A 144,179-nucleotide genomic window follows, 5' to 3' on the forward strand; every position below is an offset into this window, starting at 1 on the left:
AAGTGGATATTGAAAAGATTTTGTATCGGTATAAGCTATTTCCAGCAATATTATCATCAGAAGTGGATGTAACTCTAGAACAACATAGTTACTCCATGCAGCAGAGTAATTATGTGAAGGAAAACTGCTGCTCTATGAAGCAAAACACTGACTTCATGGAGTAGAATAGTAATTTCTTGTAGCAAGACAGTAATTTGGTTGCAGAAAGCAATGGTAACTCTAAGGAGAGTAAGGAAACTACTATGGAGACACTCAAGGAGCAACAAAAGTCTTCATTAGAAACAAAGGAGGATATTGATAGAGTAAGCCAACAAGTTGTTATTGATGTGGAGTTGAAATATGAACACGTTATGAGTCAGTCAGTCAGAGTGTTTGAAGATGATGTTCACGAAGTGTATTTTTTTCATTAGGTATTTCAGTTTTGGATAAGGCATTTGCACTTCATACATCATGTAAGGGTTCGTGTCATTGTTGTGCCAGCCATCCATTGGGCTATGCCAGGTCTTAGCCATGGTCATGGTCTCATAGTATATTGATCATGTATTATGCCCTTAGCATGGTTAGACCTTAGTTGTGTTAGTTTTATGTGTGAGGCAGCCTCTAATTATCTCACGAAGTTCTTTGCCTCATGAAGTGCAGTTTTTGGGTAGTTGTGAAAATGTAATCTGATGAGGCATTTTGTGTATCCTTCTTATCTATCTGATCATCTATGATGTCTACTTCTAAGATATGATGGATTTACTTCGAAATATGATTTGGCAGTTGGGGCAATCATTTCTAGTGTATTTGTTCTATTTATAGCATACTTTATGCATTATGGTTCTTATTCTCTGATTTGTAGTGCTGAGTAGAGTAGATCTATGTTGTCATATGATTATTTTTTAGTTTTAATGATTTCTGGGCATGATATGGAGTATTTGCTTCATGAAGTATTCTCTGTTCTTTTATGCATTCTGCATAGAAAGGGCAGCAACAATGAGTACTAACCTAACCAACCTACTCCTCTCTCTCACCTCCTTTCTCTCTCTCTCTCTCTCACACACACACACACACACACACACACACACACACACACACACACACACACCCTCTCTCTCTCTCTCTCTCTACCCAACTAACCAACCCATAAAAATTGTAAGACAGAGAGATAGAGAGAAGAAGACGGAGGAGAGAGAGAGAGAGAGAGAAGAATACAGAGAGAGAGGTGAAAGAAGAAGAAGAAGGAGAAGAGAGAGAGACAGAGAGAAGAAAAATGAGAGGGGGAGAGAGAGAGAGAGGGGGGAGAAAGGAGGAGAGAGAGGACCTACTAATAGCTAACCAACCAACTAATATAATATCTCTCTCTCTCTCTCTCTCTCTCTCTCTCTCTGTGTGTGTAACCACCCAACTAAGTAACTTACTAATAAACGTAAACACAAACTAACATTATAAAACCAACCAACTAATAACCAGGTAACCTACTAACTAACCAACTAGCCCACATATACTCTCTCTCCCCCATTCTCTCTCTCTCTCTCTCTCTCTCTCTCTCTCTCTCTCTCTAACCACCCAACTAACTAACCAACCTACTCTCCAAACCGATAATAACAAATAAACTAACAAATACAACAAAACAAAACTGCAACCCGAGAGAGAGAGAGAGAGAGAGAGAGAGAGAGAGAGAGAGAGAGAGAGAGAGAGAGAGAGAGAGAGAGAGAGAGAGAGAGAGATCACCAACCCGAATAATAGTCTTAAAAAACAACACGAATGACCAATCCTCCCAAACAAAATTGTACCAAGCAAACCAAAACACCAGTAAATTAAATTGTACCATGCAAACCAATCTACTGTCTCTCTCATAACTAACCCATAACCAACTTACAATAATGTACTCTAACTAGAATAAATAAACAATTAATAGATAACAATAAAGTAAATAACTAAACTATATAATATTACTAACTAATAACATAAGAAACTAAAGCAAATAAACAATTAATAGATAACAATAAAGTAAATCACTAAACTAACTCACTAACCAATCAATAAAAAATTAAACTAATCCTAAACAACTAAAGTAAACAAATAATTAAACTAACCAACCAGTCGATCAAAAACTAAACTAACCCTAAACAATAAAGTAAATCACTAAACTAAATAAACGATTAAAATAGCATGTTCACACACACACACACGCACACACGCACACACAAAACTTACTAACAAAAAGTAAATAAACAATTAAATAAACTCACATACATAAGATAAACAATTAACTAGCCCTAAACATACAATTTAAATAATATAAACTAACTAAATAACTAACTAAACAAATAAATATTTAAAATAACCCTAACAATTAAACTAAACATAGAATTTAAACTTACTAACCAACCCTAAGCTCACACACATATTTTAAAGTAATAGATAAATAATAATAATAATAAACCAATATCTAAACTAATTAATTAACTAACTAACTAAACAAATATTTAAATTAACAATAAAAAATCCAACATTAAAAAATAATTAAAATAACATATTTTCTATTTCTCTCTCTCTCTCTCTCTCTCTCTCTCTAACAAAACTTGCTCACATACATAAGATAAACAAGTTATCTAACCCTAAACATACAACTTAAATAATATAAACTATTCCGAAACATACAAATAAAAAATTAAACTAACCTTAAAAATTTAAAGGAAACATGCAATTTAAACTTACTAACTAACCCTAAACTAAATTAAAATAATATAAACAATATAAAATTAAGGTACAATTAAAATAACATGTTCTCTCTCTCTCTCTCTCTCTCTCTCTTTAACAAAACAATATTTTAAAGCAATATCTAAACTAACTAACTAACTAACTAAACAAACATTAAAATAATAGGTTCTCTCTCTCTCTCTCTCTCTCTCTCTCTCTCTCCTCGAGCCATAGCGTGTCATTGCGCCAATGCTATGCTATCTTGCATGCATGGTGCTGCCAACATGCAATGTTGAGCACCATCAACCAATAACTGCACCATCAGCATGCACCCCGGTGTGTCCCTGTGCCAGTGCCGTGCGTGCAATACTATCCTGCATGCGTGCTGCTGCACTGTGTCATTAACCATTGCACCAGAGCGAGATCTCCCTCTCCCGTTGAGCTCCAACATGCAATGTTTAACACTCTACACCTATCCACCCTCTCTTTGCGTATTCCTTCTCCATCCAACCTGTGACTTGCATCTGTGTATTCCATCTCTCCAATACAATGACTTGCGTATTCGTTCTCTCCAATACAATGACCAATGTTTATGCAAGTAGGTTGTCACCAACCAATAGAGAGAGAGAGAGAGAGAGAGAGCAATGTTTATGCAAGTAGGTTGTCACCAACCAATAGAGAGAGAGAGAGAGAGAGAGAGAGAGAGAGAGAGAGAGAGAGAGAGAGAGAGAGAGAGAGAGAGAGAGAGAGAGAGAGAGAGAGAGAGAGAGAGAGAGAGAGAGAGAGAGAGGGGGGGGGGGGGAAGAAGAGACCACATACGCATGATTGTGCTTGCAATCATGAGCAATTAATGAGTACTTTTTTGGTTTGGTTTGGGAGCCAAGTTTGGGAGCTCCTTGGTGCTTCGACACCTCTCGAACTTGTAGCTCAAATAATTATAGCAATATAGATATTTCACAGAGTCATTAGCCACAAATCATGGAGTAGATTGAGGCTAATCTAATAGTGGCACATATGCTTTGAGTGCTCATTTTCTATACAGACTTCCTTGCACATGCAACCACAATCTTTCTACCTTTATACCACAATCATAGGCTCTTAGAGTTACTCTCAAGGCTTACAAATCCACAAAATGTGTGATATGTGCTATGTCATGTGCAAGGAGAAAACTATGCATTATGCCAAAGAAAGTGCACTTTGTTATTGGGGTTTTTGTGTGTAAAATCCTAATGGCACCCACTCCAACTTGGATGCTATAAATCTTAACAATATTCTCATACAAATGTCTGCGTTTCATGAAGGAAACATATTTGAAAAATAATTATTTCAAGAAAAAGCTTTTGTAAGTGAGCGAGGCATAGCCTTGCAAACTTCACAATGATACACACTGCGTGAAGTGTGATAGGGGGTGTGGTTGGCCATGCCAGCTAGTATAAATGAATTTGTGTTCTTTTGCTACTAGGAAATAAATAATTTATAAAATATTTATATCTTGCAATTGTTAGTGTTACGGGCGAAATGCCGAAATGCATAGTCCATTCTATTTTATGAGCAAATAGAAATACCTAGCCGTGGGTTTTCTTTTGCTCATTGAGTTGTGAAACGAGCAAAGCACAGCCTCGCGATCTTTGCAATGATAACGAACGGTGTGGTTAGCATTAACTTAGCAACTAGTTTATTTGTATCTACATTTTATCGATACGCTAGAAGTAATGGGGGCCCTCTAAGCGGACGTGTGCCCGAGTGGAAACCGTCCGACGTGGCGAACAAAGCCGCGAAAATATTCCAGCCTGCATTTTGCCTCTTCCGAATTCGCAGTCCTCCGCAAGTGCAGGCTATGGCGAGCCCTGTGCTTGTCTCTCTGCTTCTCGCCATATCCTTGTTGGCATTGTCGCTCCTCTAGCTCTCGCCTCGGCTGCGCCTCGGCTTCGTCAGCTTTGGGATAGTCGAGCCCCGGAACAACCTTCCACGCATTCTCTTCTTCTTCTTCTTTCCATATGCGCCATTTGTTAACCCCTTATGACATTTTGATAGTTCATCACATTAGGCATCCAAGACCTGCCACCGGGCTCGTGCTGCCAATCCAAGCGGAAGGAGAAGGAGAGACACTTGAAGGCCTTCCTGTGCTAAAAAAGGACCGCCATGAATGGATCGAGCTTGCAGGAAGCTAGAGCTGGCGTCGCTGAGCGGTGGATAGCTTCGCACGCGGGTAGTGTCTCGCAATCCAATGGCAACTCTCCGCGCTCTTCTTTAAGTCCAGGATCCCCCAGGACTGCCCTCTGGTCTCCAGGAAGCCCTCACTCTGCCCCTGCTCCTTTCAGCAACCCCAATTCCTCTCCCCGATACAGTTTCGGACCTGTCATATCCAGCTTTCACCGCTCCTCCGCAGGGACTGCAAACATGGACTCCTCTGTCGCTCCTCCAACGGCGAATCCCGACAGAAATCATAACAGATTATTCAGTGCCGCGCCAGGAGCTAATCAGTTTGGCAGCACATTGCCCGGCAGCTCAAATTCACATGCTCACTTAGACGATAGCTCACAGGTTGGCCCCAACTCAGCTGCCGACAGCGTATATGCAGCCTTGCATGATCATGTGGATGATATTCATGGTCAGCCGGATAATGTGACTGACCTGACCAGGCCATCTCCAGGCTCCCCGGAGAACTATTATCCGTCATCAGGCAATGAAAAGCTTTATGAAGCGTATAATGACCTCCATAGCCTTGCACAAGACTTTCGCAAACCATTTGATGCTCCTGCTATACTTGTAGTTGGTCATCAGACAGATGGAAAGAGTGCACTTGTGGAAGCACTGATGGGCTTTCAGTTTAATCATGTTGGGGGGGGAACAAAGACACGAAGACCGATTACGTTGCACATGAAGTACAATTGTGCATGCTTGGAGCCAGTCTGCTACCTGGTGACTGAAGACAAGCCTCCAAGAGAAGAAGAGAAAAGTTTAGAAGAACTACAGGTTTCTAACCTGTCATTGCTGCTATGATGAAGTTTCCTTTGCTAAGTTAAAAAGACTCAAGTCATCCATGTACATTGATCACAGGCTTACATTGAAGCAGAAAACATCCGACTTGAACGGGAGGCTTGTCAATTTTGGGCCAAGGAGATTGTGGTGAAGATTGAGTACAAATATCTTCTGCAGGTATTTTTGTTGGATCACACTGAAAGATACATGCCGAAGGTTTACGCTTGCAAACACAATTGTCTCATTCTTTTGTAGTTATTTATCCCAACTGTTGCTGTCTAAAATTCATGCCACAACAGGCTCAGTCAAGGGCTGTTGAGACACTTGTTCGTACCAAAATGCAGCAGAAAGAATTCATAATCCTGTGTCTTGAAGATTGCAGTGATTGGAGTAATGCCACAACAAGAAGGGTTGTAATGCAGGTATTGTTCTCTTCTTTTATGTTGGTTAACAGTTGAGGCAACTGGTTGAATACTGTGAAAGAGTTAGTTGGCTCATTATGACAGTGGACAGGGTTGCTTGGCCTTGATTAGAAGACTTCATGTTCATGCCACCCAATATTATGCTATTCTACAATGACGGTTACTATAATATCGATATAATAAAAAACAATTAAGGGTGCTGGATTTAATTGTATGACTTTTATAACAACGTCCATTTTAGTCGAACCGCAGGAATACAAACTATCTGAATCTCTCATAGGTATTTGGAGCTTTCTAGGAACATGTACTTCAGCTCATGCAGTTGGACCTCTCCAAAATCATTTGCTGAAGCCTCTCTCATAGGCCTCCTCCAACAGTATTAAGCTTCGATAAAAATGCCATTTTCTGCCAAGGCCAAGAGGCTTTAAAGCATGCAAATGCTTCTGATTTGTGACCCAAAGCATATGCCCAACAATGATGAGTCATGCCGTCAATGAAGGTAACAAAGTACAAGTATCCTTCAATGAATTTGACATGCATGGGTCCACAAATATCACTATGCACGAGCTGTAATTTTCGATCAGCACACATAGAAGAGAAGAGAAGAGAAGAAACTTTGATGAATGGAATGATGAAGTTTTGAATCATGAAGTGAATGTGATACAAGGGAACAAGGGTGCCGTAGCACAAGGAAGATGATGAAGATAGCCACGAACCATGAACCGCAATGTCCTCCTGAAGGTGTGTGAGGGCGGTGGAGAGGCTGGAGAGGAGGTGACGGACTGAATGAATCAGCCGTAGAAGAATGAGTGATAGAGGAAGCCTATAAATAGGCAAGAGACTGTCTAGGGTGGCGCCCGGAGGGAGGGTACCAGTTGTCTTGGGGGGCACCCCATTGTGGGCGCCCAGTCCCTTTTTGGGGTTGTCCACTATGAAACCCTAAACGCAAAACGTGAAACCCTAAATGCAAAACTACGGGTGAAGGGTTTCTCAACAACTTTTATTTTCTCAAATCCTCTTTCTTTTAACTTTCTTATGAGATGCAAATTGGTGTATAAAAATAAGCTTCTCTGTATTCTTTGGCTTAAGCTTGTTTCTTTTCTTCGTACGAATAAGAGAAAAGGTGCTCCGATTTCTCTCATATGGTGAAGCACAAGTGCCTCAAGGCAATATCCTAAGTGTCAAATTTGGTGTCTTTGCTCGAAAAGTTTTCTATCATTTTATACATTGATGCATCCTTTTCTCATCCTTTGCAATAGGACGCGCAAATGCACGTGACTCAGACTTATACTTATCAAGTTCATCATATAACTTCCCTTGAGGGCTCACATCATAGTTTGAAACATGTTTATCATAGTTTGAAACATGTTTAACCACATCCATCCAACCCTTATTCACTTCCCTGTCAATGTTTGGATTCTTTGCTTTCTAAATAGGATGGAGCACAAAAGCAACAGCATGTAATGGAGAGTGCATTATGTTTCATCGGTATACACAAGGTGCCTTGACTTGTTGTGGCTTGGAAGTTGGAAGCATAGAAAATCTCAAGACTTTCAATATTTTCTATCATGCAATCAGCAAGCTCATACACCAATCCCATGGTGGTATCCTCTCTATCAGCAAGATGCAAAATCTTTAAATTGGAGTACATAGCTTCATAATCATATTGGCATTGGTTCAAAATAAAAAACCCAAGACTAGATGAAACTTGCAAAGCCTTGGTACTTTTGCTCACTTTCTTTTTGCAATACTCATTACTTACAACCATGCGGCACAATCCATTGAAGACTTTCTCATCCAACATGTTTGCCAAAATGATACACATATATGCAAATCAAGTTTGTGATGGTTTAAGTAATTCTTTTGACTTGAACTTTCTATACAAAGTAAGAATTGTATTTTTTCATGTGACAAATGTCACCACTTTCACAACTTCTTCCCAAATAGGCTTCACCTACTAAGAAAGTTCTCCAATATCCTCAAATAACAAATCAAGGCAATGGCTTGTGCAATGGGTGTAAAAAATGGTTGGCCACAATTATGACCAGCATGAACACAATTGGCTGCATTGTCCACGCATACTTGGACTACATTTTGAGGCCCCACTTCAAGAATGGCACTCTTAAGTATTTCAAAGATATACTCTCGACTTAATACTCACCACTTGTATCAGCTGATTGCAAGAATATGGAACCAAACATACATGAAACCATAACATTTATCAATGATAATGGATCGATGACATGCGCTAGACCATCCATCACAAACAATGCTAGAGCCATATCTTTTCCATTTATCTCTAAGATCAAGCAAATCTCTTTGTACACATTTGATGTTATGATGCAATTCTTTAGTGTGCAAGTGATGGTATAAAGGGGCTTTGAAGCTTGGGCCAACAGTTCCAATTGCCTTCACCGTGTCAAGAAAGTAAGGACTCCTCACTTCCAATGAGGAATGGCCTTTGCATAAAAGAACCGACGAAGGGCAATTGATGCCTCTTTCCTTGCATGTATGCCCCAACTTTGAAACAAGGGGCCTTCCCTAGCATTAGCTTTGCACTTTTTAGGCATCATTTCATGAGCATCACTAGCTTGAGAGGAACAAGCAACCACGTTAGCACTAGCACTTCCTGATGCATCTCCCAAATTAGAAACCTTTGCATCCAATGCATCTTGTGAATTCATCGGAGCACTTATATGCAATCTATGAACCCCATCTTTTACATCTTGGGGTGCACTAGAGCATTTATCAATCCCAAATCCCTTCAGCCCCAAGATGTGGGCACAAATATGAGTGGGGCCACCATTCCATGCATGGGAAAAATATTTGCACTGCGCATTCTTCGATTTTTGTAATTCAATGGCAAATTGCCGCTCTTTTCCTTGCTTTTGAACATGCTGAGTTGTGACCTGAAACACAGAGAGAGAGAGAGAGAGAGAGAGAGAGAGAGAGAGAGAATTGCAAGATAGTGCCTGCCAGTCTCATAAGTTCTTTCGCGTCTTGCATGCTTCTCCGGCTCGCGAAAATATGACTCGACTCCAGGATTCGGAAGGTCGCATGGTCACTGATCCGCAGACCATTATCAATATGTGCAGAAATTATTTTATGGATCTTTTTGGTTCTTCTCCCTTGCCTTCTAGCCAGGTTACGCATGCCCGCTCGGTCTTCTATCATCTGGTCCACCAGCAGGTTCCATTTGATATGCAAGCCACTTTGGAGGCGGATATTTGCGAAGAGGAGGTTATGGATGTTTTGTTGCACCTGCCTAAGGATAAAAGTCCTGGTTGGGATGGTCTCACTAATGAATTTTTTGAGCACTCGGCCACGCAGTTGGTAAAGCCATTGGTGGTCATGTTTCAGCAGGTTTGGGAAACAGGGATCATGCCTTCTTCATGGAAAGAAGGCCTTATCAAACTGATTCCCAAGGTCCCTTCGCTGTCAAAGCTGCAACACTGGAGACCAATTTCGTTGATGGGCGCGATGTATAAAATCTTTTCCAAAGTGCTGGCAAATCAGCTTCACAAGCACCTTCCAGCTATTGTGCACCCTCTCCAATATGGTTTCATTAAGGGCCGCAACATTTTGCATAATATCTTAAATGTGCAAATGGCTATTGACTATGCGCGGCACTCCAATCAGCAAGTGGTCTTGATTCAATTGGACCTGGAAAAGGCGTTTGACTGTGTGGACTGGTCTTTCCTTGCAGATCTTATGTCTGCTATGGGCTTTGGTATCCGGATGTCCCGATTGATCTACACCATTAGTACTGAGGCTTCTTCAAGAGTTATGCTTAATGGTGGGGTTACAGAGCCATTTGTCCTTGCACGCTCGGTCCGACAGGGTTGCCCTTTGAGTCCTCTCTTCTTTGCCTTGGCGACTCATCCGGTCCTTTCAATGTTATCCTCCATGGCGGCTTCTGCCTAGCTGGCAGGGTTATCTCTTCCTTTGGGGCAGCACTTCATTAGCCAATCTTTGGCTGATGACTCCTTTATGATTTTGCAGGCGGATAGGGATAACATTCGCAAGGCATTAGATGTTTGGACGCTCTTTGGTCAAGCCTCTGGTCTTCGCATCAATGCCTTTAAGTCACCCATTCTCAGTTGCACGGAGCCTGATTTACAGTCATTAGGCTGGCAGGGCCAGGTGGTTTCCCGTGGCTCCATTGTCAGGCATCTTGGATACCCATTGGGGGTGGATGTACGGCCAAAGGACCTGCTGGAGTGGATTTCACAAAAACTGGCCGCGAAGTTTATGTATTGGAAGTCGCAAGCCTGGCCGTTCCATGTCCGCCTCAAAGTGGCTCAGACAATTATGCTACCAATGCTGACGTATTTCCTGCCATTACTGCCATGGACGCCCACTACTTTGAAGGCTCTCACTCATCCCATTCGTTTCATGCTATGGAAGAAAGATTCACTGCAGGCAGGCATTTCCTGGATTTCATGGTCACATGCATGTACCCCTAAGCGCATGGGTGGTGGAGCTATTTTGGATGCAGAAACTCATATGCTGGCTCTTCGTTGGTCTCTTTTTCGTGCCATGTGTGTGGATCATCACCCGTGGACCATCATAGCCCGTTATTTTCTTGAGGACAGCGGGCTCCGCCAGGGTAACACACGGCTTCGGGCCTCATGGTGGCATGTCCTTAATGCTGACTCTTGATTTTCCAGTCCCTTTTCCTCTTTGTTACTGCACTTGGTCGGCTCTTGGAAAGTGGTGCTCCAAAAGGCCCGTTGGCATCCTGTAGGGGACCGCTTGCAGACTAATTCTTTTCAGCTGGAATTGTTGGCAGTATCCAGATTACTTTCATGGGAAGATAAACATCAGCTCAGACCAAGATTTAACCGCATGACCCGTTTGGGTGTGACTTCGATTGCGGATGCTACCCTTGCTACTCGCAATGTCCTTGCATCGTTTCGGACTTCTAGGAGACTTTTCAGGATCCCGCGCGGATACCGTGATTTATGGGGGAAGCTTTCGTCGGAACTTCAGGGTAGGCAACCCTTTCCTGCCCTGGCTATGGATCGCCCTTGGCAGGACTGGGACCTTGCAGGCCGGTTGAGTCTGGAAAAGGCCTCTACTAATCAGGTGTATCATCTTCTCATTAAAGATCACCAATGGCTGGGTGTGAAAGCTAATACTGTTTGGGGCCTGCGGAAATCACTGTCATGGTGGCAGGCAACGCTGATGGAGGGATGGCAGAATAAGGCACCTTTCAAATGCAAGGTCTTTCTGTGGCGGGTAATGATTGGTGGTCTTCCTCTTGCCTCGGCCCTTTCCAAGCGTCGAATCTCGAATGGCAATTGTTTCTTCTGCACCACTACGGCGGAATCGGCCCGACATCGTTTTCTTTCTTGCCCGCTCGCCAAGAATATCTGGTCACTCTTGTCGCAAATCTGGCGCGCAGTGGTGGGGTCCTCACTGACTCCTTTCGATTGGGTTTTTGTGCGTCCAAAGTATCCCACACCGCCACCGTTACATATGAAGATCTTATTTCACATTTTCAGATACTGGGGATGCTGGCACATTTGGACCACCCGAAATGCTTTTCTCTTTGATTCGGCCTCTAATGTACCGCGACATATTGCAAGGCTTAAAGGGCTCTTGCATTGGCAGCTAGATCTCATCAGGCACTCTGACTTGCTCCCTCGGGAGGATTTGCATTCCTGGCATTTGGCAATTGCCTCTGGGTCCTTGCCATGATTGGTGTAACCTTTTTAGTATACTAGTCCGGGGATTTCCCACACGTTGGCCTAGGGCCCTCGTGTCTCTTGTACTCATGTAATCATGTAATCTTGTACTTTTTTTTCGTAATTAATACAATTACCTTTTACGAAAAAGAGAGAGAGAGAGAGAGAGAGAGAGAGAGAGAGAGAGAGAGGATGGGACTGAGTACTCAGCAGTGAGTACACTGCAGTTTGCACATGCTGCCCTGTTTTCACACAGGCTGAGCACACTGTCCTGAAGCTGAATTTCTGCACATGTTGATGATTGAAGTCTGAATATTACTGGTTGCACGCGTGCAGGCTGAGAGTTGACCATGGAGGTTGTTTACGCAGGAAAAGTGCAAAAAACAGAGGCGGAAACTGCTGCAGACAGGTTATCCGGCAAAAAACGCAAGTCATGGCCTTTTTAATTTATGGCATTAAAAATGGCAAGTATGAAGTGCCATTTCATACCTTATCATACTAGACGTTTTCAAACGTCTAGTATGATCAATCATATGTGTTTGAATCCAACTATGGATCTGTGAGAGTGCGCAACGGAAGAGGAAATACGAACACGGAGGGAGAGAGAGAGAGAAAGCAGAAAATAAGGAAGAGAAATCTGCACTGACTGAAATGAATGCTGAATACACTGAAATGGACTGATCAGTCCCTGCACGCAGCCCACAGCGTCAGTGAGGATCCCAGGATCGCGAGGAGCTCCTTCAGCGGCAGTCTACATCGACGGACTTCATCGACATTGGCATTCCTCTTGCCATCCCCGGATCCATTTCTTCTTCGGCCTTCAACCACATCCAGGATCTGAGAGGGGGTGTTAGCAGTCATGTTTGTCATGCCTTGTCATCTCCTGCCTGTGAGCCTCAGTCTGAGTCAGACGAGGACATTAGGAGCTCTGACTTGTCTATCACTTGTTTTGACGGAGGAGGTAGCTCATTCTAGAGCACTCAGATGTGCATTTCCCGGGGCAGTTTCTGCATTCATCAGCCTGCCTCACCTGCCGGACATTGTCCACCCTTTCCGGGATTTTTCTGAGCATTCCTGGCATTTTTACCAGCATTAAATGCTGGTCAGATCAGCATTAAATGCTGGTCGGACATATTTATGGCCTCAAATTTCAGGTCGGCCAGTTTGTGGGTTTTTTGGCTATTTATAGCCATTTCCCACTTGGCAGTCAGTTGTATTATCATCTTCCCTCCTTCCTTGGCAGGTGCACACTCCGACTCCGTCATCTTCCTCCGTCTTCGGTGCTGCCGTCATCATCAGTCTGATCTGGTGCCCTCACTGACGCTTCGGGCTGCATGCAGGGGCTGATCAGTCCATAGTTTTGTATTCAGCATTCATTACAGTCAGTGCAGATTTTCTTCCTTCATTCCCTGCTTTCTCTCTCTCCTCCTCTGTGTTCGTGTTCTTCTTCCGTTGCGCACTCTCACATGGTATCATCGCCTAACTAAGAGCACGGAGGACCTAACCTTGTGGAGAGATACCTCACCCCTCTTCTGTTGCTGTCGCCTCATCTCCAACTGCCCAGGCGGCCCCTCCAGGTGGCCATTCTTCTTGCGTTTGCTGCAGACGACTACTCCCGAGGCTGCCACGTCATCAAACGACTCCTCCTGCTTGCGTTTTCCATCAGGCGGCCCCTCTTTCAGCTGAGCGACACATCATCAGGCTGCGTTTTGCAGATCTGGTGGTCGTTCCTGGTGGCTCATCTCCTGCTGGCGACCCACTCCCAGGCTGCGTTTTGGTACTGGCGGTTTCTTTTCTGGTGATCTTCATCAGATATCCTTGTGTTTTGCAGCTCCAGGTGTTTATAGGCTATCACAGCCTGTGTTTTGGTGGTTGGTGACCAGACTGCTGGTCCTACTTCGGCTTCGGCACAGTTTTCTTTGGTGTTTGGTGTTTTGCAGATTGGAAGATGTCGTTTCATCAGTTTACGGGCTTTGATGACTCAGATGACGAGCTTTTGTCTCGACACTCATCCGAACGGAGGCGTGATTTCTATCACGAGGACCGTCGTCCGGAGTCTATTCCTCTTTCCCGTCCCCCTTCTATTCATGTATCTCGACGAGCCCCTTCCAGTGGGCCGAAGATGCAGCCTTTGGTACCCCCTGTACAGGTACCCGTACTTCCTCAGCTGCCCAAAGAGGACCGGTTGGATGGCTCCAACTTTTCTCTATGGTCCTGCAAGGTGGAGTGTATCTTGGACTCCTTCGATCTTTGGGAGCTTGTTTCTGTTCCTATTCCCTGGCCTAAGGTGGATCCCGCATATGGGACATCTATGGATCGTGCAGCATTATGGGATCGGCTTAATTCTAGAGCCAGATCTTTCCTCTTTCTGAGTTTGCAGGATTCTGTCCTTGTTCATGTTCTTAGGTTGAAGACTGCAGCAGACGTGTGGAGAAAGCTCGCATCTCTCTATCAACAGAAGACGTTTGCCCACCGGATATCTCTTGAAAAGAAGTTGCGGATGCTCACTATTGATGACAGTCCTTCCATGAAGGACCACATCAACGGATTACAGGATATGAGGGATGAGCTTGCATCCCTCGGTCGGACGATATCTTCTGAAGACATGGCTATGATTCTTTTGACTCAACTGCCATCGCCTCGGTTTGATGTCTTCTACACCAGCCTTCTTACATCGAGGACCCGTGAGAAGCTTCTATGGGAGGAGCTATCCCCGCTTGTCTTGGAGCATGACGAGCGCCTCAGAGAGGTCAGTGCTAGTGGATCCGATTCCACTCGAGCCTTTGTTGCAGGTTGATGATGGCAGCACCGAAGACGGAGGAAGATGACGGAGTCGGAGTGTGCACCTGCCAAAGAAGGAGGGAAGTTGATAATACAACTGACTGCCAAGTGGGAAATGGCTATAAATAGCCAAAAAACCCACAAACTGGCCGACCTGAAATTTGAGGCCATAAATATGTCCGACCAGCATTTAATGCTGATCTGACCAGCATTGAATGCTGGTAAAAATGCCAGGAATGCTCAGAAAAATCCCGAAAAGGGTGGACAATGTCCGGCAGGTGAGGCAGGCTGATGAATGCAGAAACTGCCCCGGGAAATGCACATCTGAGTGCTCTAGAATGAGCTACCTCCTCCGTCAAAACAAGTGATAGACAAGTCAGAGCTCCTAAAGTCTTCGTCTGACTCAGACTGAGGCTCACAGGCAGGAGATGACAAGGCATGACAAACATGACTGCTAACACCCCCTCTCAGATCCTGGATGTGGCTGAAGGCCGAAGAAGAAATGGATCCGGGGATGGCAAGAGGAATGCCAATGTTGATGAAGTCCGTCGATGTAGACTGCCGCTGAAGGAGCTCCTCACGATCCTGGAAAGCCCCCTCTAAAACACTAGGGGCCAGGGAATCCACAGCTGCATCACCGAGATCGTCCCCCTCTGAAAGGGATGGGAGGTACGAGGGAACCACCGGAGGAGAGGGTGGGGGATGGGAAGGAACCTGTGGAATAGAAAGTGCACAAGCGGGAACGGGTGTAGCAATAGACTGCCTCGGAGGACCCTGCATCAAAGAAGGGGAATGGAGCCTGTAAAGCCCGCTCTCCTGCCAACCTGTAGATAAGACAGCTCCTGTAAGAGAATCCTCAATAACAACGGCATGCTCGGTGAAGATCACTCGTGTGCCAAGCCTTGTAAGGCCATAAATTGAGAGGAGTGAAAGGCCCAAGTCCGGAACATGTAGGGCCTGTGAAAGGAAGCTTGAAGGTCGGTCGGTAAACAAAGGCAATGTGCCAACACCACTAATAGGCACCGATAAAATGTCACCAACAGCGACTGAACCCTCTGATGGACGGAGATCCTGTAACAAATCACCTCGGGGAGTCATTTGACTCGAAGCACCACCGTCCACTAACCAAGGCTGCGCAGAAGACACTGCAGCCACGGAAGAAGGATCCTCCTCCAAAGCATGGATATGAAGGAACACGGACTCATGGGTAACAGCTGGTGTAGAGTTAGAAGAAGGCTCCGATGGAGATCCACCCTTCGCTCCCGGACGAAGGTGAGGGTACTGCTTCCAGCACTTCTCCTCGGGATGTGTCCCTTTCCCACAGTGTGGGCACTTCGGTCTCTCTGAATCTGAGTCAGAGCCTGAAGAACTGTCCTTCTTAGCCTTTGACTTCTTCTTCTTCTTCTTCTGTCCTCCCGAACCTGCAACAAAGGCTCTAGTGGAGTCGGATCCACTAGCACTGACCTCTCTGAGTCGCTCGTCATGCTCCAAGACAAGCGGGGATAGCTCCTCCCATAGAAGCTTCTCACGGGTCCTCGATGTAAGTAGGCTGGTGTAGAAGACATCAAACCGAGGCGATGGCAGCTGAGTCAAAAGAATCATAGCCATGTCTTCAGAAGATATCGTCCGACCGAGGGATGCAAGCTCATCCCTCATATCCTGTAATCTGTTGATGTGGTCCTTCATGGAAGGACTATCATCAATAGCGAGCATCGGCAACTTCTTTTCGAGAGATATCCGGTGGGCAAACGTCTTCTGTTGATAGAGAGACGCAAGCTTTCTCCACACGTCTGCTGCAGTCTTCAACCTGTGAACATGAACAAGGACAGAATCTTGCAAACTCAGAAAGAGGAAAGATCGGGCTCTAGAATTGAGCCGATCCCATAAGGCTGCACGATCCATCGATGTCCCATCTGCGGGATCCACCTGAGGCCGGGGAATAGGAACAGAAACAAGCTCCCAAAGATCGAAGGAGTCCAAGATACACTCCACCTTGCAGGACCATAGAGAAAAGTTGGAGCCATCCAACCGGTCCTCTTTGGGCAGCTGAGGAAGTACGGGTACCTGTACAGGGGGTACCAAAGGCTGCATCTTTGGCCAACTGGAAGGGGATCGCCGAGATACATGAATAGAAGGGGGACGGGAAAGAGGAATAGACTCCGGACGACGGTCCTCGCGATAGAAATCACGCCTCCGTTCAGATGAATGTCGAGACAAAAGCTCATCATCTGAGCCATCAAAACCTATAGACCGATGAGAAGACATCTTCCAATCTGCAAACACCAAAACACAACAAGGGAAGGTTGCCGGTGCCGAAACACAAACACCAGAAGCTCCTGAGCTGGCCGCCTTGCACAGAACGCAAGGATGATGTCAAACGCAAATGCTGACGATGCAATCACCACAGAAAAACAGCCGCCTGCCTGAAAACGCAGCCTGGGAAGAAGTCGCCAGCAGGAAAAGAGCCGCCGGACGAAGGAACAACAGCCAGAACAGCAAGGCGCAGGCTGGAAGGGTGTCACCCAGCTGGAGGAAGGCCGCCGAGGCTGAAAACGCAGGCAGGAAGAGGGTGGTGATGATGTGGCAGCCACTGGAGAAGGCGCCAGCAGCAAACGCAAATTTGTTGACACCAAAACAGGCCGCCCTGATCAAGGAGATGGTGCAGAGGATGACGCCTCAGCTGTTGGAGACGTCTTGACCAGCAAACGCAGAGTTGTGGGTGTTCTCCCGCGTAAAACTCAGCTCCATGTACTCTCAGTTTGGCGATGATACCATGTGAGAGTGCGCAACGGAAGAAGAACACGAACACGGAGGAGAGGAGAGAGAAAGCAGAGAATGAAGGAAGAAAATCTGCACTGACTGAAATGAATGCTGAATACACTGAAATGGACTGATCAGTCCCTGCACGCAGCCCAAAGCGTCAGTGAGGGCACCAGATCAGGCTGATGATGACGGCAGCACCGAAGACGGAGGAAGATGACGGAGTCGGAGTGTGCACCTGCCAAAGAAGGAGGGAAGTTGATAATACAACTGACTACCAAGTGGGAAATGGCTATAAATAGCCAAAAAACCCACAAACTGGCCGACCTGAAATTTGAGGCCATAAATATGTCCGACCAGCATTTAATGCTGATCTGACCAGCATTTAATGCTGGTAAAAATGCCAGGAATGCTCAGAAAAATCCCGGAAAGGGTGGACAATGTCCGGCAGGTGAGGCAGGCTGATGAATGCAGGACCCGTGAGAAGCTTCTATGGGAGGAGCTATCCCCGCTTGTCTTGGAGCATGACGAGCGACTCAGAGAGGTCAGTGCTAGTGGATCCGACTCCACTAGAGCCTTTGTTGCAGGTTCGGGAGGACAGAAGAAGAAGAAGAAGTCAAAGGCTAAGAAGAAGGATAGTTCTTCAGGCTCTGACTCAGATTCAGAGAGACCGAAGTGCCCACACTGTGGGAAAGGGACACATCCCGAGGAGAAGTGCTGGAAGCAGTACCCTCACCTTCGTCCGGGAGCGAAGGGTGGATCTCCATCGGAGCCTTCTTCTACCTCTACACCAGCTGTTACCCATGAGTCAGTGTTCCTTCATATCCATGCTTTGGAGGATCTGAAGAAGGCTGTATATCCTGTGAAGATCCCGAAGTGGCGGTAGAAGAGCTCGTAGAAGACGAAGGCACATCCACCAAAGGGGAAAGGGAAGCCGAAGGAGGAGGAATAGGGGGGGTGCTAAGGGTGATCCTGGAAGGAAGTGAAGGGAGAGAAGGTGGGGGGGGGTCCGTCAATGATGAAGAAACATCGGAAATAGAACCATCAATCGGATCCTCAGAGGCCGAAGCCTCATCAAAGATCACATCCCTGCTCACCTCAACCTGCCGCGTCGTCGGGTCGTAGAGCCGATATCCCTTCGTGGTCGTACAGGATCGTGAGGAGCTCCTTCAGCAGCAGTCTACATCGACGGACTTCATCGACATTGGCATTCCTCTTGCCATCCCCGGATCCATTTCTTCTTCGGCCTTCAGCCACATCCAGGATCTGAGAGGGGGTGTTAGCAGTCATGTTTGTCATGCCTTGTCATCTCCTGCCTGTGAGCCTCAGTCTGAGTCAGACGAGGACTTTAGGAGCTCTGACTTGTCTATCACTTGTTTTGACGGAGGAGGTAGCTCATTCTAGAGCACTCAGATGTGCATTTCCCGGGGCAGTTTCTGCATTCATCAGCCTGCCTCACCTGCCGGACATTGTCCGCCCTTTCCGGGATTTTTCTGAGCATTCCTGGCATTTTTACCAGCATTAAATGCTGGTCAGATCAGCATTAAATGCTGGTCGGACATATTTATGGCCTCAAATTTCAGGTCGGCCAGTTTGTGGGTTTTTTGGCTATTTATAGCCATTTCCCACTTGGCAGTCAGTTGTATTATCAACTTCCCTCCTTCTTTGGCAGGTGCACACTCCGACTCCGTCATCTTCCTTCGTCTTCGGTGCTGCCATCATCATCAGCCTGTTCTGGTGCCCTCACTGACGCTCCGGGCTGCGTGCAAGGACTGATCAGTCCATTTCAGTGTATTCAGCATTCATTTCAGTCAGTGCAGATTTTCTTCCTTCATTCTCTGCTTTCTCTCCTCTCCTCCGTGTTCGTATTTCCTCTTCCGTTGCGCACTCTCACATGGTACGCGCAACGGAAGAGGAAATACGAACACGGAGGAGAGGAGAGAAAGCAGAGAATGAAGGAAGAAAATCTGCACTGACTGAAATGAATGCTGAATACACTGAAATGGACTGATCAGTCCCTGCACGCAGCCCGGAGCGTCAGTGAGGGCACCAGAACAGGCTGATGATGATGGCAGCACCGAAGACGGAGGAAGATGATTTGTCTCGACACTCATCTGAACGGAGGCGTGATTTCTATCACGAGGACCGTCGTCCGGAGTCTATTCCTCTTTCCCGTCCCCCTTCTATTCATGTATCTCGGCGATTCCCTTCCAGTGGGCCGAAGATCCAGCCTTTGGTACCCCCTGTACAGGTACCCGTACTTCCTCAGCTGCCCAAAGAGGACCGGTTGGATGGCTCCAACTTTTCTCTATGGTCCTGCAAGGTGGAGTGTATCTTGGACTCCTTCGATCTTTGGGAGCTTGTTTCTGTTTCTATTCCCCGGCCTCAGGTGGATCCTGCAGATGGGACATCTATGGATCGTGCAGCATTATGGGATCGGCTCAATTCTAGAGCCAGATCTTTCCTCTTTCTGAGTTTGCAGGATTCTGTCCTTGTTCATGTTCACAGGTTGAAGATTGCAGCGGACGTGTGGAGAAAGCTCGCGTCTCTCTATCAACAGAAGACGTTTGCCCACCGGATATCTCTTGAAAAGAAGTTGCGGATGCTCGCTATTGATGATAGTCCTTCCATGAAGGACCACATCAACAGATTACAGGATATGAGGGATGAGCTTGCATCCCTCGGTCGGACGATATCTTCTGAAGAGATGGCTATGATTCTTTTGACTCAGCTGCCATCGCCTCGGTTTGATGTCTTCTACACCAGCCTTCTTACATCGAGGACCCGTGAGAAGCTTCTATGGGAGGAGCTATCCCCGCTTGTCTTGGAGCATGACGAGCGACTCAGAGAGGTCAGTGCTAGTGGATCCGACTCCACTAGAGCCTTTGTTGCAGGTTCGGGAGGACAGAAGAAGAAGAAGAAGTCAAAGGCTAAGAAGAAGGATAGTTCTTCAGGCTCTGACTCAGATTTAGAGAGACCGAAGTGCCCACACTGTGGGAAAGGGACACATCCCGAGGAGAAGTGCTGGAAGAAGTACCCTCACCTTCGTCCGGGAGCGAAGGGTGGATCTCCATCGGAGCCTTCTTCTACCTCTACACCAGCTGTTACCCATGAGTCAGTGTTCCTTCATATCCATGCTTTGGAGGAGGATCCTTCTTCCGTGGCTGCAGTGTCTTTTGCGCAGCCTTGGTTAGTGGACAGTGGTGCTTCGAGTCATATGACTCCCCGAGGTGATTTGTTACAGGATCTCCGTCCATCAGAGGGTTCAGTCACTGTTGGTGACATTTTATCGGTGCCTATTAGTGGTGTTGGCACATTGCCTTTGTTTACCGACCGACCTTCGAGCTTCCTTTTACAGGCCCTACATGTTCCGGACTTGGGCCTTTCACTCCTCTCAGTTTATGGCCTTACAAGGCTTGGCACACGAGTGATCTTCACCGAGCATGCCGTTGTTATTGAGGATTCTCTTACAGGAGCTGTCTTATCTACAGGTTGGCAGGAGAGCGGGCTTTATAGGCTCCATTCCCCTTCTTTGATGCAGGGTCCTCCGAGGCAGTCTATTGCTACACTCGTTCCCGCTAGTGCACCTTCTATTCCACAGGTTTCTTCCCATCCCCCACCTTCTCCTCCGGTGGTTCCCTCGTACCCCCCATCCCTTTCAGAGGGGGACGATCTCGGTGATGCGGCTGTGGATTCCCTGGCCCCTAGTGTTTTAGAGGGGGATTCCCAGGATCGTGAGGAGCTCCTTCAGCAGCAGTCTACATCGACGGACTTCATCGACCTTGGCATTTCTCTTGCCACCCCAGGATCCGTTTCTCCCTTGGCCTTCAGCCACATCCAGGATCTGAGAGGGGGTGTTAGCAGTCATGTTTGTCATGCCTTGTCATCTCCTGCCTGTGAGCCTCAGTCTGAGTCAGACGAGGACTTTAGGAGCTCTGACTTCTCTATCACTTGTTTTGAGGGAGGAGGTAGCTCATTCTAGAGCACTCAGATGTGCATTTCCCGGGGCAGTTTCTGCATTCATCAGCCTGCCTCACCTGCCGGACATTGTCCACCCTTTCCGGGATTTTTCTGAGCATTCCTGGCATTTTTACCAGCATTAAATGCTGGTCAGATCAGCATTAAATGCTGGTCGGACATATTTATGGCCTCAAATTTCAGGTCGGCCAGTTTGTGGGTTTTTTGGCTATTTATAGCCATTTCCCACTTGGCAGTCAGTTGTATTATCAACTTCCCTCCTTCTTTGGCAGGTGCACGCTCCGACTCCGTCATCTTCCTCCGTCTTCGGTGCTGCCATCATCATCAGCCTGTTCTGGTGCCCTCACTGACGCTCCGGGCTGCGTGCAGGGACTGATCAGTCCATTTCGGTTGATGTGGTCCTTCATGGAAGGACTATCATCAATAGCGAGCATCCGCAACTTCTTTTCGAGAGATATCCGGTGGGCAAACGTCTTCTGTTGATAGAGAGACGCAAGCTTTCTCCACACGTCTGCTGCAGTCTTCAACCTGTGAACATGAACAAGGACAGAATCCTGCAAACTCAGAAAGAGGAAAGATCAGGCTCTAGAATTGAGCCGATCCCATAAGGCTGCACGATCCATAGATGTCCCATCTGCGGGATCCACCTGAGGCCGGGGAATAGGAACAGTAACAAGCTCCCAAAGATCGAAGGAGTCCAAGATACACTCCACCTTGCAGGACCATAGAGAAAAGTTGGAGCCATCCAACCGGTCCTCTTTGGGCAGCTGAGGAAGTACGGGTACCTGTACAGGGGGTACCAAAGGCTGCATCTTCGGCCAACTGGAAGGGGATCGCCGAGATACATGATTAGAAGGGGGACGGGAAAGAGGAATAGACTCCGGACGACGGTCCTCGTGATAGCGATCACGCCTCCGTTCAGATGAATGTCGAGACAAAAGCTCATCATCTGAGTCATCAAAACCTGTAAACTGATGATAAGACATCTTCCAATCTGCAAAATACCAAACACCAAAGAAAACTGTGCCGATGCCGAAGAATGACCACTAGAAGGGTCAGCAACCACCAGAAGAACCACCAAACTCCAGGAAATCAGGTCGCCTATCACCAGGAGGTGAAAATGCAGCTGTGTAGGGCACAAAATCCGGAGGGAAAGTTGCCAGGCACCAAAACGCAGCCTGTAGTGGAGTCGCCCAGCTGAAGAGAAGGCCGCCCAGCTGAAAACGCAAGTAGACAGGGGCTGGTTGATGACGTGGCAGCCTCTGGAAGGGGCTGATGCAGCAAACGCAAATATTCAGACCACCTGGAGGGGCCGCCTGGCTGTTGGAGAGAAGGGGGGCAGCAACAGATGATAGGTGTGGTGTCTCTCCAGTCGATGAAGACCTCCGTGCTCTCAGTTTGGCGATGATACCATGTGAGAGTGCGCAACGGAAGAGGAAATACGAACACGGAGGAGAGGAGAGAAAGCAGAGAATGAAGGAAGAAAATCTGCACTGACTGAAATGAATGTTGAATACACTGAAATGGACAAATCAGTCCCTGCACGCAGCCCGGAGCGTCAGTGAGGGCACCAGAACAGGCTGATGATGATGGCAGCACCGAAGACGGAGGAAGATGACGGAGTCGGAGTGTGCACCTGCCAAAGAAGGAGGGAAGTTGATAATACAACTGACTGGCAAGTGGGAAATGGCTATAAATAGCCAAAAAACCCAGTGTCTTCTGCGCAGCCTTGGTTAGTGGACAGTGGTGCTTCGAGTCATATGACTCCCCGAGGTGATTTGTTACAGGATCTCCGTCCATCAGAGGGTTCAGTCACTGTTGGTGACATTTTATCGGTGCCTATTAGTGGTGTTGGCACATTGCCTTTGTTTACCGACCGACCTTCGAGCTCCTTTTCCCAGGCCCTACATGTTCCAGATTTGGGCCTTCCCCTCCTCTCAGTTTATGGCCTTACGAGACTTGGCACACGAGTGATCTTCACTGAGCATGCCGTTGTTATTGAGGATTCTTTTACAGGAGCTGTCTTATCTACAGGTTGGCAGGAGAGCGGGCTTTACAGGCTCCATTCCCCTTCTTTGATGCAGGGTCCTCCGAGGCAGTCTATTGCTACACCCGTTCCCGCTTGTGCACCTTCTATTCCACAGGTTCCTTCCCATCCCCCACCTTCTCCTCCGGTGGTTCCCTCGTACCCCCCATTCCTTTCAGAGGGGGACGATCTCGGTGATGCGGCTGTGGATTCCTTGGCCCCTAGTGTTTTAGAGGGAGATTCCCAGGATCGCGAGGAGCTCCTTCAGCAGCAGTCTACATCGACAGACTTCATCGACCTTGGCATTCCTCTTGCCACCCCAGGATCCGTTTCTCCCTTGGCCTTCAGCCACATCCAGGATCTGCGAGGGGGTGTTAGCAGTCATGTTTGTCATGCCTTGTCATCTCCTGCCTGTGAGCCTCAGTCTGAGTCAGACGAGGACTTTAGGAGCTCTGACTTGTCTATCACTTGTTTTGACGGAGGAGGTAGCTCATTCTAGAGCACTCAGATGTGCATTTCCCGGGGCAGTTTCTGCATTCATCAGCCTGCCTCACCTGCCGGACATTGTCCACCCTTTCCGGGATTTTTCTGAGCATTCCTGGCATTTTTACCAGCATTAAATGCTGGTCAGATCAGCATTAAATGCTGGTCGGACATATTTATGGCCTCAAATTTCAGGTCGGCCAGTTTGTGGGTTTTTTGGCTATTTATAGCCATTTCCCACTTGCCAGTCAGTTGTATTATCAACTTCCCTCCTTCTTTGGCAGGTGCACACTCCGACTCCGTCATCTTCCTCCGTCTTCGGTGCTGCCGTCATCATCAGCCTGATCTGGTGCCCTCACTGACGCTTTGGGCTGCGTGCAGGGACTGATCAGTCCATTTCAGTGTATTCAGCATTCATTTCAGTCAGTGCAGATTTTCTTCCTTCATTCTCTGCTTTCTCTCTCCTCTCCTCCGTGTTCGTGTTCTTCTTCCGTTGCGCACTCTCACATGGTATCATCGCCAAACTGAGAGTACATGGAGCTGAGTTTTACGCGGGAGAACACCCACAACTCTGCGTTTGCTGGTCAAGACGTCTCCAACAGCTGAGGCGTCATCCTCTGCACCATCTCCTTGATCAGGGCGGCCTGTTTTGGTGTCAACAAATTTGCGTTTGCTGCTGGCGCCTTCTCCAGTGGCTGCCACGTCATCACCACCCTCTACCTGCCTGCGTTTACAGCCTGGGCGGCCCTCCTCCAGCTGGGCGACACCCTTCCAGCCTGCGCCTTGCTGTTCTGGCTGTTGTTCCTTCGTCCGGCGGCTCTTTTCCTGCTGGCGACTTCTTCCCAGGCTGCGTTTTCAGGCAGGCGGCTGTTTTTCTGTGGTGATTGCATCGTCAGCATTTGCACTTGACATCATCCTTGCGTTCTGTGCAAGGCGGCCAGCTCAGGAGCTTCTGGTGTTTGTGTTTCGGCACCGGCAACCTTCCCTTGTTGTGTTTTGGTGTTTGCAGATTGGCAGATGTCTTCTCATCAGTCTACAGGTTTTGATGGCTCAGATGATGAGCTTTTGTCTCGACATTCATCTGAACGGAGGCGTGATTTCTATCGCGAGGACCGTCGTCCGGAGTCTATTCCTCTTTCCCGTCCCCCTTCTATTCATGTATCTCGGCGATCCCCTTCCAGTGGGCCAAAGATGCAGCCTTTGGTACCCCCTGTACAGGTACCCGTACTTCCTCAGCTGCCCAAAGAGGACCGGTTGGATGGCTCCAACGTTTCTCTATGGTCCTGCAAGGTGGAGTGTATCTTGGACTCCTTCGATCTTTGGGAGCTTGTTTCTGTTCCTATTCCCCGGCCTAAGGTGGATCCCTCAGATGGGACATCTATGGATCGTGCAGCCTTATGGGATCGGCTCAATTCCAGAGCCCGATCTTTCCTCTTTCTGAGTTTGCAGGATTCTGTCCTTGTTCATGTTCACAGGTTGAAGACTGCAGCGGACGTGTGGCAGAAGCTAGCGTCTCTCTATCAACAGAAGACGTTTGCCCACCAGATATCTCTCGAAAAGAAGTTGCGGATGCTCGCTATTGATGATAGTCCTTCCATGAAGGACCACATCAACAGATTATAGGATATGAGGGATGAGCTTGCATCCCTCGGTCGGACGATATCTTCTGAAGACATGGCTATGATTCTTTTGACTCAGCTGCCATCGCCTCGGTTTGATGTCTTCTACACCAGCCTTCTTACATCAAGGACCCGTGAGAAGCTTCTATGGGAGGAGCTATCCCCGCTTGTCTTGGAGCATGACGAGCGACTCAGAGAGGTTAGTGCTAGTGGATCCGACTCCACTAGAGCCTTTGTTGCAGGTTGGGGAGGACAGAAGAAGAAGAAGACGAAGTCAAAGGCTAAGAAGAAGGACAGTTCTTCAGGCTCTGACTCAGATTCAGAGAGACCGACATGCCCACACTGTGGGAAAGGGACACATCCCGAGGAGAAATGCTGGAAGCAGTACCCTCAACTTCGTCCGGGAGCGAAGGGTGGATCTATATCACCAGATCAGGCTGATGATGATGGCAGCACCACCACGGGGGAGGAGTGTTGGAATCTGCAAGAAGACAACTGACCAAGTGGGGAGGGGGGCTGCCAATAAATAGGCAACGGACAAACCCTAACCCTAACCCTAAAATGGGCGCAAACCCTAAAAGTGCCCTAAAATGGGCGCCCCACAACAGTGACCAAAAAGTGGCCGGGCAGCCAGTGGCTGCCCACTAAATGAGGCCAAAAAGAAATACACATCCTAAGACAGCCAGTCAAGAGTGACTAGCCTCCCCCATCATAACACATGACAGACATGTCAGAGCTCCTAATGTCCTCGTCTGACTCAGACTGAGGCTCACAGGCAGGAGATGACAAGGCATGACAAACATGACTGCTAACACCCCCTCTCAAATCCTGGATGTGGCTGAAGGCCGAAGAGGAAATAGAGCCTGGGGTGGCAAGAGGAATGCCAATGACGATGAAGTCTGTCGATGTAGACTGCCGCTGAAGGAGCTCCTCACGATCCTGGAAAGCCCCCTCTAAAACACTAGGGGCCAGGGAATCCACAGCCGCATCACCGAGATCGTCCCCCTCTGAAAGGGATGGGGGGTACGAGGGAACCACCGGAGGAGGTGGGGGATGGGAAGAAACCTGTGGAATAGAAGGTGCACAAGCGGGAACGGGTGTAGCAATAGAATGCCTCGGAGGACCCTGCATCAAAGAAGGGGAATGGAGCCTGTAAAGCCCGCTCTCCTGCCAACCTGTAGATAAGACAGCTCCTGTAAGAGAATCCTCAATAACAACGGCATGCTCGGTGAAGATCACTCGTGTGCCAAGCCTCGTAAGGCCATAAACTGAGAGGAGGGGAAGGCCCAAGTCCGGAACATGTAGGGCCTGTGAAAGGAAGCTCGTAGGTCGGTCTGTAAACAAAGGCAATGTGCCAACACCACTAATAGGCACCGATAAAATGTCACCAACAGTGACTGAACCCTCTGATGGACGGAGATCCTGTAACAAATCACCTCGGGGAGTCATATGACTCGAAGCACCACTGTCCACTAACCAAGGCTGCGCAGAAGACACTGCAGCCACGGAAGAAGGATCCTCCTCCAAAGCGTGGATATGAAGGAACACTGACTCATGGGTAACAGCTGGTGTAGAGGTAGAAGAAGGCTCCGATGTAGATCCATCCGTCGCTCCCGGACGAAGGTGAGGGTACTTCTTCCAGCATTTCTCCTCGGGATGTATCCCTTTCCCACAGTGTGGGCACTTCGGTCTCTCTGAATTTGAGTCAGAGCCTGAAGAACTGTCCTTCTTCTTAGCCTTTGACTTCGTCTTCTTCTTCTGTCCTCCCGAACCTGCAACAAAGGCTCTAGTGGAGTCGGATCCACTAGCATTGACCTCTCTGAGTCGCTCGTCATGCTCCAAGACAAGCGGGGATAGCTCCTCCCATAGAAGCTTCTCACGGGTCCTCGATGTAAGTAGGCTGGTGTAGAAGACATCAAACCGAGGCGATGGCAGCTGAGTCAAAAGAATCATAGCCATATCTTCAGAAGATATCGTCCGACCGAGGGATGCAAGCTCATCCCTCATATCCTGTAATCTGTTGATGTGGTCCTTCATGGAAGGACTATCATCAATAGCGAGCATCCGTAACTTCTTTTCGAGAGATATCCAGTGGGCAAACGTCTTCTGCTGATAGAGAGACGCTAGCTTCTGCCACACGTCCGCTGCAGTCTTCAACCTGTGAACATGAACAAGGACAGAATCCTGCAAACTCAGAAAGAGGAAAGATTTGGCTCTAGAATTGAGCCGATCCCATAAGGCTGCACGATCCATAGATGTCCCATCTGAGGGATCCACCATAGGCCGGGGAATAGGAACAGAAACAAGCTCCCAAAGATCGAAGGAGTCCAAGATACACTCCACCTTGCAGGACCATAGAGAAAAGTTGGAGCCATCCAACCGGTCCTCTTTGGGCAGCTGATGAAGTACGGGTATCTGTACAGGGGGTACCAAAGGCTGCATCTTCGGCCAACTGGAAGGGGATCGCCGAGATACATGAATAGAAGGGGGACGGGAAAGCGGAATAGACTCCGGACGACGGTCCTCGCGATAGAAATCACGCCTCCGTTCAGATGAATGTCGAGACAAAAGCTCATCATCTGAGCCATCAAAACCTGTAGACTGATGAGAAGACTTCTTCCAATCTGCAAACACCAAAACACAACAAGGGAAGGTTGCCGGTGCCGAAACACAAACACCAGAAGCTCCTAAGCTGGCCGCCTTGCACAGAACGCAAGGATGATGTCAAACGCAAATGCTGACGATGCAATCACCACAGAAAAACAGCCGCCTGCCTGAAAACGCAGCCTGGGAAGAAGTCGCCAGCAGGAAAAGAGCCGCCGGACGAAGGAACAACAGCCAGAACAGCAAGGCGCAGGCTGGAAGGGTGTCGCCAAGCTGGAGGAAGGCCGCCGAGGCTGAAAACGCAGGCAGGAAGAGGGTGGTGATGACGTGGCAGCCACTGGAGAAGGCGCCAGCAGCAAACGCAAATTTGTTGACACCAAAACAGGCCGCCCTGATCAAGGAGATGGTGCAGAGGATGACGCCTCAGCTGTTGGAGACGTCTTGACCAGCAAACGCAGAGTTGTGGGTGTTCTCCTGCGTAAAACTCAGCTCCATGTACTCTCAGTTTGGCGATGATACCATGTGAGAGTGCGCAACGGAAGAGGAAATACGAACACGGAGGGAGAGAGAGAGAGAAAGCAGAAAATAAGGAAGAGAAATCTGCACTGACTGAAATGAATGCTGAATACACTGAAATGGACTGATCAGTCCCTGCACGCAGCCCACAGCGTCAGTGAGGGCACCAGATCAGGCTGATGATGATGGCAGCACCACCACGGGGGAGAAGGAGTGTCGGAATCTGCAAGAAGACAACTGACCAAGTGGGGAGGGGGGCTGCCAATAAATAGGCAACGGACAAACCCTAACCCTAACCCTAAAATGGGCGCAAACCCTAAAATGGGCGCAAACCCTAAAAGTGCCCTAAAATCGGCGCCCCACAACAGTGACCAAAAAGTGGCCAGGCAGCCAGTGGCTGCCCACTAAAAGAGGCCAAAAAGAAATTCACATCCTAAGACAGCCAGTCAAGAGTGACTAGCCTCCCCCATCATAACACATGACAGACATGTCAGAGCTCCTAATGTCCTCGTCTGACTCAGACTGAGGCTCACAGGCAGGAGATGACAAGGCATGACAAACATGACTGCTAACAGGATCCACCTTTGGGAAACGAAGCATGATGTATTTTGCCAAGTACATAACTCTCACATACATTATGAGTAGGTGCTTTCAACGGAAGGAGATCAAGCACTATTTTTTTTGCTTCTTAAACGAAGCAAACTACCATAATTAAGATGACCAAATTGAGCATGCCATAACTTAGTGTTTTGTAGCTATTGATTATGTGTGGGAAAATAGCTCAGTTGGTCAGAGTGTTGCTTTGTCATATTAGAAGCACCCATAATGGTGGCATCAATCTGTATTGCATCCTCTAATGCTCTCCATTCATATAAGATCATGCTAATAGAGGCCATTGTACAATGTGCCAATGACAATGAGGACATCCCCATCACTACTGTCATAGTCACTGTATCGATCCATGTGGAATTCTACCACAAAACCAACACATGCAATGGCCAAAAGTTAAAGCAAGTTTTTATTTGTGCCAAGTACATACTAGACCTTTTCAAGCATGGTATCTATTCCAATAATGGGAATCTGTCCAATGCCTTGCATTGCATATGATGCATTATTTGCACATACAACTAATACCTCCTTTTCTTCACTTGCATATGATACAAACAAGTCATGAAAGGATGCTATGTGCTTGGAAGCACCGCTATCAGAATACCATGTGTTGCTGTTTGCAGCCATTGACAAGCCATGTGTATGTGAAGAAGGATCATATGAACTAATACCTCCTTTTGTACACTTGCATATGATACAAACAAGTCATGAAAGGATGTTATGTGCTTGGAAGCACCGCTATCAAAATACCATGTGTTGCTGTTTTCAGCCATTGATAAGCCATGTGCATGTGAAGAAGGATCATATGAACAATGCACATCAAAATTATAATGTTCAAACTTGCTAAATGTGCTATTACATCCTTCATTCTTGCTGAATTTTCAACAATACTTATGCTTGATTGTTTCCTTTTCTCACTTGCAAATTTTTTTTTCATTCCTTAAGGACATGCCCCTTTTTTATGCAATAATTGCATCTCTTTTTCTTAGCGCCCTCATCCTTGGTACTTGAGGAGTTTGTGGAAGAAGATGATTTGCCTTTATCCTTTGAGTTTGTATGAGAGTGCGCAATGGAAGAGGAACACAAAGACAGAGAGAAGGGAAAAGAGAGAGACAATAGAAGAGAAGAGAGAGTGAAGTGATAATTTGCACTAAATCTAAAATGAATGGTGAATACAGGAGAGAGAAAATGGTTTGATTAGTCCTTGCACGCAGCCCACAGTATGAGTGAGGGCGTTCGATGAGATTGAAGACAATATAGTATCAGAGAGTATGTCGGAGATGGAGTATGCTCAGCAATCTACAGAAGAGAGAAGGATCTGTCCCACAGCCAAGTGATCAGCCATAAATAGCTGAACTAAACTAGATGATGTGTTGCTAAACTGGTCAACTGCATTAAATGCAATCGACAACAATAAAATAATGCAAAAAATGCTATCGTGGCCACTTTTGAGGAAAATCGCAATATCTTGGACAAGAATTGCTGGATGGAAGATGCAACACTTATTGGCAAACATAGGAAATGCACATAGCTGTGTATAAGTGGAATAAATGCACATAGCTGTGTATAAGTATAAAAAAAAAGAGTCAAAGCTCCATTGTCTGTGTCAGACTCTGATAGAGCTCATAACTAGGAGATGACAGACTGGCATAGACTGTGTTCCAATGTCTCTTTCTCTCTCTCTCTCTCTCTCTCTCTCTCTCTCTCTCTCTCCTCTCTTTGCTCACTCTTTGTCTTGGTCATATGCTTTCACACCACATCACTCTGACATGGTATCAGAGCATTAAAGGATTGACGAATGGGTGGATCTACTTGAAGAGGAGTTTGCAACGCGACATAAGGTTGCATTTTTAGCGTTCAAGGGCGAGCATGAGGGCTGTGCATAAGAACAAGGGTGAGGCAAGCATGGGCGTGCAAAAAAAGAGCAGAGTTGTTGAAGTTGTTGCTCATTTTTGCTGTTTGAGAAGGAAGAAGGCTGCGATTTTACCTTTTCATCGTCTTTGATGGGCGAAGGAGTGGAAGAATGGAGAAGAGCCCTACCATGCTACTTCACATAGTTAGAGGGGGCTGCTTTTTGTGTTTTGTGCAGGCATTTTAGGTGAAGATGTCTTCTGAGGCTGAGATAGAGTTTCAGGCAATCATGTATTGGAAGGTGCCCATGTTACCAGCTCTTCCATCAGATCAAAAGCTCGATGATGAGAACTACTGCATTTGGCAGTTATGATGCTTGCCATTTTGGAGTCCTATGATTTGGTGGAGCTTGTTACAGAGGCTATCCATTGTCCTTTGAGAGATGAGTCTTGAATCTCTACAAGTGATAAGTTGGAGTTGGCAAAGGCTCAGGCACATTGGGACAAACTAAATGCTCGCATTTGCTCGTTTTTATTTCTCTGATGCACTAAAGCTATGATCTTCTATATAGAGTATTTGACGGTGGCCTGGGAGATATGGTTGGAGCTTGATCAGATGTATAATCAGATGATTGTCATGAAATGAGTTTCTTTAGAAGTGTTGATGAGGACCATGAGTGTCAAAAAGTCATCTTCTATACGGGAGCATATCAACAAGTTGAGGCAGCTTCAAATGCAAGTGCAAAACGCAAGGAAGGTGATCATTTCTCAGGACATGATGATAACTCTTCTTTCACAATTACTGCCTTGTTTTAGTGGTTTTTATTCTGCCTTGATTGCCTTAGGGCGGTTGGAGACTCTTCGTTGGAAGGAGTTGGTTCCTATGGTCTTGGACTAAGAGGAGCAGCTGAAATGGACCGAATGCTTCTAAATCAGAGGCATTGATAGGTTAGTTCTCTCAAAAGAAGGGAAAGGATCAAAACAAGGAGGTGGAAAAATCAAAGAAGGACAAGGAAAAGGAGTCTACAAGTCATTGAAAGGACTACTCGGACAAGGAGAAGGAGAAATCTTCCAAGAATTCCGGAATGGTGGCTGCTCCCTCATCATTTACTTTGCTCCACTTGGAGGTGGTTGAGGCATCAACCTTGAAGGCCTTTGATGCTGCATTGATGGCTCCATTCACTCGAGAGTGGATTGTTGATAGTGGTGCGGCATGCCTCCTGGCACATGACTCCTTTTACAACGGATGTTGCTCGTTTGCAGCCTTTGCATGGATAGATTCTCATTGGTGATAGTTCTTCTATCTATTCAAGGATGGGGTAATATGTATCTTATTCTAGATGGGCAGCGTGGTGCCCATATATCCAAGGTGCTTTATGTGGTGGCCTTGGGATACCACTGCTTTCGGTACACAAACTTTGTGCCCTCGGCATCTTGGTTGAGTTTGATATGGATTCCTTTCGGATTGTTGTAGACCAAGTGTTCCAACCCCTCAACTGCAAAACCAATGGGCTGTTGTACATATACTTCCTCATGAAGTTCCCCATGTAAAAATGTAGTTTTAATATCCAACTGATGCACAGCCCATCCATAATGAGCAGCCAAAGCAACCATAGACCTGATGGTTATCATACGGGAAGTGGGAGCAAATGTCTCCTCATAGTAAATGCCTTTTTTCTGTGCATATCCTTTAGCTACAAGCCTTGCCTTGTATTTGTCAATGGATCCATCTGCATTCCGTTTCAGCTTGTAGACCCATTTTGTTCCAATGGCTTTCTTCCCAAATGGCAAAGACACCAAATCCCATGTTTGATTCTTAGTGATAGAATCCAATTCAGCTTTCATTACTGCCATCCAATGCACACTCTGTTGTGCATCCTCAAAACATTCAGGCTCTTCTTCATCAAGGGTGCTTGTTGCCATAACAAACTCCATGGTATGTGCAGTATCATGCATACGAGCTTGCCTTCTAGTACGACCAGCCATGGGTGCATCTGGATGATTATCTTTCATAGTCTGTAAATACCATCTAGGCATTTGTCTTGCCTCCTGATTGTGCATAAGCTCTTGCTGAATTTCAGTTTCAGCACTTTGCTGAATATTCAGATCAGCCTATGGCTGATTTTCTGCATTTTCCAAAGGAGTAGTTGGCTGAACATTGAGTTCACTTGCTGAAACTCTAGTTGAATCACCAAATGTAATGGGCAGCAGCCCTTCAAATACATCACGGGCAGCTTGATATGTGTCTAAACCAGCCAGGGACAATTCTGATTTTTCATCAAATAGTACATCTCTATTGACAAACACCTTTTTCGAAACAGGATTATAGAGTCTGTAGCCTTTGCTCTCATTGCTATATCCCATTAAAATGCACTTAACAGCCTTGTTATCCAACTTTTTTCTGAGTATCTTTGGAATATGTGCATATGCAAGGCACCCAAAGGTACGAAAGTGTCCAACAGAAGGTTTCCGGCTGTTCCAAGCCTCAAAAGGTGTAATTTTCTTCAAAGCTTTGGTGGGGCATGTGTTCAAAACATGGCAAGCACACATGACGGCTTCCATCCAGAAACTGTGAGGCAAGCTCTTTGCCTTCAGCATACATTTGGCCATCTCCATGAGTGACCGGTTCTTTCTCTCTGCAACCCCATTTTGCTGTGGAGTATAAGCAGTAGTGTACTGATGGACAATCCTCTTCTACTTCAAAAAGGAATTCAGCATAGAGGACATGTATTCCCCTCCTCGGTCTGAACGGAGGGTCTTAATTTTACAACCAGACTGGTTTTTAACAAGTGCAATAAAAGCCAAGAATGCATCATATACTTCTGAATTTTTGACCAAAGAGTAGACCCAACAAAATCGAGTAAAGTCATCAATAAAAATCATAAAATAGTAACATCCTCCCAATGACTTTGTCTGCGTAGGTCCACATACATCTGAATGCACTAACTGCAACCTGGTTGTTGCTCGAAAAGTAACATCACAGGAAAACAAAAAACGATGCATTTTTCCCAAAATACATCCTTCGCACAAGTGCTCAAGAGGTATCTCCAGTAGAGGTAATCCATCTAGCATTTGCGTACGCTGTAAGAGCATCAAGCTGCCAAAGTTCACATGCCCCTTTCTAGCATGCCATAACTCTGCCTGTATCATAGCAGGAGTAAGAGTGGATGCCAAATACGTTGATTGATCAACTGAAAGAGCATCCAACTCGTTTAACCCATGACATAAAGTGCATGTCAAGATCAAAGTCATGTGTTCTTTGTCTCTCACCATGCATCGGTCATCATCAAATGTGACTTGCAATCCACAACGTGACGGTATGATACATTGTTGGTACACTGTACAAACTTGCCAACTGGAGCTGCATGAACAGATGCAAATAAATCTCTGTGAGATGTAATATGCTTAGAAGCACCACTGTTAAAAAACCAAGTGCCTGCATCCTCAATAGAGCTGAATGCTCGATTTGCCCAAGAGGTGTCATAACTGCATGTGTAAAAACAATAGTCCCTATCTGCAACAAAGGACGCGGACTCAGTAGCAATGGAAGGAGCATCAGAAACAGACATTCCTGACTCCTTTTTTTTCTCTTTGGCAATGCGCTTTCTGCACTCAGTGATGTAATGGCCTGGCTTCTTGCAATAATGGCATTTGCTCTTTTTGGCTTGTGTGTCCCCTTGTTTTTTATTTGCCTATGATATTCCAGAAGTCGCAGAACTTTGCGGAGCATTCTTTACTTGGCTGCCTTTGCCTTTTTGTCTAGCCATAAAAGCCTGCTCGAAGGCGATAGCATCCACACCACTATTCCTTCGTGTTTTCTCCTCCTCTAGAAGCAAACTGACTAGCTGAAGAAAAGTGATTGGCTGTGTGGCAATCCTCATGGTAAGGTTTAAGACTATATGAAAAGCCAAGTACGAAGGAGGTAATGAGTTCAAAGTGGTAGATATCATCTGTGCATCCGAATAGTACTCATAAACATTAATGAGTTGCTCTCGCAAGTCCTGAATTTTGTTCAAGTGATCGTGAATAGAATCACCTTCGTCTATTTTCAATGTCTCTAGCTCTTTCTTTAAGAAAGAGATGCGAGTCTCATTCTTGCCTGCAAACATTTGCTCCAAAGTTAGCTAAGCTTCTTGTGAAGAAACTGTTGAACGAATGTGGGGGATGATTGATTGCTGAACTACCAATGCAATCGGCGACAAAGCCTGTGCATCCCGTGTATCCCATGCTTTTTGAGCTGCTGTTCTTTGGGGAAGTGGCTAAAGTGGAGCAAGCTGAAGTGCCGGTGGTGCATGTTCTCTTGGAGGAGGAGTAGCTGGAGCCACAACTCCAGGTCGAGCTTCTTCTCCACTGAGATAATCCCAAAGATTTTTGGCTACAAGAACATTCTTCATCATGAAAGACCAAAGTGAATAGTTATTTCCATCCAATCTTTCCTCCTTGGATACATAGGTGAAAACATCTCCTCCCTGATTTGCCATGATTTTCAATTACCAAAAAATGCAAAAGAGCAATGTCGGAGCAAGACTACACTGGAAATCTGAAAATTTCCAAAAATTGCAGGAAATAACTTTCTGCAATTAGTGTACATAGGTGCACTCTGTCAAAACTGTCTGTTATGCACGCAGTCCAACGTGCAATCAGTGTTTAGCAACATTGTACCAGCAAAATCCCTAAAATTTCTTGCCTCGGGTTTGTCAAAATAGTCTGACAGTGACTATATCTGTAGTGCATATGCCAATGTTCCCAAAAAACACAAAAGCCCCAAAAATTTTTGATGAATGTGTCCAGAAATTGCATTTAATGTGTTCCAGACACGTTTGCCGACTTCTGTGTTTGTGGCGTGCGAATCCTGCTTCTAGGAATTGCAGAAAAGTTAAAAAAAAAAAACTAGAAAATTGCACGAAGACGAGTTGATTGGCGGCATTTCAGTCGGGCGCTTCAGGAGTTGACGACATCAGAGGCGCCGCTTCAGACCAACGGGCGGGCAGCGCTCAGCAGGCGGGTGTCACTGGTGAGGGGTGGCGGGAGTATAGACAGGCTGCAGGAGTGGGCAGCACTGTTGCTGGCGAGCAGGAGCTGCAAGAGATATGCTGGACGTCGCAAGTAGCGTGACTGACAGGTGGCGCAACCAGGACAGGGGCGACTCACGCAGAAGCTGCGTATCGCAGCTGGCAGAGATGTCGCTGCAGCTGGCGTTTAAGAGGCCTGGCGGGTGCAGGGCTACTTGCTAATGGACTGGTGGCTGCTGTGGCAAACCTGAAGGTCTGTGTCAGGACTAAGCAAGAAGCTCCCCGGATGCTGAGCGGAGCTGAGGAGAACCTGAGCTGAACAGAGCCAATGCTCTGATACCAAATGTGAGGGAGGACAAGATGGAAGCTCAGCACAGAAAACCAGTAGACAGTAGAGAGTGAAGTAGACACCCAATGCAATAGATTGAAAGAGTGTAAACTGAAAGTACAAGAAGGTACAACCCTTAAACCTTAGGGTTGTAGGGTGGTGTTCACACCCGAACACGGTAAGTGCCCGTAAGTGTGTGCCATAAGCACATACGAAATAATGCCATAAGTCTGGGGAAAAAACCTCTCCTACCGAGAGTAAAAAGTGCCCCAGTGTCCTACTGATCACCGACACTCCTATGTGAGCGTAGGCGTAAGTGAGGTGTGAGTGAAATACCCAACAACATGGATAGTAAGTTGGCCCATTGCATTTGCTTTTGAGACAACTTAGTTCGAGGCGGAAAATATTGCAAAGTTTGACGATCTATCTCTACAATACACTTGACCCTTGGCAAGTAGTATTTCCAAGTTGAAAGAGCATGAATTACAACAAGCAACCTCATAAACTACAATTTTTTTTGGATCCCTTGTAATATTCTACTCTCATATACCACAACATGGCTTTTCTACATAACTACACTGATGTTGTTCCCACATGCATCACAATGAACCACAAAAGCTTTTCAAAGATGTAGCAAAATCAACATTGGATCCAAAGTAAGATCTTCTTTCAGCTTGTCAAATGCTATCAACCCATGTGAAATGAAACACCCTTCTTCTATAGTGCATGAAGGGATGAAGCAATTTCAGTGAATTGACATATAAATCTTCTATAGCGCAAACATACCCCAAAAAGTTGTGCGCATCGTGCAAGGTTCTCAAATGAGGGCAACTGTATTGTAGCACCATAATTTGAGACAGCATGCCCCAAGAAGTGAATCTTCGACATGATGAGTTACAAGAATGAGCATTAGGATGCCAACAAATAATGACTGAGATGCTTGAGTATTCCATCCAATGACAAAATTCCCTCTCTCACCACTGAAAGGGGGAAGGAGAAGTAAGCACCACCTCTCACCCTATCATGTCAATGCTGACGGGGAGAGACATTGATGAAGAAGAGTGAAGTACGTATTCAACTAAAAACCTGTGAAATGAATAACCTCCCCTGTATATGTGAGCAACCGAAGCTATAACGTATATTAACATTTAATTATATTGAATTAATTCCTAATTTTAGTCTCCATTAGTTATGAAGAGTGTGCAATGGAAGAGGAACACGAACACAGAGAGAAAAGGAGAAGAGAAAGGCAATAGGATTGGAAGAGAAATCTGCACTGAATCTAAAAAGAATGCTGAATGCAATGATGGACTGATCAGCACCTGTATGCAGCCCAAAGCATCCATGAGGGCACTGGATCGGGCTGACATGATGATGGTAGCACCACAGACAGAGATGGAGTGTGCAACCTGAAGAAAACACAAGTGGTTTGCCCCACAAAGGCTGCTTGGTATAAATAGCAAAGAAACAACTAAACTGGCCGACCAGCCATAAATGTCCCAAACAATAGTAGTTGGCCTACTGAAACTAGCCGACCCGACCGCAATAAATGCTGGTGAAAATGCTGACACGGCATCCTTTGGGGCAAATCGCAAATGTACAGTTTATGCAGCCCTTGACAAGGCTGGAAAAATGGCTGCCTACTTAGCGTGAACACACCTGACATTAAACGAGGAAGAAATGCACACAAAACTGAATGGGAAAACATAGTTAGAGCTCCAATGTCTTTGTCACACTCTGATGAAGCTCACAACTAGGAGATGATAGATTGACAAGAAATGGTAGGCTAATAGTAACAACGCTAAAAAGGTTTTATTTATATTTTTTGGTACTTATTTCACATGGCAGAACAAATGCTCCCAAATCCCCTATTAGAGCATGTTGTGGCCATTCCAACTTGTCCCATTGATTCTTCGTAAACTCATTTTACTTCAGCACTCTCCACCTTTATTCAAATCGCAAGATGGAGTTGAAGCTTCTCTTAGATCTTTTGAAATTTTGTGTCTGAACATAAGATCAAATGGGAATAATTTTTTCCACTCGTGGAATATGCTCATAATAAGAGAGTGCATAGTTCCATTGACAAGGCATTGTTTGAGATTGTGGAAGGGGGAAAGAAAGTCCTATCCATTTTGCATACAAAGGATAAGATCTTTGACGTTGACAAGTATGTTGAGAATATGGACGAAGCTTATGTAAAATAAAGATAGCTCTCCAAAAGACTCCAACAAAACAAAAGAAGGCACTTGATTATCATTACAAAGCTTTGGCATTTTCAAAGGGTGATTGGGATCTTTTTACACTTTGAAAAGGCCAAGTTAAAGAAAATGAAGGGTAAAGAGTGTCTTTTTCCCTAAATTAGATATTATATTCTAATTATAAGGAATATAAATTAACATTAGGTCCAAATCCCCATATCATTCATAGGTTCAAGTTAAACAATAGGACCACAAAGTTGCTACTAGAGTATAGTAATATATGCTATACTAGAAGCTATCATTCAGAGTTATTTTGGTGTTCTAATTGATAGGAGGAGTAAACCTTTGTAGTAGGAGTTTCCATCCTAATATAGGTAGTGGTTTCAAATAGTAAGTAATGACGGGTTCCACCATCACTGTCAATGCATCAACAAAGGTTGCATTATAACGAAGTGATTAATCAGAGATAGATTGCAACAAATATTTAGATGCTAAAAGACAATATTGATGCTTGAGAAAATGAAGGTCAAGGGTAAAGTTTTCCGTTGCTATGTGGAGAAGTTTCAAAACTATGCACCACTTAATGTGAAATGAACGGAGAAGGATGATTTATAGAATCATCTCATCTCATCTATTACAACTTTACCTTGATGCTTTTCAATTGGAGCCTAGGCTTAATCAAACTTTGTAGTGTAGATGTGGAGGATTGTATGATGCTTAAGAGGGGGTGGTGCTTCTACTTCCTTGGTATAGATATGCTCACATACTTGGAGGTTGTTTGGAGATGTTTTAGATTCCATATGGGCACTTCTATGATCGATTTGTTAGACACCCGTGTTTCTATAGTTATTCTTGGATATTTACTAGTGTAGTGAGTACTGCTTTGATAGTCCTAGATTTGTATAGTTGTGAATCACTGTACACTAGTGGAGTGACTACCATCTTGGATAAATGTACATTGCCAGTACATGTAGCGATAGTATCCTTGGTGACTTGGAAATACGTATGGATAATTGGATAGTGGTATTACATGGAGTAACAACAATGTGCTTGGTTACTTGGAAACATGTATGAATAATTGCACATTGACAATACATGCAATAATGATAGTATGCTTGATTATTGAAAAACATGTATTGGTCATTCCATATGCCGTATTGGAAGCTTGCAATGCTTTATAAAGATAGTATGCCACTAGAATGAGAAATGAACTTACTAGTTTAATTAAATGACATCAAGTGAACTTTAATTTTGGTTCTTGTAGCTCTTGGTATGGTAATCATTGCACTGGACCTCGATAGTGAAGATTTAACACTAGGTATGAAATAGATAAGTGTATAGGCTATGTAGTACAAGGGTAGGGCTAAAGGAACAAGGTGCTATGCAAAACTTTCATTAAATTGAAAGTTTGCATCTTAGAACTGAATTACATTGAATGTTTTTTCTATTAAGCAGCTCATTTAACTTAAGTAATAAAGCATATCCTATGCTTAAGTTTAATCTAGTGAGCAACTCACTTATGATAAATCACCCAATCACTGGTTAGCATCAAATCAAATCTCTACAGGTGGCAGGAAGAGTGGGTGGTACTCCACTTGGGACTTTTTTCACAGTGCAGGAGGGGGGGCGTCTGGCTCTTGACAGAGGGTAGCAGGATGAGGGGATAGCTGTCCTTTCATGGAAGAGGATCCGAGTGATTGGTCTTCAGGGGAAGACATGGCGGGGCTGGATCCTTTGGTCTTTTGGCAGGAGCTCAGGGAGCGGCGCCTCTGGATCTGGGAAGGAAGGCCACTTGATGAGCTGGAGAGGGATCCGGGAGAGTGGCTTTGGCCGGCCACTGTGGTCGCCAAGAAGCCATCGAGGTTCCTGGAGTACACTGCCAGGATTGGGAGACACATATTGATGCAGGAGGATATGGATTGGGTGCCGTCACATAGCAAGCACTAGGCGGAGCATAGCATCACGGAGCCGTTCCGACGAACCTTCTGGCGCCGCCTATGGGACAGCTGGAGGCCGAGGAGGGTATCATATTTTTTATGGCTGGTGGCACATGGAGGCTTGGCGGTGGAAAGCTGGCTTGCCCAGATGCAGGAGGGAGTTTGTAAGCGTTGCACACAACAGTCTATGGAAACCCCAAAGCACTGCCTTTGGTCGTGTGAGGCGGTACAACTCATGTGGAGAGGAGTATGCCGCATCCTTCGCCGCATAGCACCCAGCCTTGGATGTATCTCTTGGGGAGCTTTCTGTTGGCAGGTGGTCAGCTAGGGCCGTCACCTTCTGTATGAGATCGGGATGCAGGATACGATATTCATTATCAAGGCAGGGTCGTGCACAATGGTGGGTTTAGAGGCTCTACCCATCTGCCAGGTACTGAAGCCCACAGTAGACTGCTCTGAGGTATGGGAAATCATAGGGAGTCTTACTGGTTGGCATATTTGGAAGGTGCGGTGTCAGGTGGCTTTCGATGGAGAGAGACTTTCAGTACAGGCAACCTTAGCAGAGCTCTGGACCTCCATCATCCACTCCCTTCGAGGCCGATGGGATCAGGTGTAGGGTGAGTCCAGGGCTCGTTAGGAGCTCCGATGTCATTTCATGCGCACTTGGGGCGGCCAGGACTTGTTCTTCGTGATGCAGGCAGGCAGCCCCAGAGGCGATACACCCCCTCCATGGCTTCTTGCCAGCCCCCATCCCCCCCAGACCGCCTTGAGAGGCTTGTATATATGATGTTTCTGTAACTTTCATAAGCTCCAGCTTGTCTGTTGAGCATGAGTGAGTACTCTGTTGTAATCTCTTTTTATTTTTTATTTTTTATTTTTTTTTGGAGTCATATAATCAACCACATTTTACTTGCAAAAAAAGCATCAAATCAAATTTAAACTTTGATTAAGGAGCAATTGATGACACTTTAGAAAGTTTATTTGGCCACCTAGGGTTACTTTTTCTTATTTGAGTAGCCCATGTTTGGAGATAGCCATTCTTCTTTTCTTTGCTATAGAAACTGTTAATTTTAGCCATGGAACTATGGCTTGAGATCCTCTCTTTTTCTTTGAGATCTCAAGCTTTTGCACCTTGTGGACAACTTTGTTGCAAAGAAAGTGATGTCCTCATAGTTTTATTGTGAGAAATCCCTCTGTTTGTGAGAGGAACAATGTGTGATTGCATGGGAACTATGTAGAACAATGTCAAGGTAAATGCTCCACGAATTGGGTTCAAATGCTGGCTATGATTTTGCACATTTTTGAATGGTCTACAATTGGTTGGAGGCCTACATTCAAGGTAACTATGTCATCCATGGATTAGTTGTGCCACGAGGATCACTGAAATATAGCCATTTGTAACTAGTTTTTAGCATACATCAGTACTACTGAAAGTGGTGCCAAGCTTTGGGGCCAATCAGTGTCAACTGTAGTGCATAAGCATACTACTTTCAGTTGTGTGTGGATTTTTCTTGCTAAATTTATTGTTATGTTGGCAGTTGAACTAAGTGTTTGCTAAAATGCGGTTTATTGCCCTTTGGGTTTCCAAAGGCTGGTTTCACTAAGCCTTGTTAGAGGATGCACATCAATGCAATTTTCATGAGTAGGGAAAATGTTGCCACTAATCATACTTGTTTCAGTGGTACTTGACAAGCTTTCAAAAAATAAGGTGTTTGCTAGGTCATAGCATTGGGTTTTCAAAATGTGTAGAGAGTATGGCTATCTGTAGGCAAGGAGACAAATGCTCCCTCTCCCCATGATAGATTTTGTGTTGAGCTATGCGAACATGTTTCAAGCATTCATATGATCAAAAGCTGGGACTATGAAATTTAGCAACTTGATATCGTTACTTTGCTGATCTAAAAAGTGTGCCCACTCAACAGTATACAGTTCTTAAACGATTGCTTTTGTGTTCAGTTAGATAAAAATGCTTAACTTTTAATGCAGTTGATGAAAGCTGAGACTAGAAAGTGAACATGCTGTTATGATTTTGAGATATCAAAAGTTTTCATTAAGTTGTTTTTTTTCTTCCTCTAAGTTGGCTTGAGCTTGTGTTTGTTGAGATTGATTACAAGTGCTTTTCTTGTGGCAAAGTTTTAACCTGGGACAGCACTAGTATGATGATTTTACTACCTTTGAGTGAAACTCACAATGATGTTGGTGTGATGTTGACTTGATGGTGCTTGTAAACAGATGGATCCCGAGCTTTCAAGGACTGTAATAGTGTCCACAAAGCTGGACACAAGAATCCCACAATTTGCCAGGTCTGCTGATGTTGAACTATTTCTCAGGCCCCCATCTCGATTATTAGATGGAAACATATTGGGTGATATCCCATTCTTCACTTCTGTTCCATCTGGAAGAGTTGGCAATAGTCGGGATTCAGTGTACAGGTCAAATGATCAATTCCGAGAGGTAGGGCGAGGTCATGCATACAACGTTTCTTTTCTCCTGTGAAGCTTCTGCTTTCTTGTGTTTGCTGATATTAAACACTTCTTATGGTTTCCTTTTGATGTGGAAAAGGCGATGTCATGAGGTTACACTTTCAATTTGTGTTTTTACAGAATAGTTTTGGTTTTTAACTTGCTCTGTTATATTCTCTAGTCAGTAGACACAACCGTGGTTTTTTTAATACCTATGTCCAGATAATGTTTTATACTTTTCTGTAGGCTGTAAAACACACAACACTATTTGGAGTTATCATTCATTTTAAGAAGCTGTGGCTAGACTTTTCTTACTTTGCCAATTTATTGATTTTTTCAATGTAATACTGATCATTCAATGGAAATAAAGTGATACTTTGTTATGTGCATGTGTGCATGTGTGCATCCTTGTATACTTGCTCGAATGGTCATGTATGTATCTAGGTAAGATGGTAGGTGTGTGATGTCTAGCTGGGTGTGGACCTTTGACCATGTTAGACAAGCCAATGGTAGAATGATGGGTACAGATAATGCCATGCTTATTACTCATTTTCAGTTGGAGACTGTAGCTCCAAAGGAAGATTAAGAAGCAGAGAAGGTAGTTGAAACAGAATCAACTGTAGTGAATAGTAAAAATAGCACCATAGGTAATTCCAAAACAGCTTGAAGTAAGTACTAAGAGTTGGAGATAGCTAGAAGGGGAAGACAGTCGAGTTACATTGAACATTGAACATTCAACAGGTAATCTTCTTGATGAGATGGTCTCTTCTCGGAGGTTGAGTCACAAGCCAGTATGATGACTGGACAGTCTTCAGTACTTTTGCTCCAAATATCCAAGATTTAAGATGGGGTGTTACCAATATGGCCAATCCCATTAGTTTGGCAGAGCTCAAATGTGAGTGCAAGTTGGGAGGATGCTTATATGGAATCTGGATGTCTGCGGCATGAATAATAGGATACGTCTAAGGTAGCTGTGCAAAAGGTGTTGAAAATACTACAGAACTTCAAAGATGGAGAAAGCTCTTAATGTTCCTCCTCCTGCCCCAATTCCCAAAACAGTGTGTGGATAGGAAACTTCCCATTGTAAAGTTGTCAAGATTCCCAAATTGACATGTTTGTTCCAAGTGTTTTTCATGTCTTGGAAGCCTTCATCATGAGATTTGGGATACTTTAGAAAGTGTATGTGCAACTACAAGTAAATATTGTTCATGCTCGTGGAAGTAAGGTATATCTGCTTTAGTAATACCGAATGGTGCTAAAGCCATAGTGCTTGCAAGATTGGTTGAGATTGCTCCTATGCTAACTTGTATTCTCTAATAGAGTTTTGGTAAGCTTCAAATATTTTCTGATGGAGCTTGATGGAGCTGAGAGTGAATGCGACAGATAGCACACGTGGAGAGTAGAGAGCAGTAGAAAGGAGAGTGAGCACGACACCTTTGATGTTCGGTACTAAGACTAGTGTACCTCTTTAGGTTTTAGATAGATATATATGAAAGTACAAATGTGCTAAGGGTGTGTTCACACCCGTGCACATATAAAAGGCACGATGACCCTTTATTCCCAACAACCTCCCACCTAAAGGCAATGTGCCTTAAGAGGAGAAAAGAATGGGCTAAGTCTAGGTATGTACAAAGCTGAAATACATATACCTATCCAACTCCCATCATCTGTCGGCAATGAGCAAACCGCTCTGCTGGAAGACCCTTCGTGAGAAGGTTTGCAGGATTATCATCTGTATGCACTTTGACAAGCTCAATGCTCTTCCTGTCAAGTACATCTCTAATGAAGTGATACTTCACTTGTATGTGCTTCATCTTTGCATAAAAGACGGGATTCTGTGCTAGCATGATAGCACTTTGACTATCACAATGGAGAACATGTAACTTTGTAATGCCAAGCTCTCCCACCAAACGTAAAAGCCATAAAGCCTCCTTGCATGCCTTAGTGGCAGCCACATACTCTGCCTCTGTAGTAGACAATGCAATATACTTTTGTAGCTTGGAGATCCAAGAGATTGCTCCTCTTGTGAAGATAAATACACCTGTGAAGGTAAATACATACCCAGAAGTGGACTTTCTACAGTCCGCATGACCAACATAGTTTGCATCCGTAAAGCCAACGACAGATGCCTTGTGCTTTTCAAAGTAGATGTACAAATCCTTTGTGCCTTTGAGGTATCTCATAATACATTTCACTGCTTTCCAATACTTTTTACTAGGATTTGCCATGTATTTGCTAACCTGTCCCACTGCAAAGGCAATGTTAGGATGTGCAGTAACCATAGCATACATCAAGCTGCCAACAGCTGAAGCATTTGATATCTTGGCCATTTCAGCCTTCTCATTATCAGATGTAGGGCTATCCTTTACACCGAGTTTCACATATGGAGGCAATGGAACCCCAATTGTTTTTCCCTTCTCCATATTGAAACGTTGTAAAACTTTGGAGATATACTCCTGCTGAGATAGATAGAGTAATCCTTTTGACCTATCTCTAAGTATTCACATGCCAAGAATGTGATTTGCATCACAAAGATCCTTCATGTCAAAGCTGCCATGAAGACTCTACTTCAGTGAGTCCAAGGCATGAGTATCCATGCCAGCAATCAACATGTCATCAACATACAAAACCAAGATAATCAGGCTGCCATTTGTTGCCTTCTTGGTGTACAAGCAATGATTCACTTGACTTCTATGAAAACCTTGAGACTGCATGAATGTATCAAACCTCTGATATCATTCTCTTGGTACTTGTTCCAGCCCATATAAACTCCTTTTGAGTTTACATATCATCTTCTCTTTCCCTTGTTCAACAAACCCTTCAGGTTGCTGCATATATATGTCTTCATGCAGATCACCATGTAAGAATGCAGTCTTTACATCCATCTGTATGAGCTCCATATCTTCAGCTGAAACCAAGCCTAAAATGGTTCTCAATGTAGTCATCTTGACTATAGGAGAGAAGATCTCATCAAAGTCAACTCCATGTTCCTGCTTGTACCCCTTCGCAACCAATCTTGCTTTATACTTTGGTGAGGAACCAGAAGCGACCTTCATCTTGTAAACCCATTTCAACCTTCATCTTGTAAACCCATTTGCATGGAAGGGTTTTCTGCCCTTTAGGCAACTGCACCCAGTCCCAAGTGCCATTTTTCTCAAGAGATTCCATCTCTGACAACATGGCTTTATACCATTTCTTGTTGTCCTGTCTGTCCATTGCTTCCTTGAAGCAAAACGGTTCACCACAGTTTGTCAGCACGACATAATCAGCCACATTGTTTGCACCAGGAACAAATGTATTAGGTTATCTATAGCCCTAACCAATGGTCATTGTTTGCTGGCTGTTGAGCCTACAAATTTCCATTTTCAGCTTGCTGTCCTGGCATTTCAGCCTGCAAATCAGCATTAACAACTTGCTGTCCTAGCTGTTCCTACACATCCAGTGGCTCATCATAATGGGCAATGGTTGGCTGATCATTTCTAGCATTATTTTTTGCATTTGCAGGTTCATTTACAGCAGGTATTTGCTGCTGTACAACGGGCACATTTTGCTGTCCAAAAGGTATTTCTTCTTGGAATACAACCCTACGAACTTCCTCTGTTCTTTCAGGCTGTTTGTGCATGTGATCCTCTCGGAAGATAACATCATTGCTGTGTACTACTTTTCTTTTCTCGGGATCCCATAATCTATATCCCATTTCACCTTCATCACCATATTCTAGGAAAATACATTTACAAGACTTTGGCTCAAGTTTGCTGCGTTCTTCCTTACGTATGTGCACAAATGCTTTGCAGCCAAACACTTTCAAGTGTGCATACGAAGGTGGCTTGCTCAACCACGCTTCTTGGGGAATTGTCATTTTCCATCCAAAACCCCCCCCCTCCCCCCCCCTCCCCCTGTAAGAGCTTTGTAGCTATACCATGCCGTTGCTACCGATTGCACCTATATAGGGAGTAGTAGTGACTCAAAGCCCTGCCTTGTTTCCACTTTACGTGTGATTCCCTATACCCAGTGGTGAACCCTCTTATGTGCGGCGTCACGAGGGTGTAGTCCTGGGATGTGTCTATGTTGTCCCGCTTTTTGGATTGAATAATACAAGAGTATACCTTGAGCTCATATATCGTGTTACCTTTCTGTGCCGTGTTGAGTGCGTAACGAGTGTAGGTTTATCACACTTGGTATCAGAGCAACTCTTGCTCGGAGTGAAGGAGTGCTCGCGGAAGCAGGAGGAAAAATCCAGTGCCCCGAAGAGATCGAAGTCGTAACGACCCATAGCGCGACGCCCCGCGTCGTGTCGCCCCACGTTGCGACGCCCCCCCCCGACGCGTCGCCCCGGCGTGACGCCCCAACCTCGACATCCCACCATCTGAAGACGTGACGCGGCTTCCCCGCGGCACGACCCACATCACCATAGGCGAAACGCGGCTTCCCCGCGTCGACACCACCAACAACCACATGGAGGACGAAAGGGAGAACGTCACCCTCCCAACACTGGAGGAGAGGAAGAAGAGTAGGGGGCAAGAATGGAGAGTGGCCCAAGAGGAGAAGGTGGCCGGACTAGAAAGACAATTAGATGGTATGTTAGGCATGCTGGAGTCAATATGGAGGAACATGCAGATGAAGGAAGAGGAGGAAGAAAGGAGAAAGAAACTAGAAGTGGAGCAGGGCTATAGAGAATGGGTGATACAACAACAAGAAGAGGAGAAAAGACACAAAATGCAAGAGGAGATAGATAGAATGGGTAGAGAAGAGACATCTAGGAGGGCGCAAGATACAAGGAAAGAGAAGGAGAAAGTAGTAGAGTTAGGTAGCAAAAAGAAAGACAAGAAGAAAGAGAAGAAGCACCACCGTAAAGAGGAGGAAGATAGTGATAGTTCAGAAGACGATTATGGAAAATTCAAGATGCCCTAACCAGCCAAATACAAGGGAGAGAGAGATGGGTTGGTTCTGAAGAAATGGATCGCAGAGGTAGACAGATACTTGAAGTATTCACGCATAACAGAAGACAGGAAGGCGGAGGTGGCAGCCATTTACTTGGAGGAGGACGCTGCCAGTTGGTACCTGCTGGAGCAAGAGCAGGGCCACACCATCTTTTCATGGGAAGAACTACAGGAAGAATTGAAGGACTACTTCATTCCAAAGATGGAAAAGTTCAAAGTAAGAGATGAATGGAGGAACCTCAAGCAAACACAGGGAAAGATGAAAGAGTATGTCTTCATGTATAGGCAAATCATGCTACAGCTACCAAACATGGATACAGACACTAAACTACATGGATTTCTGTTTGGGATGCAAGAATGGGCTAGAAGAGATGTGGAGAGTCAGGAACCAACAAGCTTAGCAGAGGCCATGAGAATGGCCGATAGACTGGTGAACCTGGAAGGTAGAAGAACAGCACAAGGGAATCAAAACAGGTTCAACAACAATTTCAGCAACACCTTCAACAACAACAACTCATGGAACCAGAGGCCCAATGACCCTAGAGGGGCATTCACAGATACAAGGAGCCAAAACACCACTACCACCACGGCCGTATCACAAACCGCATTAGTACCAAGAGGAGCAGCAGGAAGATGAGGAAACAATCACTACAGGCCAACCCCTAGCACATCGTATGGGCCCGCAGGATCAAATACATCATGGTGGAGACCCCCAGGCCCTTCGACTGGCATCCGATGCTTCAAATGCGAGGGTCCACACTATCAAAACAGATGTCCAATAGAAGATACAGCTTCATCAAGTGGACCAAGGGTGAATGCAACTTGTGCATATGGAGGAGAAGAACCACAACCACTGCGTATCCAGGAAATTCCAAATGGGAGTGTCAGTTAGTGCCCGACCCCAATGCATGGCAGCCAGGGTAGCGGCAGTCCACCACCTATACATCAAAGGCCGAGTGGGCGAAGGAAACCAACCTATCATGGTGGACACAGGAGCAACACACAACTTCATGACACCAGGGTGTGCAGCAGAGCATGGATTGAAACTATCAAAGGCCCCAGAAGGATTACCAGTAACATTCGCACAAGGAGAAGCCAAGGAAGTAAAACAAGTCTTTGCAGTCCAAGTGGAAGCCGACAAGTCGAAAGCGAAACTCAACTTCTTAGATGGCCTGTACTGAAAACTGTAAGAGAAGTGCGGGAGTTCCTCGGCTTCACAGTATTTTGTCGGAGGTTCATCAAAGATTACAGCCTCATCACTGCCCCCCTCTCCCACCTCACCAAAGAAGATCACTCTTTTACATGGGGGAACGCGCAACAGGAAGCCTTTGAGCAGATGAAGAAGTGCATGAGCCAAACTTCCGTCCTAAGGGTGCCAAATTTCACCAAACCCTTTGAAATTTCTACAGATGCATCTGACTACGGCATAGGAGGTGTATTGGTCCAAGAGGGTCACCCCATTGCGTATGAATCAAAGAAATTTACCGATGCTAAAACAAGATGGAGCACACATGAGAAGGAAATGTTGGCAGTCATCCACTGCCTTAGAAAATGGAAGCACTATGTTCAAGACAAGCATACAATAGTCTTCACCGACAATATCTCCCTCAAGTACTTCCAATCCCAACCCAAGTTATCAGCAAAACAAGCCCGCTGGCTAGACTTCCTAGCCGAATTCGACGTGGAGATTAAGCACAAGCCCGGCTCTACTAACAAGATAGCAGATGCCTTGAGCCAGAAAGCTGACCTGAAAGCTGTCAGTGTGGTCAGCAGCAACTTCATAGAACTTGTCAAAGAGGCCCTAGAACAAGATCAAGAAATGCACAAGATAATCAAAGATGTGGAAGCAGAGAAGACACCACATGGAATGTACACCTTAGAGGAGGGTATTCTATTTTTAGGCAAGAGATTGTATATCCCCAACAATGTGGAATTGAAGAAACTCATCCTGCATGAGATACACGACGGCAAGATTGGAGGCCACAAAGGGCAAAGCAAAACCTTGGAGGCCCTTAGGAAGCAGTTCTTTTGGCCGAATATGAAGGAAGAAGTGATAGACTACATCAAAACTTGCCCCACTTGCCAAATGGTCAAAGCACCAAGATCAAGACCAGCAGGATTACTACAACCATTACCAGTACCCAACCGCCCATGGGATGTCATCAACATGGACTTCATTGTGGAACTACCTGAGTCCCATGGGTACACAATCATCTTTGTAGTGGTGGACTATTTTTCCAAACAGGCTCACTTCATCCCGGCCAAACCACCACTGAATGCCAAGGAGGTAGCACGCCTCTTCTTCACACATGTATTCAAACTGCATGGCTTACCACTGGCCATTGTATCAGATAGAGATGGAAGATTCATGAGCGACATGTGGAAGGAACTTTTCAAGACTCTGGAAACACAACTGAGATTCTCATCACCCTTCCACCCGGAGACAGATGGACAGACAGAACGAGTCAACCAAGGCATCGAAGATTATCTCCGCAGCTATGCCCGAGTGGACCAGAAAGATTGGGGCTTGTACCTTGATGTCTTGGAATTCCACTATAATAGCTCCATCCACTCGGCAATGGGTTACACTCCCTTCGAGTTAGCCACAGGAAAAGAAGTCATTACCCCACTGGCCTTAGCATCCGGGGCGGCCAAAGCGGAGGATCAAGATGCAGAAGAATTCTTGAAGAAATGGAGAGATCGCAATGCAGCAGCTAAGCAAAGCCTCGAGTAGAGCAAGATAACCATGACAGAGTAAGCAAACAAGAAGAGAAAGGCTGTACTATTCGCCAAAGGAGACATGGTCCTAGTGAGCTCTAAGAATATGTCACTTTCCAAAAACATGACCCCCTAGTTCAATCACCGCTCTATGGATCCTACCGAATCACTCAAGTGCTGAACGAAGTCACCTACAAGCTGGACCTGCCAGACAATGTTTGTGTTCATAATGCATTTCATGCTCGTCTTCGGCGCAGGTTCTATCCCGACAACCAATTGGGACGGCGCGTACCAATGCTCCATTCCAACGGTCCCTTCGAAGTAGAAGCATTCCTTCGACGCCGGGAACAAAGAGGCTTCCCCGAATACCTCACTAAGTGGCGCGGGCGTCCACTCAAGGAGGCCACTTGGATCTCAGAAGCGGAGGCCCGCGAACGCGGAAAGGATGCCTTCGCCCTTTGGCTCGAGGAGAACCCCCCTGCTCCTTCCAACGACCCTTCAGCCTTTCCAGTACTTCAACAAATAATGCGGTTCTCAAGCATAGACCCCACACGTGCCTCCACTCCTCAAATGTAATCAAGTCAAGGGTGGACCCGCATGGTAGCAATCATCAAAAAAATAATTCCATCAAATAAAAAGCCCCCAACGTCCTAGTGCGGCAGACACTGGCCAGTCTGATAGCATAGACTGTGTTAAGACCCCGCGGTCTCCTTAGACCGGCAGACACTGACCAGCTTGATAGGAAAAGCTGTGTTAAGACCCCGGATGAGTCAAAATAACAAACGCTACCCTTAGATTGCTGAGGTCAGCAATCTAGTAAGCGGGGGTGAGTGTAAGGGCTTTGTAGCTATACCATGCCGTTGCTACCGATTGCACCTATATAGGGAGTAGTAGTGACTCAAAGCCCTGCCTTGTTTCCACTCTACGTGTGATTCCCTATACCCAGTGGTGAACCCTCTTATGTGCGGCGTCACGAGGGTGTAGTCCTGGGATGTGTCTATGTTGTCCCGCTTTTTGGATTGAATAATACAAGAGTATACCTTGAGCTCATATATCGTGTTACCTTTCTGTGCCGTGTTGAGTGCGTAACGAGTGCAGGTTTATCACACTCCCCCCCTCCCCCTTTTCCCCCAAAGACCTGTTCAGTGACCCATTAATCAAGTGAACAGCTCTCATAACAGCCTCTGCCCAAAAGCCATGGGTTAATGCAGCATGAGATAGTATCATATGGACCTTATCCTGTATGGTACGATTCATACGCTCTGCAACTCCATTTTAGGGTGGATTATGAGGGGCAGTGAGCTTCCTCTTTATCCCTTTGCTGTCACAGACACTGCTCTTCTTAGGCTGACTCTCTTTCTTCTCTTCCTTGCTATCATCTGTCTTCTTGCCCTTTTCTTTCTCTTTCTTCGATTTATAGTAGTCACGTTTAAAGTGACTCTTCTTGTCACAATGATGGCATTCAACATCCTTACCACGTGATTTACTGCGTCCCTTGTTATTAGATTTGCCTTTCTACTGCGATCTGCCCCTAGTATGCAAAGCACTGGAAGACTTATTGGATGCATTGTTATGTTGATTCATTTCTTCCATGAGTAGAGCACTCTCTACATCAGCATACAAAAGCATCGCATTAGAATTGCTCACAACAGTCCTGAATGTATCTCAACTCTCTGGCAGACATTAAACGCTACATCTCTAGTGTCACCAACTGACACTTATGGCCAAATGAATGACCTAGGCCAACAATTGACACTAGATACCACCAAGTACATGTGCAACATAACATATAGTAACTTTTGTTTGACATCTTGTGATTTTCTCGGGTCTCGGATCTCGGGCTCGTAAATTTACTCTAATCCTTGTTGCACCTCACATGTACAACATTTAGTTAATCATGTGATTAAAAATTAATCCACAGGTTAAGTGAGGTTTCAAAAATACATGTCCTCATGACACCCTACATTCACTTCCTCTTCACCTCCGTCTTCCCATAGCTTTTTGGATTATGGCGGTCAACACCCTGCTAAACCCTATAATGGATGCTTTTGATGATGACTTCTTTCTTGTTGTCCCCGCTGTGGAATCCGAAGACTCCCCGCCCGTTCGTCTTGTCCCTATCGCTAGTGCCTTTGCCGAAGCTTCAATGGTTTTTCACACATAGCCATTCCAATTCACTTCATCCATGGACTTGGCTGCAAGGCTCTCTAGTTGGGGCACTCCAATTTTGCTCATTAGGGCATTGTATCTTTAACTAGAGAATAGTGTGTGGACCATCTTCGCTTGCAACTTGACTTCAGGATCTGGAATATCAGCCAAGCTGATGCCGTCATTGGTATGGACTAGGGCTTTGTCCATTCCCAGCATGCCGTAGATGTCCCTCTTAGGTTGCCTCTCAACCTTGTTGACTAGGCCCAATGCTTTTTTCACTACTTTTGGGCTCAATTTCACCTCAACCTTGCGAGATTTTTCTCCTTGTTGTACTATTACAGTGCCGTAGTTCTTATTAACATCGAAGGTCCTTAGGAACTCCGCGTTGCTATAGTCAATAGCTTGTCCGACCTTCTCCACGTACTTTTTCATGTTGCATTGGCCAACAAGCTACTTCACTGCCGATTTTTCCATGGCCATGTCGTCCAAGTTCATGATGCTCCTGAACTTGAATCGGTTGAAGGCCTTGATCTCCGCTGTTAGGCCTTACTTCACCTATTCTTCTTTTGTGAACGGAAGCTTGCCTTTGTCTTGGCCCAACATCGTAGGTTCCTGTCCCAACACCACAGCTTACCATTAGTTTTCTTGAGATAACTCTTGCAAAACGATAAGCAGGTAGTGAAAGTAAGCTATGGAAAGACGAAATGCTTAATTTTAACAAGGAACTTTTGCTTCAAGCAATCCAAGCAATCCAAAGAATTTATGACTATTTTCCTCAATCATAAGTTGATTTTTATCCATTCTTTAAACATTGGCTGAGGTTTAAGACATGTTTAACTTTCCACCTTGCCCCTCCCCCTCGAGGAATGATACGAATCCTTCCTAAGAATGCGGAATGAAGGGTTAAGGGCATTAAGTGCAAGTGTGCGAGGCTTTACTTTTGCATTAGCCAAGCTTAGAAGTGTGGATTATATTCCAAGTGAGCATGACGGTCCATGTCGTGAGGTTTAATACCTACATATGTAATGCAGGTTAGGACATAAGTTAGGAAGACATTGGAGTTGATCTTGTTGGCAATGTGTAGCTCTTTCTCGGTAAGGACTCGATCTAAATAGGGGTGGGCCGTGTTATGATATTCTAAGGATTGATTGCGAGTGATGGCCAATATTCTAAAGGAGGTAGGAGCCACGTAAGTCTGGTCATACTCAGAGGTTTTGATGGCACATCTCTGCTCGGCATTGGTCATGTAGCCCTCTTGTTGCCATTGAAGACGGAGAGTGTACCATTTGCGTAGAAAGGAGGAGTCAGTGATGGCTAGCTTTTTAAGTTCTTCTAGCTCTGGGCTTGCGGCAGAGACTTTGCTCTTGCTATAGGAGGCGATTAGCCTTTGTTTACGAGCTTGCTCGCGAGAATTCTCAGTGGTGAATAATTTCTCGGCTACCATGGGAACTTTAATGAACATGAACTCGGATTCTTCCCAAGTATATAGCATCGTGCGTACATTAGTTGCCCAAGGCTCATCCAAGAGGCCTAGGTCCAATCATGCATAGCTTTTAGGAAGCATTGTGAAGGCAGGGTCCAAGCATCTAATGCATGTAACCAAGTTATCCCCCGTATTCGCAGCTAGATCAGAGGCCAACATAAGAATAGATCTCTGCTCATAAGAGGGTTTAAGGCATGTAGGAGGTTGGGCCTGGATAGCTCAGCAAGTGGTGTCTGCCGCTTCGACTGATCCTTAGGGTGTGGGCTAGCCACTTGTGTGAGGGGCTTGGTTTGGGGCGTAGACATTGTGCTACTTGTTGGTTGTGAAGCCGTCAGGGCGCTAGCAGTGATAGGTTGAGTTAGTTTAGGGATAGCTAGTTGCGGTTTTGGTTGGTAGACTTGTTGAGGTTCGACGGGTTTGGTTTTTGACTCAAGCGGTTTAGCAGGCTTAGGTGGCTTACTAGTCGTTGGAGATGGTTAATAGCAATTGGTTGAAGGGCACATGTGCTACTCTTGATCTTAGGCATTCAAATCCAGTTGTTGCTCTCATAGTAGCCTTGTGTGCGCAATACCTATCGCGGCTTGATTGTTCGTCGTGTTCTAGAGCGCCAACTATGTCTCCTACGCTTAGGATGGATTGTTTGGGAGTCATGGGTCCTTGTAGGTTGGCTCTTAGATGGCAGTGATTGGTGTTTAGGTACCCATTTTAGTTGTTGCTTAGCGGTCTTGGTTGCGTTTCGCTTGGATTGGTCGGTCTTGGCAGGGTGGTTTCATGATCCCCATCTTAGACTTTGTGTTAGATAGTACTATTGGTGGCACTGTGGGCTTGGGGTGGAGCCACGTTGCCCTTGCTGAAAGTCGTTACTATCCTCATAGTGCCAATGGTGAGGTGAATGTGCCGCGAGTTATAATCGACGTTGCAATGTGCCTGCTTCTTGAAAGTGCGTCCTAGCAGCGATTCCTTACCTGTGGTTTCAGTATTAGGTAGCACATAGAAAATCATGGGTAGGCTTTCAATCTCGATAGAGATCACCACTTTGCATTTCCCTAGCAGAGGGTAGGATTGTCTCCCAAACAGGTTGAGCTTCACATTCGTGGGCTGGGGAGCTGGGGCTAACCAATGAGAGCTCAATGTTCGTGAGTAAGGATGTTGAAGCCAGCCCTCTCATCAATGAGTGCATCAAAAGTGCTTGTCTTTTGAGCAGCAACTGTGATTCGTAGGTAAGTAGATTCTACTGCCTTCTCATCCGTATCCTCGATTTCCATGTTGGTGGCCACTCTCACGTTGACAGGCGCCTACAGCATGGGCAGCTCGTGCAATGGATGAGTTGGAGGATAGGACTTCTTGAAATGACTGCTAATAAAGAAGCCAATGCCCTCTCCCTCTAAGGTAGCTCTACATTGCTTGTTTGACTAATATTGCGGACTGTGAATGTTGGGAATAAAGGCCTTGTGCCTTTAAATGTGCTCGGGTGTGAACACACCCTTAGCACTTGTACTTACACATATATATCTATCTAAAAACCTAAAGGTACTCTCTTATCATTGTACCTATAAATGTGCTCACTCTCTACTCTGCTCTATCTCACACTCTCTTTGTCTCTCCGTGCCTGAGAAAGACTAACTGTCTCGATCTCCGTGCCTTATCCATCACTACAAATTGGTATTAGAGCGAAGGTTAAAGAGTTTGTACTTCTCAGAGTTCGAGCAAGAGTTGACAAGCAGGTGTGCAGGTCATGAAGTCGTTCTTTGACCTGGAAAGCAGGCGGGAGGCAGTCGGTTGCAGTAGTTGACAGTCGATTGCAGCAGTTGACGAGCGCCAGACGAAAAGGGCGACCAGGTCTGAGACCATGCTGTAGACCAGCGTCGACAAGGCAGTTAGGCGGCAGCTGTTTGCGATTGGCCAACTACAGGTCGACGTTTTCAGTGACTGGGTGATTGGGCGAAAAGCGGTGTGAGGGACTGGGCGACTCAAGCGCGAGCAGACAGGCAGGCGTCGTCAGGGGTCAACAGAAACACCCCCCCCCCCTCCCCGCCCCGTCATTTTGTAAAGCTTTTTCTTTCAAATCTTTTTTTTGAATATCCTCTTCCTTGACGGGAGTACACACGCCAGAAGCACAGAACACAGATCTATGAGGATTCGAGCTAGAAAATTTGGGGATTTTCCCGGATTGGACATAGTTCATACCTGTCAGTGACTATCGAGTCAGAAATTGCAGACATTGCGAGGGCTGACCCAAATTAATTTGGGGATTTTGCCAAATTAGTCAAAATTTTGCCCCCTTTTGAGCAAAATTTCTTGACATTGGATCCTAGAAAATTTGGGGCTTTTCCCAGATTTGGTGAATGTGATGTAGGAGAAACAAATCTGCCTCAGAATTTGCAGGAATTTGTGACATTTTGTCCCTGACATTTGGGGCTTTTCATGTACATGCACAAATTGGGTTGAAATTAACCCAATTTCTCGACATTGAGGCACATTGGATCCTGTGCAATTTGGGGCTTTTGCAGTTTGGGCAAAATCTGTGCAGCATTTGGTCATTTTATGTGCATGCAGGTTGAATTTCACGCAGTTTGGACATCAACACTTGGTAAAATTTGGGGGTTTTGCTGAAATTGCTCTATTTTGGCAAAGTTGGACTGTTTAATGCATGACAGAGAAAATGCAAATGTGTGGTTGATGCTTTGAGCATAAAATTTTGGGGCTTTTGATCATTCGTGTCAAATTTTATGCCTGTGGGTACATGTACAACAGAAATTTCAGCTAAAATTTGGGATTTCTCATGTAATCTGATGCATATTCCCTTGGAACAGCTGTAATCAGTTGTGGAATGTTGTAGCACATGGTTTGGTGCTTCTGAAAATTTAATTACAGATCTGAAATCTGTGCTTCTGTGTGGTCATTTATTGCTGATTGGTACTTGTTTGTACCTTGGTCACTTGAGTGACAGTTTTGGGCCTGGATTTGCTGTTTTTTGGTCACATTTAGGCTGAAAATCATGGCTGGCAGCAATGACAGCAGTAATCTGATGCACATAAAGAAGTTTGAAGGCACACATAACTTTGCAGCTTGGCAAAAGTAGTGCTACAATATCCTGTTGCAAAAGAAGCAGGCAAAGCTGATCAAAACCAAAGGGACAAAGCCCGCGGACATGGAACAGGATGATTGGGATGAGTTATATGAGCTTGCACGCTCAACCATAGAGCTATTGATTTCTGATGCCTTGCTGTTCAACATTGAAGGTTTGGATTCTGCATATGCTATATCGACTAGACTGGAAGAACTGTATGCACAAAAGAGTGCTGCAAGCAAAGTGTATTGGCTGAAAAAGCTTATGGATTTGCATATGAAAGAGGGTACAGCAATGTCTACTCACTTGAGTGATTTTAACTCCATTTTCAGCCAATTGGTTGCCTTGAATTTCATGATTGATGAGGAATTCAAGGCTACTTTCTTGCTTTGCACTCTACCAAAGAGTTGGGATACATTCGGGACTACTATGAGCAATTCTAATGTGATCCTTTTGTATGCTGATGTAGAGGCTCTACTTATGGAAGAAATAAATCGGCAGAACAATGCATCCAGTAAGTCTTCTAGTGCTTTGCATACTAGGTGCAGATCACAGCGAAAGGGCAAATATGATAGCAACCTACGTAGTAAATCACGTGGCAAAGATGTTGAATGTCATCATTGTGGCAAGAAGGGTCACTTTAAACGTGATTGCTACAAATGGAAGAAAGAGAAAGGAAAAGGCAAGAAGACAGATGATAGCAAGGAAGAGAAAAAGGGCAGTCAGCCTAAGAAGAGCAGTGTAAAAATTGAAGAGGTGAATGTAGTCACTCATGACAATGATAGTGGGAGTGATGTACTCTTTGTCTCTTTACACTTTGGTGCACATGCTTTACTTGCAGATACGGATGATGACATGCATACATGGGTTCTTGATTCAGGTGCTTCCTTTCACGTCACCCCTCATCGTGACTGGTTCTCTACCTATATAGGGGGTCGACATGGTGTTGTCCATCTTGGGGATAACTATGCATATGACATTTCAGGTATTGGCAGTGTGCAGTTACAGTTTCAACATGGCTCTGTCTTTACACTTCAGTATGTACGGCATGTACCTCAACTCAAGAAGAGCTTGATTAGCATAGGGCAGCTAGATGATGATGGTTTTTATACCACCTTTGGTGATGGAAAATGGAAGATCTGTAAGGGATCTAGGGTTATTGCCAGAGGTTGCAAGAGTGATACTTTGTATCCACTTCATGTATCTAGTGTGCGTGACCATGTTGTTGCCGTGACCGAGTAGCCAAGCGTTCCTTTGTGGTATGGCCGGTTGGGACACATGAGTCAAACAGGAATGAAAGTGCTTTCTCGTTTGGGTTACTTGCCTTGTATTCGTTATGCTGATTTTGAGCACTGTGAGCATTGTATTTATGGCAAACATGCACAGAGATCTCACGTTGTACAACAGCAAATACCTGCTGTAAATGAACATGTAAATGCAGAAAATGATGCTGGAAATAATTATCCAACTATTGCCCATGATAATGATCCACTACATGTGTAGGAACAGCTAGGACAGCAAGCTGTTAATGCTGATTTGCAGGCTGAAATGCCAGGACAGCATGCTGAAAATGGAAATTTGCAGGCTCAACAGCCAACAAACAATGATCATTGGGTTAGGAGATCATATAGGGCTACTAGACAACCTGACAGATTTTTTTCTGGTGCAAATAATGTGGCTGAATATGTCATGTTGATAGGCTGTGGTGAACAGTCTTGCTTCAAGGAAGCAATGGACAAACGGGACAACAAGAAATGGTATAAAGCCATATTGTCAAAAATGGAATCTTTTGAGAAAAATGACACTTGGGATTTGGTGCAGTTGCTTAAAGGGCAGAAAACACTAACATGCAAATGGGTTTACAAAATGAAGGTTACTGCTGGTTCCTCACCAAAGTACAAAGCAAGATTGGTTACAAAGGGGTACAAGCAGGAGCATGGAATTGACTTTGATGAGATTTTCTCTCCTGTAGTCAAGATGACTACATTGAGAACCATTTTGGGCTTGGTTGTAGTTGAAGATATGAAACTCATACAGATGGATGTAAAGACTGCATTTTTACATGGTGATCTGCATGAGGACATATATATGCAGCAGCCTGAAGGGTTTGTTGAACAAGGGAAAGAGAAGATGATATGTAAACTCAAAAGGAGTTTGTATGGGCTGGAACAAGCACCAAGAGAATGATATCAGAAGTTTGATACATTCATGCAGTCTCAAGGTTTTCATAGAAGTCAAGTGGATCATTGCTTGTACACCAAGAAGGCAACAGATGGCAGCCTGATTATCTTGGTTTTGTATGTTGATGACATGTTGATTGCTGGCATGGATACTCATGCCTTGGACTCACTGAAGTAGAGTCTTCATGGCAGCTTTGACATGAAGGATCTTTGTGATGCAAATCACATTCTTGGCATGCGAATACTCAGATATAGGTCAAAAGGATTACTTTATCTATCTCAGCAGGAGTATATCTCCAAAGTTTTGCAACGTTTCAATATGGAGGGGGAAAAAAAAATTGGGGTTCCATTGCCTCCATATGTGAAACTCGGTGTAAAGGATAGCCCTACATCTGATAATGAGAAGGCTGAAATGGCCAAGATACCAAATGCTTCAGTTGTTGGAAGTTTGATGTATGCTATGGTTACTATACATCCTGACATTGCCTTTGCAGTGGGAGTAGTTAGCATATACATGCCAAATCCTAGTAAAAAGTATTGGGAAGCAGTGAAAGGTATTATGAGATACCTCAAAGGCATAAAGGATTTGTGCATCTACTTTGGAAAGCACAAGGCATCTGTCGTTGGCTTTACGGATGCAGACTATGTTGGTTATGCGGACTGCAGAAAGTCCATTTCTGGGTATGTGTTTACCTTCACAGGAGGAGCAATCTCTTGGATCTCCAAGCTACAAAAGTGTGTTGCATTGTCTACTACAGAGGCAGAATATATGGCTGCCACTGAGGCATGCAAGGAGGCTTTATGGCTTTCACGTCTGGTGGGAGAGCTTGGCATTGCAAAGTTACATGTTCTCCATTGTGATAGTCAAAGTGCTATCATGCTAGCACAGAATCCCGTCTTTTATGCAAAGATGAAGCACATACAAGTGAAGTATCACTTCATTAAAGATGTACTTAACAAGAAGAGCATTGGGATTGTCAAAGTGCATACAGATGATAATCTTGGAGACCTTCTTACGAAGGGTCTTCCAGCAGAGCGGTTTGCTCATTGCCGACAGATGATGGGAGTTGGATAGATATATGTACATACCTAGACTTAGCTGATTCTTTTTTCTCCTCTTAAGGCAAATTGCCTTTAGGTGGGAGGTTGTTGGGAATAAAGGCCTCGTGTTTTTAAATGTGCTCGGGTGTGAACGCACCCTTAGCACTTGTACTCTCACATATATATCTATCTAAAAACCTAAAGATACTCTCTTGTCATTGTACCTACAAACGCGCTCACTCTCTACTATGCTCTATCTCACACTCTCTCTGTCTCTCCGCGCCTGAGAAAGGCTGACTGTCTCGATCTTTGTGCCGAACCCATCACTACACTGAAAGGCCCTAAGCCTGTGAATTTCATCTTTTGCTTATGGCCCTTCATTGAGTATAGCAATACTAGGTTCCCTTGCTCGAAGTCACGCTGTTTGACATGCTTGTCAAACCAACTCTTGCGTCTTGCCTTCTCACAGATTAGCGCATGAGTGGCTAGGAGTCGTGTCTCGGAGAGACGTTTCAGCTCTACTAAGCGTTCGGTCCATGCTTCTTTCCCTTTCCATCGCCTTGCATTGCCACTGTTAAGCTAGGGACGAAAAACTCTATTGGCAAAATCCCTTCGGTTTCGTAGGTCAGCTTAAAGGGTGTCTGTCCTACTGCCATCTTATAGGTTGTCCTATAGGCCCATTGTGCTGCCATGAGTTTGCTATCCCAGTTGTTGCGTGAGGCAGAGACTACCTTAGTCAGGACATTCACTAGGATCTTGTTCGTGGGCTCCGCCTAACCCTTAGCTTGAGAGTAGTGAGTGATGATTTCCTATGGATGATCAAGGTGGAAAGCAAGTGGGCAATGATTTCATTAATGAAATGAGTGCCTTGGTTACTAACTAGTTCGATAGGGTAGCCGAATCGTGAGATCACTTGCTCCCAAAGGAACTTAGCCGTGGTTTTAGCATTATTTTTTCTCGTGGCTCGAGCTTCGGCTCATTTTGTAAGGTAGTCTGTCACCATAATGATGTATTTGGCTTGGGAGTACTGTGTCACGGGACTGATTGGCCCAATGAAGTCAATGGCTTACTTTTTGAATGGTTGGTATGCTATGACTTAGATTAACTCTACCCTGTTCTTATGAATGGGACCCTTAGTCCTTTGACACTCCTCACAATGCTTTACGAATTTAGCAACATCGAGGAATAGGGTGGCCACTATAGTTGAGATTGTAGCACCTTGCGGGCTGTAGTGTCTCGTTGTAAGTGTCCTCTTGCAATTCCACCATGCGCTTCCGTTAGCACATCATGCATTTCATGCTCATATATACATCTCTGCAACAGGCCGTCTTGCCCTAACCTATAGAGTTGGCCGACGATCAATTGATAGGGTTGAACCTTAAGGATAAGGCACCTTAGCCTAGCCTTCTCAATAGGTCTCTCTAGTAGTCCGTGCTTTAGAATCTGGACTATTTCGTTAGCTCAATAAGGTGTCAAATCAGCTCTGAATAAATGCCTCGTTGGACACACTAAAAATGTGTGCATTGAGTAGGTCATCCGTAATGCCTTGTCCAGCGGCCTCTCCTGTGGGTATGTGGGACATGTGATTTTCCATGTAGTGTTGCTTGCCCTTGTGTACAACCAGAGAAAAATCAAACTCTAAAAGTAGAAGTAACCATCAAGCTATGCGTCCAGTAGCGCAAGGTTTGTTGACAAGATAAAGCAAGGCTTAATGGTCTACAAAGAAGGTAAAGGGCATGGCCAAAAGATAATGCCGAAACTTCTTTACAACAAATACCATGGCCAAACCTTTCCTCTCCATTGTGGAGTAGTTCATCTTCGTATCCGTGAGTTGTCTGCTAGCAAAGCTCATTGGATAATCAGATTTATGTTCGCCAAGCTTGCACAAAACAGCTTCAATAGCAAACTTTGATGTATCAATATGCACTTGGAATGTTTTGTTCTAGTCTGGGGCTCTTAAAATTGGTGCAGTAGTGAGAGCCTTTTTCAACTTCTCATAAGCACGTTGGCACTCCTTAGTCCACTCAAATACAATCAACAGCTTGTAGAGTGGTCTAGTAATCAATGCGTAGTTCAGAACGAAGTGCTGATAGTACCCTGTGTGTCCTAGGAAGCACTGAACTCCCTTAAAGTTGGTTGGTGGTGGTAAGTTGACAATAACCCCAATCTTCGAGAAGTTAGTGGCAATGCCGTTCTTGGACACCACGTGCCCTAAGGTGCATCTGTGTTTTACTCGGAATCAGCACTTTAGGGGGTTCAAAGAGACTATAGAGCCTACATCGTTCAAAGACTGCGCAAAGCTTATCTAGGTGTTCTTTCTAGCTAGAGTGCACACACAAATTGTCAACAAATACTTCTAGCTCTCGCCTAAGCATGTCCTTGAAGATGGTGCACATTAGACGCTGGAAGGTAGCAGGAGCGTTCATCAGCCCAAACAGCATAACTATGTACGTAAATACACCCCCCTCTGTGGCGGGGTGTACTTGAACTTGGTTGTAACTTGAGAAGTCGTTCAGGAATTTGTAGGCCTCTTTTCTTGCTACTCTCTTAAGCATGTGCTCCGTGTAAGGCAACGGGTAATTCTCTCTCTTAGTCATGGCGTTGATTTTCTTGTCGTTCACGCACACTTGGATTTTTCCGTTCTTCTTCAAGATGATCACAATGGGTGACACCTAGTCCGTATGCTCAATCTCGTAGAGATGAATCTTGTCTTCAATAGCCTATCGATTTCTTTTTTCACAGCGTGAGCATGCTTTGGATTCATTGTGGTAAGGTTGTTGCTTTACTGGTGTTGCGTCAAGAGTCATTGGGATGTTATGTGTTACGACCCTCGGATCAACTCCTTTGAGTTCTCGTCTAAGGACCAGGCAAATACTGTGAGGGGTGAGAGGATCGAGGTGCAGCTGAGAGTGCAGTAGACAGTGTGAGAGTGAGTGAGACAGAGTGAAGCACGACACCCAAAAGAATAGACTGAAAGAGTGTAACATGAAAGTACAAAGTACAACCCTTAAACCTTAGGGTTGTAGGGGGTATTCACACCCGAACACAGTAAGTGCCCATAAGTGTGTAATATAAGCACATAAGAAAATAAGACTATAAGTCTGGGGGAAAAAACCTCTCCTACCGAGAGTAAAAAGTGTCCCAATGTCCTATTGATCACCGACACTCCCATATGAGCGTAGGTGTAAGTGAGGCGTGAGTCAAATACCTAACAAACCCCCCTGGAGTGAAGAGTGATCAAGAGTACAAGGATCATCCGCCACCAAAGGATATCAAATTTAAAGCATCACGAAATGCTTCAAATTTGTCACGAGGAAGAGCTTTGGTGAAGATGTCTGCCACATTACTGGTGGTAGGACAATAGACAAGGCTGATATCACCTGCATGTAGCCTCTCTCTGACAAAGTGATAATGGATCTCAATGTGTTTCGTGCGGGCATGAAACACTGGGTTCCGTGCCACTGCAATGGCACTCTGACTGTCAGTGAACAATGGAGTAGGCTCCGTAACAGATACATCCAGATCAGCTAGCAAGCGTCTAAGCCATACGCATTCAACTGTGGTAGTGAAAGCTGCCTTGTATTCAGCTTCACATGACGATGTGGCAACAGTGGATTGTTTCTTGCTAAGCCAAGAAATGCAAGAAGAGCCAAGAAAGAAACAATTGCCACTAGTGGAGTGACGTGTATCATAATCACCAGGCCAATCAGAATCACTGTAAGCATGTAACTGCAGTGGTCCCCCCTTGGCATAAAGCAACCCAAGAGATCTAGTACCCTGCAAGTAACGAAAAACACGCTTGACAGTTTGCCAATGTGACATACGTGGCTGATGCATATACCTGCTCAAAGCTGAAACTGCAAACTGTATGTCCGGCCTAGTGTTGCATAGGTAGATAAGACATCCAACTGCAGGAGCATATGTATGTATATCAAACAAATCACTGTCATCATATAATGACAGTTTCAGTCCAGGTTCCATGGGGGTACAAACTGGCTTGCAATCCTATAAGCCAAACTTCTCGAGAAGCTGCCCAATATACCTTGACTGTGATAGCCCAATACCTCGAGCATCATGTATGAACTGGATGCCCAAGTAGTAATGCAAAATTCCCAAGTCAGACATGTCAAAAGTTTGCTGCAAATTTTGTTTGAATGCTGAAATCTGATCAGCATGTGTTCCAGTGAGCAAAAGGTCATCAACATAAAGACATATAATCAGCATAGATTCCCCTTCTTTACATACGTAAAGGGTAGATTCAGATGAGCTGTTTAGAAACCCCTGACCAAGTAAGAAAGCATCTATTTTTGCATACCAAGCTCTAGGAGCTTGTTTCAAACCATATAGTGCCTTTTTGAGCTTGCAAACCAAATGTTCAGAGCCTTCAACTGCAAAACCAATGGGCTGCTGTACATAAACTTCCTCTTGAAGTTCCCCATGTAAAAATGCAGTCTTGATATCCAGCTGATGCACTTTCCAACCATAATGTGCAGCCAAAGCAATCATAGACCTGATGGTCGTCATACGGGAAGTAGGAGCAAATGTCTCCTCAAGTCAATGCCCTTTTTCCGTGCGTAGCCTTTAGCTACAAGCCGTGCCTTGTATTTATCAATGGATCCATCTGCTTTCCTTTTCGGTTTGTAGACCCATTTCGTTCCAATGGCTTTCTTCCCAAATGGCAAAGACACCAAATCCCAAGTTTGATTCTTAGTGATAGAATCTAATTAAGCTTGCATTGCTGCCATCCAATTCACACTGTGTTGTGCATCCTTAAAACATTCAGGCTCTTCATTATCAAAAGTACTTGCTGCCATAACAAACTCCATGGTATGTGCTGAATCATGCAAACGAGTTTGCCTTCTAGTACGACCAGCCATGGGTGCATCCAAATGACTATCTTGCATAGTCTGCAAATACCATCTAGGTATCTGTCTAGCTTCCTGACTGTGTGCAAGCTCTTGCTGAATTTCAGTTTCAGCATTATGCTGAATATTCCGATCAGCCAATGGCTGAATTTCTGCACTTTCCATAGGAGCAGCTGGCTGAACATTAGGTTCATTTTCTGAAGCTCCAGCTGAATCACCAAAAGTAATGGGCAGCAGCCCTTCAAAAACATCACGGGCAGCCTGATATGTGTCCAAACCAGCCAAGGATAATTCTGATTTTTCATCAAAAACAACATCCCTGTTGACAATAACCTTCTTTGTAACGGGATCATAGAGTCTGTAGCCTTTGCTCTCACTGCTATATCCCATAAAAATGCACTTAACAGCCTTGTTGTCCAACTTTTTTCTAAGTACCTGTGGAATATGGGCATAGGCAAGACACCCAAAGGTACGGAAGTGGCCAACAGAAGGTTTACGGCTGTTCCAAGCCTCAAAAGGTGTGATGGTCTTCAAGGCTTTGGTAGGGCATCTGCTCAAAATATGGCAAGCACACATGATTGCTTCCATCCAAAAACTATGAGGCAAGCTCTTTGCCTTCAGCATACATCTGGCCATCTCCATGAGTGACCGATTCTTCCTCTCTGCTACCCCATTCTGCTGTGGAGTATAGGTAGTAGTGTACTGATGGACTATGCCTTTTTGCTTCAAAAAAGAATTCAGCATAGAGGACATGTATTCCCCCCCTCGGTCCGAACGGATGGTCTTAATTTTGCATCTAGATTGATTTTCAACAAGTGCACTGAAAGCCAAAAATGTATCATACACTTCTGACTTCTTTTTCAAACAGTAGACCCAGCAAAAACGTGTAAAGTCATCAATGAATGTCATAAAATAGTAACAACCGCCCAATGACATTATTTGCATAGGCCCACAAACATCTGAATGCACCAACTGCAATCTGTTTGTTGCTCTGAAAGCAACATCACGGGAAAATGAGAAACGATGCATTTTCCCCAAAATGCATCCCTCGCATAAGTGCTCAGGAGGTCTCTCCAAGAGAGGTAAGCCATCCAGCATCTGAGTACGCTGCAAAAGCATCAAGCTGCCAAAGTTTACATGCCCCAAATGAGCATGCCATAACTCCGCCTGTATCATAGCAGGAGTAAGAGTGGATGTCAAGTATGCCGACTGATCTACTGAAAGAGCATCCAACTCATATAAACCATGACACAAAGATCCTGTCAAGACCAAAGTCATGCGTTCTCTATCTCTAACCATGCAACGGTCATTATCAAATGTGACCTGCAAACCACAACGTGCCAAAGAGGAAATAGATAGCAAATTCTTCTTGATCCCAGGCACAAACAAAGCATCTTGCAGGCGGAGAATAGAGCCATCAATGGCTGTGAGCTGAATCTTTCCAATACCACGAATAGGGTATGATGCATTATTGGCACACTGTACAGATTTCCCAACGGGAGGTGCACTAACTGAAGCAAACAAATCTCTGCGAGATGTAATATGCCTAGAAGCACCACTGTCAAAGAACCAAGTGTCCGCATCTTCTGTAGAGCTAAGTGCTCTATCAGCTCAAGAGATGTCATAACTACAAGTGTAAAAACAATAGTCCCTGTCTACAACAAAGGACGCGGACTCACTAGCAGTGGAAGGAGTAGTAGAAACAGACATTCTTGACTCCTTCTTCTTCTCTTTGGCAATGCGCTTCCTGCACTCAGTGATATAGTGGCCTGGCTTCTTACAATAATGACATTTTCCCTTTTTAGCTTGCGTGCCCCCTTGTGTCTGATTCTGTGATGTGCCAGAAGTACCAGAACTCTGTGGAGCATTTTTTACCTTGCTGTTTTTGCCTTTCTGTCTTGCCACAAAAGCTTGCTGAGAGACTATAGCATCCACACCACTATTTTTCCTTGTTTGCTCCTCCTCTAGAAGCAAACTAACCAACTGAATAAAAGTGAGTGGGCGCTCGGCAATCCTCATGGTGAGGTTCAAGGCAGTATGAAAAGACAAGTACGAAGGAGGTAAGGAATTCAAGGTGGTGGATATCAACTGTGCATTCGAAAAGTACTCATCTACATTCATGAGCTGCTCCCGCAAGTCCTGAATCTTATTCAAGTGATCCTGCATAGAATCACCCTCATTCGTCTTCAAAGTCTCTAACTCTTTCTTCAAGAAAGAGATTCGAGTCTCATTCTTTCCTGCAAACATATGCTCCAAAGTCAGCCATGCATCTCGTGAAGAAGATGCTGAACGAATGTGAGGGATGATGGACTGTTGAATTGCCAAAGCAATTAGCGACAAAGCCTGTGCATCTCGTGTATCCCAAGCTTTTTGAGCTGCAGTTCTTGGAGGAAGTGGCTGAGGTGGAGCGGGCTGAGGTCCCCGTTGTCCACATGCCCCTTAAGGAGGAGTAACGGGAGCTACAACTCCCGGTCTAGTTTGCTCTCCACAAACATAATCCCATAAATTCTTAGCCACTAATACATTCTTCATCATGAATGACCATAGCGAATAATTGTTTCCATCCAATCTGTCTTCCTTGGATACATAGGTAAATACATCACCTCCCTGATTTGCCATGATGACAAATTTCCAAAGACAAATGAGCAATGTCAAAGCAGTAAGGGCTGGAAATCTGCAAATTTCCAGAAATTGCAGCAAGCACACTTCTGCAACTAATGTGCAAGGGTGCACTCTGTCAAGAACTGTCTCTAATGCACGCTTCCCAAGGTACAAACAGTGCTCAGCAACACTATAATGTCAAAATCCCCAAAATTTCTGCCAAAATTTTTGTCACAAATACCCCAAAATGTGCATGTAATGTGTCTCTGTCACAGACACAAGCACATGTCCCAATGCAGAAAACTGATCCTGCTGTTGCACGAACTCCTGTGTTGAAATAAAAAATGCAAAATGTTACCTTTGCAGAATGATTGCAGCTGACTGACGACAGGCACGGATCTCGAGGCAATGTCTGTGCATAGGAACAAGTTGGCGAACCTGGTGGCGGGCTGTTGCAGGTACAGGAGGCGGCGTCCTACGGACAGGTGGCTCGTGCAGGCTAGTGGCGCGTGCAGGCAGGACTGGCGCGCGCTGACAGGTGGCGCGCTGGGCAGAGTTGGTGGCACCTGCAGCTGGCGGCGCTGACAGATGGCGCGCTAGGCACAGGAGGCGGCGCCAACAGTTGGCGGCGCTTGCAGATTGGTGGCGATTGCAGACTTGGTGACGGGAGCTGGCGGCTAGGGCAAAAGGTACAGTCGGGGGCTGCAGACTGCAGACAGGTGGCTGAGCTCAGAGCTGAGAGTGCAACTGAGAGTGCAGTAGACAGTGTGAGAGTGAGTGAGAGTGAGTGAGAGGATCGAGGTGCAGCTGAGAGTGCAGTAGACAGTGTGAGAGTGAGTGAGACAGAGTGAAGCACGACACCCAAAAGAATAGACTGAAAGAGTGTAACATGAAAGTACAAAGTACAACCCTTAAACCTTAGGGTTGTAGGGGGTGTTCACACCCAAACACGGTAAGTGCCCATAAGTGTGTAACATAAGCAAATAAGAAAATAAGACTATAAGTCTGGGGGAAAAAACCTCTCCTACCGAGAGTAAAAAGTGCCCCAGTGTCCTACTGATCACCGACACTCCCATATGAGCGTAGGCGTAAGTGAGGCATGAGTCAAATACCCAACAAATACTCTATATACTCTTGTAAGAGAGTAATAAGATCAACCTCTTCTTGCTCAGTCAGGCCGTTAGCTATAGATATGGGTCAAGGCTTCTTTCCTTTTCTTGCTAAGTCGACTTCCTTGACTTTGGCACAGATCCTTCTATCGGTTCACTTGTCTGTCCTTATCTTTTTGCGCCCAACAAGATTGCTACCCTATCCCCTTTCTTGAATTTAGTGAAGCGCTTTGGTAGATCTTGGGGTTTCTTTAGTTGTTTGACTTCCATCCCTTTTGGTTGTCCTCCCTTTCCCTCCTTTAACCGTCTACATCTTAGGTGGACCAGCAAGTCCCCTATGGTGCGTCTGGTTTTAGGTGGTTGGGGCTAGATCGCTCTCAGAGCTTACCTTCGATTCTGAGTTCAACTCACAACCCTCGCTAGAGAATAGAGTTTTCCTTGACGGTCGCAACTTTGAGGTTGACTCCGTTCTAAAGAGAGGCACAACACTTGATTGGACTAGCCTTGCTTGTTTGTAGTCCATCACACCTAAGGCAAGTGCAATCACATTCGGTTCTGAGGACTCCTCTTTTAGTCATAATTGCATTGGCTCTTTGTGGCTTGAGTCTACCTTTATTTGTTCGATTACTCGGCTGTCAGTGTTGTACTCTACCGTCTCGGCCTCTTCTTCATTGCTTTCAGTTGTTGAAGAATAGCAGTCCTTGTACTCGTCGTCTGAATTGCTGCTCTCTGATTGCTTGTCGTCATCTAGGTCTCCATTCTTGACTCTCTTTTCATCTGTGAGATCAGTGTCCAATTGTATCTAAGGTTTAGGTCGTGTACTTTGGTCTATTGCCATTTTGGTTCATCCATGAGATCTTGGAGCGGCTTGAGATTAGCAGCGGGGTGACTAGCTAGCTTCCTTGTTAGATACTCAAGAATCCCTTGGAGTTCCAAGTCTACTAGATGGGATATGGAAAGGAGTGGGCATTTGTGGCGTGCTAGGATTTTTTGCCATCATACAGAGTGGTACTGATGGTAGGGTCTTGCCCCTTGGAAACTGTGGTGTGGTGGCTTTGTGGGGCTTATCAACTGTCCTTGCAACGTGCTTATAATCTTCTTCCTCATTTGAAAACGGTAGGTCGATGATGGCTAGTACGTGCATCCAGTCCCGCTTGTCTTTGAGACATGGAATGCACTTCATCAATGGTCCATACGAATTCCTGGCTTAGGTGTCTCCTTTCAAGATAGAGGAGATGGTATCTAATTGACCAATGAGGTCGTCAAAGTGTCCATCTCAATTTTCACTGCCTTCGATCTGTTGCCTAGAAATATGAGGCCATTAGCCCAGTCTTCGATTACTCGTGCGTTCCTCATTAACGGCTAGCCTTGCAAGATGTGTAGTCTACTCCCTTCATAACAATGAAGTTCATCGAGAACTGGACACTTGCTATTTTCAAGGGCCAGTCCTTTAACACTCCGAATGGCTTAACTTTCATGCCATTAGCCAACATGACATTAAACCTTGTGGTTTCCATCGGCGGGTTACCCCAAACTTGCAGAACTGCATGGCTAAGTACACTGACTTCCGCTCCTGTGTCTACGATCCTCTTTCTCGTGACATCTTCTACTAATGCTACCACTGGCAAGACCGCATGCATCTCTATGCCCTCTTAGAAAGCATTCACATGCAAGGACTGTCAGAGTGCAGCGGTGCGGAAGCGTAGGACTGAGAGAGAGAGAACGCAGAGAGAGAGGAGAGAGCAAGAGACAGTGGAAGATGAAGATCTGCTGTATACAAAGATATGCAGATATATACACGGGCGCAGTGCGCTGGACTGCGTGTCTCCACCTCGACGATGCAACCTGCTGTTCACCTCGAAGTCCGCTGCAGTCTGCACTGTCTCTTGTCTGAAATCTACGAACAGAGACAGAATCTGCGCGGGCCACCAGCCTGTAATCTGCGAGCAAAAGAGTGTGGACAGAAGACTGAAAACTCGGCTATAAATAGCCAGGATCTGGGCACCAAAAATAGCAGGTCGGCTGCATTAAATGCAGCCGACTGTACTGCAGTCAGTCGGACTGCCACGTGGCAGTCCGACTGGACTGTGCAGTCCGGACAGGCTATGATCTCTAACACCCCCTCTCAGAGCCTGGGCGGGGCAGAAGCTTGAGGGATCTGGAATGTCTCCAAAGTAGAGCCTGGGGAAGTGCCTTCATAAACAAATCTGCAAGATTGTCCTCTGCCTTGCAGTACTCCACGGTGATGGTCTCATCCAAAAGCTTCTCTCTGATGAAGTGGTATTGGATCTCTATGTGCTTCGTCCGGGCATGAAAAACAGGATTCCGTGCCAAGGCAATGCAACTCTCATTGTTGCATTGTAGCAAAGTAGGACGAGTTTGGGGGCAGCCAAGCTCCTCCAACAATCTCCGAAGCCCCACAGCCTCACATGTGGTGGAAGACGCGGCCCGATACTCCGCCTCAGTAGACGAAAGGGCTACCGTGGGCTGCTTCTTGCTACTCCATGAGACAACACCTGCACCCAAGGTAAAACAGTAACCTGTTGTAGACCGCGTGTGGTCCACATCACCGGCCCAATCGGAGTCGCTCCAACTTGTAAGAACAAGATCTGAACCACCTGTGCCTGCGGGATAATGAATCCCGAAATCAGACGTCCCCCTCAAATACCGAAGTATCCTCTGAGCAGCCTCCCAATGCACCGTCTGAGGTTCACTTATATACCCTGCCAAGAGCCAAACAGCAAAACAAAGATCAACACGAGTGTTGAGGAGCCAAATCAATGATCCAATCAACTGACGATAGCGGGAAGCATCCGCCATGGGAGAAGCTGAATGGGAAGTGGCCTTCCAGTTCGGATCCATAGGAGTAGAAATGGTCCGACAATCCTCCATCGCAAAAGAAACCAAGAGCTCCTGTACATATCTCTGCTGAGAGATGAAGATCCCCCTCTGAGACTGATAAATCTCATGGCCCAAAAAGAAATGGAGTAGACCCAAGTCTGTCATCTCGAATGTCCGATGTAAAGCTGCCTTCGTCTCTTGGACCTTCTGTGCATGATCACCTGTGACAATCAAATCATCAACATACAACACAAAAAGCACACAACTAGCCTCGGAAGTGTGTACATAAAGCTGCGGATCGGCCTTAGAACGCCGATATCCCAACTGTGACTGAAGGAACTAATCAATCTTCTCGTTCCATGCACACGGAGCCTGCTTGAGGCCATACAAGGCCTTCTTCAACCTGTAGACTTTCCCATCTGAAGATCCAAAGCCAGGAGGCTGCTCGACATAGATCTCCTCCTTCAAATCACCATTGAGGAAGGCTGACTTCACATCCAACTGATAGACAGGCCATCTCCTATGGGCAGCCAAGGCAAGAACAACTCGAATAGTCGCCATACGAGCAGTGGGGGCAAAAGTATCATGACAATCAATCCCTGGGCGCTGTGCAAAACCTTAATAACAAGGCGAGCCTTGTGCTTGTCCAAAGAACCATCGCTAAGGTACTTGGTCTTGAAAACCCATTTCACACCAATCACCTTCTTATTCGGGGGGCGTGGCACGAGTGACCAAGTGCCATTTCTCTCAATAGCCTCCAACTTGGCTTCCATAGCTTTCTTCCATGGTGCGGACTGTAAAGCCTCCTTCACGGAGGTGGGCTCTTGATCCTGCATAACACGGGTCATCAAACAATAGTTAGAGCAAACAAGCTCCGTAGAATGTGCCTAGTGCCTCCGTGACTGCCGCGGACCATCCTGCGGTCCCTACTCCTCAGGGACCCCCTCGATCCCTGAATCATGGAGTGTGTCACCGGCCCAACGAGGAGGAGGCCGGACCTCCCCTCGTCTCTCTCCATCAGCTAAAGACTCTGGGGTATCCACCGGTGGTAACTCCTCGGGGGTGACCGGTGGAACAGTAGACTCTGTGTTAGAAACAGAATCAGAATCAAAAGGCGTGGGCTCCAATGGAACTGTAGCGGGAGCCCAACTCTCCCCTGGATCTCCAAGAATGGGATGCTCCTCACCCGCTGGTATGGCCGGAACCTCCACAAACCGCACATCTCGACTGGTGTACACATCCCGCTTGACGGGATCATACAGACGATAGCCGTGGGACTGGGAGCTATAGCCAAGCTGCTTCAAATTTATCACGATGAGCCTTGGGAATGTGAATATAGGCATCACACCCAAAGACCCTAAAATAAGAAACATCGGGCTTAGTCCCAAAGTAAGCCTCAAAAGGTGTCATCCCATCAACGGCCGAAGCGGGGGATCGATTAAGGATGTGGACTGCAGTAGCCACAGCCTCGGCCCACAGAAACTGAGGTGTCTGTCGGTGCTCCATCATGGTGCGCGCCATCTCGATCACACTGCGGTTTTTCCGTTCAAGAATGCCATTTTCTTGAGGAGTGTTGGCATTAGCAAACTCCTGGTGAATACCTTTATCTGCACAAAAACGAGCAAACTCATTAGAAACAAATTCACCACCCTTGTCAGATCGCAAGGTCTTCAATCTCCGGCCTGATCGGTTCTCCTCAAAGAGAAGCCAATCCTTGAAGTGGGAGAAAGCTTCCAACTTCAATGCCAAAAAATAGGCCCATGTCATCTTGCTGTAGTCATCTACGATCAGCATGAAGTACGAGCTTCCGCGCAAGAACTCGTTCCTCATAGGGCCACAAAGATCCGTAGATACAAGCTCCATTGGTGAAGTAGACCGCGGCGAAGCTTTGTGGGGAATGGCATCCCTATGCTGTTTCCCACGAATGCAGGAGACACATGGCTGCTGGCTCACCACTATGTCCGGCAACCCTCGAACAAGCTGTGCACGTGACGCCCTCCGAAGATAATCATAGTTGAGGTGACCAAACCGAGCATGCCATAACTCTAACTGTGTCTGAGAGGTAAGAAGAAGAGTAGAGAGGGCGGTGGAAGACTTCAATTTATAGATGTCGTTCTCCTCATATCCAGATGAGAGAACCTTCCGAGATGCACGATCAAGGACTCGCACCGAATCACTGTCAAACTCCACCAAAAGTCCAAGGGAGCAAATCTTATGAACTGACAGAAGATGATATCCTAAACCTGGTACATGCAAGACCTCTGAGGTATGGATACCGCCGCGTCCATCTGGAATAAGCTGCATCTCACCCCGTCCTGCAATAGACACGGAAGAGCTATCTCCAATGAGAATCTGCCCATGTGAGGGTCGCAACTGGGCAATACCATCTGATGAAGGAGTCATGTTCCGGAAGGCACCACTGTCAATGATCCACTCTCGAGCCTGGGGAGCCGTCATCGCAGCATCAGAAGCATTCGGTGTAGAGTCCTCAATGACAGCTAGATGAAGAAATGCAGCTGATGAGGGTGCAGCCACCGCTCCAGAATCCTTCGTATCCTTCTTGTTGGTGTCCTTCTTGTCTTTGTCAGGGCAGTCCTTCTTCCAATGGCTAGTCTTTCCACAAATATGGCATGTGGATTCTTTGTCCTTGTCCTTGTCCTTCTTTGACTTGTTATCCCCCTTCTTCTTCTTTTGGTCCTTCCCCTTCTTCTGAGAGGCTTGACCTGTCAGTGCCTTCGACTTGGAAGCATTCTGTCCCTTTAGTTGTTCCTCTTGGTCCAAGACCATAGGAACCAACTCTTCCCACCGAAGAGTGGACTCACGCCCTGAAGCAATAAGGGTGGAGTAGAAAGCACCGAATCGTGGCGGCAGCTGGGACAAGAGTATGATCGCCATGTCTTCGGAGGAAATCGGCTTCCCCGCATTCTGAACCTGCATCTGAAGCTGTCTAAGCTTGTTGATGTGCTCCCGCAACGAAGAAGACTTGTTCACGGACAAGGTCCGCATCTGAACCTCCAAAGAAACCCGCTTCATAAGGGTCATCCGGTTATACATCTGATCAAGCTTCAGCCATATCTCCCGAGCCACCATCAAGTGCTCGATGTGAGCTATCACGGCTGTAGTACAAGACAGAAAAAGAAAGGAACGAATCCTGGCATTCAGTTTGTCCCAGTGAGACTGTGCCTTGGCCAACTCCGCACGAGCATCGGAAGAGAGTTTGGACTCATCTCTCACCGAGGGCCGGTCGATCTCCTCCTGTACAAGCTGCGCCAAATCGTAGGACTCAAGGATGGCCAACATCATCACACGCCAGATGCGGTAGTTGTCGCCATCGAGCTTTTGATCTATGGGAAGAGCCGGTAAGACAGGCACCTTCTGGTCCATAATCGTCTGGAACTCCAAGTCAATCTCTATAGACATCTTCACCTGTAATGCCTTCACAAACGCAAAAGCAGCCCCCTCTGACTGTGAAAACTCAGCCTGCTAGGGCTCTTCCGCGTCCCAAAACTTCTTCACCCACGGGAGGCGATGAAAAAGCAAAACCTGCACTTGAAAACTGAAAACTCAAACTTCCTCCTCGTCAAACAGCAGTAAACAGCAGCAAATCCACCACCTGGAATCCTTTCCTGCGTGCCCACGCTCGCTTCAGCCTTGTTCCGAGGCACAGCCCTCCTGCCTGCCCTCAAACGCTGAAAACGCAGCCTTGTGTCGCGATAGAAACTCCTCTTCAGGTTGGTTCTGCACTCAGTCAGCCCTTTAACACTGCTCTGATACCATGTCAGAGTGCAGCGGTGCGGAAGCGTAGGACTGAGAGAGAGAGAATGCAGAGAGAGAGAAGAGAGAGAAAGAGAGTGGAAGATGAAGATCTGCTGTATAAAGTGTGCTGTATACAAAGATATGCAGATATATACACAGGCGCAGTGCGCTGGACTGCGTGTCTCCACCTCGACGATGCAACCTGCTATTCACCTCGAAGTCCGTTGCAGTCTGCACTGTCTCCTGTCTGAAATCTGCGAACAGAGACAGAATCTGCGCGAGCCACCAGCCTGTAATCTGCGAGTAGAAGAGTGTGGACAGAAGACTGAAAACTCGGCTATAAATAGCCAGGATCTGGGCGCCAGAAATAGCAGCGTACTGCAGTCAGTCGGACTGCCACGTGGCAGTCCGACTGTACAGTCCGACTGGACTGTGCAGTCCGGACAGGCTATGATCTCTAACAAGGACTTAGGCACTGAGTTCAATGTGAGGCTGGGTATGTGTGTGGCTGCGTCATGGTCATGCAAGTTAGCTACTCCTAGCTCGTTAGGTTCCTCTACCCATTGCTTCAATTCTCGCCATAATGAAGGGCTTTGCCTAAGCAGATCCCCCATCAGCAACGTTACAAGAGCCGATAGCAATGTCGTAAGCAGGTCATTAGCCGCTTGCCTTTTATCTGTGAGAGTGCGCAATGGAAGAAGAAACACGAACACAGAGGGAGAGAGAGAGAAAGCAGAAAATGAAGGAAGAAAATCTGCACTGACTAATGAATGCTGAATACACTGAAATGGACTGATCAGTCCCTGCACGCAGCCCGAAGCGTCAGTGAGGGCACCAGATCAGGCTGATGATGACGGCAGCACCGAAGGCGGAGGAAGATGACGGAGTCGGAGTGTGCACCTGCCAAAGAAGGAGGGAAGATGATAACACAACTGACTGCTAAGTGGGAAATGGCTATAAATAGCCAAAAAACCCGTCGATGAAGATTGCCGATGAAGAAACTCCTCGCGATCTTGGGAAGCCCCCTCTAAAATATTAGGGCCCAGGAAATCCACAGCCGCATCACCGAGATCGTCCCCCTCTGAAAGGGATGGGGGGTACGAGGGAACCACCGGAGGAGAGGGTGGGGGATGGGAAGGAGCCTATGGAAAAGAGGGTGCACAAGAGGGAACGGGTGTAGCAATAGACAATTGCCTCGGAGGTCCTTGCATAAGAGAAGGGGAATGGAGCCTATAAAGCCCGCTCTCCTGCCAACCTGTCGCAATAACAGCCCTTGTAGAAGAATCCTCAATACAAACGGCCTGCTCGGTGAAGACAACCCGGGTACCAAGCCTAGTAAGGCCATAGACTGAGAGGAGTGGAAAGCCCAAGTCAAGAACATAAAGAGCCTGGGAAAGGGAGCTCGATGCGCGGTCGGGAAATAAAGGCAAAGTGCCAACACCACAAATAGGCACCGAAACAATGTCACCAACAGTGACTGAACCCTCAGAAGGGCATAGATCCTGCAACAAATCACCTCGGGGAGTCATATGACTAGAAGCTCCACTATCAACCAGCCAAGGCCTCTCAGAAGATGAGGCAACCAGTGAAGAAGGCTCCTCCAAGTCAACAATATGAAGGAACACTAACTCATGGGTAACCGCTGGAGTAGAGGTAGAAGGCTCAGATGTTTTAGCTCCATCCTTCGCTCCTGGACGAAGGTGAGGGTACTTCTTCCAACATTTCTCCTTTGGATGTGTCCCCTTCCCACAGTATGGGCATTTAGGCTTCTCCGAGTCGGAATCAGAACCTGAAGAACTCTCCTGTCTTTTAGCCTGTGACTTCCCTTTCTTTTGTGTCCCCCCTCTCGAACCTGCAACAAAAGCTTTGATGGAGGTGGATCCACTGGCTACCTCTTTGGCGCGTTCGTCATGCTCCAAAACAAGCGGGGCAAGCTCCTCCCATAGAAGCTTCTCACGGGTCCTCGATGTAAGAAGGCTGGTGTAGAAGACATCAAAACGGGGAGATGGGAGCTGAGTCAAAAGAATCATGGCCATATCCTCGGAAGAGATCATCCTGTCAAGGGACGCAAGCTCATCCCTCATGTCCTCCAACCTGTTGATATGATCCTTCATGGAAGAAGAATCATCAACAACGAGCATCCGTAATTTCTTCTCGAGAGTAATCCGATGGGCAAAAGTCTTCTGATGGTACAAAGAAGCAAGCTTTGTCCACACTTCCGTTGCTTTCCACAACCTGCGCACATGCACTAGGACAGAATCCTGTAAGCTCATAAAGAGGAAAGATCGAGCTCGTGAGTTGAGCCGATCCCATAAGGCCGCACGATCCATCGATGATCCAACGGTGGGATCCTCCACTGGACGGGAAATAGGGTGGGTAACAAACTCCCAAAGATCAAAGGTATCAAGGATACACTCCACTTTACACGACCAAAGTGAGTAGTTGGAACCATCAAGCCGGTCTTCTTTGGGCAAAGAAGGGAGTACGGGCACCTGTATAGAGGGTGCCATGGAGGGCATATGAAGGCCAATAGAACGAGCCTTCTGTGAAACATGGATAGAACGGGGAATAGAGGGATCTCAGTCAAATGAGCTAGGTGACCTCCGGTCGTCGCGTGAACTAGCATGAAAGTCTCTCCGTCTCTCAGAGGAAGGAATAGAGACATCCTCTGAATCAGCAAAGAACTGGTGATAAGACATCTTCATATATATCTGCAATCACTAAACAATCTGCAACCAACAAACAGTCAAGATGGAGCCGCCTATGTCAGAAAAGACCCAAAAGATGCTGTTGCCTGCAAGAGGAGAGAGAAAATGCTGCCGCTTGGAGAAAAAAACTGTCGCCTATCCTCCAGATGATGACACCTTCTCCTCTGCTGATGTTGACCACCTCTTGTTGGCTGCGTTTGATGCAAACACAGGGTGCAAACACCTAGGAAACTGTCGCCTACTACTCCTGATGTTGCAAAACAACAAAACGCAGGTATGGAAGGTTGCGTTTCAGCCTGGACAGCACCGCCAAGGGTTGGAAAGGAGGGAAGAAAGGCTGCACGTGATGGTGTCCTCCTTTGCAATGGAAGCTCTCCTCTGTGCTCTTAGTTAGGCTCTGATACCATGTGAGAGTGCGCAACGGAAGAAGAAACACGAACACAGAGGGAGAGAGAGAGAAAGCAGAAAATGAAGGAAGAAAATCTGCACTGACTGTAATGAATGCTGAATACACTGAAATGGACTGATCAGTCCCTGCACGCAGCTCGAAGCGTCAGTGAGGGCACCAGATCAGGCTGATGATGACGGCAGCACCGAAGACGGAGGAAGATGGAGTCGGAGTGTGCACTTGCCAAAGAAGGAGGGAAGATGATAATACAACTGACTGCCAAGTGGGAAATGGCTATAAATAGCCAAAAAACCCAAAAACTGGCCGACCTGAAATTTGAGGCCATAAGTATGTCCGACCAGCATTTAATGCTGGTAAAAATGCTAGGAATGCTCAGAAAAATCCCGGAAAGGTGGACAATGTCCGATAGGTGAGGCAGGTTGAAGAATGCAGAAACTGCCCCGGGAAATGCACATAAAATCCCGACTGGAGGAGAAAATGCACTGAAATGCAATAAACTGAGTGCTCTAGAATGAGCTACCTCCTCCGTCAAAACAAGTGATAGACAAGTCAGAGCTCCTAAAGTCCTCGTCTGACTCAGACTGAGGCTCACGGGCAGGAGATGACAAGGCATGACAAACATGACTGCTAACATTATCTTGCACTACACTCTTTTGCCACTAGTCTTGAGCAGCTTGCCTACCGATGGTGTCTAAGCCTTGTCTTTGTGACTTTGTGCGAGGTGCGGATGCATCTCTTGAGTTTATGCGTAGGTCTTGGCAATGAAATATCGGCATTCTTTGTTTGTGCTCTAGTCATGATGTTCAGCGAGATGGGAGTGGTCTCACCATCAAGCATTTCGACTCCAAACAGCCCTAGCAGCACAGAAGGTACAATGGTGGCTGAGCTAGTAGACGGTTTTCACTTGGGACATTTGGCGTATGAGTGATTCCACGCTCGGGGCATCTCAAATCGGCCTTTTCTTGGTTAGCTTGTTCTCGTTCGGGGCAACGAGATGAGATATGCCTTGGGCGGTTGCAAGTTCAGCATGAGATTGGGTCCTGGCTTTGCCCTTCTAGGCCTCTATCCCTTCCTTGACCTAACATCATTACCGGTACTGGTCTAAAGTCCATTAAGATGGAATTGCCCTCATCATTATACGAGACGTAAGGGTTTACATATGTCTCGTCCTCATTCGGCTCCTCTATGTAATGTATTGGAGAATCACTTGGTGGATGGGTCATGAAGGGTCCAGGTGGTCTAAGTATACTTGTGGGGTTGATGTCCATTCTAGGGACAATTGGCTTGGCATCATTAGGCACTGGGAGAGCTAATGGGGCTCCTCTTCCGAATTGCAGTGGTCTATTCCCCAAGTAGTATGGCTGGTTGTAAGGCTGCGGATATGGCAATTGTCTCAGCAGTTGGTAGTGTGTAGTATCATGACCGAACCTACTGCAGTTGGCACAAGGTTTGGATCTAGGATCCGTCCACTCGGCAGGGAGGTGGTTTCCTTCACAATGGACACATTGCTTGTGAGGTCGCGCAGGTCTTTTAATCATTTTCTGGAGTTTGGCCAATTCTAGCTTTACGTCCACCAATTCTTGGCTAGGGTCAACGCTCTTTCCTTTCTCTTGATTACTTTGACTAGATCGCTCGCTAGCAGTGGCAGCTCTCTCTGAGGTTCTAGAGGTTGCACTATCTCGGCTTGTGGCTCTCGAGCTCTTCTCCTTGAGCAGGTCATCTACACGTATGGCTTTCTCAAAAACCCTAGCTAGGACGTCCCTTTGTAGATTTGAGTTGTCTATCAAGGCTTTGTAGAGCTCTTCACTCCTAATTTTGCATATGAATACGGTAGAGACTGCTCGCTCACTAGGTTACTCTGCGGTTGGGATTCTCTTAAAGAGACTCCTCACGTAGATGACGTAATCTCTTCTAATGTCCTCCTTGTCCTTTTGACTGATATTCATTAGTTGAACAATAAGGTTAACTGAATACCCCGCCTCAGAGAACCTCTTGATGAAGAGGCTCTTGGGAGTATCGAAAATGTTGCATTCGGTATCATCTAGTCTGGTGTACCACGTTCGTCCTTTATCTCCGAGACAAAGAACAAAGGCTTGTGTACGATGAGCAGGGTTTGTTAGGCCGTTCGACTTGCATATTTGCTCGAACTGCTCTATGAAGCTATACGGGTCATTGTCAGGCTGGTACTTGTCGAGTTGCTTGGCAACGATGGGTATCTTTGGTTGGCTCCTCGAATTTGGCGTGATTCCTAGTCTCGCTAGCAGCGAAGTTGCTAGGGCCGCTTCGCTCTGCTTTGCAGCCGTGTTGTCTTAGTGTCGCTTAGTGAGAAGCCTGCTCAATGTGAGATCGGCTTTTAGCACTCTTTTCCTCTCTACATTGGATCCTGTCCTATTCCGATTGGCAAGCACCAAAACTTGTTGGACCTTTCGCATTTCTATTTTCTGCCTCAGTCTTCGAGGTCGCTACTCCTGGTTGTAAGTAGCTGGCCTAGGATGTATTGGAAATTGGATGGTCCGAGTCTGAGTCTCGCGTTCGAGGTGATTCCAACACTCCTTGAATGTCTTTCCCTCTACCTTCCCGGATTACTACCCCGCTTTCCTTCAATTGAGGCTTGCTGTTACACAAAATCCTATTGTGGTTTTCTTCCTTTTCTCCTATTTTTTCCTACCTAAATGCCTATAAATCACAATCAAATGCTAATGCTAATCAAACCAACTCATGCAAACTTCAAAAATCCAAAACACTTACTTGCAATGAAGATCATACGCCCTTTCTTCCTACCTATCTTCCTTAAGCACCGGTTTTAGGAAAACCCTCTAATGCTTGATTCAGAGCACGTAAGCACTCAAGGCTCGAATCCGTTGGTCCCGGCAATGGAACTAAAATGTGGGAGCTTTTGCTTGACCTCCAAGACCCATGGACCGCTTATTGCTTAAGCGCTTCAAGCTGAATGCTAATGGCTACCTCTCACCTAGCCGTACGCGTTTTCAAGCCTATGAGTGTAGCGAGCTTACCTCAATGCCCGATCGAGTACCCTCCTCTCTCACGCACACCGGTAGCTTCACGATCTGAGATGCAAGCTCAATCCTCCACCTTCAAGCTCCATGCTCCATAGCTGTGCGTGCAAGACAAGAAAAGAGAAGAGAAAAGAAGAGAAGAAGAGAGGAGAAGATGGAGAGTTTATCCACCATGGTCCCTTACCCTCACACACTCACTCCCTCACACTCACACTTCCTCCCTCAAGTACAAGCACAAGTAAGTAAGAAGAAGAAGAAGAGGAAGAAGATAAGCTACTTTTGGTACACACCAATAATGAGTTTCTCTACTCACTTTTTGGCTTTTATACATGCCCTCATCCCTTTGGGCACCTATCCCATTTTTTACACGATCGGCCATGTTGCCAAGGTCCTCTTTTCCTTTTTCCTTCTATTTACATTATGCCTTCACCTATGCCCATCTATTCTTTACAACTTGCATAGGAGGGAGCCTAGCGTTCTTTTACAAAAATTTGGGGGCGCCTTTACAATTTAAAATGCGCCTTTGCCTTTGCCTCGACTTTTAAGGCTGCGCTTGCTCTTTTGGCATTTTCTTCTCTTGTGCTTCTGTCGGGCCGCTTTTTTTCGCTTTGCTCTGCATTTTTGAATTTTCTTGAATTTTCTTTCCTTTTTTTTTCTCTATCTCACATTGGGGTTAACAACTATGCATTGTGTTGTTGTAAGCAAACTCAACCAAGGATAAATACTACTCCCATTGTGTCTTGTGGTCTAAAACATAGCACCTCAAAAGATGTAACACTGGAATTTGCTTCCTTAGACTGTTGACCATTTGTTTGCGGATGGAAGGATGATGAGAATTTCAGTGTGGTATCCATATTCTCAAACAACCCCTTCCCAAATAAACTGGTTATTCGAGGGTCTTGATCACTAATGATCGACTTTGGCATACCATGATACTTAAAGATACGCTGCAAGAACAATCATGCCATATGATTAGTCTTTATTTTCTTCTTGACCGAAATAAAATGGGTTTGTTTAATAAACTTGTAAATGATAGTCCGTATCCCATCATTCCCTATGGTGTCCTAGGAAGCTAAAAAATAAAGTCAATTGCAATGCTTTGCTAAGGCCTATCTGGAATAGGCAAGGGCTGCAACAAACCCAATATCTTTTGTCTATCATGCTTTATCTTCTAACATATGATGCGTGTCTCAATAAAGTGTTCTACATCATGCCTCAAAGTTGGCCAATAAAAGAAATCTTCCATTGCCTTGACCGTGGCATCAATACCTTTGTGTCTTGTGTACAGAGGAGCATGACTTTCAGGGACAATTCTTGGCCTTAACTTCTTTGTGACACATAGTTGTCCATGGATCATTGGAAATCCATCTCTTAGCATAAAGTGTTCATGCCTTTGGCCATTGCAAAGTTGATAATAAAATTTGCAAAGTCCGAATCAACAACATATTGCTCTTTCATGGCATCCAAGTCAGTGTGATAAACCATATTGATGACTGAAGTTTGTGGTTTATATGACAGTGCATTAGCCACAACATTCTTTTTACCATCAATATGTACAATCTAAAAGTGAAACATAGAGAGAAAATTTACCTATCTTGTATGCTTCTCTGACAACTTTGTCTGCATCAGAAAGTACCTCAAAGTTTGATGGTCTATTTGCACTGTAAAATCAGCCCCCAACTAATAGTATGTCCACGTAGACAATGCATGAATTACAGCCAAGAGCTCTTTCTCATAGACCTGCAAATTCTTTTCTACACTGTGGAGAATTCAGCTCTCATAAGCCACAACTCAGCTGTCCTGTATAAGAACAGCCCCAATGTTGTTACCATATGCATCACATTGAACTACAAATGACATTCTTAGAACGGGCAATACAAGCACAAGATCTGAAGTCATCTTTTCCTTCAACTTTTCGAATGTTGAAGTTTTCACTTGTCTATCTAGATGGCATATCCTTCTTTTGCAAAGTATGCAATGGTGATGCAATTTCAGTAAACCCACGTACATACTTCCTATAGTAAGAACATAAACCCAAGAAGCTATAGATCTCATGCATATTTCTCAAAGGTGGCCATGATGGTATTGCCTCAATCTTTGCAGGGTCCATGCAAATACCATCAGCTGATACAATATGCCCATTTGTAAGTCCAAGAGACATAACAAGAAACTCATATAATCCAAAAGATGTCCTAAAAGCTGTCTTAGATACATCTTCCAGTCTAATGCGTATCTGATAATACCCACTTTTCTAGATACAGTGGATTTAATGCAAAAATCCTCGATTCCTTTGGGCAGTCCACAAACATATTTTTCCACTTGCTCATGAAGGGGTACGGGGCTTTAAGAAGTAATAGGCAACAATGCATCCCAAAACTTATTATTATATTGCTCCAAATTTTTACATTCCTTAGCATCCAACTTATTCCAAGCTGTCATGATGTCCACCTCAAAGGTACTTGTCAATCAATTTGATGCAAACATTTGCTTGAATTGTACCCACATTGACGGTGCTCTACCTCGCATCAAAAGAGTGGACCACCACTGTAATGCATTTCCTTTCAAGAAAGCAGCTACCTTATAGGTTGCATCAAATTGCTGAGCGAACATCAAAGCTTTTAGCCTATCTTGTGCACCACTGAAGGACTCAAACTTCATTGCTTTTCCACTCTCATCATAGTCTTCTACTGCCCCTTTGGGTGTCAAGTTGTCATACACTAGCTGCTGCAAAAAGGGTGCATTTGCTGAGTTTACATCAAAACCAAGGCCAAATAGAGCATGTGCATGACCAACATCCATTCCTTAAGCCCCATAAGCATTCAGAGGTGTAGATGCCGTACCAAACATGCTACTTTGTGCCCCAAATATCAAGCCAATGCTGCCATACATAGGGTTTTGCATATTTCCAGCCATACCGAATACATTGGGCCTTGCACAACATGCATTGGTTGTTGTATACCATAGGGATTTATGCCATACATTCCCGTATGCGGTCCTTGTCTAACCAGTGGTTTCCTTGGAGCCTGCATAAACTAACTTACCAATCCAACAACATAGCTCAAATCTGGCCTGGTAATAGTCATATAAATCAAACTTCCTACTATGCGTCTGTACATAGTAGGGTCTTCTAGAAGCTCACCTGCATCTGTGCTCAGCTTCACATTCTGCTCCAAAGGAACTGAAATAGGCTTACAGCCTGTCATCCCATATTTGGACAGCATGTCCAAACTGAGGATCCTTTGCCAATCCAACAAAGAGATTTATTGTTGTTTTCATCCGATTATTGAATTGGTCATTAAATTCCTGTTGGAGAGCTCAGCTGGGGATGTGCAAGAGCAATTCGAGGAGAGTGTGAGAGTGATTGCAAGAATCAGAGAGAGAGAGAGAGAGAGAGAGAGAGTGTGTGTGTGTGTGTGTGTGAAAGTACGATTCGATATGAGTGTACCAACAATGTGTTGTTACACAAAGAATAAAATGTATTTATACTTAGGGCACGTAAGGGTGCATTCACATGTACAACTAAATAATGTGTGTGCTTGTACTATACATGGAGGTTAAACGGGCCTTTATTCCAACAACCTCCCACTTAAAGGTCCGAATTGAACCTCTAATCAACTCTCACTAGTTGTATGCAATGCTCATGCTAAGCTTTGCTTAGATTTTTAGTGAGAACATTTGCAGGGTTGTCATGTGTTTTGATCTTGGTCAATGTGATTTGACCATCTTCTAGAATCTGTCTGATAAAGTGATGTCGCACATCTATATGCTTTGTGCGTGAATGATACATGGCATTCTTAGCCAGATACACAGCATTTTGGCTATCACATCCCAAAATTGCAGTACCCATAGACATGCCGAGATCCTTTGCAAGTCTGCTCAACCATATAGCTTCCTTAGAAGCTTTAGTAGAGCTGATATGTATTCAGCTTCAGTAGTACTTAGTGCGGTGATGCTCTACAACCTGGAACAGTAGAAAACAACCCCACCAGCAACTGTAAAGACATACCCGTTGGTGGACCTAGGAGTGTCCAAGTCACCTGCCATGTCTGTATCACAATATCCTTGCAAACTAAGTGCACCCTGCCCATAGCAAATACACTTTTTTTGTGTATCCTTTAGGTATCGAAGAATACACTTGACAACCTCCCAATGTGTTTTGCCAGGATTTGACATAAATCTGCTAACAACTCCCATTGCATGAGCAATGTCTGGATGAGTAGCAACCATAGCATACATAAGAGAGCCACAAGCTGATGCATAAGGGACTCCCTTCATAGCATTTGCTTTCACGTCATCTTTTGGGCTGTTGGCTTTACTAAGCTTAAGGTAAGGAGGTAAGGGTACCCCAAAAGGCTTAGCTTCAGCCATGTTAAATCTGTCCAGTACCTTTTCAATGTACTTTTCTTGAGATAAAATAGCAATTTCTGCATTCTATCTCTACAAGTCCTCATACCCAAAATATGCTATGTATTCCCCAAATCTTTCATGGAGAAAGCTGATTTTCATCTGATTTTTGAGAGTATCCAAGCTAGTCTTCCTTTTCCTAGCTAGCAACATATCATCCATATACAAAACAAGTATGATGGGGTTGCCATCTATATCCTTTTTCATGTACAAGCAATGATTTGTATGGCTGTGTGTAAACTCATGAGATAGCATAAAAGTGTTAAACTTTTTGTACCACTACCGTGGTGCTTGCTTCAGCCCATATAGGCGGCATTTTAGTTTACACACCATCTGCTCTTTTCCAGGAACCACAAAGCCCTCGGGCTATTTCATGTAAATTTCCTCATCAATGTCACCATGCAAGAAAGCTGTTTTTACATCCATTTGGTATAGCTCTAAGCCCAATACAGTAGTGAGAGCAAAAAGCACATGTAGAGTGGTCATCTTCACAAAAGGTGAGAAGACCTCTTGGAAGTCAATCCTTTCCTTTTGTGCATACCCTTTAGCAACTAGTTTTACCTTGTACTTGGGTTTCCCATCAATTGTCTTTACTTTGTAAACCCATTTGTTTGGAAGAGGCTTCTTTCCTTTGGGCAATGACATAAGATCCCAAGTATCATTTGCATATAGAGATTTAATCTCTTTTTGTATAGCTAGCTCCCACTTATTGTTGAATTCACATGACTTGGCCTCTTTGTATGTAAGAGGCTCACCCTCATCTATAAGCATCACATAATGCAAGGAGGCGTCAAACCTATGTGGTTGCCTTCTTACACGTGAAGACCTGCGTACCCAATGATCAACATTTTTAGGAATTGGGTCTACATCTGGAGGTATGCTATTTTCAGCATTTATTGGCTGCTGTAAGCCATTTTCAGCATGTTGTTCTTGCTGTACAACACATTCATTTTCATTACCAAGACTTGCAATTTCATAATCAACAAGTCTATTTTGCTGTCCATGACCTCCTTGTGCTCCTATTTGTTGTCCATCATCATCTGGCTCAAAAATAACCGGCTGATCATCAGTTTCAACCTATGGTACAACACCATGAGGCTCATTTTCTGAAGTAATAGGTGGCTGCAAACTCTGAAATTTGACCTTTTTCATATCTTCATTAGAGGCTAAAGTAGCTTTCAGCAATTTTGCCTCATTAAACACAACATTACGGTTGCGAATAATTTTCTTGGACTGAGGTAACCACACTCCAGAGATGATTCTCTCTTTGTCTTTGCTCTTCTTGTGGGATCAAGGACTGGAATTCGGTATTATCTATTTGCATCGGTTTGGGCTTGGTTTCTTCTCTGATTGGGTCTTTGATTGGGCTTGGGTTCCATTGGCAAGGCCTTAATTTTTCTTGCTTTTCTTGCTTCCTCTCAAACAATCTATTATCACAGTGGATGGCTTGCATGATATAATTGTTGAGTGTTTTTGCCTCAGGCATAGTGAGATGTCATCTTGAAGACCCCATCCAAATTGGCTGATAAAATACTCCTCATGCCAAGTGAGGTCACAGATTAATTGCCTAAATTCAGATGCATAAGTAGAGGCAAGGCGGTTACCTTGTCGTAGCTTTTGAAGTTTTATTTCTGCTACTCGATAAAGACACTTCGTGTCTCATTTGTACAAGTGGCATTATTTAGTGTGATCATCTTGAGTGTTGTACTCTCTCTTACTCATTAATACACTCTTTCTCATTTGTGATTGAGTATCATTGTGCATTGATTAGTTCTTTCATTCTCATTCATTTTCCATTAAATTAATCGCATGATTGCTCTATGCCTGGGCCAACAATAAGTACACATTGTATAGTCATATGTAAGTGAAGATAAGAAAGAATAAGGACACCATTCATTGTACCCACTAAACTTTCTTGTGTGCTTCTCTCTTTCTCAACCCTCTTGCACTTCATAGCTTCAACCTTGCATCCCACCATTGCTTTTTTGTCAATTGGCATTAGAGCCGTGTTCATGGAAGTGCATGCTTGGAGTGAAGAGTGCAAGGAGTCGAGCTTCTTCGCAAAGTTGAGGATTCAAGCTTTTCTTGCAACATTCACACTTGCTGTTTGCATCTTGAAAGAGGTACTATTCTTGTTACTGAATTCTACATAATATATCTAAGTCAAACAGGTGTTCTAGCTTGAGCCGTTGAGGCTCCATTGGGGGGGGGCTTCCATAGCCCGATTTGATTGGATTTAGGCAGCTATTAGGGACTGGTTCCAAGTCAAACAGCTTGGTTTTGGAATATTTTATAAGAGATTTTGGTCAAAGTACTTGATGTATACAAGAACAGGGGCTGCTGAAGCTGAAGGGCAGCTTGTTTCTTGGAAGCAATGGGTTCAAGCAAGGGCCAGCTGGCTGTAATAAGTTGGGAATCTGCTTAAGTATGGCCATTAAGTAGGGGTTCTGCCATTTTTTTCATAGAGAAAAGCTGCAGATATGTTGTTTTGCTTAGTTTATGAAGCATTATTGGCACTAGATCTAGAAGTGGAGTGGAGGGCACTTGCTCCAAATTTGAAGATGAAAAATCCATCCTCTTGTCTTCTCAAATTCACGTTGCCCTACAGCATGGTGCGGCTCTTTTTAAAGAGATAAGGCTTGATCTCTAGTGTTAAGTCTTAACTAAGGCTTAAAACTCACCCATTTAAGTCTCATTCATATTGGCATGTTGTTAGAATTTGGCAATTTTGGGCAATGCCCAATGCAATTTGTGTGGTGTGGACACTTTAATATTAAAGTTTCAAAGTATGGTGTTTAGGACTCTAAATGTAGTGACACGAGACTCTAGAGTTAAATTAACCAAACTCTAGTTAGGGTGTGGATGTGTGGTTAGGTCAACCTTAGAGCTTAGTTATACATTGTACTTTCATTGTGTTGTGCAATCTTGAGCTAATACTCTCTCTTGAGCTCACATTGTCTACTGCTTACTATCTCTCATTTCTCTCTCCTCCATAGCTAGCTGAATCTCACATTTGGTATCAGAGCCACGCACATGTGGGTTCCAACTTCGTCACCATCAGGTGGTGCACCGTGCTGTCACTAGCTCAGCTTAGATCTTGCAAAGGAGGAGTTGTTGACATTTGAGGAGCTGCCACTACCCTGCAGAACTGCCCTGATAGAAGATAAGGGTTTGGTATTAGGCAAAGGATTTTGCAAACTCTAATCAGCCAATCTAACTGTGAATCAAGTGGAGGGTCTGGTTTAAACAACATTAAGGATGCTTGATCTTGTGCCATTCATGTCAGTCAATCATGCATGCTCAAACCATGCTTAGTTGATCATGCATGCTCAAACCATGCTTAGTAGAAGTAGTCACAAAGGAAAGCACATAACCTTGGTCATCAACCATGTCTTGTATGGAACCAGGAACCAATTGATTTTTTGCTAAAATAAACTTGAGAAATGTTTGATGTTTGAATAATAGTGGAGTTGGGAAAACAGAGATGCGAGTCACACATAGGTATTCTGATTCCATATGCTCAGCTATCCATTTTACTTGATTAATAAACTATTATTCTGTTTGAATAATAGTGGAGTTGGGAAAACAGAGATGCGAGTCACACATAGGTATTCTGATTCCATATGCTCAGCTATCCATTTTACTTGATGAATAAATTAAGTTTTTAATGATACTATCTTGTGGGCTCTTGCATAGCCAGTGGTTCAACAATGACTCTTCCAATCAATGGTCTCCAGGCACTGAGGACTTTTGCTTGCTGCATCTGTCTAGGTTCATTTGAGATGCACTAGAATCATTCACCAATTGGCAATGAGCTATGTCGAAAATGCACAGCCAGGTATTTTTGTCTCATAGTGGAGATTTATGGTCATCAATGTGATGTGATCTCAAAGTGGCCAGAAATAGCTTCCTAATGAGTGAATTTCCGAAGGCCAAAGACAGTTGATGACAGTTGTGTGCACATCGCAGCAAGCATGATAGATCAAGCTTGTTTTAAGAGCATTAACTCTAACCTGACATAGCTTTGTTGCCAACTCCTGGTAATGAATTTTCAAGGCATTTGATCCATAATGCATTTTGGGAGAACACATTTTAGCAAAAGCCATCAATCTCGGTCTCTTGTGTCTTTCGGTTGTCCGTAGTATACATAAATGCAAATAACACTCCTGCTCTCATACACAGACACAAGAAAAACACATTCTTACATGCATGCATCCATCTATTATTGATCCATTAATTCATTTATATAAATACACACATGACACACATGCTATCATACTGACACATAAGGATAACATATTCATACATGCATTTATCCATCTATTTGTTGATCCATTGATTTGTTCTATCCTTGCATTTATCAAATGTCCGGGTTTTTGTTAGTTGGCTCAAAGCTTTTAAAAACCACTTTCAAACACTCGAGGGCCACTATGGGTGTGCTGGACATTTAGTCTGCTTTGATGGATGCTGCATAAAGTTTTGGTGACTGGGAACTCTTCCTTTCTTTCATTTGGGTTTACTAAACCAATGTTTTAAATTGTACATATTGAGAAGGGAGCCGGTATGGATTCTTTCTGAGATGGTGGCTGTACTGATGTTTTGTAGATTGTTGTGGAACATAGGCTGTTGCTGTAAGGGAGGCACAAGACATAACGGCTTTGGAGGAGAAACTAGGCCGTTCTCTATCTTCAGACGAGCGGTCTCATGTTGGAATCAGCAGGCTGAGATGGTTCCTTGAGCAACTTCTGCAGCAACGGTAATATTTGGAATTCTCTTCTTGACAGTAATGTGGGCTCATTGTTGTGCTTTAGAAGTCCTAAGTCCCTGTTAATTTTCAGGTATATGGATAGTGTTCCATTGATTGTACCTCTTCTCGATAGAGAGTATCGGATCACAGCAAGGAAGCTATGGCAGACTAACCAGGAGCTGAGGTTTGAAAACAAGAAATGTTTGGTTTAATTTTTCTGGGAAGGGTTTAATGCAGATCGGTACCGAAGAACCTGATTTTTATGTATCTATTCTGGCAATGCGGCATGTGAATTAAAACCCAACCTTTCTAATGTTTGTGCAGTGACCTTGATGAAATAAAATTGAAGGAAAGAGGCAGGTTGTTTAGGGATTCTTTCTTGGCAAAGGTGTGATCCTGTTATTATTAGTTCACACCTGTGGGTTTACAGTATTGTTTCCTCATTCATATATGAGCATGTCTGAACATTAATGATTAAATGTGCAAATGCATCTTGTTTCAGCTTTCTCTACTACTGAAAGGCACAGTGGTTGCTCCACCAGAAAAATTTGGTACGAATCTTCAATGTTGAATAATGGTTATTCACACACACACACACACACACACACACACACACACACATGCACGCACGCACGCACGCACGCACACACACACAATTGTATCTCCCAAATTTTAAGCTAGCTTGATTGATTTAATTTCTGAACTTGCTCTTCAAATTCTAAATTTGTGCAGGAGAAACACTTCAGGATGAGCGTACAAACAGTGGTGCCTTTGTAGGAACTGATGGCCTGCAAATACCATTCAAATACATGCCCGTGAGGATCTGATCCTGGCTAATATCAGTTTCCTGTATCTGAAACCAAAGTGATTTTAAATTTGTGACTGAGATTTCTCTTTTGCTTTTTCTTCAAAAACGTGCCTTCTTCTTTCCATCCTATTTGAAATGGGATGTGATTAACTCTCTGTTACTTTTTGATTCTTCTAGAAAAGTACACTTGTAAGCCGGGGCCAATTTTCATTTGATAAACATCTTACCTCAGGGAGGCCTCTCTCACACTTGGGAGTATAGTAGAAACTAATGTTAGAACTAGCCTTATGGTCTGTTTGTGGAAATGTGTTTATTAAATTTAGTAAATAGTTGGGGCTCTGTTGTGGTTCTAAAGCCTTACAAATATGAACCCATTGGAACAATTGATGCTTTTGTCCATCTGTGTGAATGATAAGAACTTAAGCTTGAGTCTGCAGCTGTGGCACAGATAATGGTGCTTTTTCAGAAAAAGTCCTGATATTACCCTACTTTACACAGAATGCAGGAATGCGACTCTATGGTGGTGCTCAATACCATCGAGCTATGGCAGAATTCCGCTTTGTTGTCGGTGGTATGAAATGTCCATCAATAAGCAGAGAGGAAATTGTAAATGCCTGTGGGGTTGAAGATATCCATGATGGAACAAATTATTTCAGGTATATCAAAAGTCTACATTGTTTAATGAGCCATTTCTTTAATCTGTTTCTTATTCCCTTTATTTCTGCCAAAATCTGTTACAGTGAATTTTTTTGTGCAGAACTGCTTGTGTGATAGCTGTTGCAAAAGCTCGAGATGTTTTTGAGCCTTTTCTTCATCAAGTGCGTGTTAATATGCTTTCTGGAATGTCTGTAGTAGTTTTCCTCACACTTAATACTTCATTGTCATGTTCCAAATACATCCTTCTCAACATATGGCAAGGAAAGTTTCTTCTTTTTTCATTGTTTACTTTCACTGGGATTGCTTTTCATAGTCTTTCTGTCTGCAGTTGGGTTTCCGTCTCTCTCACATTTTAAGGAGGCTTTTACCCATTGCCCTATATCTTCTTCAGGTCAGTCCAAGCTTTCTGTAAAACAAAAGCTTTTCACTACAACTTCTGGTTTTCTGACACTTTCCATCTGTATTACAGAAGGATGGAGAGTACTTAAGTGGCCACAACATGTTCATGAAACGGGTTTCAGCTGCTTTCCATATATTTGTTGAGTCAACTGAACGAGCATGCAGAGAAAAGTATCTTCGAAATCCTTTTTTCTTACCCCTTTTGAAACTCAGCTATGTTGAATTGTGTGCTTGTATGTACATTTCAAAATATATCTATCTTTCTTTCTTTCTTTATCATGTTTCCTTATCATGTTACTCTTACAATCATGTAAGAAGCAAAATGTGTGCTTGTATGTACATTTGCTAAATAAGTAGACAGTTGTGAGACTGTAGTTTCTTCTCACTGGTAAAAACTCTCTCTCTCTCTCTCTCTCTCTCTCTCTCTCTCTCTGATGTTTTCTTCTTTGATGAGAGATGATGATACCGGTTGTATTAGTTATGGTCTCATAGGCTAATCTGGCCTTCTAGAGACATTATGGTCTCATAGAGCTTGAGAGGTGCCGAACTGCACTACTGCGAGATAGGAGGCCAGCTCACCCAGAGGGACACACACAAAGAGCAGTGACAGACTTCTTCTACAGAGCCTACCCTACTGACACTACCAGCCTAGCACAGATAGAGCCACCCCGCCAGACACCTTACAGGCCACACCGTGCAGTCACATTGGATAGAGCCATTCCCTTCGTCGAGCACGACGACCCCGTCTACCAGGACCACGTCCGAGGAGGCCACAACACAGTCGGATTAGAGCCATTATCATGAGACACCGAAGACTCACCACCAGACATATTAGTGAAGCAGCTAGGGACCGCATCATAGCTGAGATCATGTGTAGATCTTGAGATCAGCTACAGCCCATAGTCTCCACCCCACTTTTGTACATGGTTCTATCAGATCTGGTTCTCCTTTCCTTTCCTTTTCTTTTCTATTGATGGAAGAACACTACACATGGTTTAACCCTAGTATAGTCCCATCATATAGTTATTTTCAGTTGTTTCATAGGCCACCCACTTATTTGTAATGTTATCTTTACCTTATTGATGAGACGACATTAGACATGAATGTACTCTGGATTTTGTCTCATAGGCCACATTGGCCTTATGTAGACGTTAATCTCTCTCTCTCTCTCTCTCTCTCTCTCTCTCTCTCTCTCTCGGTAAAATGTGTATGTATATTAGCCACAAAAGAAGTATAGAAGTCAGGGCAGAGCCTCTAAAGAGACGGTTGGATGCTAAGAAACTAAATCATCTCTAGTCAAGATATCAGCATGCAGAATAAGATCAAGCTGCCACTAAAGAAGTTCCTTAAGCTTCACAACATGATGTTGGATGCTCGAGGGGGCATAAAAAATGCCGTTGGAGATTTGGTGCTCGGAAAGAGCCAAGGCCAGGGGAAGTCCACCAATCACACTCCCCAAAGAACTTTACATTTGAATGGAGTCTTGTTGAGCCAACCTTCCATCACCGTCATTTTCCACCAATCCTTAGTTTTGCATAGGCCCAAAACAGCATTGGCTTTGGTGATGACCAGCCAATGGTGATCTTTGATCATGAGATGATACACTTGATTGACCAAAGCCTTTTCAAGATTCAGCCATCTCTCAAGGTCCTAATCCTACAAGGATGATCAATATCAAGGGCGGGAAAGGGCTACCTATGTTGCAACACCATTAGAATCCGGCCCCATAAGTGACAATATCCTCGTGGAATCCTATAGAGCATCCTAGCTGTGGAAAAAGGCATTAACACATTGCGGCTCACCAAGATGGCGTCAACAGCATTTAAAACTAGATGTGCCATGCAATTAAATTTGCATCAGTCCTCATGTTTCCCATCCCAAGAGAGTAGTGTTGACATAGCCAACAATTCCATTTGGAAAGAGTTAGCAGCCAAACGATCCTATGTTGGTTGGCATTGCCCTTTCTACAGAACTAGCTTCCATGAGCAGACTAAGTGATTTACCAAAAAAGAAGAAGATGTGGAGAACTGATGAGCTGTGTTAAGGATATGTCACCATGAGTCCTGAATTGTGGTGTTACAATGTACAAGTCCTCACTCTTCCAGAAAGAAATGAGCAACAAGAACCAAGGGTGATGGTCAGTGCACATAGCTTGAAAAAGCGACCATCGAAGAGTCAGTGTATGAATCTCAGCATCTAGAATAGCTCCTCCTCCCATGCTTTTCGGGGTGCAAACATGGCTCCAAGAAATTCAAGAAATACTTGCATGTAGTGAGTTGTTTTTCCATTGCATAAAACGGATGTGCCCGGTAAGCTCATTCAAAGTACTGGTAGACTTGTGTGACCAAGCATGCAAGAGCAAAAAGATGAATGATACCACCATTCAGATAAACCCTTGAAAAAAGCACCATTACTAATAGTGTATATCAAGTGAGACATGCATGGTCCAAAGCCCATTGCTTGCATAAGTTTTGCAAGAAAGACCAGTCCAAGTAGTCAAAAGCTTTTTCCAAATCTAACTGAACAAAGACCACCTCTTGATTGGAATGCTTTGAATAGTCAATACCATTGTGCAAAATATTTCTGCCCTCAATGAATCCATACTGACGGGGATACACATTGCTCAAGAGATGCTAATGGAGACGATCGGTCATACCTTCAAAAAATTTTTATAAATGGACTCCATCAAACAGACTGGTCTCCAATGCTTCAACATTGACAAAGAAGGGACTTTCGGAATTAATTTGATAACCCCTTCCTTCCAAGGTGTAGGCATGATCTCCATCTCCTAAGCTTGCTGACACATGGCTGTGAGGGCTTCACCAAACGAGTAGTGTGTAAGTCCCGAAGAACTCAGTAGTGAGACCATCCCAATGAGGACTTTTATCCATCAGAAAGTGTAATAAGACATCCATGACCTCCCCCTCACAGATATCAGCCTCCAGGGCAGCTTGAATGTTTGGCAAAACCTGATCCCTAACCAAGGCATAAAGAACCGAACGGGCATGGGGAATTTGCTCTGAAGGTGACTGTGTGGAACCAAGAAGTTCTAGAAAATAGCTTTTGCACATATGCACAATGGTTTGTTGATCTGTAACCATTGGACCTTCTGCTGACTGTTGAAGTCTAACCATGTTTTCTTGGGCAAGAGATGCATGTAAGCTTTGAAAAAGTTTATGACATTGATAAGAATTATCTTGCAAAATCTTAGTGAAGGTTTGCCATTTTGCCTGTAGTTAAGATCTCAATTGAAACTATTTATAAAGATCAGGCAACCCGCTGTCAATGAAAGTAGAAAAGCATCATCTGGAGAATAAGCAGCAAGGAATGAACCAAGGCTAGTAAGTAATTCCTTACCTATTAGTAGCCTTTAAGATCTTTTGTATCAAGTTGGAGTTGGACCTCTCATTCTTTGGTCAGAGGGATACCAGATTTGCCCCTCATTTCCTTGTACATATTTTTTGTTTAAAGCCCCTTAGTTCATTTGGGTTCTTCTTTCCTAATATATTAATGATAGGGAGTGTTGAGAGTTAGTATCTAACTCCATATTGTACGCATAGCTGCCTCCTAGTTTTGCCACTTGTCATCATTTAGGTTGGATCCATTTGTGATCCTCCAAGAGGTCATCCGTCTTTTTCTCATATAGCGGGCACCTGTGTACACTGTATGCATGGGTGTCTAGATTTGTTATATATCATCATTTAGGTCAGACCCATTTCTGGTCTCTTGGGAGGTTGTCCATCTTTTCTCTCAAAAGCAGGGTGGCCAATTCTTCCATCATTGCCTGTTTAAAGTGATCACACTTGTAAATACTTCTGTTCACTCCAGTCTGAACCTCACACCCTGGGAACCACCTTTCTCATTTTTCCCATTCTCTTGCATTCAATCTCTTCTTGATGCTCACTCACCTTTACACTTTTATTTCCATGAAGTCTGATCTTGTATGCTTTTACAGACAATGAATGACAGAATGTTAATAGCCCAAGTCTCCACTAGAGTTGTTTCTTACTTAGTGATTCATGTATTGGGTGATTCAACAACAAACAACCATCTATGGCCACCTCCAGTTGTGAGGCTAAGTACACTGGAGCATTTACACACAAAGGATTGTGTATTGTGTTCTGCTTAAACGCCTATGAGCCGATCTGCATGTTGGACAGCAATTTTCTGTGACTTGTCTTAACACGTTCTTGCTTCAGTCCTGTGAATGATGTAAGTCTAGATTATTGCTGAGATTTATACAGGGTTGCACAAGGATGCTATTGTTATCTTATCTTTTCCTATGCATCATGCAGGTGCATGGAAGATCTTATGAGCACAACACGATATGTGACTTGGTCTTTGCATAATAAGGTACCTGCCCTAAGTTTCGTGCTTTCCCATAACTGTGATATGAGTTTCCTATGTGATCAGGAGCTCTTTAGTGGATGTACTGATGAAAACTTCATGTTGCAGAATCGATCTGGTCTGTGCCAATTCTTAGACACATTCTCCACAGGTGACACCTCTAGCTTAACTGCAGCTGTTGGGATTGCTGCTACATCAGATGTTGCAACTCCACCAGTTGGAAGTGGGAACAAACAGGATAGTAATAAGTCACGTCAAGAATTAAAAGGAGGTCCATCTGTGGCAAATTCTGAAACTACTAATCAAACAACACAAGCCAGATTGGTTGACTTACTGGAAAGCACGCTTTGGAATCGGAGGCTGGCCCCATCTTCTGAGGAGATTGTGAATGCCCTTGTTGCACAGATTTTTGATGGCATTCGTGACCATTTTGTCACTGCTGCAGAACTGAAGGTACTGTTGCCAGAAGAGTGAGTAAGATGTGACTGATGGTTGGCTGAAAGACATTTATAAGATGCTTGTCTGTCATCATATTTTCTAGGTTGCTCAGGACATGGTTGTTTATTCGGGTGCTTGCTCACATATAAAGTGCTTGTCTGCATCACTTTTAATGGGAAGTACAGGATATGGTTGTTGCACACATAGCTGAAGTTAGTTTTGTGGTTGGGAGCAATTTGGTTGTTCCATGGTTTTAAGCCTTTCAGAAGTATTGTGCTGTTTGCTCTATGGGCAAAGGTCTTTTGGAAAGGGTTTGTAAAAGCAATCAACTTGGCTTTGAATACTGACAAAGTCCTGACATAAAGAACACTGAATTGTGCATCAGATATCAGCTTCTCCTTTTCCTTGCTTGTGAATTGCAGGCTCTTGGTATTTAAATGTTCTTGAACCGGCTCTCTCCGCTGTTGACTGTGGTTCTCTACTTTTCTTATTTCTTCTGGCAGTTCAACTGTTTTTTCCTTATGCCTGTGGTGGACAAATTTCCTGCACTCCTGCGGGAAGATCTAGAGGCTGCATTTGAGGATGACCTGGACAATGTCTTTGATGTCGCACAGGCTCGTAGGGCACTGGAACAGCAGAAAGCTGACCTTGAATTCGAATTGAAAAGGGTAACTCCCGTGCAGCTACCTTAGAAGTGTGATTCTCCCTCACAGTATTCTGTTATTGATATCTTCTGTTGCAGGTTGAAAGACTTCAAGACAAATTTATGAACATCCATCAAAGCCTCAGCAGCAGGGTCACAACATATATACCACGGAGAGATATTTCTGAAGAGATACCTTCACTACGAATTAGCAGAATGTTGTAAAGCAATTTGATGGCCACTTCTAGGACACAGAATTGTCACACTTCAAATGAGTGCCATTGTATAAGCCAGATAGAGATTTTGACTCTAGTGAAAAGAAAAAACTGAAGCATGAATATGGAATGTGGTATTGGTCACTTTCTGTCGTCTTTTCTTTTCTTTTTCTTTTTTCCAGGAGGGAAAGGAAAGACTGCAGAATATAAGGAATCACAATTCACAACATCTAGTTAAATGATGTGCTGTTGGGCAGAAGTAGCCCCACACTGCATTTCTAAACAACTTTACAGTTGGCTTATGAAGGCTAGTCTTTCTGCTTGATTTTGTGTTTGTATAGCTTTTCTCTTTAACGAAAGGAGAAGGCAGCAAGTATGCATTAACAGAAGGGCGAGCTAGTAAATCAACTGCGTGCGTGCGTGAAGGGCTGGGTTCAATCCCAGGGATGGGCCAGCCTCAATGTACCTCACCTCTATGGGGGGCCTTGGCATCTTATCTAGAATATATCACATTGAAAAAGAGTATGTATCAACAGAAAAAATAGAATAAAAAGACTCACATTGTTTCATGGTCTTTCCGGTAGACATCTCAAGTCAATAAGGCCTCGAGTATTGGTGGATGAGGAATCCATTTCAGCCTTCTGAATAACATGCTCCTTGATTGGCATGAGGTAAGCCAATCAATAGGGCCTCAAGCACACAGTGGATGAGGAATCCATTTCAGCCTTCTGAATAGCAAACATACTCCCTGACTTGCAGAGGTAAGCCATGGACTTATCATCACCGGTACTAAGTTTGAGTATTGGGTTATGGTTGCTTTGTTTGCTCTTCGTCTTCTTAACTTTGTCTGTTAACTTGATGAAGTTTTTCTTTTCCAGGTCCAGCCTGCAGCAAAATGTTCCAAGTCAGTTTAGAGCACAAATTGGTTCTTTTGCCATGAGAAACTAAAACATTTCTATCAATCCAGACACCACAAATAGATGCCTCTAAGTCAATTTGGAACACAGCATGGGATGCCTGCCATCGGCTTCTCCCAATAACAAATCTTTTTCGAGGAATGCCAATGACAAGGAAGACCATTCATGAAATTAAAGGCAAATTTATTGTCCCTACAGGTAATGAAGATATGGGGACGGGTTTTTAAGTCTAACCCATATCTAGGGCAGAGACCGTTGCGTATACTGAACTCGAAAGCTTTTTTGCAAGTCAAAAGACCTACGTGCAGGTTGAGCCAGAACAGAAGGGACTTTGGGAGGAATGACATCAAACCATATTGGAGGGCAGGCTATTGTGAGACAGGGAAGGTTAGGTGGAGGGAGGGAGAGTTCTTATTCCAAAAGTAGGCGTTGGGATCGAAGGGCAAGTTGGAAGGAAGGGCTATATGGTGAAGGTCTGTGTAGGGTAATTGGAGTAATGGGGCCAGCCATGGTGAAGGTCTGTGTAGGGCAATGTCTTCTCCGCGTCCTTCTTTCTCGCGTCTAGAATCAAGAATGTAGTGCTCTCAAGTTGTGAGTTTGCATGGTGGGTGGCTTCAAGCGAGGTTTCCAATCGGGCTTCAAGCTGCAGTGCGAGAACCCCGTCGTGTGCGCACCTGCATGCATGCCACCGACGTGTTGAGACAAGAAAAAGAAAACAGAAAAAGAAAAAAAGAAAAATATTTTTTTCCTTCGAAAGCCACTATACTGATTGAGAGAGAGAGAGAGTGTGTGTGTGTGCGTGTGTGTGTGCGCGCGCGTGCGCGTGCGCGTGCGCGTGCATGCCCATGAACACATTTTATTTTCCTATCACGAGATAAATATTGCATGTAAGTATGTAGCTCTATAGCAATGTGAAGTTCAAGAGCTCCCCATACACTTACTATATAGCAAGGTGAAGAGTGTGTTTTTCATGTTTTTGTATGTAAGCCAAACATGTAACATTAATGAATATGAAGAAAATGTGTTGTTTTCCCATTGTCTCTAGTTTTGAAGATACAAAGGTAGTGTAAGGTTGCCATTTTGGGGATGATCGTATGCGATTTCTTTTCCTCCTAGAAACCGCTCTAATGAGTTTCTAAAGGTTTGAGGAATTCCTTAGAGAAACTCAAGTAATTGCAAAATCTTCCACACATGCTTCATTCCCAGAACATTGCGCTTCAACATGAAAAGCTTCACCTTGGGTGGGTCAAAAGAAAATGGCACATATAAGATAAGTTGCATATATTCAACAATGTCATAATAAAATTGGTTTTTCCCCTTGCATGGAAATATGTAGGTGAAATAATGTATGTTTAAACATTTCATCTTTGTTGGAACACCTTTCATTAGTGAAATGTATTTTGCATTTCATCCTCGATGGAACACCTATCATGGTTACTATGGATAATTTATTAGGATTGCATTTTTGTATATTTTCTTCTTAGCTTGACCCTCGTTATGATGTCACATTACATAACTAAACTAAGTCTAAAATTTGCATCCCATTTGTTGGCCCTTGGGCATGGATGGGAGGCTACCATTGTGGAGACCTTGGATTGTTAGTTGTACAAGCTCACACCTCTTCATAGAAGTATGAACAATATTTTGGTTGGTGCAAAGGTAAAATTGACATTATGGAGGTAATGTGATGTGGAAGTTGACAATTGTACATTGGGTGCATGAATATTCTTTTGACAACACATGTGTGGTTGGTTGGTGGAAAGTGTCCATCCAACAAGAGAGTTTTATTGCCTTTGGAATTAGTTTTGTTGAGCTAATCTCTCACTCTCACCACTTATTTTGAAAACAATTTAAAAATAAAATATTTATTTGTTTAATTCATTATATCGAGATCTTCCAGTTTTGATGTAGAGTATTTTATTGACCCTCTTAATTAGCTAGTTACCAACCTATATATATTTGGACTACACCTTCCTACCTACTTATCTTTAGACTTGAGTAGAGTCATTGTCTTGTGATGGATACAAAGAATATTTGTTTTTTGTATCATAAAAAATACATATATTGAAGGGATGTACGATACTCTTAGTCAATTGAGATACTTCTATCATATTATATAATTAAAGATGTAGGCTAAGAAGTCAAAATGCCACGACACTATTAGTCAAGGTGATGTAGAGATGTAACATTTACATTTAGTGGTATTGAGTGTGGCTAATGCCCTCATTATTGTTTGCATTGTCATATTAGAGCTAGTTGAGGTCCTAAGGGTAGTTTTAGGTCTTGGGAATAGTTCACTGCTTTGTACTTGATAGCCACAACTACCTTTTGTTATTGGATAAAGAGGGTTTTTTTTGCTTATTGAGGTTGTGTTATATTTCCTCTCCCTCAAAATATCTTCTCATGGACTTGAGAATTGTTATTGGGCATAGATATGGGTTTACCATTGGTATTCCCTTTTCACTAGATTAGTGACCATTATGTTTTGTCATGTTGCATACTAGTAGATTTTGTTTCATATAACTTTTAGCCTTTGTGTTTGTACATTCATGTCTATATCTAGTCTCTATCTCCTTGATCTTGTTTTGCTTTTGTATTGCATCATTTTTTAATCATTTAACCAATATTGAAAGTAGATATAGTCCAAAGAGCATAAGCTATGGAAAAGGCTTTTAAAGAAAGCACCAAGTAAAAAAGAGTATTTTGAACTAGATGTGACAAAATGTCCTTGCACTTCCATTTAACACTTAAGGTTTTCCAAACCATTTCTAACTTGCTTTTAACACATTATTTTTCATTTTACTAGTGTAATATTTGTAGTGTATTTGGGACTTTAAAGTGTTCTTTTTTTTTTCTTTGGTGCAAAAAGGGACACATCCTCTTGACTAAATGGGTGGATAGGAAAGAAAGAAAGAACATTATATTACTTCCTTTGAGATGGGTCAAAAGTGTATAGGATAGATTGTAATTAAAGTTTTATTTACAATTCACTTTGGGGTGTCACTAGTACGAAATGCAAACAAAGTACTAAAGTTGCAAGAGTTACCATATATATCATGGCCCTAAAGTAGTCTAATGTATATGTAGAAAGTTTATAGATTTACCTCCTCCCACCAAAAAAAAAAGGAAGTGTAAAGAACTATTTGCATTTATATGATTTAGAAAATATTATAAGTTTGATATTCTTTTAGGTTTTAATTCATTTGAATGACCAAAGTGTTTTTGGTGACTTTTAGAGTCTTAATTCTTATATTTATAAAGTTTTTTAATCTTAACTCTTAAGCTCTACTATAATTACTTTATTGCCTTGATGGACTTGCCATTTGCCTTCTTTTTTGGTGGCTTTCATCTTGATGATTTCACTTTGTCGTGCTTCGGTTTGTGTTGATGCGAGTTCATCTATGATTTGTATTTTAGTTACTTTTAAAGCCTTCAGACAATTTTAGTGCTTCAACTTTATCTTTTATGTTTACAAACTCAAATTTTGCTGTATATGTGAGAGAAAGGAGAGAGGGAGGCAAGGAAGGAAACAAATGCTAATGTTGCTTAAGAGGCTGAAATGGTGTGTGAAACCAAACAATGAATATCTTCACCTATGTTGTAGTATTTTGGGACACTATTTTTGGCATGTTAATACACATTTGAGTGGTTGCTATGTTTTGTTTATGATACACTTTTTTTATTGTTTTTGGGACACTATTTCTAGCTTGTTAATACACTTTGAGTGGCAACTATGTTTTGTTTATAATACATCGTTGGACACTCTTTATCCCCATGTCATTAATGAATGTTCTTTCACTTATTCATTGAGTGCATTGAGTAAGAGACATGTTTTAAGATTTTTGTTTTGAGTTTTCTATCATGGTATTAGTGTGCATGTCGAGTTGTTCTCATTAATGCTAAAATGCCAAATGAGGATATGGGCTATACTCTCAAGAGATTAGAAGTGACCTTATCACTTGTTCAACACTTATGAAGGTATTATGTTTTCTTTTTTACACTTATATCCATTGACTTCATCTATATAACTTACCAAGTTGGGTATTGCAATGACTTGACCATAATGCAAGTAAAAAATGAAATTAGTTTGAATATGCAAAGTTAAGTTACAAATGGAAATTATTTTGGTGAACTTTTAAATTATGAGAAATGTGGCTAGTGTGACTTAACTAAAGGTATGGGTGGTAATTTAAAATTTGTATCCATTCATGCTAGATCTCGGCATGTTTTTCCATTTTTGTGGTAGCAAATAGAGATGCATTTGAATGGCTCATTTAGTGCCATGGCATAGCCCTATTTCCACTTTGATGTTGATATTAAGCTAAAGGACAACATTTTCACCATGTGGAACAAAAGAAAAAGCAAAAAATAGAGTTTACTTGTTCAAGACATAATTATAATCTCTCTAGCAAAGTACATACGCAAAATGAAGAGCATTATGATATAGTTAAAGTAGCACTGAATCAAAAATATCGAAAAAGGAATGTTCTAATGCCCATAGTGAGCCTTCTTGAAGAGTACTTCAACAAAGAATACTTTAAGGAATATGAAAAGCATTACCTTGGGATGCTATCCATTAGCTTTGTTGCTCAAGGAAAATGATATAAAAGGAATTGATTTCATTATGCCATTAGAGATAAGATGTTACCTTCTTCACAAACAAAACTTCTTCACTAGAGGATCAAAGACAACTTTTAGCAATTATGAGGTCATGAAGGGCTACTTTGCTTTCACAAGAACAAACTAAAGTGTATTAATTGCAAACATTCGATGATGTAATCAATGATTGTTTTTTGGCACAAAAACAAGCACACAAATGTAAAGCAAGTATATGAAGAAAAGTCCTCTAAACACTTTTTTTGAATTCAAGTTAGGACAAGTTTGCTACCACATTACTCTTGGAGCCAATGAGCGCAATGAGCTATGATTACGAGGGAGGGCTTGTGCCTAAATGTAATGTTATCAATAAAAGCTACCATTGAGCTGAGATGTGGAGGATCCAAGGGTAGCTATGGTCAATTAGGCATAGGGATCTAATAGCAAATGACCTTCAACCTTAGAGACAAAGCTATTAATACGCTTTCTTAAATTCTACAAGTGTATAAGTAAAAAATGACGTCAAATTACACATATATTATCTAGCTCATGTTTGGAAGTATAACATAATGTCCTTTAATGCACATTTGATCAAGCCTAGGGTTACATGAAGTAAAATACAATGGTTAAATAACTTGCAGAAATGGAGTTTTCCTTTAAAAAGGGTCTTTTAATGGTCACTATGTACTAAATTGAAATCATTTTCCTCATGTCTAACCATACATCTACTTAAGGAAGACATGTCCCAATGCTATTATAAATTCCTTACATACCTTGACAGATGTTCTCATAAAAGGCTTCCATTTATGTATATTAGTTGGTGATGTCTTAAGAGATTAGTTGCTAGCCAAAATAGTTATTGTCCATGCTAGTGTTTCTCCTTATGAGATTAAAGAAAAAGAGAATAATGCCCTAAGATTTAGATTCACACAATTCACAAGTCATGCTACTTTTGCACAACTATTGAATGTCTTTCATCAATAACCACAATCATAGACCATGTTTCTAAAGGGCATTTTGGCAAAGTGATCGTTAGATGATTGACTCAAAGCCAATACCTTTAAAGAAAACTCACTTTAGATCTTGCTACCAAACATGCATTCTTCTTATGAAGATTAGAAATAGTTTCAATGAGAAATTAACATCTTTAGGTCAAATAGAATTTCCAAGTATCTATCCATAGCATCAGTTTATAGATATGTTGCTCCCATTAGTATAACAACAATAGAAAGTAGCTTCTAGATTACATTCATCAAGTATTCATAGCAAAGACTAAAGTCCCCACACATAGAAATGATGCATCTTTGCAACCACGACTATTGGCTACATGTTAACTAAATTTGGATGCAACAAGTTTGTCAATGGCTCCTCTCCAACACTCCACCATTTGGACATCAACTCCTAATCAACTAACAAAACTTCTTCATTAGAGGATCAAAGACAACTTGTAGCAATTATGAGGTCATGAAGAGCTACTTTGCTTTCACAAGAACAAACTAAAGTGTATTAATTGCAAACATTTGGTGATGTAAACAACGATTTTTTTGGGCACAAAAACAAGTACACAAATGTAAAGCAAGTATATGAAGAAAAGTCCTCTAGACACTTTTTCTAAATTCAAGTTAGGACAAGTTTGCTACCACATTACTCTTGGAGCCAATGAGCTATGATTGCGGGGGAGGGCTTTTGCCCAAGTGTAATGTTATCAATAGAAGCTATCATTGAGCTAAGATGTGGAGGATCCAAGGGTAGTTACAGTCAATTAGGCATAGGGATCTAATAGCAAAAAACCTTAAACCTTAGAGACAAAGTTATTAATACTCTTTCTTAAATTCTACAAATGTATAAGTAAAAAATGCCATCAAATTACACATACTATCTAGCTCATGTTTGGAAGTATAACATAGCATCCTTTAATGCACATTTGATAAAGCCTGGGATTACATGAAGTAAAATAAAATGATTAAATAACTTGCAGAAATTGAGTTTTCCTTTAAAAAGGGTCTTTTAATGGTCACTATGTACTAAATTGAAATCATTTTCCTCATGTGTAAACCATACATCTACTTAAGGAAGACATATCCCACTGCTATTATGAATTCCTTATATATCTTGATAGATGTTCTCATAGAAGGCTTCCATTTATGTATATTAGTTGGCGATGTCTTAAGAGATTAGTTGCTAGCCAAAATAGTTATTGTCCATGCTAGTGTTTCTCCTTATGAGTCTAAAGAAAAAGAGAATAATGCCCTAGGATTTAGGTTCACACAATTCACAAGTCATGCTCTACTTTTGCACAACTATTGAATGTCTTTCATCAATAACCACAATCATAGACCATGTTTCTAAAGGGCATACAAGCAAAGTGATCGTTAGATGATTGACTCAAAGCCAATACCTTTAAAGAAAACTCTCACTTTAGATCTTGCTACCAAACGTGCATTCTCCTTATGAAATAGTTTCAATGAGAAATTAACATCTTTAGGTCAAATAGAATTTCCAAGTATCTATCCATAGCATCAGCTTATAGATATGCTACTCCCATTAGTATAGCAACAATAGAAAGTAGCTTCTAGATTATGTTCTCACCAAGTATTCATAGCAAAGACTAAAGTCCCCCCACATAGAAATGATGCATCTTTGCACATGCTTAGCATAGGTACCCACAACTTGTGAAGGTATTGAGCATATATCTGACTCCTTGTAAAGTGATGCTCAATTATGACTTCCTGAAAATGAGAGTCAATGCAAGAAGTATAGATTCTCTTTGCACACCACATAAATGAAGGGCTCTTTCAACCCCTCCCTTCATGGGAGCACCATTAACCACGATGTGGTTAAAACCCTTGCCATTTATCAAAGCTTCCAACAAGAAGCTTAGAGTGGTAAGAAGCATAAAGAAGCACACCTCCTCCTTTGCCTCTCTATTGTAAGTAGGCATTGGCAAGTCCAAAAAATAAGTAAACCAATGCTAAGGTCAATCACCTTGTTATAGCTTGCAACATAAGCTTAACAATGAGGACTTGATGGTAGACCTATATTCCTTCAAGCCTAGAACTCGTTGTGGAGTTTTCCTATCTCTAACATAAAATGCCTATGTCCCTCTCTTTTTCTCTCCATCCTTCTAATTCATCATATTTGCATGCAAGGTAGAATTCAAGACTGCTAAAGACAAGAAAAGAAGACTCATCATTGCACTTCCCTCTATCATTGTAGCCTAAGCTACAGAGGAGAGGCTTCAATTAAGCTCTAACCCTTCTGCAAGCTCCAATGCTACTCCTTCAATCTGTGCTTCTTCAATCCATGCATGGATAATGAGCAAGAAAGAGGAAAAAAGAGGGCTCAACACATGAAGGAAGCTCTCTACACATGCATGCACTCAAGAACACTCCCTCACTCAAGCCCAAGTTATGCAGAGAAAAAGAGATAGAAAGTAGAAGGCATAAAGTTGCACACACAAGAGTGATTCTATTCAAATCTATTTAAACTTTGAATGCATTCTTAGATTTACCTTTATATGCACTTCTATATTCACATGCATATTTTTTTAAAGGGACTTGTATATATTTGAGAAAGATTTTGTGCTGTATGATAGCATATCCTACTAATTTTAGCAATTATCTTCCTTATTCATAACTTCATTTGGCTTTGCCATTCTAATATTTTTCCTTGGCTTTTTACCTTCATATTTTATCATTTTTGTTGTAGCTTTTCTTGTTGTATCTTGGCAATACTACCCCTTTTTGAATGAGTGCCATTCATTTGGCACTTTCTATCAAAGAAATGCAATAGGACACATTAGAGACATGAAAGATTAGAACAATAAGTGTTGATGAGATGGGTGTTGGTGTTGGAGGGAAGTTGTAGTTGAAGTGGAGGAGTTTACCTTGAGATATTCCTCTATGTTCGATGGGTCAATTTAAGTATACCAAGTTTTTATGTGTAGGGAATTTGTTTGTAACCAAGATTTTGGAATAGAAAGACTTGCAATAGACATGGCTTGGGTGGTCCACTTGAGTTGATGTTGGTGCCTTCCCAAATGATAATAAATTGGGTGCAAGAAGAAAGGAAGAATGGCAACATAGAGATGGGTGAAGGACTTGTTAAAGAGGATAGAGGTGAAAAGGAACATTTTCAAGGTAAAGAAGGGTGAAGAACTTGTTAAAGAGGATGGAGGTGAAAAGTTGAAGTGGATAGAGGTGAGAAGTTTCTTGGATACCTACAGTTGAAGACCTCATGTGGAACCCCTCTTTATGGAGACTTGCTACCTTGTTGGCGCACAATACATATAGTTAAATTAGTTGGTGGATCTAAGGCTAGGCAAGTCTTACCATTCTAGATAACATCCCACCCTTGAGTACCAAATCCACATATATGGTGGAGTGTAGATAATATGTGACTACACGTGCTTACATAGATTAATACATGACTAGAAGACTACTTCTAGTTCTTCTTGTTCATGATTATTGTTGTCAATAATATAGAAATTTATTCTCTTGCACAAATTACCCATAACTAGAGGCTACTTCCTTGTGGTTCTTCTGTTGATAGTTGTTTTGTCGTTGTAGCAAAGATGATATTCATTCATTGAGGTATAGAAAAGCTTGTTCTAATGAGAAGCAAAGGGAATGGAAAATGAGATTTTGAGAAGGACAAGTATTTCGATAGAGTTTTGTAGATTGCCTATTTAATGTTGGGGGTAAAGGTGCCTCTGCCTAGCCGCCCGTGTATTACTACACTGACAGTCACCACCACTGCACACTGCAAGTGGTGGGCGCCCGTCAACGTCACTTTATTCTTTATTCTTTTAGTGACAGTTTGAATAAAGGAAGGCCCAGTCACACATTGTGAGTGTTGGAGTTCCCATTTCTAGTCTCTCCCTTTCTTCTTGCTCTTGCTCTCCCGCCATAGCTCTGGAGTCCAACCTTCAATCCTTCGCTCCCTTTCAACTGGTATCAGAGCTTTGCTTTTCGACTCTTGAGCTTGGTTCGTGGCATTCTCAGCATCCCATCGACTCCCTACTTGCATCGGGTCTCCTTCCCAGCAACCATATCCGACTCCTTCGAGCTCCCGTCACTCCCCGGCTTCCCGAGCACCTTCCCGGCATTGTTGGGCACCTTCAGGGCATTACATAAGAGGTACTTGATCATTTTCTTCAGGGTTTACTTCAGTTCTCAGGTCTCACAGGCTGTAAACAAGTTGTGGGCAGCCATAGCTCACACCTCTTGGAGCTTCTTTCACCTGGATCTTGCTTCCAGCCTATCAAGGCTTGCTGAGGCTTGGTGTAGGCCTTCTTTGGCCCTCATTTGTGCCCCCTTTGGGCCCCATTTTTGACACATGGGACAGCAGACCCCCCCAGCCAGCTCATGTTTTTTTTGCGCTTGTTTCAAAATCTGGCCCAAAAATCACTCTTTTTGTCATATCTCGGGCATTCAAAACCCGATTCAGGCAACGTAAGAGTCGAAGTTGGGGTTTTGGCACGCTCCAGACGTGATGGTGATGTCGGATTCGCCAAATTCTGATGACAAAATCTTTTGCAATAGATTTCAGGTCTGAGACAACATGTATTTGTATGCCTATGCTTGTTTGGGCATGACTACATAACCGGTTTGATGCCTATTGCATCCCGATTGATTGGGGGATTGAAGCTACATGTAATGCTATGATTTTGGCCTAATTTTGGGACTGGAAATACACATTTTATAACAGTAAATGCATGCTGAATACTCTTGGGCTGAAGCCATCTTTCGTGCTTTGACATATGCCTATTGGTTCCGGATGTATGTCTTGGGTTATACTATGATGTATTGATCATCGAGGGACGCTTCGAGCTTATCATTGAATCCGGATGCTTTTGGAAGCTTGAGCTTATTTCAGCCCGCACTTATTGACATTGGTATATGCTTTGACAGTGATGCTTCTTGGGTTTATGCATACCTGTTGCCTACGACTTGATACTCATGTCACGGTTGATTACCCTATGCATACATTGAGCTTGAGTGCTCATTGAAGCTCCACCTTGGATGCATTTTGGATTATCTGGAGTAGTCTTGGATGTTACTTGGCTTGTTAGAGTTTGGATTGGGATGTACTTGATGTCTTACATGCTTATGGATGCTATATACGGATGCTCTACCGCCTACATGTTCGCGATGTACTATTGATGTATTGTCTTGGACTTATGTCATTGGCACTATGTCTTGCCTTGGCTTGAGCTCTTGAGCTCGTGCATATGACTTTTGCGCCAGTGGGAGCATTCTTGAATGCTTATCAGACATTGAGCAGGCGATACTTTTATGCATTGAGCCGTTACATGCTATTAAGCAGTTACAAACACTTGAGACTTTGGGACTTCTTACCTTTTGGGATGATACATCATATGTCTTGGTTCACTATATGCTTATGAGCTGTCTCAGTTTTGGATCCGTATCGTTGTGAACTGACACCTACTTGTGTCAAGTTTTGGTAGTGGCAGGAACACTTTGCCCCATTGCCTGGGGGGTGTGCCTACTCATTGTGGCAGATGTTTGTATGACATACTTGGGTGTTGGATTCATGGTTATCGACCGTCATATGCTTATGCTATGCCCGCATGATGCCGAATTTGGTCTTGGCAGTATCTGATTGCCTTGGGATCCGATTTTGGCACTGTTAGCTCTCTTTTACTGAAATTTGAAATTTATTACAGCAAGCATATATGTATGGACTGACATGGATTTTTCATGCTGAAACACTCTGAAATGATATACTTTCACTAGTACTTGGTAGGCAGTAGCTTTGATTTCACTTTCCTCGCCATTTTCCCTTGATTTTGGTGATTTTTTGTTCATTTTCTACAGTAAACAGCAAGCAGTTTTGAACTGTCTACAATCTTTCAGCCTGCATTATGGCGAGTTCGTCCACTAATCATGCTATTTTCAACATCACTAAGCTTGATGGTACGAATTAATCTTATTGGAAGAGCCCAATTTGGCAGGAGTTGGTGTGGAAATCGCAGATCAAACCTTTGAGGTTAAGTGGGCATCCGCCTGCAACTATGCCACATGAGGAATGGCTTGAGCTTGATGAGTTATGCAAGTCCACTATTGTATTGTCTCTCACAGAATAGGTTCACTACAATGTATTTGAGGAAGAACAGAGTGCATGGCAGTTGTGGGATAAAATCAAGAATCTCTATGACAAGAAAAGTCTAGCGAGTCAATGTATTGGCTGAAGCAGCTTTTGGATCTGCGCATGAAGGAGAATGTGACTATGTCTGCTCACTTGAGCCAGTTCCATGCTATACTCAAGAACTTGACTTCGCAGGACATCACTTTTGCAGAGGATGTCACTCCTCTTTTCTTGCTTGGTACTCTTAATGAGTCATGGGATGTATTCCGCATTGCATTATGTGCCTCTACTACTACCTTGAAATTATCTGATGTTGAGAGTGCTCTTCTGCAAAAAGAGGTTAACTGTAAGAATTTGGATGCCTCTTGTGTGTCGCATGCTATGACAGCTAGAGGCAGGAATGATGGATATGGAAACCATGGCAGTGGCAGTGGCCGTGGATGGGATTCTTAAAAATCTTGGTCCAAGTCTCGTGGAAAGTCACGTAGCAAATCCCGTGGTGGCAGGAATGCAGATGTTACTTGTCACCATTGTGGGAAAAAGGGCCATATTAGACCACAATGCCATGAATTGCGCAATGAAAGGCACAAAGATAAGGGGAAAGACAAAGTGCAGGATAAGTCTTCTGATCGCAGCATAGTGCCTACAAAGTCCAGTGTTAAAATTGAAGAGATCACTATTATGCAACCTGAGGATGTTGATGATAATGATTATATCCTTGCAGCTTCTTCTAATGCTTCGCAGATGACAGAGATACACTCTATGTATGCACAGTGTTGGCTCTTGGACTCAGGTGCGTCCTTTCATGTGACACCTTGTCGAGAGTGGTTTCATTCATATCGTACTGTTTCGGGTTTTGTGCGCTTGGGTAATGACAGCTCTCTTGATATTGTGGGCATTGGTGATATTAGGCCGCAGTTTCCTTCTGGCAGCAGTTTTGTTATGTAGGATATACGTCATGTACCTGCTTTGACACGCAGTCTCATGTCAGCTGGATAGCTTGATGACGCAGGATATCATGTATGTTTTGGAGACTTTGCAGGGAAGATCACTCGTGGCAGACTTGTGATGAGGTGCCAAGACTGGCAGTCTCTGCCCCTTGATTGTATCAACTTCTTCCCTTGATCATGTTTTGTCTGTGGGTTCTATCCCACATGTATCTCTTTGGCATGCCCATTTGGACCATATGTCTTTGAAGGGAATGAAAATGCTTTCTGGTTTGCAGTACTTACCGCCCCTTGATTATGCATGTTTTGATTCATGTGAGTATTGTCTTTATGGCAAGTAGACTAGGTCTACGCATAAGAAGTCTGGTAGGCCATGCATGAGTGAGCCCTTGGCATTGGTACATTCAGATGTCTATGGGCCTATGCCTTGTCAGTCTATGGGTGGTGCAAAGTATTTTGTTACGTTCATAGATGATTTTTCACGAAAAGTTTGGGCTTATCCCATTAAGCTGAAATCCGATGTCTTGGCTGTGTTTCAGAGATGGCTTCCATTGGTTGAGAACCAGTCTGGGTATAGGCTAAAATGCCTAAGGACAGATAATAGGAGTGAGAAAGTCTCACGTGCTTTTGAGTAGTTATGTGATGAGAGGGGTATTAAGCGTCAGTTGACCGCCCCCTACACCCCCCCCAGAATGGTTTGGCTAAGCGGATGAATAGAACCATCCAAGAGCATGTACGCAGTATGCTTAGTCACGCAGGCCTACCACATAGCTTTTGGGCTGAGGCAGTTAGTACAGTTGTGCATGTCATAAACAGATCACCTTCTAGTGGTTTGGATTTCCAGGTTGCAAAGGAGGTATGGACTGGAAAACCCCCCTCTTATGCGCATCTCCATGTCTTTGGATGTGAGGCATTTTGCCATGTGCCTAGGGACAAGAGAAGTAAGCTCCTTGGTTATGGGGATGTATGCGAGATGGGTTACTGTCTCTGGGATCCGCAGGCACGGAAAGTCATCCACAGTCATGATGCAGTCTTCCATGAAGACAAGATGCATAGGCAGCCTGAGAGAGTTATTGAGATCCGCAGGGTCATATTTCAGGAGGAGCCGAGAGCTCCCGCACAGCCAGTTGGACAACCTACAGCTGCAGTAGATGCTCATGGTCAGGGCGTTGGACAGGCAGCTGGGCAAGCAGCAGAGCCTGCTGTGAGACGGTCTACTAGAGACAGGCGTCCACCATATAGATTTCAGCCCTCGATGCATTATGTCTTGGTTATAGATGTAGGAGAGCCTTTCACTTATGATGAGGCTACGCGTAGGGGTGACAGTCACTCCTGGGAGAGGGCTATGCAGTCTGAGATAGACTCCCTGCATAAGAGTGACACTTGGGATTTGGTTTCCTTGCCTATGGGCAAGAAGGCTTTGCCATGCAAGTGGGTGTACAAGCTAAAAAGTACCCCTGGGCACCCCAAGCTGGCATACAAGGCTAGATTAGTAGCAAAGGGTTTTAAGCAGGAGCATGGTGTAGAGTTTGACGAGGTCTTTTCTCCTGTGGTTAAGATGACCACCCTGCGCTTAGTCTTGGCTTTGGTTGCTCAGCTTGACTTGGATTTATACCAGATGGATGTCAAGATGGCTTTCTTACATGGGGACTTGCATAATGAGATTTATATGGAGCAGCCTAAGGGCTTTGCATAACCTGGCAGGCAATACCTAGTGTGCAAATTGAAGAAAAGTCTTTATGGCTTGAAACAGGCACCTAGGGAATGGTATCGTAAGTTTGATGCCTTTATGTAGTCACAGGGCTACAACGGAAGTGCTATGGATCTGTGTCTTTACACGAAGAAAGCTCGTAATGGTTCTTTATTGATTTTGGTACTCTATGTGGATGATATGTTGATAGTAGGGAAAGCTCGTGATGAGCTAGATGCTCTTAAGGCTCAACTCAAGAAGAGCTTTGAGATGAAAGATCTGGGACAGGTCGCTCACATACTTGGTATGCACATTAGACACAATAGGCATCAGGGACTCCTCTACTTGTCACAGAGAGAGTACATTCATAAAGTCCTTGAGCGCTTCCGCATGCAGGACGTAAAGCCTATTGGTTGTCCATTGCCTTCTTATGTGAAGGTATCACAGGCTGATTGTCCACAGACAGAAGAGCAGAGGGCCGAGATGGCCAAGATTCCCTATGCATCCGTAGTGGGCACCCTTATGCATGCCATGATAGCCACTCGTCCAGATATTGCCTTTGCAGTTGGTGTTGTGGCACGCTATATGGCTACACCTTGCAAGAAGCATTGGGATGCCGTGAAGGGTATCATGAGGTACCTGAAGGGCACTGCAGATATGTGCATATGCTATGGCAACCAGGATACAGGAGTTGTGGGGTACACTGACTTTGATTATGCAAGTTGCAGATAGTAGGAATTCCACTTCCGGCTATATATTCACCTATGCTGGAGGTGTTGTTTCTTGGATGTCCAGGGTGCAGAAATGCACGGCCCTTTCTACTATAGAGGCTGAGTATGTTGCAGCCATTGAGGCTTGCAAGGAGGCCATTTCGTTGGGTCGTTTTGCTGACCTTGGTATTGATGCTATCCCTACACTCCATTCGGATTCTATGAGTGCTATTCAGTTAGCCAAGAATCCGGTCTTCCATGCGAAGAGGAAACACATTGAGGTGAGGTATCACTTCATACGTGGGGTCGTTGAGGACAAGTCTATTGGTCTTGTCAAGATCTCGACTGACCAGAATCCGGCATATCTGCTTACGAAAAGCCTCTCTATAGAGCGCTTTGCCTTTCTCAGGAGGTTGATGGGCATGGGATGAGATGATGTCTTTCCTCATCCTGTTGTACATGTGTACATGTTGTACTATCTTTTTTCTTTTTCTTTTCACTCCTCACTAGGGCAGATTCGCCTTTAAGTGGGAGCTTGTTGGGGGTAAAGGCGTCTCTACCTAGCCGCCCGTGTATTACTACACTGACAATCACCGCCACTGCACACTGCAGCAGGTGGCGGGCACCCGCCATACCGTCACTTTATTCTTTATTCTTTTAGTGACAGTTTGAATAAAGGAAGGCCCGATCACGTTCCCATTTCTAGTCTCTCCCTTTCGTGCTCTTGCTCTCCCACCATAGCTCTCAAGTCCAACCTTCGATCCGTCGCTCCCTTTCATTTAAGTGGAACATTATCGTACATGCCTCTATATCAAGTCAACCACAAATTGAAATAGTAGTTTGGTAAAATGAAAATCCCCATTTACATGATGCTTTTTTCTATATATGTCTTTATATCAAATCAACCACAAATCGAAATAGTAGTTTGGTAAGATGAAAATCCCCATTTGCACAATGCCTTTTCCTATCTTGTTGTTTGGGATTTGGCTCTTGACACTTCAAAAAGAGAAGGGGAAGCTATAGGGGAAATAATTATGTGATGTGACTCAAGGAATTGTGTTTGCATGCCTTAAGCACATGTGAACTATGTTGTATGTATATATATATATATATATATATATATATATATATATATATATATCTCTCTCTCTCTCTCTCTCTCTCTCTCGCTTGCTCTTACTCCTTCCACCATAGCTCTTGCTTCTGCTCCTATGCTTCCACTTCGGGCTCACTCCCTTCAACTGGTATTAGAGCCAACCATTTGAGGAGCTTCTTCATCCTTTGCTTCAACCCATATTCAAAGCTTCAACTCATACTTATTGAGGAGCTTTCCAAGGCTTAGTTAAGCCTTATTGAGTGCTTATTGAGCTAAGGAGCAACCATTTTATCCATTTGAGAATATGTAAAGTATGTTATAAAAGTCATGGACAACTATGACAACTTGATAGCACTGTTGTATTTTGGCCATAACTTTTGCATACGATATCGGATTTAGGCATTCTATAGCTAAAAATGAAGAGTACAATGAAAGCTATTAATGTAGGCACTCATAGAGTTGATTCTATGTAGTTTGTGTTCTCTATTTCACATAGAACATGGATGTTCTTGTTTGGACAGTAAGCAATAAATTCCATAATGCATGTTTGATGCTTCGGGGATGCTATTTTGGTGCCTAGATGGTATGGTTATGCTTTTGGGATATATTTGAGCTTGAAGTAGCTCAAATTTCATTGTCATTTCAATGCTATAATAATAGGGCAACAAGAATTTATCAATGAAAAGCTTATGCCTAATGCTCATTGATGCTTTACAAGATACTCAATGGATGTACCACTACTTCGATTGTTATGTATACTTTCTAATATGCTATAACATACTTTTGAGTTGAGATTTGAGCTCTGTTACATTGATATTGGCTATGGTTACATGCCTTACTTGCTTTAGTGGCTTATGCAGTTACGAGTTTGAAGCATATATTGGGTTCTGTGCTTCCAAATGCATGCTCTTTGGATCTTGGATGTCTGGATATCATTTAGATAATGTCTTGAGCTTTGCTTGCTCATTTGGCATTGGACTTTTGCTTCAATGGGAGCTATTCCGATTTATATACTGAGCCAAATTAGCACTTGGATGTATTACAAAGCATTTGGTTTATGCAGTTGAGCTTGAGCATATCATAGTGAGATGATGGGACTCATCGTCACATGTACATGCTCTCTTGATATTTATTGGATAAAATTACCCTATCATGGGCTAATTTGTTCTCTTGGCTTGGACCTGGTACTTATGTCTATCTCATCATGGTGTTGTTCATCAGTGGTATTTATATGCTTCTAGGTTATGTATTGAGCTTTTGCTCAATGGGTTATAAATTTGGTAGTTCCCTTCACTTACCCTTGAGATCTACCATGTGCATGACATCTATGCATATTGCATGTATGGTTTCTGACACATTGCAGTTGTGACAATCTTCAGTGCTTTGCCGGTTGTTCCTGGCTTCTTCCTTCTTGGTTGCTCACTGTTGGTTGTTGTTGGCATATGTTTGCAATTTATTATAGCAACTTATTACTTCAGTTTTATGCATTCTATCTAAGAACAATCACTTGGATTTGATAGTCTTTTTCTTTGTAGGTTGTGGACAGCTCATTACTTTTGCAATATCTCTAATCTCTTGCTTGATTTAGCAATGGTCTTGGGACTGATTTGTAGGGTATTACAACAATCTGTCTTACCCTTCTTTGTACTTTCTTAGTCTCATTATGGTTAGTGGTTCTTGCGAAAATTCTATCTTCAATATGGGTATCAAACTCGAATACATTGTGGCGAATGAGGATTGGGATAAATTGGATGAGCTATGCAAGTCCACAATCATTTTATCACTCTCTAAGCAGGTTCACTACAATGTTGTAATTGAAAATCAGAGTGCACATGAGCTTTGGACACAGATTAAGAATCTTTATGACAAGCAAAGTCCTACAACTCAAATGTATTGGTCAAAACAATTAATGGACTTTCACATGAAGGAAGGGAATTCACTTGAATCAATTTCACTCCATCATCAACCATTAGCTTCACAAGAGATTTTCAAGGATTCTTCACATCCTTTATTTTTTCCTAATACTCCACCTAAGTTGTGGGACACTTTTCGTACAACTCTCTATACTAAGGATGGGCTGAAATTGCAAGATGTTGAGAGTGCCCTCTTGATAAAAGAGGTCAATCATTGCACTAAATTTGGCAACTTGTAAATCGCCCCACGTATTTCTAGAGTGAGGCTTCCTCCGATCGCAATCGGTAGTACAAACTGCCACAAATGAAGAAGCATTATGAGCACCTACTAGACTACAAATAGCCAAATACAATGGCCACTTACAATCCATTCATAGTGCAAACCTGACATATCTTATCCCAATCATGGGATTTTAGCCTTGATAGTTGGTCGTCTTTAGAAAAAGTGGATCTGAGAGAACGCATCATACCCATCGGGAGTGCAAATAGACCTGACACTTCGCTTCACAATGCGCTCTTCTTTAGTGGAAAAACCCCAAGGAGTGCGAGGTAGTTGCAGGCGACCATCAGCACTCAACTGTGGCCAAGGCGCCTCCATCTTGGCTACCTCCTTCAAATCCATTCGTGCCATTGTAGTGTGGATGCTTTCCTGTGTCCCATGCATTGACTGTGAGAAGCCAAACAGATGAAATGGGCATGGTAGAGACTCTATGTGGAGAATCTCCTAGTGAGTCTCATGGCTATAAGTCCAGTCTTACTTGTCATTATTGTGGGAAAGCAAGTCATATTCGGTCACAATGCCATAAAATGTGCAAAGATAAGTGCAAGGAAAAGGGAAAAATTAAAGTGCAAGACAAGAATGATGATCGTAGCATTGTGCTTAACAAGTCTAGTGTCAAGATTAAGGAGATTGATGTGGTGCATTATGATGTATCTGATGATATTATATTGGCAACTTCTTCTTTGGATGTTTCATAGCTAATTGATACTTTGTCAAGATATACTTAGTGTTGGTTGATAGATTCAAGGGCTTCCTTTCATGTGACCCCTCATAGAGAGTGGTTTCACTCCTATTGTAGTATGACTGGATCTGTCTATTTGGGTAATGACCTAGCATTGGAGATCAATGGTATTGGTGATGTCTAGCTGCATTTTGGTTCAAGCAATATCTTCACTCTTCATGATGTACGTCACATATTGGCTCTCATGAAGAGCCTTATCTCTGCCACCATGGATGATGCAGGTTATATTGTCTCTTTTGGTGATTCCTCATGGAAGATTACCCGTGGGAATCTTGTTATTACATGTGATGCAAAGTCTAGTACCCTCTATCATTTGATTGTATCTAGGTCAATTGACCATGTTTTGGCTATGACTTCAATTCCACATGTATCTCTTTGGCATCATGGCCTTGGGCACATGCCTTTGAAAGGAATGAAAATGCTTACCAGTTTGTAGTGTCTTTTGTCACTAGACTATAAGTGTTTTGAGTCTTGTGATCATTGTTTATATGGCAAGCAAACACGTAGTATGCATAAGAAGTCTGACATTAAGCGCATGGGTGAGCCTTTAGCTCTTGTTCATTCGGATGTATGTGGTCCCATGCCTTGTCAGTCACACTAGGTGGTGCGAAGTACTTTGTCACAGTCATTGATAATTAGTCTCATAAAATCTGGGCTTACCTTATTAAGCAAAACTCAAATGTCTTGTCTATCTTTTAGTGGTGGCTTGCTCTTGTTGAAAACTAGTTTGGGTATAGGTTGAAATGCCAAAGATCTGATAATGGGGGTGGGTATATCTCAAAAGCTTTTGAACAATTTTGCAATGAGTGGGATATTAAGTGTTAGTTAACCACCCCTTACAACCCTCCTTAGAATGGTATTGCCGAACACATGAACATGATGATTCAAGAGAGAGTCCATAGTATACTTAGCTAGGTAGGCTTACCACATCACTTTTGGGCTAAGACGGTTACTACTACCATATACTTGATTAACCGGTCTCCTTGCACTACTATTGATAGCCAGGTTGTAGAGGAGGTATGGACTAGAAAACCTCCATCTTATGCTCATTTGCACATCTTAGTTGTGAGGCATTCTATCATGTTCCTAAGGACAAGCACAATAAGGTGGATCAAGCTGAAAAGTATCCCTAGACAACCCAAGCTTACTTATAAGGCTAAATTGGTAGCTAATGGTTTCAAGTAAGAATATATTATTGACTTCAATGAAGTCTTTTCTCATGTGGAACGTGCATCATGTGCAATCACTCTAAGGGGCTCCTTTATCTGTCACAAAAGCATTATATCCTTGAGCGATTTCATTTGTAGGATCATAAGCCTATTGGTTGTCCTCTACCTTCTCATGTGAAGGTTAATCAAGCTAATTGTCCATAGTCTGATGAGCAAAAGGCCAAGATGGCCAAAATCCCTTATGCATCTTTGCCATGGGCAATATATGTATGCCATGATAGCCACTCGTCCTAACATAGCATTTGTAGTGGGTGTTGTGGCATGCTATATGTGGCTACACTTGGCAAATGACATCGGGATGTCATCATGGGTATCATGAGGTACCTGAAGGACACAACAACTATGTGCATACGTTATGATGGCCAAGAGATAGGAGTCATGGGGTACACTGACCAAGACATGCAAATAGTAGGAAGTCCACCTCTGGCTATGTCTTCATCTTTGTTGGAGGTGCTACTTTTGGATGTCCAAGGTGCAGAAATGCACAACCCTCTCTACTACCGAGGCTAAGAATGTTGCAACAATTGAGGCTTGCAAGGAGGCTCTTTGGTTAGGCCATTTGGTGGTAGACCTTAGTATTACTGATGTGATCCCTACATTGCATTCAAATTCTATGAGTGTTATCCAATTAGCCAAGAATCGAATCTTTCATATGTGAAGAAAAAACACATTGAGATGCATTACCACTTCATTAGAGAGGTTGTTGAGGACGGGTCTATTGACCTTGTCAAGTTCTCAACTAACAAAAGTCTTATAGGTCTGCTCATGAAAAAACTCTTTGTGGAACATTTTGCCGTCTTGGAAGTTGATGGGCATTGGATGAGATGACATCTTTTCTATCCTCTTGTGCTTATGTACATTTGTACTTTGTCACTTTTTTCTTGTTCTCTCCTCACTAGGGGCACATTCGCCTTTAAGTGGAAGGTTGTTGGGGGTAAAGGTGTGTGTGCCTAGCCAGCTATGTTTTACTACACTGACAATACCTGCACACTTGTGCACTGCAAGAAGCGAGCATCCATCACTATCACTTCATTCTTTATTCTTAACATTTGAATAAAGGGAAGGTCGGTCACACATTGTAACTATTGGATTTCCCACATCTTGTGTCTCTCTCTCTCTTGCTCTTGCTCCTTCCACCATAGCTCTTGCTTCTACTCACATGCTTCCACTCTGGGCTTACTCCTTCATAGGGGACTAATGAAGAAGCCAACCAACCATAGAAATCAAGCATTGCTAATTTGAGGATTACCCATAAGTGCAATGTAAGTGTACACACATGCATATTTTCTTTCTATTTGTTCTTTTTTTTCTTTTTGAAGTGTCACTCATACAACATGAAATCTTACTAAAGCCTATAGTGCATTGAGTGTGGAGTACAAAGGTTGCTGAGATCGAAGTACACTTGGTCCTCAAGTTCAAATTCATACAAGTGCATATAAAACATTCAGAAGCAAGGTAGTGATGGAACTAATACACACAATTGAAGGGTATCTATATTAGTCTATGATGTATACCTTGTTGTTACCAAAAACCAACCTCAACAATTGTAGTTTGTTTGGTGAAGTTTTGTGAGCTCTTTGAGAATCATTCAACCACTTTCCTTGAAGAACAAAAATTCAATATGAGTTGGGTTGACACTAATAAGTAAAGCAACATTTCATGGTCTTTAAGATCATATAATGAAGGAAATGAGACAAGCTATATAATAACTTTTCTTGTTTACCTCTTGCCAAAGGATTAGCAAGGTTGATGGTTCTTGGATTTGTTTTTTATTAGTTGTATGGGTCACAGAAACGTTTGTTGATTGTAAAAAAGTAGATGGAGTCTACTTTTTGGCTAGTTGTGATCATGATTTGAAGAGAACAAGAACCCATTCAATCTAGCCTCTTGGTGACATTGTGGAATGTGACAAGGTGAAGGGATTTTGAGAAAAAGGCAAGGCTTAAAAAGGTATTGAGATGGATGTCCATCGCCTATTCAAATGTAGATGCTAACCTTTATGACATTTTCATGCCATGTGTGCTCATGAATAATCCCTAGTTGGCATGAAAGTAGTTGGGCCTAAAGATATGTCTCCCACGTGCTATGATCCAAAGATATGTCTCCCACATGCTATGATCAATAAAGTCAGTGCTTGTTACAAGATCAATAATTCTCAATCCTTTTGGTTGTGCTTATTACGGTCCAAGAGTCTTAGCTTCAGATGTCTTGGAGTATTGTTTGCAAATATTAGTGTTGGATCATTACTATCATTCATAGCCAATAGCTCCAACCTTAAGTGCACCATAAAATTAGACAAAATCCTCAATTAGAGAATTTGTGAAAGTCTAAAGCTTTCTCCTCATTCTTCCTTCCACAAAATCTCTTAGGTCTCCAATTCTTGACAATAGATAAGCACAACAAGGGCATACTAAGAATAGGTAAAAATCTGCCAAGTTTTACAAGAATTGTGCACTCTTGGACCTCCACAATAACTTTTAGTCTTGAAGGATTTTTGAAATTTTGTTTACATGAACTTGCTAATTGGGATCATTCTAATCATTTTGAGTACCAATTTGACCACAACAATTGTACTAATCTTGAAGTGAAAACTATAGTGTTTAGCTTGAGGAGGTCACTAGTTTTCAACTTGAGATCGTATTTTTAAGCTTGAGGTGCCCAAAGTTATTTGGCATAAGCTACTTCACAGCATATCTTGCTAATTTATTTGATGTTATGTTGCTCTTCCAAGATCTTACAAAGTTTTTTTTTTTTGAATTTATTGTCAACTTTCAACCTTATCTACATGTTTTTAAGGTGGGCAATGATTTGTAGGTTTATCTACATACCATTGTTAGTTACTTTCGATCTTGAGAGGCCACCACTAATAGATTCTAATTATACTAAACTTCACCACCTTGTCTAAATTACTTACTATTACAAGTGATATAGTTAGATATGTGATGACAAATTCAAACACATTAGGATTGGCCAAGTCACTCACTATGTGAAGATCCTTCTTGATAAGGACTTTATTGAGAAACGGGTGGTTAAAGAGGTCATCTAAGAGGGTTTCATTGTCCTTTGTAATTTAGCCAAGATTGAGATTCTATAGATAGGGTCACACTCGATCATCATAGTTGTCCTATAACCTTTTGCATTGGACATTAACATGTTGTTTGTTTGAGCTATCACAAATTTGAGAGCATATTGGCATTTTTCATATGGGATCCCCTTTCATATCCTTGCCATGATGTGAGTAATGTCTTTGTCTATTCATCAAGTTGTGCTTTGTAGACTTGAACTAACATCATCTTCTTAGGCATGCCTAAGGACAATGTCTTCATGAGTTCCTTGCTATGAGCTTGTTATGGGATTGGGCTTATAGAAAACACTTGTTATAGATGGCATATGGCCAACATGTGGATCAAGCTTTACACCCTTGGACACTTGCCTTGAATTAATGAGACCAATGACTCTCGAAGATGCTCTTATGCGAGCAAAGCCTATGGCTAAGGAAATTGCTCAAAATGGCCAAAGGAACCGCCCAATAAACAATTATGGAAGGGGCTACCCAAACCATGGTGTCGACATGATCAATGTCAGGTGGAATGGTAGATCTAATGCAATTGCCCAAGGACCAATCGGATAGGCAACATGCAATGCTACCAGTGTGGAAGGACTGGACACCTAAGGGAAAATTGTCCTAAATTGTCCTCAAAATCCTAACCCAAACCAGGTTGGTGGAAGAGGCCGAGGGAATGACAACAACAACCCAGGCTGTGGACATGGAAGAGCAACTGGTACGTGGGTAAATACCATGATTGGATAGCTTGAGGAATGCATATTAGGTGAAGAAATTGAAAGAGGATCCATTCATGTTGCCGTGGAAAAGAAAGGAGTGGACCTTAATAATTAAATCTCCAGCTACCTACAAGGGTACGTCATTTATAATCTTGATTGATTTTGGTAGCACTCATTCCTTTCTTGCACACCCAAAACAGTTAAAAGATTGCATCTAGAATCCAGGGGGACAAGGAAAATGATATTAGAATTGGCTAGCAGGAAGAAAATCGCCTCAACTGAAATTATAGGGAAACTTCAATTTGAGTTAGACAGCCATACAATTGAAGTAGAATTCTGAATCCTACCACTAGGATGCTATGATTGCATTCTGAGAATGGGTTGTATCAAGAAGAACAAAGCCCAGATTCTATGTGCTGAAGAGGAAAAAATCTTTCAGGCAAGGCATATGGGAAAGCTGAAAGAACTAGAGTCCAACTAGCCAAGGCAAGCCGACTTAGGAAAGGATTGAAGAAAGGTCAACCAATCTACATGATCCGGTTGAATAAGGTCGAAAAGACTAATGAAGGCACTCTAACTTCTTGGATCAATGACTTTGAGGATGTCTTTCCAGAATAACTGACTCCTTTAGCACTAGGTATGGTCATTATGAATTTTTGGTCATGCCATTCGGATTGACTAATGCCCTAGCCACATTCAATCGTTTAATGCAAGACATCTTTGGACCATATCTAGATGATTTTGTGCTAGTATTCTTTGACAATATACTAGTGTACTCCAAATCAATAGAGGAACATGAAGCTCACTTAAAGATCATCCTAGTAACACTTCGTGAAAATCAGCTTTATGCCGAAGATGAGTAAATGCATACTTCTCATCACTGACAGTATTGAATAATGGAATCTTAGTAGACCCTACCAAAGCAAAAGATATCCTAGAATGGCCAATACCTAAGATAGTGAAAGAAATTCGAGGATTTTTGGGACTGATAGGATGGTACCGAATCTTCATCAAAGATTATTCCCTCATTGCTACACCCTTAACAAATCTTTTGAAGGAAAAATACAGTAATTATTTGGATAATTGAGGATCAAGAAAGCATTGATAAGCTTAAAGAAGCTATAACCACTATACCTCTACTAAAACTCCCTGACTTTAGTCAACCATTTGAGGTGATCAGTGATGCAAGTGGACTTGCAATTAGTGGGGTGCTAGTACAAGAAGGAAGACCAACATCCTATACTTTTAGAAAATTGAAGCCCTACAAGTCCAAATATGCCACTCATGACCTTGAGTTACTCGCAGTAATCCATGCCTTAAAACTATGGAGACACTATCTATTGGGAAAGAAATTCACTTTAGTGATAGATCATAAAAGTATTAAGTGGATCTTCACCCAAAGCTGACCTAAACATGAGGCAAAGAAGATGGATAGAGATACTACAAGAGTTTGATTTTGAAATCAACTATCGTCCAAGGAAGGACAATGATGTTGTAGATGCGTTAAGCTGAAAAGCCTTTCTTAATAGCATTTTCAAAGTTTGAAGCTTAAGAAATGTATCCATACATGATAACCCTATACTTGAGCTTGCACGCCAAGCTATTTCTCATGATAAGGAATATGAATGACTCATGGCTAAGGTACTTCAAGGAGGAAGCTTCGACAAAGAAAGGTCTAAGATTAAGGATTATCGTGCTAGCAATGGTTGTCTATATTACCACGATCACCTTTGTGCCCCAATAGGACCAGAAGTGAAGGCCAAGATCTTATGGGAAGCACATGATAGCCCCATTGCACAACATCTGGGGTATGCCAAGACACTTAACACAGTTTGTAAGAGCTATCACTGGCCATGATTGAAAAGGGATGTATTGAAGTATGTAACTCATTGCTTGACTTGTCAAAGAGTCAAGGCAAAAAGGATCAAGATGCCTGGGGAGTTACAACCCTTGGACATTCCACAAATGAAATGAGAGTCAATAAGTATGGACTTTATTGTTGGATTACCTACTACTGGTGGCAATGGATATGATTCCATCATGGTAGTGGTTGATAGATTGACAAAAGTTGCACACTTGATCCCAATCAAAACAACCTATAAGTCAGCTCACATTGCTCGAGTCTTTATCAAATAACTATTTAGGTTACATGCGCTCGCCAAGTGCTCGTTTTATCTTTATCTCTACACTACTTCCAAAAATGGAACCCCTCTCTGACATCATCAATGATGTCATAAAAAAATGCTAAAAGCAAGCATTCTCTCTTTGCCACGCCCCCCTCCCCCCAAAGTCTATATAAAGAGGGATAGAGCATCACGTCAGAACAGCAACCCATGCAGAAGTCTCTCTGCTTCTGTTGATGCAATGAAGCTTTGCTTGCTGCAATCAACTGAGCACCTCTCTCTCCACACCTACATGGAAGTGCTACTCAAATCCATCAAGCTTCTTCCATGACTCCCAAGAGACGTTGAGATGCTAAGCGAGGTCATGCTTGGAGAGCTCCCCAATGCAATGAAGTAGTTGTTGTTGAAGCACAAGAGGAAGTTACCCCCAAATCCATTCAACTCGAAGCACCAGTTATTCCACAACAAACCGAGGTTGCAGCAATAACCTATAATCACGATGGATGGTAGAATAGAGATAATCAAGTTTAGTACATAAGAAAAGGATTACTTTAACCTATAACTCTAAAACTTCTTGATTTTTCTATTTTATATTATTGTTTGTTTTCATCTTACGATAAAATGAGGGGATAAGTTAGTAATGTTAGAAAAGCCCATAGGATAAGTGTGTTATGTAGATTATAATTAGTTAGAACGTACTTAAACTTACAAAAAAAGTTAGTATTATCATTTACTTTTTAGGGGGATAAATTCTATGCATCGCATACATTGACAAGTGTGTTAAAAATATTTTATGGTTATGTCTGCTTTTGGATTTGTGAATGATGAATTATGTCTCTTATGATTCCATGCTTGTATCAGCCGGATGAGTTGTGGATTGTGGTGGTTCGGGATGTTGGGGTCCCCAATCCAATGCTCCCTAACACTCTACGGAGTAGTGTGGAAAAATTCACATGCGGATGGGGGTCCTATGCTCTTGAGGGAGGTAGGTATTTTGGTTTTTGATCACTCGAGCACTTGAGAGGGCAAAGGGCCAAGTGATAAGTACCTGTGCTATGTAGGATGGCTCCTGATGCTCAGGAAAGCTTAGAGGGGATCTGAGCCAGTAAATTCTCTATTGACCAGCAGAAGGAGTGTGATCACATACAACCCAATCTTATGGTGGGTGGAGTTTCCTTATAGTGAAGGTTAGGCATTATTTAGAAGATGAGGCATTCATATTGTAGATCATAGGGAAGTCATACCTGCCATGCATCTCCCAGTTGAAGTCAACTCTAATCCTCCATAGGTAGGGCATATAGATAGAATCATCTCTCTCTTGTGATAGGGTGCTATAGAAAGCCATCCAAGACTCTATGTTAGAGTCCCAAATGTTTCTGTGCCACTTTGGTTGAGCCTCATACCCTTCCACTCTCTTGGACATCTCCACAGCCTTGTCTTCTCAATAATCTGCAGGCTCCTATTGCCACCTTGTGGGGTGTCTCATTCTTTCCTCCAACCATCTCCTTTCTAGCCTCACCACGAGAGCTTTATTGCATCCTCCACCACCCTTGGTGATAGTTCCCTATCTATTTGAAGGAAGGTGAAGACAAATTTGAAAGGCAGACTGCAATTTTTCCACTACTCCCACACTGTAAGTTCTTGGCCCCAGTTTTTATGGGGTTGCACTCCTCTCCTTGAGAGATGGCCACATGTGGAATTTGCAACAGCTTGGCTTGGAAATTTTTGTGTGCTAGTTCTATTTGTTCTCTCCACTTGTGCTTCATCTCCACCATTCTTTCAAGTGGTATGGCGTCTTTCCCTTGCTCTTCTAGTTATGCTCGTGGTTGCAGAGGGGGGACTTGCTTCATGATTTGTTCTTCCTCGACCTAGTCATGCTCAATGTCTAGCCATTCTTCATGGATTGACTTTTTTAGCTCTTGTGAAAGAAGCTGTGCTCGTTGCTCCGGCTCCCCAAATCCTAGCAATTTGAGTTATTATGTGGTTAACTCGGCTGTGATCAAATAGGCTCTTTGCTCCTCCACTCCTAAGCTAGTGCTAGATTTGGGTGGTTTGGCATGGAGGCCATGTTGAAGCACTCTTCTTGCCAGATCTACTTCCTTTTAACTTCCTCAAGGATCTCTTCTTCTCTAGATTGTGTTATATTCACCACTACATTTAAAAAGGCTCTTTGTTGCTCCAACATCTCCATCTCTACGGTCGCTTTGCTCTCTACTATGATGTGTTCACTCTTTGAATGGGCCAATCCTCAAGGTAAGCTAAGTCTTTAATTCTATCCTCATTCTTGGCTGCCCATTCTTCTACTTTCTCTTTCATCTACTCCAACCCTTGATTTTGGTATTGGGCTAAAGTGGCAATTACCTGCTCCTCTTGCTCTTGCCACAATATATTCATTTGCTCTTTTTCTTGGTTCCGGTTCTCTATTTGCTCCTTTAGGATTGCCTGTTTGTGGAGAGTTGCTTGAAGTTGGTTATTCAACTCTATCAACTTCTTTGTGGCCTCTTCATCTTTTTTTGTTTTTACCACATGTAGCTCTTTTCTTGTCTCCTCTCTTTGCCTCTTCAACTCCTCATTTTTCAACTCTAGGTGTCTATTTTCCCTAGAGTTGAAGCACACACCTCCTCTAGAGCCATATGATTGTCCCTTTCCTTATCATATAAGTCTTTGAGGCTTTTTTTGTGATGGGACCTAAAATGGGCCGGCACTGGCTATGGCACTAGCCGGGCCTCATGCTCATGACACACGAACACCCTCACGGCCTCGTGGACCAGGAGCGTCAATCTAATGCTAAAGGACAAAGTGCCCTAAAGCTTAATTCATGCGTTTATAGTTTATAGTCCAATGTTTCCCTTTTTCTAAACTCCTCAGAGGGAGAACCCACACATATTGGCAATGCCACGATCACACACATGGAGGAAACCTCTCAGTAGAAACACCGCGGCCCCACTGCAGCTCTCCTACATCGCAAGGATTGGCCCCTTGATGCGCTACTCAACATATAACACAAACGAACACAAACTCCTCTCTTTCATATTTCTCATATTTCCAGGAGATATACCATGTGTCCTCACTTAACAGTCCCTTAGGAAACCGCCCCTCTATCCTACGGTAAGGGACAATCTCATACTCTCAACTGTGGGTCAAAGTCCTAAGAAAACAAATGCTATGCAGTCCAGGAGCTTTTCCGTTGATACCATGAACCATGCATAGTACATAATGTGAATGGTTTAGTGCACAAACAGAAGAAAATCAGGATTGTGTATCGTGGGAAACCAATCTTTTCGTGATTTCCACGCTAACGTTCATGTAATGAGGAGAGACACCGAGCCTTACGCTCATGCTGCCTTTCCCTTTATTTTAAAACATCGGCCTATAGGCATGATGCAACACATAAATCAAATTTCAATTTATATTTTGATGCTCAACCTCCCCTCTCACCCTACCGTTTAATGTTTTACATTCGTTGCTAGGTGAAAAGGCCGTTTTATGTATATTTCCTTACAAAGAAAGCGATAACACGGACGAAAACATAGAAATGAGGGTAAACCAAGGCCAATCTCGTGCTCTACCTTCATTATACATTGCACAAACACACATGTAATTTTTTGGAATTTTCCTTTTACCGTTTCCTAATTTTCTCCCATTTAAAACCCATTTTCACCATTTTTTGGTATTTTTCCTCTATTTTCTTCAATAAATATGACTAGAAATTAAGATTGATTGTGAGCTGTGGCCCTTAGGTTCCTTGACAGCAAAATTTCAGGTTTTGTTGATGTTATATCTCATATTTCTCATTTATTTTGCAAAAAAACCCCATTTTACCCCTTAAACACGTGTTTTATGGGTTTTATAACATTAATTTCATCCATATCACTTATGATTTTCTAATTTTCAAATTATAAACTATTGAAACTCATAGAAAACAACATCATGATGCATAATCAGCCCATGGGAACAATATTTCATCAATCAAATAGTATAAAAACTCATTTTTCCTTCATAAAAATTGAATTACCGCTTAGGCTCCATGTCTCGGGATCCTGGTTTTGCTACGGACTATGGGTCAGACCTCATTCAATGTCCAGCATCTTCACAATCAGCAATCTTCACGTCTACATCGATCCAGAAGCAATCCGATCTCATCCGGACAAGCTTTTCTTCACCATTCTTCATTTTCCTCTTGCACACAAGAACACTCCCTTAGGGGAGAGAGAGGGAGGAGAGAGAAAGACTAGAATTGGCTCTCTTCATTTAGGCCACCATTGGACGGGCGAAGTCAGGCGAAATAATCAGTAGGGAGAGGGAAGATTGGGGGTATGATTGGCTATGTGGGTTGCTTGAAGGCTGGCATCATGATCTTCTCATCGCCTGCAAATTTCGGGCGTGTTGCAGGCGCTTCTTCTTCACATTTTTCCTCCCCGCGATTTGTTGCAAATGTCATGTGGCATAAAATTTTAGGGGGCTCCCAAAAGAGAACCCATTTGGCCCAAAATTTGTCCACATCTTCGCATCTTGATCGGTTTCTTGGCCATTTTTCCGTCCGGGCTCCAATTCGAGTGCTGTAAATTTCTACGCGTCCGGCTTGACATCCCGCATTGACTGGCAAATCTTGACAACCCGCACGATAGTCTAAAAAATTATCAAAAATCAAAAAGTGTCTCTCGGGCGCCTTTTAAAGGTCGTATTTCACTTGGTGCTTAAAATCGTCCTAGCTGGAGCCGCTGCCTTCAATGTTGAATATTTTTCCCCTAAATTTTGGATTTTTTGGCAAATTTTAGGCCCATCCCAGGCTCAAAACTCCGCTCTCATTGGCGACCATAGGATAGGGTGACTCAGCCCATCGAATCCCACAATAGATCTGCACAAAACAACCAAAGGAAGCATCAAGCTGATACAAAATAGACATATACTAAAACACAACACAATGCTCACCCTACCCCCGGATAAAACCAAGGCATGACATCCACAAGGAGTAGGCCTAGCATAATCTGATAAAAGGTCCGAAGCTAGTCACTAACCAACTGCTCCAACACGGCCAGACTAAAAAGAACTATCAAAGAGGTCGCCCTAAGTGGTGGTATGAACTACCTACCTAACTAAGGACAACACAACCAGGAGCTCCTACTAGGCGAGGACTCCTATAGCCTGATCAAGAAGTATTTTCTCTTAGCACATTTCTTCTTTTAGGGTTTTATGTTTCATACTTGGGCATGTAAAAAGGAGGGAGCTGAGCGTAGTGACCCAAGGAGAACAGGGCATCGGCCTCAGGTCCTGTCTCGGTACCCAAGAACCTACCAAGCCCTCGCAAGGCGACACTTAATCCTTTTCTGACGCTCACTTTTATTTTCACTCCAATCTTCCTTAATTCCTTCTTTTCCAGCAAGATGCTACCCCCAGGAAGACAAGGCATCGGCCCTGGGTCTGACTCGTCCCCAGGAACCTACTAGGCCTTCGCAAGGCGATGATCAACTGCTTATAAATTTTCCTTTCTTTTCTTGTCTATTTTTATAGGGGGTTAGAACCCCTTTTTACACACCTTTGTATATATTTATTTTCCTTTAAGATATTCAGGGTTTTGTTTCGCTCTATCATCATCATTTTTCTTCTGGTAGGCTTCTCTAAGTGCCTCACAACTAACAAGAACTCCTAGAACGGCTGCCTAACAGGCTAGTAGAACAGGGTCACTAGGACTGCTTTCAAAAACAGGTCTTTCAATACCTGGCAATGTCTTTACAGGAGGCAACGACTACTCAAATCTCCCTCAGACATACCTAACCTAAACCTTGTTCTTCATGCCTTGGACACCGGTCCCCAACAAGAAAAGAGAATCCCCTACAAGTACACAGACACATAGAGCATAAAACACGGTACTCATAAAGGAGAAATGTCACCTGGATAGGGCCACAAGAAGCTTCCACGTAACAAAGGCTCCTTCCAAGCTCTTCTTTGAACCTGTCTAGCACAAGACTAAAACAAGAAACCATTAACCGCACCTGTACTAAATAGATGATTGGCCCTCTTGGCCTAACGAGATCAAACAGAATAGCACCTACATATCTCTCCCTGGAATAGTACAGATATACAATAATAGGCTCCTTTCCAAGGAGGAAAAACCAAGGCTCACAGCCCTAAACTAAATGCATAAGGTTATGACCCATCCCTCCTGCATATATAGTAAGAGGCGTACGCATAACATGTTGTCTAATCAACCTATGGGTCCAGGATAACAACGGTAGATTGGTCTCGGCTGCTCTTTGCATCACCCATATCAACCATCGTCTACCATATATTGCATGTTCCGATAACATTCCCCACAAGCGACCGGGTCCTGTCTCAATATTGATAGCAATATCCAAACTAGGACCGTAGTTGAAGAAAAGGTCTTCTTCATAAGCAAGATTTGCTAGTGAATCCGCAAACTGATTCCAATAACGTGGAATCAGCTGAAAAGATACTCTCTCAAATTCCTCAAGTAGGGTCATAGCAGTTCGATGATACATACAAAGAATGGGATTCCGCACTGTGTATGTCCCATCTAGTTGATTCAGGATCAACTGGGAATCCCCTTTTACTAACAACCGTTGAATACCACCTTGTTTGGCAATATGCAGTCCCATAATCAAGGCTTTATACTCCGCCATATTGTTAGTGAATCCTACCCCTAGATAAGCAGCTAACTTCATCGTAACTCTATGTCGGGGATCTCGGATTACTACTCCAACACTCTCTTTTTTATTAGGGCCTTAGGACGCTCTGTCAAAATATAATGTGTACGTCCACAATGGGTTTACACAGCCTGCCATCATGAACTCCTCTATTCGTAATTATGAGAATCAAAGTTTAGCATGTTTAGAGGGTGAACTGACGGCTCCATCCCACCTTCATTGAACTCAACATGGATACTTGTCAACAATCGTAAGCAGTGATGGCAAAAGACTTTGATCTCCCACACAAAGGTTCCGTCCTCTTGCTCAATCACTTTGTATCCTTTGCTCCATCGGACAAGTTTCCCCTGATGGTATCTCTGCTCCAGATATGGGTGCTCCAAATAAGGAATTAACTGCCCCATCAACCAGCTTTAAGCTCTTTTGCAGGTCTCAAATTAGCCCCAGCATGGACCTGCAATGCATTTTCCCCGTGTTAGCATACTTAGAAATAATAAGGTTTAATCTTATTAAGATTAACCTTATTTTTAAACTCTACTCCCTGCAGATCAGCTAGTAGAGCCGTAGACCTATTTTTCCCTATCCTGACAATCTTGCAGGGGCCATCCCATCTAGGTTTCAGCTTCCCTGGGAACAGCTCCCTACGTGCAACATAATACAGAACTAATTGCCCTTTTTTAAAGGTATACTTCTTTGCTTTAAGGTCATGCAATAGCTTCATTCCACGTTTAGGTACCTCCTGGTGTAATAAGCTCTGCAATTTTAGCTCATCCAGATGGGCTATGGTTGTGAAACGTTCAAAGAGCGAATCCTCATCTCCCAAAGAGTGGTTAATTGCAAACCGTATGGTTGGCAACTCAATTTCAAGGGGTAACACACACTCTTCCCCATAAACTAATTTAAATGGAGTATGGCCAGTAGCTCGCTTGAACATTGTATTGTATGCCCATACTGCCACATACAACTTCCTGTCCCAGTCTCGTTTCTTCTCAGAGACTATTTTAGACAAGATCCCCACAAGCTGCTTATATAGTACTTTTGGCTTGCCCGTTTGCTTGCGGATTATAAGGGGTCGATTTGTTGTGCTTGATTTGCTAAGCCTCAGTCAGGCTTTTAATCACCTTATTGAAAAAATGGGTTCCATGGTCCGACACTAATTCCTTCGGTGGACCGAAACGGCAGATAACCTGCTCTAAAAGAAAACTTGCAGTCTCTTTTGCATTGTCCTACCTTGTTGCCCGCACTTTTGACCATTTTGTAAAATAATCAGTGCTACTATAATATACCTCTTCTGGGTAGTAGACGACGGGGTGATAGGACCCACAAAGTCAATGCCCCACTTCTCAAATGGAAGAATAGCCATGATAGGCATAAGTGCGCGTTTCCTATTCTCTCTGCTATCATGTCTTTGACAGGTATCACATCTCTTAACATACTCAAAGGAATCTTAGAAGATGGACGGCCACCAATATCCAGCTCTTAACGCTTTCTGCGCCGTCAACCGTCCCGCAAAGTACCTCCACACGCAGAGTCATGGCACTCTTCCAAGATAAAAGGAACCTTGTCAGGCATCACACATCGGCGATATATATCATCAACTCCCTACCGATATAGTGTCCATGCTATCAAGGAAAACTTCAAAGCCTGTTGTTTGATTTTTCTCTTTTCAGACTTTGATAAACCCGCTCCCGTCTCTCCTGTTGATAGATAATGCGTAATAACACCATACCAAGATGGAATAGAAGCTGTATCAATTTTAAACATTGTCTCAATATCACTTCCTTCAGCCAAAGTCTCTTTCGGCTCCCCGAAATCCACAAGGCATTCCATAATACCCTGCAACCTCGATGGCTTACTCTTAATCTCATAATCAAACTCCTGCAAAGTGATTAACCACTTTGCCAAATGATCAGGCGGCTGTAGCTTGTTCATAAGCAGCCTAAGCCCTTCTACCTTCGTATAGAAAACTACCTTCTCATAGAGGATATAGTGCGTGAATTTCTTAGTCCCAAAGACCATCGCAAGACACAACTTCTCCATGTAGGTATAGTTAATTTCTGAAATGCCCAATTTGCGATTAGCAAAAGTTATCAGATGATACCACTTTTCCTCCCAGATTTGGGCTAAACAACAGCTGATACTATGCGTGGTGGCTGCTGCTAAAAATATATAGAATACCTCACCTCTTTTAGGTGCTTTTAAAACAGGTGCTTTTACTAGCTCCTGTTTCACATCCTTGAAAGCTACCTTACAAGGATCGCTCCATACAAATAGACAGCTAAAAGATAATAAGTTCGTTAATGGCAATGTCCTTTCTGCCAAGGCATTTATAAACCAGAAATCTATGTACCTCTTTCGAAGTGTGTGGTGGACTCATAGCGACTATGACCTTGATCTTTTCAGGGTCAGTTGCGATTCCTACTGAACTGACCACATAGCCGAGCAATAGCCCATAAGGCACTCCAAAGACACACTTCCGTGGATTAAGAGCGATACAAAATTGTCTGCAATGCTCAAAGCACTTTCTTAAAATAATCAACATCCTTTCCCTTACAGTGGCTGCCCCGAGGTCATCGATAAACAATTTCAACTCATCTGGGGAGATGTCACCAAAGGTCTTGTCTGCTGTTCGTTGCCATTATCCAGGTGCATTGCACAAACCAAAGGCCATCACATGGTATGCAAAAGTACCAAAGACAGTAATAAAAGTTGTTTTCAACTTGTCCTCTTCTGCAATGGCCATCTGGTTATAACCCGCAAACCAATCCATAAACGAATATATTTCCCTACTCGCTAATTGATCCAAAATCTGGTCAATAAATGGCACCGGGTAGTAATCCTTAACCGTCTGCTTATTCAGCTCTCTAAAATCTACACATAGAAGGATCTGGTTGTTCTTTTCTTCCTGATGACAACTGGTGAATACCATTCTGTGTGTTGTACAGGGAAAATCAAACCAGCTTTCCATAATTTTTGCAACTCCTCAAACAGCCCGTCCCTCAATTCAAAAGGCATACGCCTTACCTTCTGACGCACAGGACGACTGCCTTCTTTTACAGGAATAGTATGAACAGCTAGGCTGGGAGGAATGCCTCTCAGCTCATCATAACTCTTAGCAAAGATTTCGCGGAATTCTTGAATCAAGGACACATAGTCCTCCCTTTCTGCTGAACTGAGCATGGAACCTAATTTAATTGGCCGCGAATCATTCGGAGTTCCAAGGTCCAACTCAATCACATCCGCATCTCTTAGAGAGAGAGAGAGAGAGAGAGAGAGAGAGAGAGAGAGAGAGAGAGAGAGAGAGAGAGAGAGAGAGAGAGAGAGAGAGAGAGAGAGAGAGAGGGGGGGGGGAGAGAGGATGTATGTGGATATGAGATGGAATTGTGTGATTTTTCATGTGTATCCATAAGAGAGAAGGTGTATCTTAGCATATATGTGTATGTCTATATGCCCACATGTAGACATGTATGTGTATGTCTATATGGAAATGTTGTGTGATTTTTTATGTGTATCCATGAGAGAGAAGGTGTATCTTAGCATATATGTGTATGCTATATGTCCACATGTTGACCCATGCATAAGATTGACAAGAGTTGTGTGGGTGTGCTCACTTTGTGACTATGCTAAAAGAGGATTTCAACTATATTAAGTAGTAAATAATGGCATCATGAATTTTAATTTTCTTTGTGGTTTATGCTCAGGTTTCATATTATGGCACTAAAAAGAGTACCTGGCAAGAGAAAGGAATATGTCTCACGTCATAGTAACCATCAAGTTAGCATGAAGCTATCTTTGGGATGTGCTCCCAGGCGGATCATAGACTAGGAAGCATCATCATGTGTGAGACCTTTGGACACTCCTCCAAAGGAGAAAGGATGTGGTCCGAAAATGTGTGTGTTCATTGACGATGACAAGTAGATGGGGACTCCAATACCATTAACGAGATTGCTAAGCATATAGGTAGTTATTTATATGTTCATTTCATTTATATATCATTGTTTCTTATTATTACTCATTGTTGTTTATCGTTATATAAATAATCTATTTGCTATTATTGTTTATTAGCGTCTGTGTTTATAGAGACCAATGTGCACCATGAGGGTCTGGATGATAATGAAAAGATGAGTGGTGATAATGCTCAAGGGGAGGTTGAGATGGAAAACAACAAAAGCACTCAAGGCACTTGGGTAAGCAAGTCTCTCTAGGCTTGATGAAGGATGTATTGAGCCAATTTTATGTCAAGAAGAGAACGTTGACTCCTACTGTTCCTCTTTGTAGATTGGTGGCTCATAAGGTATTCGAATTTGCCATAGATTCCTTCCTTTGATTCTCCTAGTTATCTAGAGACTATGGGATACTTCCTTTTGTCAATTGTGGGTCCCAGAGGGAAGACCCTACCTATGACAACCAACAATCTAGGTGACTGGGGTCCGATTTGGCATCAAAGAAATTAGGAGTTTGAGAGGGCTCTTGGGAGAGAATGGCAAGAAGTTCCTAGTTTGGGATGGAAACCATAGGCTAAAAACATAGTGGAGATGCAACAAAGAAAGTAAGTAATCATTTATACTTTGTCCATTATACATGTAGGCATTGAATATATGAATCCTATTCTTACGTTATCCAATTTTCAAGTATAGAGTACTCCGATAATGCTCAATTCCATATTTGTGTACGGTGTCAATTCATTTAGGTGGCAAAGGAGAAGGAAGCAAAGCTACTACTCGCATTGGATACCACCAATGCATAAGTCTTCTTCCTTAAATTGTGCTCCTCATTGTGATATTTGTAGTGAAAACCAAGAACTTAAAGATAAGAGGATAATGTGCACAATAAGAGATAGAGATAGAGACAATATAGAAAAGGTAGTGAACTACAATTAAGCATTTCATTGTTAGTGGCTGTATATAAACAAGGTACATTAAATGAGGTAGGTGAGCCTTATCTCTAAATATCTAAGATATTGACAAAGTGGATATCTATGAGATCCTTTTGTCCACATACTGATTTGTCCTTATCTTATCCAACTTTTATCCTTATCCACAACTTTATCTTAGCATCCCCCCTCAAAAGGATTCCATAGGTATCTGTAGAGAAATAAAAAAAACATTACATTCAATTCATCAATTCAACTAAATGTTTTCCCCTCATGATCAGATCATGCAAAGGATTTGCATGGCAGTTTTGTGCTTCAAGTGAGAAACTGATTTAGTGAGGAAATCAGTAGCATTGTCACATGATGGTACATATTGAAGGATGATATGGGAGCTTTCAACTAATTCTCGTACAAAATGATATCTCATATCAATATGACAGAGTTTAATGCTCAATTTTGGTCCTTGAATGACAGAGATTGATGCTTTATTATCGGTGAAGATTGGAATTTGCTGAGGTTGATACCCAAAATTGATGTCTTCCAAGAGTTTCTTCATATAAATTATTTCCTGGGTAGCCATGCTGCATGCCACATATTTGGCTTCAATAGTAGAAAGTGCAACGGAGTGTTGCTGTTTGGTACTCCAAGAGATGGGACCTCCTGCTAAAGTAATGATAAAACCAGTGAGAGATTTTCGGATAGCAAGATCACCACCCCAATCTGCATCGGAATAGGCTCGTAAGAGAAAATCATTGATGTCTTTTGTAAAACAAATTCCCACATTTGATGTTGCTTTTAGATATCGTAAGATGCGTTTGAGCTGCTTCCAATGTTCATAATTGGGTTGATGCATGGCCTTGGACAGAATGTGTCCTGCATAAGATAAATCTGGATGGGTACTAGTAATTAGATATCGGAGATATCCAAGTGCTTCCATGTAAGGAATGGTCTCCATTTCATGAGCTTGATCAGTAGAAAGAGAATGGGAGGAGGATGGATTCAATTGTAGATTTTGGGCAAGTGGAGTGACCATGGGATTACATTTTAGCATGGAATAACGGGAGAGAATAGACATAATGTAGGTATGTTGATGCATTTTGATGGATGTGGTTGATTGTTCAATTTCGATGCCAAGAGAGTAATGCATAGGACCATAGTCTATTATAGCAAACTATGAAGATATGATAGATTTGGCTTTGGACATTGCATGAGGAGTGTTGGCAAGAATAGGAATATCATCAACATAGAGACCTAAGATAATGATAGTGTTGCCTTGAAGAAGAGTATAAATGTTGTGATCCATTTCAAGCCTCCGAAAGGCATGGTGTAGTAAGTGAGAATGAATACGAGTGTACCACTGCCTAGATGCCTGTTTTAGACCATAAAGAGCTTTATGCAGTAGACAAACGTGTGTAGGATATTTGGGATCAACAAAGTTTGGTGGTTGAGACATATAGATTTTTCCTTCTAAGTGACCATGCAAGAAGGCAGTCTGAACATCAATGTGATGAAGAATTAATTTAAAATGAGCTGCCATGGAGAGTAATACCCATAAAAAGGACAAAGAAATTACAGGAGAGAATGTGCTTCCATAATGGAGGCCTTCAACTTCTTTAAAACCATGAGCCACAAGTCGAGCTTTGTACTTTTCGATGGAGCCATGTGGTTTGAGCTTTTTGCAAGGTACCCATTTGCAGCTTATTGTAGATTCTCTAGGAGGAAGGGGTACCAATTTCCAAGTGTTATTGTGAAGTAGAGCTTTGTATTCTTCAGTACTTTGAAGTGCTTGACTAACAGTAGGACAAATTGGAGCTTGAGGAATAGTGATTGGAGGTGAGTTTTGAGCTTGGCCAAGAGCAATGTTGGCCTGAAGATGAAGATCATGTAAGTTCTTGAAGCACGGAATTGATTGTGATTGTACCTCTTCATCATTGTCGGAGTCGGATGTACTGAATAGAGTAATCGGCATTGACGGAGAAGCTGGAGATGGAGGCCGTAGAGTGGTAACAATGAGAGCCGTAGAGTCATAACAATGAGAGCCGTAGGAGAAGTATTGCTTGATGTCGACGACATTGCGACTATGCGAGCAGAATGTGGGAGCTTTCGCTCAACCGCCAAGACCTACGGACCGCTTATTGTTTCAAGCATTCCAAGCTGAGCACTAATGGCTACCTCTCACATAGCCGACACGCCATCCATATCTACGGGTGTAGTGAGCTTACCTCTATGCCGATCGAGTTACCTCCTCTCCCACGCACTCCGATAGCTCCACGATCCAAGTGCAAGCTTCAAGCAAGCTCCATCCTCAAGCTCCACGCTCCATAGCCGCAAGCAAGAGAAGAGAAGAGAAGAGAAGAGAAGAAGAGAGGAGAAGATGGAGAGCTTCTCCTCCCCGGTCCCTCACCCTCACATACTCACTCCCTCAACTCTCACACTCCCTCTCTCAAGCACAAGCTCAAGCAAGCAGCAAGAAGAAGAAGAAGAAGAGGAGAGCCACTTTTGGCCACACACAAGAATGAGCTTCTCATTCACTTTTCAACTTTATATACAAAACCCTAAATCTCTTTTGGGCGGTCATCCCCTTATCCCCTTTTTTACATGGCTGGCAGTGGCCTAGGCCCTTTTTCCTATTGTCCTCCTATCTTCCTAGCTTCCTTCCTACCGCTCGTCTACCTTTACAAATTGCATGGGTGAGATTCCGGTGCTCCTTAAATTAAATCATGATGCGCTTGCGCTCTTTTACAAAAGTATTGACTTGCGCTTTTCCTTGTGCGCCTTTCTCCCTTATTTAGGACTTTTCTGTGCTTCTTGTGTTTCTAGATTTTCCTTGTGCCCTTTGTCTTCCGTTTCACTTTGCCTTGACCTTTGTCTTCTGCTTTAATTTTTCCAAATTTTCCACCTTGTTCGTCTACCGATTAACATTACCCCATGGGACTAGACGAGTGCTAGTCCCATGGCACTCATCGTCGTAGGTAGCAGGCTTCGGCATGCACTGAAGCTGTGGGTGGAAGGGACATCGGTGGTTGCCGTGGAGGAGTGTTGGTGGTGGTGTGGAGGAAGGTCGTTAGGGCACGTTGGTGGCCTAGGTGGCTAGTGGTAGGGTTGTTGGAGTTGGTGGTAGGGCTGTTCTTTGTTGGGGATTGTACTGATGGCCAGCACAAGTGTTGGTTTGTTGGGGATTCTGCACATGATGATTCTTGGCGGGCTTGAAGGATGATAAAGGATAAGAATTCAAAGTTGGGTGTCGATGAAGGGCGAACGACACTTTCGTTGGAGTCTTCAATACCTACAATTGAAAACCTCTCATAGGCACTCTCTCCCTAGGGATAGTGCTAGTCTTCTCTATCGTGCGCAAGACATAGTTCAATTAGTTTGGGAGACAGGTCGAACTCTAAGCAAGCTGAGAGCATTGTCTTGCACTTGAGGACCCAAACTATGTATATATTTCGGTGCAGATATTATATGAGTGCTCATGCATAATTAGATATTACGTAGTTAGAAGACCACGGGCTGGTTTCTCGTAACAATGTGTGGATGAAGTAAAGTTTTCCATGTTGAGAAGAAGTACATGTGAAGATGTATGAGACAGCCTTTGCATTGTGACTGCGCAATGTAGCATAAGTGAACGCAAGGACACCGCACTTTCGGTATAGCTGGGAGCTATTGGACTTTCTTGATGAGGACGGTGTACTTTTCATGGCCATTCATGCGGTGCTTACCACAATTGATTGCAATGGTATTAAGGCAAAGTGCAAGAGGGAATCATGTGAATGGGTCAAGGTGACAAGTCTAACCATAGGCGAGACAAGCTCCCTAGGTATGTCCTGCCCTTGATGTGCCTTGAACAATTGTGGGTGATGTTAAAGGGCTAGGGGACTAGGGATGGAGCCAGCTAACCAAGGTCACTGGACGTACGTAATTTGAGGACCCCTAGGTGCTGTGCTGTGATCGTGGGTGCTTATTATCTTTTCGTTCTTTTCTTTTTCTTTGCTTTTCTCTCTCTTTTTTTTTTGGACTAGCCTGAGTACAACCATTGCAATATGTTGAGGCTATCATCCTTTCAATGGGTTGGGAAATGTCAAGCTTCGAAGGCTCAAGAAATGGGTATCATAGTGATGATTGTGCCCTAGCCTCGTTGTTAGAGAAGAAGTCGTTGAGATGGGGAGATACACTTGAGATATTGCAACCCTCTTTGGAATGTGCGATATTGGTACAATTGGGGTAACAGCTGCCATGAGTGCCCCGCAAAGAGTGTAACCCAGAAAGAGGAAGTGGTTAAGATCATGCTTTAGGCCATGAGACGTGGGCACTCGCAAGGGTGATTTTCGCTTTTGGCAGGGTGGCTTTGTCGTGGTTCTTTGTGATATTGGTGGTCTTGTGATGACTTGGGCATTGAACACATTTGCACGAAGACCTGCGTCGTCCTGCATCCACTTGTCACTTCATGAGAGTATATGCAAGTTGCATGCATCAAGTACAACGAACAGATGCAATCATGTCAAGATATTACTTTATCAAAATCCCATGATGCTAATTGCGATGCATATTCTGGTGCTTGTTAAAGACGTGGCATATATTAGCAATAGGTAAGGAAAGTGTGTACAGATGGGGAGCCTGTCCCTTTAACCATTTAAAGACAAAAAGTTATGGCATGATGACCTTTGTTAAGTTGCTTATATATCATAGGGGCTACTCTGTTTGCACAAGGCGGGCGAGTCCGGGTGGTCGAGCGACTGAGGCTCTACCGATGAGGGGCTCTTGTGAGGCTGGGTGGGGAAGATGTCGATCGGGACCCAGATGGTGTAGTCCCTGGCCACAACTATTTCCAGAGTGTTTTTAAACAATGCATTAAATTCTTGATTGTCTCGAGCTGCCCTCTCCTCTTTCGAGCACCTGGTGCCCGAGCATCTGGTGGGAGCCTGCACGGTTGGGTTGCCACACCCCATGTGCTCCCTTGAGTCCTCATCCTCTTGGCTTGGGGGGGTTTTCAACCTATGTCCTAGGCAGTGTTGTTTGGGCCTCTTTTCGGCACATACCTCTTTAGAGTAGGCATGTAGTGTTCTGGTGGGGGCGCTAATGCCTTATGCTCTTTCCGACGGCGGAGAGCTTCATTGCATGCCAGCTACACTATGTGATCCATGACTGCTACCGTAGGGGGACCTGCAAAATGAGAACCAAGGATTAGGTCTTGAGGTAGGATAAAACTATTCGCATGGAAGAGATTATACGGTGGGTTATCAAGTGTATATGATGAGGAGGGTTGAGATGAGGCATGCAGCGTTTGTTGTAGAGGGATAGCCCCCTGTTGATGTTCGTTTTACCTCCAACCATTAGCAGATCTTGGCTTATGCTAAGTTGCACAGAGTGGTTGTCATGGAGTGGAGTAGGGCTCATCCCTGGAAGGATAGACCGAAAAAGGGGAAAGGTGTATAGAAAGGGATGGTGCCCCATCTACACCATCAGAGATGTTGGTCAAGGCTTCCTATGGCGATACTGAGGGTTGCATGCCCTCCAATTGGAGGCGGGAATGGTCACACAACTTCTAAATGTGTGGTGACAGGAGGACCTGAGGAGCTTGGTCTGTCAAACCCAACTCTTCTCCCTACGCTTGACTATCATTGCTTGTGTGTGTTGATATTATCTATACAAAGTCACAAAATTCATTGTTTATTTATGTAAATGTTTACGAATCCATATCACTTCATGAGGATAAAAACCAATTGTAGAACTCAAGATTGTACTGGAGGGTGACACACGCATCCAATACTCGTGGCAGCCTTCTTAAATTTATTAGGAGAGGCATCAATGGGTTCATTGGTGGATGGACTCGATGCTTTATTCCTCAGCTCTCCAGCGCTCTTGGTCTCAATGTTCTTGGGGTCCACAACCACGTGTAACTGCTATTGTTTTTGTTGTTTTCTCCTCTTTTTCTTGGTTAGTGAAGGTGCATCTCTCAACGACTTAGGACCCTGGACTAGGTCAACCATTGATGTGCTTGGTTGGGACTTAGCATTCTCTTTCTCTAGTGTGTCCTCATGGGACATAGCCGTGGCCTGGTGAATAGCCTTGCTAGGTTGTGAGGGTACAACTGCCTCCCTTTTTGGAGAGTCTAGCTCTTCAGCTAATTCCCTTCTGTTTAACTCCTCCAGCCTAGGATTTAAGCACTTTGGAAGTGTTGGAGTTGTCAAGTATTGTGGTTGCGGCACCTCCTCCACAGCTGAACTACTAAAAAGGACCCATTCCGCAAGGGGCATTGTTACGGCCAGAGGTTGTGACTGCTGTGATCCCTGATTGGAAGTAGTAGCAACTATTTTAGTGGACTGGCTACTGTTAGTAGATTGTAGTGTCAAGTCCCTAGGGCGATCGAAAGTGGTCGTGTCTTTTGTTGCCCTTTGAGCATTCACTTGTGTAGATCGAGCATGAGTTGATCTAGTCACATTAGGTTGCACAGGCATATCCTTGGGACGAGAGCTACAGATGGTGTCATGTCCCACCTCTTGGACATTTGGAAGCTTAGATGGAGATAGAGATTGGGATTGAGCAGCTACACTTGATGATTGCTATTGTGCTTCCTATGTCTGTTTAGGGAAAGAGGGTGTAGGAGACTTGGGACTCCTAAGTGGCTCCGACATTGGCTGGAAGATTTGCTCGTGGTTGTTAGATGATGTTACCATTTGCAATGTTGAGCATTTAACCTTGCCATGAGCAATGTTGTGCCTATGATGCTTGTTATCCTCTTGAGGAATCAAAGGCTCCTTGGGCACTAGTGGCTTTTATGTATCCTCAACGATTACATCTGATATTTGCTTGTCAAGCACGCTAGGCTGAGGATCTACCCTCCGATTAGTCCTATTTGGTTTCTTGATTTCGACCGTAAGGGGCTCAGTCACTCCAATGTTTTTGACTCGAGACTTGGTCTTTCGTTTAGATCTCCTCCTACGCTTCTTTGCTCTTGATACGATCTAGCCTTCAATCGATAGAGGAGGTTTAGCAAGGGGTTTTGGCACCCAAATCTA

At 43.6% G+C, this 144,179-nt stretch overlaps 1 protein-coding gene across 1 annotated transcript; it reads left to right on the forward strand.

The window, feature by feature from the left end:
• The first annotated feature begins 4,436 nt into the window (after positions 1 to 4,436).
• Positions 4,437 to 98,716, forward strand: LOC148014602 (dynamin-like protein ARC5). Its single transcript, XM_087666488.1, has 17 exons — positions 4,437 to 5,661; positions 5,746 to 5,883; positions 5,967 to 6,089; positions 42,713 to 42,934; positions 90,858 to 90,991; positions 91,074 to 91,166; positions 91,307 to 91,370; positions 91,485 to 91,533; positions 91,715 to 91,797; positions 92,289 to 92,446; positions 92,548 to 92,608; positions 92,776 to 92,838; positions 92,917 to 93,017; positions 97,142 to 97,199; positions 97,302 to 97,646; positions 98,135 to 98,299; positions 98,374 to 98,716. The coding sequence occupies exons 1-17, from the start codon at positions 4,828 to 4,830 to the stop codon at positions 98,497 to 98,499; spliced, it is 2,817 nt and encodes a 938-aa protein (XP_087522614.1). The 5' UTR covers positions 4,437 to 4,827; the 3' UTR covers positions 98,500 to 98,716.
• The last annotated feature ends 45,463 nt before the right edge of the window (positions 98,717 to 144,179 follow it).

Source organism: Lygodium microphyllum, chromosome 25 (genome assembly GCF_053477565.2).
Source record: "Lygodium microphyllum isolate KBCC chromosome 25, Lygodium_microphyllum_v1.1.10, whole genome shotgun sequence".
NCBI classification, from domain to species: Eukaryota; Viridiplantae; Streptophyta; class Polypodiopsida; order Schizaeales; family Lygodiaceae; genus Lygodium; species Lygodium microphyllum.

Bases quoted from the DNA above. Each gene is read 5' to 3' on its own strand.
- LOC148014602 (XM_087666488.1), top strand. From the start codon at position 4,828: ATGAATGGATCGAGCTTGCAGGAAGCTAGAGCTGGCGTCGCTGAGCGG. The intron at 6,090-42,712 runs GTATTGTTCTCT...GCTTGTAAACAG, and splicing joins CAAGAAGGGTTGTAATGCAG to ATGGATCCCGAGCTTTCAAG. The intron at 93,018-97,141 runs GTATCTTCGAAA...TGCATCATGCAG, and splicing joins GAACGAGCATGCAGAGAAAA to GTGCATGGAAGATCTTATGA.